The sequence below is a fragment of the Erigeron canadensis genome, chromosome 3 (assembly GCF_010389155.1).
Source record: "Erigeron canadensis isolate Cc75 chromosome 3, C_canadensis_v1, whole genome shotgun sequence".
Classification (NCBI taxonomy): domain Eukaryota; kingdom Viridiplantae; phylum Streptophyta; class Magnoliopsida; order Asterales; family Asteraceae; genus Erigeron; species Erigeron canadensis.
In genome coordinates, this window is record NC_057763.1 from 45,732,766 (window position 1) to 45,837,979 (window position 105,214).

The following is a 105,214-nucleotide window of genomic DNA, read 5'->3' on the forward strand; positions in this document are numbered from 1 at the left end:
CATCTTGGATGCATATTCATCAAAATGATGCTTCCAACAAAAAACGTGATTTTCTCGTTTTTGATGAATCAATGTGTTGTTAAACACTTGAATAATGATAATTAGTTATGCACTATGTCAATTTTATGGACTTTTAATGCATCAAAATGATGATTTAAAGATGTTCTCACCGTTCTTATTTTAAAACTGTTCTTATTTGATTGCCATATATATATATATATATTATATACATATATAGGGGAAAGGTTAGGTAAACATGCAATACCTATCTTAGGTAAAGCCGGAGGGGATTATGTAAAATTCAGGGAGAGGTTATGTAAAATTCAGGGGGGGTATGTATGTTTATAAAATTTAAAGGTTTAATTTGTAACTTTTTTAAAAGTGACATCATTCGCTGTTGATTATTTAGTTACTACAGTTTAGTCGTAAAAAGTACCAACGTATATAAAATAAGAAAATCAGTCTCTATTTTTCAGTTTCTGAAGACCTGTTTTTTTTTTGTACATACTTAGATTGTTAGGTAGTAAAAAACCCTTGATCATATTAGTAAATTTAAATGTAAGTGTCTAAAATAGGATACACTGATACACACCCCCAAATATGACTATTTAGATAAAAAAAATTTTCGGTCTAAATACCATGAATAATAGAACATGTCCATGTTCTAAAAACAGAAAGGGGCATGCTCATTTTTTTTGCTCTTTATCTAAGTAAAGTTCTTTTTCCCAATAGATATCACTTAGTATTGGATCCAAGAATGTATCATCATATACAATTAGTCAATTACCTAGGGGAGTAACAAGAGAAGGAAAAAGGAGAGACTCAATCATCATATTATACATGGAAAAGAAGAATAAAAAGATGAAATATAATGTTAGCATGTTGCCCTTTGGGGGAAATTTGTAGTTGTAAAATAACACACGTTACACATTTAGGTCACTAAGTGAACCACTTTAAGTCTTTAAATGCGTACACACGCATATAATGTGTGTTTATGTGAGTGCTTGTTTGACTTTGACCGGTAAAAGAATCTACATGTACAAGAGTATTACGGAGTATAAAATGCAGAAATATGGTAATAAACCTGATTTAATAAATATTTAATTGTTTTTTCTTTCTTTTTGTTCATGTGTCTAATTATCTATATCTATATTATATTATATATATACTATATTATAAAAAGAATAGCCCTTTTTATTTTTGGTAATGTTAAAAATATGTAATATTTTCACTTAACACCCCTTAAAATACTTTCATATACCCTATCCTCTTAACATTAATGATTAAATTACACTGTCAGTCCTTTATCATTTAAAATATCTCCATTAACCTTTTACATCAATTATATACGCAACTCACCGCCGCTCCACTACCAACAGTCGTCCAACCATCACACCGTCGCCGCCACAACCACCGCCGTATAACACGGGTATCGTGCTAGTTGTATCAAAGTAAATACTTAGGTATTGAAACCATAGTATAGTTACGTTATTTGTTAAGACCGAAAATTTCTATTGTAGTTATTCTGTTTGGATCATTTTGCACTTGATTTCCACCCAAATAAATAAATAAATGTGAGTATGTGACTATATAATCTGGTTCCAACATATCGGTTTTGTATATGGTAGATAAAGTAAACCGTGACACGAAATTAGTGGCTAAAGTATAAGATGAAAATTTTCAAACTTTCATTTACGAATCTTAATTTTTTTTAACGGCAGTGGTGATTGGACTAAGCGGCATGCCTCTTCATCGTCCAGTAGAGATTGACCACGTCACCAGCACAGTCAATCCGAGGGCATGACTTGCGGTGGAAGTCCCACTACCTGTTCTGGAGGAAACTAGCTAATGCTAGAGAAAACCCCTATGCTCCATCTCATTGGCAAAGACTTTCCAATATGTCTTTCCAAGGTTTTGAACCTGTAACCAACATTTGACTGAAAGACATAAGGGGCATTAAATGTCCAGTTAGGCTAAATCCCAAAGACTTACGAATCTTAATTAAAACATTGTCAGCGTTAATTATCCTTTCAAATGTTAGATCTAGACATAATTTATATTGTTAGTTACCTTTTTGTGATTAGCAAGTTTTATTCTTGAAGGCTTCATGCAAATAACAAGTAAATATAGTAAAACCTCTATAAATTAATTCTCGATAAATTAATAATCTCGATAAAGCTAATAATTTGTTCGATCCCAATAATTGAACACCAATCAATAAAATAATAAGATAATAGTTTTTTTTAAATCCCAAGTAAAATTATATAGGTCCCATCAAAACCACAAATTAATAATTCCTTAAATATTCTAAAATTTTCATATTGTTTAGTAAAAATAAAATTATAGTCACTTTTTTTTTTTTAACTTTAAAGCTATGCTAAATATATCTTTAAATTTATACATTGCACTTAAAAGTTGAGACATTGTCGCAACAAAAAATTGTGAAGAGTTGTTTGTTGCTTGCAATGTTTCTTTCCGAATGATCGATTTCAAAATTATTGTATCATTCTAAACTAGATTTTAAACAATATCCATTACAATTTCTTCAATGCTTTAAACCTCATAACATTCATTACTTTCATCGGGATTATCCCGTGACTCATTCACATCCGTTTTGTGTTAATAATACATACGTGTAATCAATCTCACAAGCTCACAAATGTTTTGTTTATAGTTTACATCATTTAAATTACTTGAGCCAAATGAATTCATTGAATGAATTTTATCTTGTCAAATACAATTTGTTTAGACTCTTATTTTATTTAATGTGTGAATGTACATTGGATATGAAAATTTTCAAAGTGATATATGAACCTCTTTAAATTAATAATTTAGTAATTTATCGATATAATAATATCTCAATAATTTAATAAAATATCTCGGTCCCAATATTATTAATTTATAAAGGTTTTACTGTAAATATTTCTATGTTACTTGATGAAAATTTCATATTATTTGCTGGAAGTTTTATTTTTTATGTTAGTCGGAAGGATCTAACTGGTCATGCATAATAATGTTATGACACTATGATATATGAATGTAGTTTTAAACATCTTAGTTTTGTTATACAAAAAGGAGTGACGACGCAATTTGTTGCCTGTTTGCTAACTATTTCTATGTAAATTACTAATTATTAAGTCTAATCAATTTATAAATTATGATTTAAACTTAAATGAAACAATCACTTGCTAGCAACTTATTATTTTTTTTTTTTAAAATCTTCATTAATTATATATAGTTTGTCATCTTAATCTAAATGTTAAATACACATTTTATTTTTAAAATTCGTATGTTATCATATATTTCTCATTATGTTCAATAGCACCTGTTGTTACCGTCACACTACAACATCGTCACTTTTATATCACAGTCTCATTGCAGGGCAGTTCTTAGTTGCTATTAAATTGCTTGGGACATATATATTAATGAGATGCAGGGGAAAAAAGGAAGAGAACGAGGTGGATCAAAGGGTGAGCCGCGATAAGGTGGACCGGGTATTTAGGTGGCACCCGATTTGTCCGGGTTGACGTAGCAGCCTAGCCTAGCCTAGCCTAGGGGGTAGGTAGGCCTACAAAGACTCTCATTGGTCCCGTTACTAATGATAATGACGTTTTCTTTTAACTTCTTTTACATTTTTAGTACCTATATTTAACATAAAAATCCTTTTATTACATTGAGGACTATGCGAGAGATCTACACATGGTTCTTGAATGTGAGCAACCGGGAATGAACGACTTTTTTTGATAAAGAAAGTTAAACAAAATTATATCTATGTAATGTCTATATCGAGAGAGGAAACAAATTGACATGTTCATCTATATAACACATTGGTTTAGAAAAAAAACATGATTCAAATATGAAGACTTAACTAAAAGTATTTTTGTGATTGTTAAACTTTTGGTAACTTCAAAATTAAGAACATTAATTATAATGTTTGACCATTAAATTGCACATATTTTGTAGTGGTGACATCAATTTTCTACTATTTTAACCTAATGACTTGCTTTATTTTTAGATGCCGTTAAATATATATATATTTTTTTTATATTATTTTTATGAATGTACAAGATAAACAAACTTTGTTTGGTTTGCAGAAAGATAAGATAATAATGAAAGATATAAAACAAACACAAAGTGCTTGAATTTTTTTTTTCTCTCTCTTTCTCTATACGTTAATTATTGAATTACATATTTACAATATTTTATTTGGTTATTTTTGACGTTGTTTTACATATACTTTGTCAATTACACTTTTATAATAAAGAGTAATTTAGTTACGAGCCACAATGTCACCTCTAGTTTTCCAAAGAATCTTGAACGGATTTTGAGCTATGAATTGGACTACGGATTAGCAAACATTTTTTAAATTACTATATTTGTATTTATCAAATGCATAGTGCTGTAATACCCCGTAGCCCATTTTATATCGATAAACCTTCCCCTACAATTAATCATGGAGGTATTTGCAATGTCATCATTGTATGCTTGCGTATGTGATAACTTATAACGTTTTTGTATTTTTTTTTAACACCTTAATTAACATTTTGTCAATATCTTTCTTAGGTGAATACAAATACGAATATACTCAAATTGGTACTCATAAATAATTAACCCGACATCGATAGTGAAAGGTCAATTTGATTTCGAGTGACTAGGAGCAATATGTAATTCATTGCAAACACGAAGACCTATGACAACTCAATGTATTTTGTTTTTCTACGTAAAGTATTATTTGTACCAACTAATGGCTGTATTTATGATTATCAACAAGTCGAATAGACACTATACTAACGCATCTAACTAAATGTGACAACTTAACATATTTATATTGTATGTCGTAAAGTCGATCTATTCAACGGTAACTAGTAAGTAATATTGACTTGATCACACGACTCATTAATTAGAAGAACGAATATGCAAAAGCAATGTTAAACGTGACTCGACACTTGTTAAGATCCATTCAGATTAAGTTATACAACCGCATATATCTGTATAGTCCTCAGCTACGTAGTACGTATTCACTTGAGTTATATATAAAGATAGGAATAGGAATAGATAGATTTTTGCAAACATGAAAATTTGATGAAAGTTTCCAAGTTTATATGCATGGCCAAAGTCTTGGACCAATCTTCGATATGTTGTGTTAATTAGTCAAAGTTGACTTTAGATTTAGAAAAAACATTAGCCTCCCAAGCATTGTTTAGTTTACGTAATTCTATGAACATCACAGAGAGGGTGACGTATCCGAATGAAAACTAAAACGCCACACTCGATTGTAAAACACATCCAGATTCAAATTCACCACCCTCTTAAAAAACGACTTGGTAGGTATGCCACCAGATTCAAATCTCTGCAAAAGCATATTCAATCTGACATGATTTTCAAGGTCTCACCATAAAAAAATTTTTTCTCTAAAAGATAAAAAGGATTTTACGGCTATTTAGTTAGGAGGATTAGTCATTTCCCTTATCGTATTAGGGACAAGGGTGTAGTCGGTAAATTTTATCGGCAAAAAAGAACGGCTAGCATCGGCTCTTTGGCAAACCTATAGCACATGTATTGACAAATTTTGACAAGTTACATCGGCTAATTTTGGCCGAAGCTTCTTTCATGACCCTTTTTTTTTTTTTGTCTTTTTTCCTTTGACAAGAATTGGCTAGTTTTGACATTATACCATGGTTTTTGGCAAAGAATTAACAAGTTTTGAGAAAAAATCGACAAGTACATATAGCATACTCTTATAGAACTTAAACTTGCCAAAAAGACAATTTATGACATTACACCTTTGCCCTCGTATGCATAAGTTTGTTACTTGTATAAACCATTTTTTATTCTATTTTATTAACATTGAATTTAAAACACAAAACCAAATATATGATCGTTTGCATAATTGCATCATACGTGTACAAATACAATTCACAAAACAAATACACATATGCTAATAATATAAAAAATGCAAACCATATCAACAAGATATTTTTCCCGACATATATATATTTTAATTATCGAAAAAATAATTCAAAAATAATATAGTAAGTGAGTAGAGAAATATGGTTTCAAAGAAAGCAAACTTACCTTAATAATCTATACATCTATGAATCTACAAGTCTATGGGGTTTGTGCTATTAAGGAACACGACACAAGAGAGACTTGTTTGAAAATGTGAAGGAAACAGAATTGACACCCTCCCGGAATTACTGGGCGTCGTCACCGGCAGCCACCACTTTCTTTCTCTCTCTCTCTCTCTCTCTCTCTCTCTCTCTTCACAGTGTCAGCACCTCTCTGCCTGCCAACTCACCTCTACCTTCCTGCAACTGTAACTTTTGCAGTAAAATTACCAGAGGATTAAAGACCAACAACTTAACATTTTCCTTCAATCAAAAGATGTGATTTTTTATATTCATGTCTCAATTACTTCCTAATCAATTAGTACTACTTTACTAGCTTTACTTTTTACACCCATAAAAAGTAACAACACTCATGTGTCTTTTCCCACTTTCTTAATTTGTGAATTCCCTTTCTGGGTTTGTCTTAAAACTGTATTTAGTTTCTGGGTTTTAAATAAAACTGGATTTTGTTTCCGGGTTCTAGAGATAGGAAGATTTTTTTTTTTATCTAGTTTTTAACATTGAATGGTTTGAAAGACTTGAACTTTATGTCTGATTTTTGAAGAAAACAAGATTTTGTATCTGGGTTTGAAAGAAAACAAGATTTTTTTTTTATCTGGGTTTGAAAGAAAACTGAATTTTGTATCTGGGTTTGGAAGAAAACAAGACTTTGTATCTGGGTTTGAAAGAAAACAAGATTTTATATCTGGGTTTATAAAATGATGTGTGGTTTAATTGATTTGAACACGGTCAACGAAGATACAGATGAAGTTTCAATGTCTTCTTCATCTTCAAACATTTCCGGTTCTGGGTCGCCGGAATTGTCGCCGGCTGTGGGTTCTGGGTCTACTCCGGTAGTGTGTTGTTTGGAGTTATGGCATGCTTGTGCAGGACCTTTAATATCTTTACCAAAGAAAGGAAACGCCGTCGTTTACTTCCCTCAGGGCCACCTTGAGCAACTACAATCCGCCAGTGACTGTGCCAACTCCGGCGACTTTGGTCTTCCACCTCATGTGTTTTGCAGAGTTCTTGATGTCAAGCTTCATGTATGTTTATTACTTATTTATTCAAACTTATTAAGGCTTGATTAGAAATTAGAATTTTAGATTATTAATATTTAATTGCCACCAAAGCGGTCTAGTTGTCATAAGTCTTGATATTCTCTTTCTCCGTATATTTGTTAGACTGTTGACATTTGAATTATTATTTTTGATGAAATTAGGCTGAGGGTGGGACTGATGATGTTTATGCTCAAGTTTCATTGATTCAAGATCCTCAGGTTTGTTGGCATTTTGTATGTTTCAAGATTTTGTACTTTCCAAGTTAATATGTTCTTTTTAATTTATCTTCTGGTTTTTAATTTTAACTGTGGTTGGTACTTATTTTTCCTATGTATATTGATATATAGAAATACAAATGAGAAATGATTTATTGGATTTTAAAAAAGTTCTTGTATTCCAAGATGGTTGCAAGTTAGATTTTAGTTTGCAATCTAAGGATCTAAATTGGATTTTAAGGACATGTTTGGATTTTGTATTTGTTACAATAAGTGGTAGTGCATAGTGTTCAAGTTTTGATATTTTATCTTTGATGCAGTAGGATGTATTTTGAATTTTGTTACACAGGTTATCTGTATCTAATGTTAAAAAAAAAGATAAACAAACGAATCATCATATAGCATATTAGCATTTGTTTTTCTTGCATAATGGGACCAGCAGATTAAGTTAAAATGTTATGTGGTATAAATTAAGTACTCCTTCTTTCAACAATTGACTTGTAATTATAGTGTTCAAACACAATCTAAGCTAAATTTTGATATTATTCATATAAAATAGTAAAGTCAGTAAACAATATAATCTGGTTGTTTCTTTTCCGGTCAAAAGAACTTACAAATACCAAATTTTCATTGCAATTTGTTTGGGGTGTATCAAACAGCTGGAGCAAAAATGGCGTGAAGGTGGGCGTGGAGCAGACGAAGAGGAAAATGAAGTGGCTGAAAAGTCAATGACGCCACATATGTTTTGCAAGACCCTCACTGCCTCTGATACAAGCACTCATGGAGGATTCTCAGTCCCACGTAGGGCTGCCGAGGACTGCTTTCCGCCCCTGGTACTTATCTTAGAACCACGTTCCTGAGTCCTAAAGTTTAAGTTTTGCTGTAAAGTAACTTACTTGAAGTTATTTTCTTAATCGATACCGCAGGATTATAAACAGCCGAGGCCTTCACAGGAACTTGTAGCTAAAGATCTTCATGGGACTGAATGGAAATTCCGTCATATCTACAGAGGTAAAATAAATCTCCTAGTTTGCCCCTTGTACTCCCAATCTTTTTTTGATGAATTCATTTAGAAGACTATCTCATATTTTTATTATTTTACTTTTTCTTGCATGCTGTAATTTTTTGTTTCCATATGGTGCCATAGTGGTTAATTTAAAATAAAAGCAAAGGAGTAAAGGTCTATGTTTAAAGAAGGCAGATATTTGTTCTTTATTAGTTTGGGACAAATGATTTCCAGTTTTGAAAATGATGAAGACATTTGTTAACTATTGTTGTGTTTGAGCAGGGCAGCCGAGAAGGCATTTGCTTACAACCGGTTGGAGCGCATTTGTCAACAAGAAAAAGCTTGTATGTGGAGATGCGGTTCTATTTTTAAGGTACCAGAATACTAGAGAGTTGAGGGTACTTCACTAGTTCACTTTATTAGTTTGTTCTTAATTTTTATGCTTTTATATGTTTCAGAGGTGATGATGGAGTACTGAGGTTGGGCATCCGAAGAGCCTCACAAGTGAAAGTTTCTTCCAGTTTACCAGCATTTTGTAGTCGACAATTAAATGACTTTGACTTTGGCACTGTGGTCAATTCTATATCTCAAAGAAGCTCGTTCACTGTTTGTTACAATCCGAGGTAACTACGTTATTTTTATAGTTTTTCGTGATCAAACTTCTTTATGACCCCTAACTTCAGTCATATATTCAAGGGGTGGCTTATCGGAGTTCATAGTGCCGTATACACAATTTCTGAATTGTCTTGCTAATCCGTTCCCTCCCGGAATGAGGTTTAAGATGCGGGCTGAAACAGATGATGCAGGAGACCGGAGGTTTGACAAATACAGTACTGTGATTTCTTTTGAGACCATTACAGTAAAAGGAAACTTTCTTACAAGATCAAAGTTTCATGGCCGTGTTGTAAGTTAATTATACAAAAAAGACCCAACCATTACCCTGTAATGGGAGCTTATTTGGCTATAAACTTACGACACGTGTCCTTCGAATTTAATTTTGATAATATATTTCCTAAGGTTGAGAATTACTTTGCTAAAAGTATGTTCTTTTACTGTTTTACATGCAATTTGTCCTTTCTAAAACCTTTAGATCTTGCGCAGTAAGCATTTCAGTTTATAACTTTATATCATGTCTTCATAACAGGTCTACAGGTATCATTATCGGGCTTAATGATATTGATCCTTCTAGGTGGCTTGGATCGAAATGGAGGTGCCTAACGGTATGAAATCTGTTTTTTTTTTTTTTTTGTTAAGGCTGTTTGAAATCCTCTTGATGGCAGATTATTATGGTCAAACTTCTGATGTAACTTTTTGACTAATTGTCACACGCCTAGTTCATACCTGTTCATACTTTTCAGGTAAGGTGGGACTGTATGGAAGTTACAAGGCCAAATAGAGTTTCTCCATGGGAGATCGAGCGATGTAGTTCGGTTTCAGATATTGGAAGCTTTGTGTCACCCATATCAAAGAGGACACGGACTGGTTTTCCCGTTCTTAATGGTCCTTTGACTTATATTTATGGAACCTAGTTGTAGATACTGACAAAAGATGCTAAAGTTTTCTGCATTGCTTACAGATCGGTCAACTGGAGCATCAGACTTCGGGGAATCAGTGGGATTCCACAAGGTCTTGCAAGGTCAAGAAATATACGGTTTTTACCGTTCTTCTGAAGCATCTCCATTAGGGCATGGCATCAGAAACCAAATGAGTGTAGGCTTTGGTGAATCTTTAGGATTCAATAGGGTCTTGCAAGGTCAAGAAATGATTTCAAATCTACAATATGGTGAAAGGGTACCCAGTTCTGGGAATATATGGACTAACATGTCATCATCATCTTCACCATCATCTGTTTTACGGTTCCAGCAAGCATACAGCCATCATGCTCCTAACGCTTATCCTATACATTATGCTGATAGTATGAAGCCGTTAAATGGTCAAAAGCATCAAGATTTCTTTAGTCCAATGAAAAGTCAGCAAGAAGAACCAGTTTTGACTTCTAAGAATAGTTGCAGACTCTTTGGCTTCTCATTGACTGAAGGAAGTAATGGTACAAAATCTTCTTGCGGACAAAATGGCGAGGATCGAGTCCATCCAATAGGTCCCGTTGTGAACACAAAAGTTGGAGGAAGTTGTATCAATGTAAGTAATCATTATAATTTTTTTGGAATGATCATGCATTTAGTTGTAGTCTTCTTTATGGGAATGCTATTTTGATTTGATAGGAGAGGGTTCATCAGTGGTATCGGCCAAGTGATGGTTTTTTACAAGGATTGTGAAGATGAGATGTCTCTATTTGAGATACACATGGAAACTTAGGTAAGAACATGTTTTTGTAAACAGTTACAACATACTTGCAATGACCTTAATTGAACATGATCTGTTTATAGGCATGTACCTCTGTATATTTTGATTCTTAAAGTATACGGCGGTTGGAATGAACTGTCTAATAATGAAACGTTTCGTCAGTGGGAAGCGAACAGCAGGAAACTTTTACACTTTTACATATATTGGTCTCTTTATATGGTAACTCAATATTATAAATTAACTTTCTGAAAGAAGTTAATCGTAATAGCAATTTTGATGTTCAATGGATCCGCAAAAAGTCAAACAAGGATCCATCATTATTTTTAAGTAGTGCTTTTGTAATCCTTATTGGTGGCTTTGCAGGGAATACTGGAGATGTGTTTATAGCAGAAGTTGTGAAGTTCGGCAATGGGGTGGTTGCATTATTGACCCTTATGTAGCTTTAACTCTGAGTAATATTAGTACCTGGTAGTATTGTATTTGTTTAAAGAAAGCCCACCCTAAACCACTGGGCCGAATCCTTTAGTGAATCTACTTATACATGTTTTTCTTTAGTGTGAACAATTTGAAGATAAAGATTTGCTTCTGCCTATTGGTATCCAAACTCTATACTCATCTATTTGATAGTTTGCGTGCTACTATACATCGTTGGGCAAACATATATTCGTAAGTCGTAAAATTTGAAATTTAACTAGAATTGGAACAGGATTTGAACCAGTTAAATCTGTCTGAAGTTACATTTAAACAGAAACTAAAAAAAAAAAATACAACTAGGATTAGATAATAAGCATTTGGTTTCAGTATACTTGACTTCTTGTTTCTAAACAATCTTACATGCAAAACATCATTAAAATTATAAGATCTATACCTCCAGATTATCAGTAGAACCAGCATTTTTTGGTCTGAGTTCTTGAATCCTCTTCTTTTCCATGCTCATTCCCTGTTTTTCAAGCTCAGTCTCCAGCACTTTAAACATTGTATCATACGGTACAAACCCTCTCATAACCGCGTCTTCCAAAACCAAGCAAGCATGTTTAAGCTTCCCGTTCTTACATAACCCACGAACCAAAAGGCTATACATCCCCAGTCCTACACTAACGTTATTCTCTAACATATGACTCAACAAGAAAGAAAGCACCTTCATTCTTTTCAACTTTAAACACATCTTTAATAACGGTGAGTAAGTGTCAAAATCAGGCCGGACACCACTCTTTTCCATTTCATGTAGCAGCTTAAGCGCATCCTCTTCTTGACTCAGGTTACACAAACAAGTTATCATAGCGTTATACGTTTCTGTGTCACGTTTAATTCCTTGTACGGGCATTTCATCAAAAACTTCACGTGCATCCTTTACTCTATCGGCTCTCGATAAGATGTAGATTAAAGAGCTGTAAAACGGTGCATCAAAGACAATATTACTTGACTTCATTTTCTCATAAACCTTTAAAGCCTCATCAAATTCCTTCGCTTTCCCGAGCGCAAGCATTACAATAGTATACGTGACAATATTGGGAGGACACCCTTTTTCTTCCATTTCTTCAAGAATTTGATCAACTTTTCTAAAATCTTTTTCACTACAATAAGCCTCTATTATAGAGGTATACGAGATAACATCAGGAAGAATCCCGTGCTCCTTCATCTCTTCCATGGTCGCTAAAGCCTTTCCAAGTTTCCGAGCTTTGGACCAACCATGGATCAACACATTAAAAGTATGCGAATTTGGAGGAATTTCTTTCTTAAACTCAACAAAAATATCATTTGCAAGCTCAACGTTCTTGTCTTTCGCTAGTGCATCAACCAAAAGATTCAACGCTGCAAGATCTTTCTTAACCCCAAATTGATTGATTCTTCTAAATGCATCTATCGCTTCTTCATGCAGTCCTGCCTTTGTGAGCCTTCTAATGACCTTTGCCATAGTGTTTATCGTTACATAATTTTCGCCAATACCAACCATTTTTTCCACTACTTTCCACACAAGATCAAAATTTTTTGATTTCCCCAAAGAATCAACCAACAAGTCATATGTATCAGGCGACAGCTTGACACCCATTTGCGATTCAGCCCAAGTAAACACCCCATAAGCCGATTTCCAGTTATTATCGAATCTTTTCAGCATTTGAACAACCAAGTGTTCAGATGCAGTAAAATCAGATTCATTTAAAGCTTTCACAACAGAATCAACTGATTCAAAATGCATAAATAACACTTTGGTTATCTTCTTTACATCAGTATCGGCGGTGTTGTTGCTTACGGTGGTTTTATCGTGTAATTTGGTGTCATTATGTTTATAACCCTCAATCCAGTCAGAAACTGAAGGGAGCAAGAAATCTTCTTCGGCGGTTTTTGTGACTAAAGTATCGGTTTCTGAAAGTTTAACCCATATTGGAAGTTCAGGTGATTCGGTTACTTGTAATGGATCATCATTTCTATCATTTTTTGGTGATTCGTTCAAGGTAGAGAATGAAGTGCTTAAAAAGTCACAAACTTTGTTTATACTTGACCCAACTTTTGACCTTGAACAACACCTATTTATCATGTAAAGCTTTGATCTTGAGTTCATCATTCTAGCATACATTCAATCGCTACCAATGCTTCTATCTGGAAAATTAAATTAAATAAATATAATAATAATTTTTGAAAATTAAAAAAAAAAAAACCTGTAACAATCACTTCAAAATGCTTTTTGGGTCCTTTATTTCTTTTCTTTTTAAGCTAAAAAAAATAAAAGCAGTCTTAAACACCCTCCAAAATTACTATAAACAATTATATTCATATAGGGCTTGCCATAAGTTTAGGTATTGTTATCACAAAAATTTCAAAATGTCTACAGCTTATAACATTTTAATAAATATAATTTGAGTTAAATATATATTTACCTGGGTATGGAGGTGATGACGGCGAGGTCAACTTCGCCGATGACTGGCGATGCGGCGGTTGTACGGAGTGGCAGAGACAAAGATAGTTATGAAATGGAACAAGTGGGTTTCAAGCTGGGTAAGTGTAAAGGTTTGAAATGGGCTGTTTCATAATTAGGCCCATTTATATATATTTATAAAAAAAACAATTATAAAAGAAAAATAGAAAGAAAAAAAAACGCTTTTACTGATTACATAAAATAATTTTAAGTAGATTAAAAAACATGTTTTGGAACTAGCCATTGGTAATTTTAAGTAGATCACATAAAATAATTTGTTTTATGGAATTAAAATCGGGATATAAAAAGACAGTTTTACTAAATTTTAATTTATGGTTAAAAAAAATGTTTGACATAAGCTTTTTAGGAGCTTTTCATAAGCTTTTTAGAAGTTTTAACTTTTTATTTTAAACTAAATTTTTTTTTAAATGCAACTAGCTTTAGCTTTTATTTGAAAGATAAAGCTCCAAAATAAAACACTATTACTATAATCTATATATTTAATTTATTAATTGCAAAAGTAAAATTTCGTTCTAAAGAAAAAAAATTCCGAAAGTAAAATAATCTTTCAAGTAGGCGATTGAAAAATCAAAGTTGTCCACCAATTATTACGTTGATAACTTATTCTAGAAACATAATTAGTCACACTTGTGTGACACATGGCTTTACTAATTAACGATATAACAAAATATTAAGCAATCAAGCCCTTATAAATTATATATATATATTATATATTACGAGTATTATTTAAATCATTACTACTATCTATCTATGAATATTTTATAAGAGACTGATTTATCCAACTGGATAAGTAACTACGTATACAGGTTTGTTTTATCCATCAAGCTCTCTGCAATAAAATATGATATCTTAAAGCAAAATAATTAATTTACCTAACTCATGTTTTTAAAAATTAATATAAAAACTTAAGAATTTAACATGTGGCTTCCACTAACTCTCTTTCTTAATATTATCCATTGATTCTTCTACATGTTATCATCATATGATTATGTTGATTTTTAAGCATGTAAATTAGATTGATTTATCATTATCATAACTTAAATCAAGCATTATGATTTTATGAATATTTAATGAAAATTGATAAATCTTTCTACCCAAATAGTCTAATAATCATCATATGATTATATTGATTTTTAAGCATGTAAATTAGATTAATTTATCAATATCTTATCTTAAATCCAGCACTATGATTCTATGAATATTTTATGAAAAATGATAAATTCTCCTAACCAAATAATATAATAATCCCTGGCCCCTAAAACATTAGAAAGGTGACATGTAATATCCATTAATTCTCTTTCCTAATCTTGCCATCTGATTTTTTTCATATGTCATCATCTCATAATTAAGAGGATTATTAGGCTATTTGGTTAGGAGGATTAATCATTTTTTAAAATTTATACTGTTTTATGCAATATTTAATCAAATTAGTGAATCACATTATAAAGTTTTGAGTCCTTCGACAGCCAATTAATGATACAAATAATGATGTATAAATGTATAATCTTCTTATTTCAAACTTTGGAGTAGCAATGACAATATAATAGTCTGTATGTATCTTCAAACTTTGGGCTTGTATAAGTTTGATGATGTATTATTTTTTGAGAGTTAATAAAAGATAAGGCTATGGCCATTTGTTATAAAAAAAAAAAATAATAAATAAATAAATAAAAAATAAATCTTCTTATTTCCTACAATATTCGGCATTCTTCATTAATTTGGTCCAAAGCTAGTAACATTATTTGGTTTATACATTGCATTTCTATACTATATTATAAAGTACATTTTTTTTCTATAACATTTTAAGTTTCAACATTTATTTTTTTAAAATGTCACTTCTATCAATTTTATATTACTTAAAATAACTATAATAGCTTTTCTCTCTCCTTAAATCTCAACCAATCATTTTTTTCCCTCTCCTCCATAAATAATTTATTACTCCAATTCATTCAAAATATTTTATCTCAAAAAACCGTACATCGATAAATTATAAAAATTATGTGGGCGTTTTTAAAATTTCATGCTTTTTCATTAGATATGTCATTCAATATACTTTTAACGAATTTATAAATCCGAAGGCGGAACCTGTACGGTTAAGGTATTTGGCTATCACAATCTATGACCTATCACCGTTTATGACCTATCACCCCACCATCTCACCGCTGTAACGCGCGACTACTTGCTCTCGTAATATACTGTCCGTTTCATGACACGTTTTTGAAAAAGAAATTTGCCTTTCAGAACAAACACGTTTCTTAGTAAAGTAATACGAGTATAGTTAACTATAGTTGAAATATGTGAAAATATATTTACCCAAGAAACTGGTCAATTTTGTTTTACTTCAGATTAACATATCATTAATTAATTATGAACTCTAAACGTTATCAAATTAGCTAATCAAGTCGATCAAGAGGTTTTTTGTTCTTCATTTAGGGTAGCAAATTAATTGGAACTAGAAAAAAAAAAAACTCATTTATTAAGTACTATACTCGTAATAAAATCATGCATATCTTAGAAAAATATATATGAAATACATAACATAGAAAAATAAAATTAACAAAAAAAAAGAGAGGAAGATCATGTTAATGAACAAGTAACAAGTGGTCAAAAGTCAAAGCCATAGAGCTTTAGCTTCCTTCAAAATAGGAACCAATTCACCGGTAATATGTGTCTCCATTAATCTATTTAATCCACCAAACAACTTGCCACCAACATACACCACCGGCAACTCCTCTACTACCACCTTTCCGTCACCGGATGATAATTTCGATAGCTGACCGATAACCTTAGACACATCATCTTCATCAACGGCAAAGATTGTTGGGTTGACACCTAATCCTAATAACAAAAGCTTTACAACATGACACATGCAACACCCACGTTGACCAAACACAATAACGGCGTTTTCTGTCACTAATTTGCTAACATCATTACGAGTATTATTTAAACTTGTAGTATTTGTTTGCATGGTGAGAATTGAATTGAAATTAATTTGGAGAAGAAAGGGAGGGGGAGAGGTTGTGGTGGTTGTATTGGTGGTATATATATATATATATACGAGTATATAATAAAATGTGGGAATTAAAAAAAGATTTGATGAAGAGACGACTTCAACGTCAACGGAATGACGTGGTGATGAACGTCACATGTGGGAGCGTTTGGGACCGTGTGATGGCGATGTGAAAGGAATTTCCATGTATTAATGTCTAATCCGTGACGGTTTCTTATGATCTAATTGCCTCTTTTTTCTTTACACGTATGTCTCTCTGTGATTATAAATACTGGTGTTTGTTAGTTCAACGTAATATAAATAATTAGTATATTCCAATGCTTACATAAGCATGACATATGATAGTCTTGTTCTTACTTCACATATCTTAACCACCCCGATCGAACTAGTAAAATATTACTAATTAACTCCTTTCAAATACGTTATCAAAACTTTTGGGCTTTTTTTTTTTTAATCAAATACTTTATCAAATACGTTAATTAACTCCTTTTTTTATTGTTCAAAAAAAAAAAAAAAACTTTTGGGCTTTTTCATATGGACCTTTTTGGATTTGTATTTTCGCCAATATATATATAGTTTTTGTGAGACCCATTCAATTCCATATATACGTTCTAGAAAGAAACCCGGCCAGTGATGTGAATTACATAAGTCCAGTTTTTCTATTTAATATGTCCGAGTTTGACTAGTACTTGAGCTGGATGATCAGGATATTTTTCAGAAGTTTTGAACTTGAGTATTACGAGTATATTATTGTTTTTGGAGCTCTGAGTTTGATATATGTTTCGCTAGTATTAATACTTGTTCGATTTACTGATTAATCTTACGTAATAGATGGATGTTGCTAAGACTCGATTAGTCATCATATATATGAACCTTATAACTAGAGGCGGTATCAGGAAAAAATTTCAAAGGGGGCAAACTTAGAAAACTTATGAAAAATAAATCTAAAAGGGGGCAAAATGTTAAAAACCTATAGAAAATTTTTAAAATTTTATGAAAATTTAAAAGTACATGACAAAATTTAAATTTGGAAGGGGGCATTGGACCCCTTCCCTTCCCCCTCTTTAGTACCGCCCCTGCTTATAACTACTGATCAGTAGCTAGCACACATGATTCTTGCTCGCTTTTTTTTTTTAATTAATATAGTTAAAAAAATCCGGCCATTCTAAAGAAACCATGCACAATGTGCAAAAACTCAAATGAAGATGCATATATGGCTATAGGTTTAACCACCAAGAGGGCGTATTGGTATCATTTTTAAAGAAACCATTTGAAAGAAAGCCCACACTTTCCACAGCCTTGTAGAACAAATTAAGTGTGGGCAAATTGTGTGTTTTTTCCATAAGAAATTGAGAAAATTAAGATTAATTATGGTTAATTTGTTTCTCTCGGCAAGCAATTCAAGGCCCGATCGTGGTAAGTTATTTGCAACGCGTACTCTCTCTAGCTAGCTAGTCTCTACTTCTTCAAAGTCATACCTTTTTTTCAATTTGGAACGACACACATGCCAAGAAGCAGGAGTCTAGCTTCTTGTTGTGGTCTTCCTAACCACCCAAATACAAACTACTCGTATATATTATCCCCTAGCTTCAATTGTAATTAGAACCAGATTGATGTTAATTATGGTTATTTCTCTTGTTTGAAACCAAGCGAGTGATTTGGGCAACACAATCGTGCCAAAAACTTAACACTTACGAGTACTTAAATCGAATGTCATTAAATAAGAACAAGCAATAACTACATCATGACCATTTACTACGATCCAATGCAATACTCCATTATTGACCAAACATCCAAGTCAACTGACAGTAGAAAACAGAGCAGAAAATTAAGGGGTGTTTAATTGGGGGTCAATCTGAGACCAAGTACCAGTTCTAGTGTACGTAAACAAATGAATAAACAATAATACAAGCATTTCGTGTCTTTTTACTTAGGGGGTTGTCAACGGATGGATGGTGAATGGATTATGGGCGTGACACCACGTACCACTCAACACCGCCGCCAACACACGACCACGCATCGTGGTATGAAACTGCGTGGTGTGACCACGCACTTGACCACTCAAATGATGCATGAATTTGTGTGTTCCAACGGTTGGATTTTGAATGTTTTAGTCGTTTTTTTTTTCTTTATCTTTTACCTTTTCACCTTTCCTATATATACTACATACTACATATTTACACACACAACTCTCAAATTTTAAATACTTTCTCCTAAATACAAATCTCATTTTACCACAATCTACCTCTTTCATGGCTAACAGTCCAATGAATCTTCGTGATGTTAAAATGGCGATTCAAATCCACCTGAATTATGGCTCCAGCCACCGCACTGGAGTAAACAACGTCATTCAGAGCGTGTCTAAAACAAGGCGGCTTACCAAGCCCAGATCGACCGATTGGCGGCTCCCAATAGGGTTCTTAACCGCAACGAAAGTCAGTATCTCGTGTATCTTTGTGAGAAGATGGATTTGCTTAATCAAGTTATTTTTCAGCTTACCACCGTCTCTACGACTTTGACCACCACGCTTGACCACGGGGTGTTCTGGCAAGGCAGTGTCGGTGATGGTGAGGATGTACCTTACTACTCTAACCCGGGGGTGGAGTACGTATCTCCTCTACCTAGCGACGTTGTCGGGTCACCTGAAACATACCGCTACATTCACCGTAACGACGGCGATAGTACTGTGGACTCGAACTATTCGGAGTGTTAGTATTTATGTATATAAAAATTATTATGTTAGTTATGTTTTTATTTATTATGTAATGTTTTCGTAATGTTTTTTAAGTATTATGTATGTTTTAATTTTATTTATTATGTAATGTTTTTAATTTAATGAAAATTTAATGTTTAAATAAAATGAAAATTGTAAAATGAGTGGTGAAGTGAGTGGTCGGATGCCAACAAAATTTGAATGAGTGGTGAGTGAGTAGTGAAGTTGAGGTGGCATGTTGTAATTAGTTAAAAGTGAGTGGTGAAAAAAAAAATGAGAGGTAGGTTGAAAACCCTCTTAGACTACTAGCTTGTTATTCAGTTTCATGTCTTCAGATCACAAATAATAAATAAATACAAACATAACGAAAGAGTAAATAAAATACATATTTATATCCATATACATATATCAATCATCAATAAACAATATATATCAATAAACAATAGAAGCATTACATATTTGTTTACATTTCATTAGTATAATGTGCGCATTAAATCAAATATTCAACTAACTATATTCACCTTATAAGTACGTATGTTTTGCTACCAACAAGTTAATCTAAATTTACAAATTTCAAAATCCAAATCATATAAGCGTTAAGCGTACCCTATAATTAACAACAAGTGTCATGGCTCTTGAAATAGAACCATATATCATTTTATCTTTGATCGCGTAATTAACTCAAAACGATTATGATATAACGACGACTCATCATGGTGCGTACGTACATACAGCTTAATTATACATTATTAATTCCCAACTTGAAATTACTTGAACCCCGGATAATAAGCGGGCCCTTATGAGACTCTGAAATCTTCGCTTGAAATACCTACTACAATATATAGATCGAATATGTCAACATGCATGCATCTTATTATTGCTTAAATTTCGTTCATCATTCTTTGCTTGATTCGGTTGGTAGATGAATAAATGATTGCGGATGATCATCTTGTAGAACAAAACTCGGTATAACATGATGAGAGGGGACTTCCCTATTGATCTGCCTACGATCAATGTCATATGATATAAAAGGACAATCAACACTATTGTATTGCACAAAGCTCTTGTTCCTATTTTTAGAATTCCTCTCCGATTTCTCATCAAGTGACAACGGATCTTTAAGGCTTGACGCACAATTTCTAGGTTGCGTTTGGTAGAATACTTTCGAGAGAACTATCTCTCCATCTTTCTCTTCTTCATTGTTGCCAAGGTGATATTGGTGCATTACCCAGTTAGTTTTCTCGGGTTTCTTTTGCCTGCCGTAGTTAGTGTAAAGCACGAGTATCTTCTTGTACCCTTCCACTGATCCTGACAACAAGACTGGCCTAGTCTTGCCAGTTTTATGCCATCTTGTTTCACCCCTTTCGGCATCCATGTGCACCTTTCTTCGTTTTCGTGTGCCTGTGGTGTAAGCCTTTGAAGGACGGTGAAAAAAATGGCGAATTTGGCCATCATTGCTAACTCCTGCATACATCATCGTTAACATATTAATTTGTTCATTGATGTGGTCTTGAAATGATCATTAGAGAATCAGTAAATTAATAAATCAACTTAAGATGAAGCAACTCCTAAATGTACGCTGAAGTCCAAAATTAAATCAGATAATAATATATAGATGAAAGTTCATAAAGCTAGCTACCATAAATTTTGATACATGTACCTTAGTGCTGTAATACTCTCTTTGTTCTATTTTAAATATACTAGTTTCGCCTTTTAAGTATTTTTTTTTTAACTTTGACCGTAAATATCTTTTTTTGTTATAAAAAAACTGATATAAAATATATGAATGTATAGGGTTTTAAATATATTTTCAAGTGATATAATTTTCATAAAGTATTATACAACACACGCGGTCAGATTGTTGAAAGTCTTATATTGTCGTAATTGAATAAACAATAGTTATTACGTTCATCAACTCTCATGATATATGGTTATACATGGTGGTTTTCTAATGAGAACCCCCTTAAAATGAGAATACGGTGAGAACACTTAAAAATATCATTTTGATGCATTAAAATTCTGTAAAATTAACATAGTGTATAACTAATTATCTTTTTTTAAGTGTTTAACAACACATTAATCCATCAAAATCGGAAAAAGTATGTTTTGTGCATCCATTTTGCTGAATATACATCCAAGATGGATACACAAAACAAAAAACATGATTTTTTCGATTTTAACAGATCAATGTGTTGTTAAACACTTAAATAAAGATAATTAGTTATATATGCATTATGTTAGTTCTATGGACTTTTAATGCATCAAAATGATGTTTATAGTGTTTTCACCGTATTCACATTATAAGAGTGTTCTCATTTGATTGGCCTCTGGTTTATACATATATTGTAACTACTACTACTACTACATGTATTATCAAATACTTATTGTTATGTAAGTGTTTAGATGTATTGATTAGTTATAAGATAAGTGAATGGTAAGTATCACCATAACATATATAGCACCCTGTTATACTTATTTGGCTCTTATACACCTTTGAATCAAAAGTATATATATTCCATCGATTCTCATATCTATAGATATTTTTGACCAATTTGTACCATTACGTATCTGAATTCTTTTATTTTTATTTATCTTTAGTTTTCATGTATTTGATTTGTTATATATTTCTTGAGAAGGAGAGATCATTAATTTTTTAAACTAGTTAAAAGATTCGGTGTTTTATGACGAAGGATATGTAGAAAACTACTATATATACCTGGTAATTTTTCAGGATGAGTATAACAAATTCCAGTTTCACCTTCAATAGTAGGAATGAATTCATCAATAAGGGGATGAAGTTCATTTGTATCACATCCAACCTTTGCCTTCAAATGCTCAATTATTTCTTGATCGGTTGGGTCAAACTTCACTCCGGCTGGTAAACCCGGCAAATCATGAATCAATTCCTACATCCAAAAACCATGCCATCATATATATATATATAAAAAGAACCAACCTAGCTAGATACATATACAAATAGTATGCGGTATACTATACCTTGGCTTGAAGTTGTATGGCATGTCCACAAGAAGGACATGAGCTTGTGATAATATTCTTGAGGTTTCTTGAAGAAGTTGAGAGGTTTTGGAGGGTATTATTTTCATCATCATTACACCATGTCATTTTTGCTGTTTTTTGGCTGATTTCATGCTCATTCCAAATTGGGTATAGTTAGTTTGTGTATCCTCAAAGCAATGAAAATAGAGTAATAAAAGATTATAATATATTCCTACTAAAGAAAGATAACCAAATAGTTGGAGTACATAAGAATTAAAGATCCAGATAAAGTAAATTCTATGTCTTTTAAAGAACAAGATTTGTGAACCAACTCTAGCTAGCTATAGCTAGCTTCTTGTGGGTGTACGTTTATTGTTGTGGTTCTTCTTCGATCTTCTTCTTCTTCTACAATTAACTTCTTCTATAAAATTGTTGAATTGGCCAAAAAGGCGACAATAGAACCTGATATCTGTTCCTTGATGTAGGTAAGGAATAGAATCACACTCTTTAATATATAGCTTTTTCTATGACAAAACCCTCATTAATTATTTGCATCAAGGGAAACACCTCAATGACTCTTAAAATAGATACTGTATATAGTGAGAAAAAGATGTATATAGAGAGAGAGACTTTATGGGTCTTCTTTTGTTGATTATTTATTTGGTAAGGAAGAATGAGATGTGGTATTTTTTAGACATAAAGAATTAGGATAGCTTGGACGCCAAGTTGAGTTATATGTGTTTAGGTGGATACACATACACACACAAGTACCAATCTAGATGTTGTGGAGGGTTTCTTTCCTTTTATCCTTTTCTTTTTTTTTGTTCTTAGAAGGGGTCTTTGCAACTACTAATGTGTTAGATTACCAAAGCGCCCCTCGACCATTGCTTAACCCGATGGTAACTTTCTAACTTAACACTGGTTATTGCTGAACGAAAGATCGTTTTCTGGATTAGCTAGGTATCCAAATCCATTAACATCAATCACTACTATACGACCGTAGTTGAGTTGAAGTTGTAAAAGAAAACTACACATCAAGAACAACTTATAAAACTAAAAGAAATCCTAATGAATCGTTTTCCATGTTAGGTAATCCCATTCGTTTGAATCAAAGTGAGACCGTTAAAGTAGGGAAAAAACGTATTAATCAAAATACCAGGGAAATGAAAATTTGTACTACACTCATGAAATTCAAGAAATTAACTAAAAAACCCTAATGTGGAAAATGGAAGATTGATATATAGAGTGGATATGAAGCAACATTGGAGAGCAAGCTGCAGTGTCAACCTAGAGTATGGTCAAAGCTATCACATATATATATATATATATATATCCATCCATGTCTTCTTTAATTGATTTAACTATGTGTAATAATTATTTGTATATATATGTATATATAGTAGTTGTATACAGTAATATTTATAATTTGTGAATAGCAAAAAATGTACACCAACTTTGTAACTTCCTTATGTCTATCTATAACTTCAAGTATACTTTTTATATATGTCAAGCAAACTATATATGTAGAGATGAGAACGTGTAAATAAGGATATAATCGACAAATGGGTCGTAAGAAATTGACAAGGCATGACTATTAGATTAATTGTAAAAATCATATGTACGTATTTACGTAGGAAATTACATATGATTACTTGATTCCTTCCTGTATATATATGTCCAAAACATTTTCACATGATGAATGTTATTTTAAACCAATGAATGTAGACAGCATTGAATACATAAATGTTGCATTGAATGATATATACGATCAACTTGTTCGAAAAACGATATTAGTTGTATAAATTAAAGAATACAGATCGAGTATATATATAAATTAAAATCCTGAGAGCTGTATATGAGAACTGAGAGGAGACTCCCATCTGAATTCTTAAGTAAATTTGATGGGTTAGTTGTGTATATTTTTAATTTTTTTATGTAAATTTAATTATGTAAAAAGATAATTAGGTGGGAACCCTCTGATCCCATGTATTGTACCATTTGGTACTTATTAATTCTCAGTCAGGATAATGTCTAGGTAAATTTTAACCACTTATTAATCTCCTGATTATCAACTTTAATCATTTAAATCAACAAAACTACAGACATAATTCTTCTACTACCAGAGATATACTTTATGAAGACATATACTACATCATTGTCATGAATTTTAAGAAGTGGAGTAATAACATTTTTGTTATATATAGTCTAAAAAGATCTAAGGCCTACTAAATAAAGTTGAATTCAATTTGAAATTTGATCATGTAACTCGAATTTGAATTAATTAAACACAAACTCTTTTGAGTTGAGTTTTGTCGAGATTGACGTCAAATAGGAGCTTAAAAGTTCAGCTCAAAATAAATTAACATCATGTCCAATGCAACCTTATAATTATGGGCTCGTTTCAAGCTCAAATCAAACTTTTCAAACTGTTGAAACAAAGTCTAACTCAGCCCCATATATTTGAGCCAAGTTTACACTTTAATTTGCCGAGTTGATCAAGCTCTCGGCCTAATTAATTAACTAATTGTCTAATTTGCATTTATTTTACTTTTTGAAAGAGTTATATTTCATACGAGTATATCTTTAGACACACAATAATTTACCCTTGGAAAAGTAGCTACATGTTTAGTTACTTTTGTGAAAAGATAATAATGGTTAATTTAACTAATGTTAAAGACTTACTGATTATGGAATGGTCAAAATGCGAGTCAAGTCCTTGATCCTATTCTGGTAGAAAGTAAGAAATTAAAGTTTCTATTCACCAACCAAAATTATTGCTATTCCATTTTTCATTGGTTATAGACATGATAAAGTATAGTCACCTAAAACATTTTGTTTAAGTTCACTTATTGCGAGTACTAAAAGTAAACAGGTAACTAAATATTTTATAGTCGATATCATATTTCTCCATTAAAAAAGCAAAGAGATATTTTTGATATAGTAAAAATGGACCTTCAAGCGGACGACTTGCATTAAAGTAATTTACTCTGTTTGAATAGGAGATGTTTGAAAAGGTTGGATTTGCAAAGAAAAACATGTTTCAAAATGTCTTGTACTTTTGAATTCTATTAAAGGAAAGCTTGAACTATCTTTATCTTGATGATCGAAAGTTATATTTCGGACGATTTTTAATCAAAGGTATGATTTCGGAGGGATATTTATCACTGACTAAATTGTTTTGGAAAATTCTAACACAAGACTTGAACTAAATCGACAGAAATACTTTGACCGTATGTTCCTTTGAACTTAACTTTTTCTTAAAGAACCAGCCTCATGCAAAATCTGGGTCATAAGGCTTCCAGAATTTGGGCCCAATCCTGCTCTTGTTGCTGGGTTCATACTTCATAGACAATGACACCCAAAAGGCCGAAACTAATGTGCGCGGAAAATATTCACAGTATGATTTTAGCATTTGTAACTTGTTAGTTTTTTTTGTTTTTTTTTAATGGTGAATTTTGCTGAACACTTTGTGTCACGATTCGACAGTGGAAGGTTTAACATACGTTGTCTTAACCGGGACTAGTTAGAGAGCTCTCTCGAAGTAGAAATGTCTATTGTAAATACCCAATAGGGTGAAAACCCCCTACTAATCCCACGACGATTAATAGGGGTAAACCGTGTCCCCTTAAACTTGAACCTGAGTATACTCAAGCTAAGCCCTCATAAAAGAATTTAATTCAATATCCTCCTTAAGACTTGAACTGAAGACCCCATGTAAAGGGAGATGGTTATACAACCATTGAGCTAAAACTCAAATCTTTATGATTTCATAAAACCCAAAGGGATTTCACAATGTAATAATATATATAACGGTTGATGAAAGCCCATCTAGTAACAACCCATTAATCCATTTTAATCAGCCCAATAGTAGCAATCCATCAAGGTACTGCAAGTTGCAAATATTTTATCCCGAGTCAACCGAATATAGTAACCAAAAAATTTCATCTCACGAACATCCCTTGTTAATCTTATGGTACAGTAGAGAAACATCACAATTAGGAAAAGACATTATACTCAGATCACAATTAATAGACTTTTGTTTTACAAAAGAGATCTTTTTGATCCAGTAGCATGCCAAAGAATATGTATAAATTAAAGTAAAATAATTGATTTCACAAATTCATGTTTTAAAGATAATTTTTTACTCCTGAGATTAAAAAACTAGCCTCCTGTTATTTCCCAAGTTTGAATATTAACTTCAATATATTTAAACCAAACATTAACAGATTGATTGATATACGGTGAAGCGTGAAACTTAGAGATTTTGGGTTTAAATCCTAGTTTAAGCAAAATGTTTCCAGTAATAGAGACAAAGGTTTTTCCAGCATGGATTTGCAGTGTAATTGAAATTGGGTATATATGGAGAGGCATGCTGCTAAGCCCAAATTTTCCGTTCAAAAAAATTTGAGTTTATAAGACCGTTGCCAACGACTTATCAGTTTGGCTCGTCATTTTTGTCAGTTTAACGGCACAGGTTAATCGGATTGCTTTTCAGCTTGGATTCTGCGATTAAGCGACAAAGGGAAAGCAAGATGGTGGCACCTCGTCTGTAATAATTTTGTGTATATATGTGGAAATTAATGAATTAAAATAACAAAAGTAAAATTGATGAGGGAAGTGAATGGATGTCGTTGTGAGAATATGTCATTTGTATGTTAGTTAAAGTATTTATGTGATAATAATGAGATGACAAAGCTAAAATAATGGAAAAAATAAACGGGTATTGTTAAAATTATTCTAATCCACTAGGGATGACCGAGGAATAAACAACGTCAGAGCCCAAGACCTGAATCAGGAGATTCTTTAGATTAAACCACATGCTCCACCGCTTGTGCAGGCCCCCGTCAATTGCTTTGAGTTTTGGTCGTGCGACCGTACTCCCAAGCGGAGTGTTTCACGCGTTAGCTGGCCCTTGATCCGCGTAGACCAAAGGCGAACACTCATCGTTTACGACATGGACTATCCGGGTACTAATCTTGTTTGCTCCCGAAACCGAAGAATGGAAAACAAATACCTATTTGAATTGCGTGAGTTTTAAAATCAAACGATTAAGCAAACCATTACCTAATTTTAAAAAAATTACCACGTATATATGAATACAAGCAAATTACATTACATTACAATTTACAATGATTAACAAAGAGTAACTATTACGAAGTATTAGTTAAATAGTTAAAGAGATTCTCAATCCACTAGCTACGACAAACCACCGTCAAATGCAACTTCAACTTCCAACATTTTTCCATTCAATTAGTGAACACTTGTTGTCGCTTCTTTGCAATGTATTGAATTATATATATCATACATATAAAGAAAGTTATATTATTCACAATGCCGCGAATGATAATGCATGTATGTCTAATGCGAAAATGATAAAGTATTTTAAAGACAAATTTTTACATACTTGCCTAATTATATATATATATATATATATATACTAAGTTTTTTACCCGCACGATGTGCGGCTATTTAAATATTTGCGTGATCATTTAAAAGATCGTTAATGAAATATAGAAAACTAATCTAGATGTAAAGATATGTTGATAATTGGTAGAAGTATTTTTTGCTAAATTATACATCCATGTTATTCATTGGCCCTTGCATTCATTGGAGTTTAGTAATAGTTGTAGTTTATGGTTGATAAATGTACTCGAATTACTTGAAATCTACATAATTTTAAAGTTATCTCTTACCATGATGTGTGCTATTTTGCATCCTTATAAACAATGAACATCCTTAAATGTTAAGAAACAAAATCGTTAGTGATTTACATATATAACAAAAAAAATTAGGGAGATTGATATAAAACTCAAAAAAATATTAAATTAAACCTATGTTACACAATACAAAGTACATACCTTCTAATTTAATAAACATAAGGAAGTGGATATTTCCTTAACCGATGATTCAAAGTTATTTGATCTGAAAATTGTTGGAGAACCATAGTTCAAGATATATATATATATATGTGTTCTCCCAAGACTAAATTAAACATTGTGTAGAAAAAAATTGAGAGGAAAATAAAACATATATCAATCTAAAATAACATAATAGATGAATTTTAATACCTATATAGTATTCAAAATAAGTATATTAGATTATTCTTTTTTTAATATTATATAGCATCTTTGAGGTAGTCTTATTTTCTAGAATATATACATGTTCATGCATTTTTTAGTTAATTATTAGTGGCATATATTTACTTTTGAAAATCACGTATTTATTATATTGAGAAACTTTTGCCAAACAAATTTAGAAATGGATTTAAATGTGTTATTTATTTGTTTATTTTCTTTATATATATGTATATGTATATGTATATATATAAATAAAAATATAAGAGAAATATTGTAAAAAAGTGTGGAGATGGCACATAGGATTTATCCTATGTGGCAATATTTAAAGATAGTTTTAGAATTGAGGAAGCTTTAAATCGCTAGGATTCTTACTGTTTTAATAATTATATGTATGTATATATATATATATATATTTCTAAATATAAATATTTGCACATGTTTATCTTCCATAATACTTGAATACATGACTTCCCACACTTAGGGGTGCTTGGTTAGATGTATTTGGAGGTAAGGAATGATAATGATAATAAAAGACTATGCTTGTTTGAAAAAAAAGAGGTTAATCAATACAAAAAGTAGGTAATAAGTCATTATAGAGTAATTTAAAGATAATCAAAATCCATTACCCAGTTTTTAATTTCTCTCCACTAACCACCTCCTAATTTTTTCTCTTCACTCACCTCTTACGTATCAACAACAACTTCCTTTATTCACATAACATAATTGTTATTGTTAATCTTATTAATCAATTTTTGACATTATTATTTATATTAAATTAATATATCTATTAAGTTAAAAAAAAAAAAAAGAATGTCTAGATCGTAGCACTCATCACGTAACTATTATTTTTTTTATTATTTTGTTTTGCAAAAAGTATATATCAAATTATTATTATTTTTATGTATATAAATATTAATTTTCTTACTTATTCTTATATATAAAATATGTATATGTATATATATACATAAATATTTACTAATATTATATTATTATATTATTTTTTATATTGTATTATATAAAAAAAATACACATTGTATATAACTTATAAATACATACAACTTAATATATAATATTACTAACTAAGCAACATCAATATAATGTAATACTTGGATTGCATTACTTAGTATTCCCATTATGTTTTCTATTTTCATTACCCTATTTAAACCAAGCACCCCTAGTAACTAAATCAACTATTGGGAATGGATTAACATATGAAGTCAGCGTAAAATTCAAATGTAATTATACACTTTTCATAAAATTCAAATGTAAGCTTTTTATATGAACCCTAAATATGCATTTAACATTTTTCTTAAAAAAAATGCTTACTATAGATGATATCATTAAATCATTAATAGCCCTTAACATACATCAAAATTTGTTTGTATATATATTAAAAACCACTCTTTAAATTTTTACATGATAATATATAAAAAAAAATAGACTAAAATAACTTATACTAGCCTATAAGGCTATCATTAACATAACAGCTAATCATATCTTTCACGTACATAGAGATAACAATGTATAGGAAAATGAGTTTCATTTAACGTGCATAAAAAATTTATACATTTATATATCAAAACTAACTGCGTGAATTTTATGAAAACTATTAACTATTTAATGCACTCTAACAAAATCTCTTAGGCTTCTTTTAACAAAACTCCAATTAATATATAAACTCTGTGACCTAAAACCATGTAAAACAAGTTTTTTTTTAATCATTAATAAAGTATGCGTGATTTAAACTTTTCAATATATTGGTTCCATGAGATTGTTTTCTTGACTGCAAATTCAATTCCTAAATACTAAAATATTAATATTCAATTAAATGAAGTGTAAATCTAAAATTAGTTGACCAAACCAAACATAAAACGGGTAAACCAACCAACCAACATCTTTATGTTTCATCTATACATTTAATTTAGGCAAAACGCAAAGACCATAAAGCTAGTCTGTTTTATAAATAGCATCAAAATCCATATTTATGCAAAAAGATTATTGAAAGATTCCACGATGTCAAAGAAAAAAGAAAAAGATATAAACAAAAAAATAAAATTAATAATGACTACTTTTTTATAATTAAAACGACCCATTACTCCACTGCATAATTTCATCTTGTAAATCATTCAAAATAGCAACAACTTGACCAATCAAAGGCCTATTCTTCCTAGAGTTGCCAACACAAGCACTAGCCACTTTAGCCAATCTAACAAGAGGCTTAATATCACTTGGCACAACTAATCTTGGATCCAAAACTTCATCCATTCTCATCTCTTTAATTAATGGCAAACTCCACTTTACAATCAACCCTCCTTCACTTCTCCTACCACTCAACAACTCTAACAAAACAACCCCTAAACCATACACATCACTTTCCTTAGAAGCACCTTTTGGTTCAATATTCCAATATTCTTGATCAACATACCCCACAAGCCCATCTAATTTCTCATTAGGTGCTAAAAATGATAGACCATAGTCACAAACCTTGGCACTAAACTTGACATCTATTAATATATTTGATGGTTTGACACAACCATGCAGTATAGATGGCGCCATCATTTCATGCAAGTATTCCAACCCACGAGCCACACCCGCCGCGACCCTTAACCGTCGGCTCCAATCCAAAAGCGACGCACCGTCGTGGTTTTGATGTAGGTAAAATTCAAGACTCATCATTCCCATAAACTCCATTACCACAATTCGCTCTCCGGGGCCTTCAGAGAACCCTAATATGGATAACACATTAGGATGATTAGCTAGAGACAACCATTTTAATATGGAAGAAAAACTTATTAAACCTGACCCTAAACCAGAGTTTCTTAGAACCAAACGAGAATGGATTCTTTTGACTGCCACCAATTCACCTCCAGCTAACACGGCCGCGTAAACAGTCCCTAACCGGCCTTTTCCAATGATTCGTCTTTCGTTAAATCCATCGGTGGCAACATCGATATCTACCAACGAGTAGGGTGATGCACAAAGCTTTGTAGAAGCAGGGCTTTCTTGATCGGATTTTTGATCGTAAAACATCTCATTAGAATTTGACTTCTTCTTGCTGTTGTTCTTCCATACAATGATTACAACTAATAAGATAACAAACAGAATGACAGTTAATGAAAGAAAGGCTAGAACAAGGTGGTACGCAATTCGTTCACCATGGCTCATGTTAAAGCCCAAATTGGCCCAAAAGTTTTTTCTGATCGAATTCTTTTCGCTTGATAAAGAGTGAGTTTGTACGTTTAATTTGTTGGCCTATTCTTTCTTGTGGTTTAATGAAGAGAAATTAATACAAGAGATTTTGATGAAGAAAAGTCAAGCCGACTAATTGAGAAAGAAGATGTTAGATAGGAAGTTCAAATGAGTTGTGTGTGTGCATATATATATTGAGACAAAGACAGAGCCTTGACTTGGAATGTGAACACTTGGAATTTTTATATGATTAAGTTACAAGTAATCAATATATAGGAATTATAACATAATCTAGGCAGTCAATCAATATACATCTTAAATCTACTACTATTGGTCAAACTCATTTTGTACCAAGATTTCTTATATGTGAATTGTATATATATATATATTCATCATAGTACGTTATAATATATAGTTGTATAGATAAAAATTGTTATCAATATCGAATGTGATATCTGTCTTTTCTTGTTCATTAACACTTTCAATTTAAATCGTATAGGTAATTTAACATGCTTTTCTAGTTTAGACTTTTAGCCAAAGATTAAGTCTGTAGAATTTAATCCCTTATATATATATATATATATATATCCTTGGTATTAACTCAACTGATAGTTTCAGATAACTCATTTGGATATAACATTAATTAATGTACGTGTGGTTAGTTTTTCGACTATAAAATAAAACCGATTAAATAAACAATTTTAATGTACGTGGTTTGTTTTTTAACTATAGTTTCAACTTTAAACTAAAGCTCTTTCAAGCCTCTAGATGATAATGATATTGATCAATAATAATAAGTGAAAGAAATCTTTATTGGAATAGTCAGGACTTAAAAATTAAGCTAGGTACATTACAAAGAAGAATAATGAAAGTAATCTTTTCATATTTCTGTTATGATTTGAATAAGACTAGTTCGTCAAATTCCCGAATGATATAAACATAATCGAATTTGTATAAGATGTTCGATCAAAAGTCCAAGCAAACATAAAAGACCATTATTAATTTCTCGGTCGCATGTAGAAGTAGCAAGTGACAACTAATAACAATTGGTGCTTTTAAATACTACATTGGTGTAGCCGTGTCGGCACAGCTGACTTCATAAAACCCATAACTTTGATTACATATAGGCTATAGCCCAATACTCTGAAGTCATTAGAATTTAGGGAGTCCTGAGTAGAGGTAAGTTGGCCCATTATATGTGAGTCCAACTCACCTTATTCATTTATCTTATCTTTGATCCAATAACATGTTGGAGTATATCTAAATATCTAATTATCTTTCGACTATTTTTATGTATGGAACTAGGGGCGTACAGTTACACTATATTGTTTGTGTAAATGAAAGAAAATGGGAGAGGATTCTTAATCACCTTAAAAATGATTAAAAAAAAAAAAAGTTTTGATGTAAAAAGAACTACACTTTTTCACTTTATCCTCTTCATATTTTTCTTTTTCACACTTAAAAAAATATTAAGAATTAATTTTATCCTTTTCACTATTTTCCTTTCCACATTTAAAAAAATCAAAAAAATGAATTTTATGTTTCGCTCTTCTTTTTTTTCCACCATTAAGTAAAAACAACAATACAACGATAGTGAAATTGTTGGCGGACACTTTGTTTATGTAGCAAAACTTTGATTATTATTAGTTAAATAAATATGGTAACCACTGGGTTAAACCCCAGTGGCCAGAGATGTTTCACTAAACCTGTTATGCGGGGTCCCGGGAGAGTTTACTCTAAGGTCTCGAGTTCGAACTTTGGTAGGTCCTCCTCGACGGGACCCTTTCGTTGTGGTATTGTGAGAAAGGCTATTTAAGATCCGCTTAGTGCGAGACCCTTTCGTTGTGCGATTAGCACACATCATACACGTCTGAGGTAAAATTCACTTATAAAAAAAAAAAGTTAAATATAATTAGATTTAGGGCACTAATTTTTTTTCATTAGACATACCAAAAATAAAAGTAATCATGTAACAATCATTATGTTCTATTATCTTTCTTTTATTTTTCATACTACTAATACAGTAATCATGATTAATTTTTTTCTTTTCCCTATTTAGTTTTATATTTATATTTATACTTATATATCTTTATATTACTATATATAAAGCAAACTACTCCTTTACCTTTAAGTAATTAAGACTTTGAAATGACCATCATTTTTCCTTATTCACTAATTTAAGCATCTTCACTTATATATCTATAATACTCTTAATAAAATAACTTACAACATAGATCATTCAATCCTTAAATAACCATATTGACATCTCTTACATCAATTAATTTACAGCCACTGCCACGCCACCACCATTGTCACTGCCGCCACCACTACCGTCATCGTCACTCCGTCGTCGCTACCACCATCTCCATTGCATCGCGCGGGTATCCATCTATATAATTAAAATAAGAGCAATACTCTTCCATCATATGACCCATTATATGTTTTCTTCTTACGTTTTTTATAAGGTTTTTGTTATTCTATTTCATAAATTATTTTATATGTAGTTTTTAAAATTAAAAATAAATAAATATTGTAATCAGTGATCGCCTTCTTTTCATAAAATTGATATTGATATTGATAGTTATAGCAATTTACCAGATAGCCAGACGGGATGGATTGGGTCACTGGGCTGACAATCGAGCATTACTTTACCCTACTTGACTTGGGCACCACTCAGAATTCCTGACGACAAATTTAACGTTACTGGCAACTACATTTTGCAATTAAAGCAATTCCATTCCATCCCATTACTACGGTGATTTTGTATTTTGAATATATTTATTCTATCTGACAAGGAAAATGATTAATCCTTATAAACTATTAGCTTAAAAATCTTTAAACGATTGAATGCGGATATGTGAAAAATTAAGAGGCAATATCTAGAAAAAAAAATAGTGTATAACACAAGTCATTGTTAATTTTAAGAGTTTTTTTAGGCTAATTTTTTAAAGGATTTACCATTTTCCGTCTAACAATTACCACCCGAGTTAATTGGGTATTCATATATTTTGAATATACAAACATGAATGACTGGATTTCGGTATCATCTAGGGTTTCTAATCATTGTGTTTTTATTAAAGGTGAATTTTGCTTTAAACTTCGTATCGTGATTCGACAGCGTGAGGTCTAGTATACGTTGAAAGGTGAATTTCTAGTCATTGTTAACAATATTTTATTTATTTAAAAAAATTTCATTAAACATGTGAATTGTTCTTAATCACATGATTGTGTTACTTTGATGTTCTCATTTTAAGAGTTATATCTAATAGAATGAAAAATGATTTAATTTGTCTTAAAGATATACTTAAAAAATTGCCTAACAATAATGATCATACTTTTATGCACATCTATTTAACATCTTTATCATTACTTAACTTAAAGATTTTTTTCAGAATGATTATCACTAATTAGAGACGTTGAAATACAATCAATATGGTAACAAGAATCATGTTTGTACCCATAATGTGAATAAAATAATTAAATTTACATTATAAAAATTAAGGAATGAGTTTTTATACGAAAAAGTATAAGTTTCTAATTCAAGTTATTAATAAATTAGAAAATTCTTTACATTTCATTTTAGGTGTGTGCTAGAGTGTATAAAATGTTTGTTTTTTATCATGAAATTTTGGAGTATAATCTTTTTAGATAAGGTTTTCTTTTATCAAAATATTTAAAAAGATTTAACTTTTAATTTAACTCAAATGTGATAGCTTTAGATGTTTTTTAACGTTTTTATAACAACTTTCAAAATGGTACATAACAAGATTACATGGACTAAACTAACATTTTTTAATTAACTTGGAAAAGATAGCATGAGTTCATGATATAAAGATGGTTGATTATAAAGGTGACAAAACAGGTCACACGAAACATGTTAAGACACGAACCTAATAAACGTATACACAAACACGACCTGTTTAGAATTCGTGTCATTTTTATTGGACACAGACACGACACGAAACTTAACATGTGCACATGTTAAGGACCTGTTAAGAACCTGTTAACACTATTTTGATAGTTCAATAAAAAAGGGGTAAAAATTAAGAATATGCTAAGAACATGTTTATACAGTAACACAAATTTGATAACATAAAAAGATTGTGTGTCGTAATATTATTGTGTTAATACAAATTAATTGCAATAAAAGAATGAGAAATGCTAAATACAGTCCTAAAGGTTGTTTTTAACGTGCATAAAACAACTTGTATCTTGCATATTAAAAGCCTACCCCTGATTTTTATGGTAAATGTACAAATAATTTATGCATCTTAAAGGCCTGTATTTAAAAAAACCCCTAAAAGAATATACTGAAATCTCTTTTTTGACTGAGCAAATTGATATAAACAAAATAAGAATTCATTAATTGTCTTAGAATTGAAATTAGAACTGAAAGAAAGGTTACATGTCAATTTCTTGTGTATAGTCGTTGTTCTTGAAGAAAGGGGTGTCGATTGGAGATGAGATTCCGAGATGGGGTCATGGGGGCTGGAGATGAAGATGCTCTTTCAGAGGAAGAAAAGAGTCAGAGGGATAATAATGGAAGGTAGGCGCGTTAGATTAGAGGGAGTGGATAAAATAGATTAGGGTTTTTACTAAAATAGTAATATATATATATAATATATATATATATATATATTGAAAAGTTATTTTAAGAATTTTTTTTTTTGAGACCCTTTGAGAACTTTTCAAATAAAGCACAACCGATGATTATTCTTTACATGAAAATTGTTTTTTGATTGATTTTTGAATAACTTATGTGTGATTTTAAAGTTTATAATTCTGTAGAGACATGGATTATCATTCGTTATACAATTATGTGGAGATTTAGATTCTTGATTACATGTGCATGAATATTGCTATGATTACATGTGATCAACTTGTATACATGTGATCATACCAATATTCGTGCACATGTGATCAAAAATCAAAATCTCCACATAATTGTATACGGATGATAATTTATGTTTCACACAGTTATAAACTTTAAAATTACACATAAGTTATTCAGAAAACAATTAAAAACCATTTTTATGTAAAGAACATTTATCGGTTGGGTTTGATTTGAAAAGTTCTCAAAGGTTCTCGCAAAAAAAAGGGTTCTCAAAATAACTTTACCATATATATATATATATATACACATGTATCACTTAACAGGTATTTAACAAGTCCTAACAGGTTCGGACCTGTTAGGACACGAAACATGTTAAACCCAAACACAAAACTTGTTAAGACCAGGTCGTGTCGTGTCGTGTTAACAGGTTTCGTGTCAAAATTGCCAGCTTTAGTTGATTAGTTGCAAATTGCCAGAAAGTTATTGCGGATTCACGACATATCATAGAGCTTGTTTCATGCTCTTTTTTGGGCACTTCCAATTCGTTGTGGGATATAATACAGGTTTCGATGATTTTTTCTTGGTCCCGCTTAGGCTTTTTTCCATCAATTTTAGTTCTTTCGTAGTTAAGATTCGAACAAAAGAATGTTCTTAATGTGTAATTTTTTTCTTATATATTTCTTTGTGCTTGTACATACGTAACGACATAGCAATTTGCTAATAGTTTGTTGTTAATATGCAAGTCATTTGTGTGTCTTTCAAAGAAAAAAAATGACTAAACAACATGCATGTGCCTAACAATTCAATATGATAGAGTTGAATTTTTCTTCTCTCCTTGTTTCTATCATCAATCTTTTCAGTCATCATTTCTTTAAGCATCTCATTTAATTTTACCAACAAGATTGGCATTTATGTCTAGAACTCTAGATATCTCTTTGAATTTACACATTTATTTCAGGATTATATAATATATAGAATATTTGACATTCAATTCTAAAGATAAGATGGTTAGAAACTGCATGCTATTCTCAAAATTAAATAGTTGTCAGTGCCTTGTATAGACGAGAACTGGGAAGCTATGTACATATATACTGGGTTCATGTATGTGAATTCGAAGTATGAAGTGATTTCAAAAACTTCAATTTGAGTACAAAGAACATTTTCTTATTTTCACCATTTATTATTACTAAATCTTAATTAATACTCGTAACTGGCAATCCATACCGATTGTCCGATTATAAATTTAAGAAAATAAAATCCAAAATCTAACCCATTTTTACATTGTGTGAAAAACTACCAAACGTGTTCTAAATATCAAAAATAATAGTGACTTCTAAGTTTCAAACAATATAATACAGATAGGCCTAACACTTGTATATATTTCCTAATTTGAAAGATCATTACATAATCCAACCTTCTTTTATAAACCAAAACTCATATCCCAACCTTCACACCCCACACCAATAAGTAAGAAGGTTCATTCCGCTTTCAGCCTTTTCATCGATCACATTTTACAACTCGGGTCAATACATTCACAAACCGATGATCTAGCAAAAGGAGACTTTACCCTCTCCATTTGTTTCGACATTTTGCAACGAAAAACATGTCTACTAAGCTAATGACACGATGCACCGGGCCATACAACTCATCAAGAAACCGTCACTTTAGCCATGATATTTCACGCGACACTACCCTGATCCGATACATCATCATAGTAGTAAGGCGTTAGTTTCCCGTCTTTTGATGCAAACCTCATGGGATTTACTGATCCAATCTCTTGCAACATCTTCACGATTCTTCTCATTGATGGTCGGTTGATAGGAAGGGGGCTTGTGCATAAGAGCCCAACATTGAGAACCTTACATATTTCTTCCTTGAAACACATATCTAGCTTTGGGTCGAGCACCGCATCTAGACCTTTTTGGTCCAGTGTGGTGCACACCCATTTGACCAGATCCTTTTCTCCGAACTCAGGGTCAACTGGAAGTTTCCCCGTCACAAGTTCAAGTATTACAACACCAAAACTGTAGATATCGCTCTTCTCATTCACCCTTAATGTATATGCATATTCTGGAAAAAAAACATAAACATCATTTGGTTAGTTATCAGAAAGACTGAAAGACAATTTTCACCAACAAAAGTAAACGATGCAAGCACTAAATTAGCTAATTTTCAGGGCAAAAATACTGGAAATGGGTCAAACCTGGAGCGATGTAACCACACGAACCAGCAATGACAGACATCGATCTACCACCTTTCTCATTACCGTCCACAACCTTAGCAACACCAAAATCTGCCACTCGAGCACCATAATCACCATCCAATAAAATGTTATTTGATTTAACATCTCTATGAACAATTGCCGGAACACAATCATGGTGCAAATAGGCCAACCCCTCAGCTGCATCCACCGCGATCTTATACCTGATGGGCCAATCAAGTAACCCACTTTTACTACTATGTAGTAAATCTCCCAAACTACCATTAGGCATATACTCGTAAACCAAAAGTTTACACACTTTTGTAGAGCAACAACACCAAAGCCGGACAATGTTCTTGTGACGGATCTTGCCTAACGTCTCCACCTCAGCCTCGAACCCATTATCAAGAACAGAGCCCGAGCCTGACCTGTTCTCAATATCTTCATCATCACCCTTTTTTGAACTTGTCCATAGCTTTTTAACAGCCACAGCGTCACCATTGCTCAATACAACTTTATAAACTTTTCCCGACGCACCACTTCCAATCACATTATCCTCATCGAGAGCACCCAAGATTTCGTATTCGCTAAAACTCAACTTGTGGAAGGACATCAATGTCCATTTTGATTTGTCAATGCTTTCATTTGATTTCTTGACATTCTTGTACCGAAAGTAGAACCATCCAACACCAATAATCAGAATGACGCCGGAAAGAACAAAGATTGCTCGGAGCAACCAAATGTAACCTATATTCTTCGTGACGTTTTTGCCATCGCATAAACCCTCAATGTCTCCACAAAGGCCCGGATTACCCAAAAAACTTGAAATGTAAACCTTCTTAGCATAAACCGGTGGGATATCTCCGGTAAGGGTATTACTCGACATATTGAGCTGATTGAGTCTCAAATTCTGTAACCCTAACGGGATTTTGCCCGAAAACTTATTTCCTGACAGATCAAGATAGTTTAAAACCGATAACTCCCCAATCTTGTCAGGAATGTTGCCCGAAAACTGGTTATTAGCTAAATTAAGTTCATTTAGCTTCTTCAATGAATCGATTCCACTCGGGATCCCACCAGATAATCCATTATTATGAAGATCAAGTTTAGTTAATTGCTCAAGTTTAACAATGCTAGAAGGCAAAGACCCCCAAAACCAATTATTACTACCCGAAAACTCCATCAAACTATCCAAAAACCCAATCTCCTCTGGCAACTGACCCGAAAACTTATTATTAGCAATATTCAAGGTAGATAATTTATCAGCTCCAGCAATCGTTTTTGCAATAACTCCGGATAAAGAATTCTCAACTAATTCGAGTAACGACACTTGAGGTAAACCCCAAAACCCTACCGGAACTTCGCCGGAAAGCTTATTATACCCTAAACGTACACGTTTTACGCTCAAACATTTACTAAAACTAGCCGGAATATTACCGGAAAACGAGTTATGTATCATTAAAATCTCTTCTAACTTACCCTTTTCACATAAAGTCGCCGGAATTTCACCGGAGAAAAGATTGTTAGATACATCAAGCCATACTAAAGGTGAATTCTTCCCTAAATCTTTAGGCAAACTACCCGAAAACCGGTTTCCAAACAATCTTAGCTCATAAAGATTACTAGACGTCGAAATGGTATCAGGAAACTTACCTCCAAATTCATTTTCATAAAGATTCAAAGATTCAAGCTGCAAAGAACACAATTCTTGAGGGACTATTCCTGAAAACAAATTCATAGATATATCTAACAGCCTTAAAGCGGTCATCTTTGACCATCCCACCACAGGTAACTCACCGGTCAACGAGTTGTTATAGAGCTCAATCTGGACTACATTTGTCAACTCGGTAACCCAACTCGGAAGAGACCCGGAAAGTTTGTTTATGGCTAAATCAAGATCAACGAGTTTAACGAGTTGACTCAGTGAGTCGGGAATCGGTCCTATTAAGTTGCACCCAGTAAGCCATAAAACTTCAAGATTTGTCAAGTTCCCAATCTCCGGCGGAATTTCGCCGGAGTCAAACGGGTTGTATGATAAATTAAGTTGCTTTAAGGTTGAAATGTTACCCAGCTCCGCCGGAATCTTTCCGGAGAGAAGATTGTCAACCAAAGAAATCACTTCAAGCTTCTGAAACTTCCCAAAAGTTGTCGGAATGTCGCCGGAAAAATTGTTTCCGGTTAAATCAAGATATTTTAGCTCTGGAAGCTCAGACAAACTTTCTGGTAGTGTTCCGGTGAGTAAGTTTTGAGCAAGATTCAAATGAACAAGATTCCAGCAAGCTGACAGCTCGTCGGAAAGTGTGCCGTTAATGGAGTTGTTATACAAAGAAATGAACTTTATTCCGGTTAACCGGCAAAGAACCGCTGGAAAAGGACCTGCGACATTGGCATTTGATAAATCAACAGAAACAACAAACCCGGTTTTATTTCGAGAGCAAGTAACACCGGTCCAGTTACAATGAGAATCATCTCCGGCGCCGACACCGGAAACCCAATCGGATAAAAACCCATCTGGGTCATCAAACCCAAGTTTCATTTTTTGTAAATGTTGTCTTTCTTGATACAAACAACGACCAAAAGGCATCAAAAACAAGAAAACCAAGAAACAACACAGAGAGTGTGACATTTTTATTATTTTCTGAAGGTGGTTGGATTATTTGAAATGAATGATTTTAATTTCAAGAAAAATGGATTCAAAACAAATGGACACAATAAAAATGTGAAATAAGCAAAACCCACATCATGAAATTACTTCAACAATAAAGGGTGGGAATCAAAATTGAATCTTTATTAATTTTTCTTTCTTGCTTTGGTGATAATAAAAACAAGAAAGGTAGAGAAGTATATATATATATACAGATATATATATGAAAAATGGAGACAGGAGTGAGTGTGGGACTGTGTGGGTGTGAAAGACAGTGGTCCATTGGAGGTACAAATCACGAGGAGTGAGGAGTTAATTATGATTAGTTGGTGGCTAATTAGTTTTATACATTAAAGAAACGTTTAAAATATCAAATGGTGACTAATGATAACTTGATTGATCGTTTACAAGACACGTTTATTCTAAATACGAGCATGGTACCCACGCAATGCAGCGACGGTGGTGGGGAATCCAGTTTAGTGATGTAGGTGATGGTACTATTGGTGGTGGTAGTGGTGTCAAGTGGGTTAGGTTGATGTAATTGTGATAGTGAAAATTTATAAAGATAAAGGCTTAAAATGTTAATTATTAAAATAATTATTTAGAGCGTAAATTATAATTCATTAAGGGCAAAACATAAAAAAATGAAGGGTAATTCTAGTAATTTAAAGGTAGAATTACCTAAAATAAATCGAGGCTATTTCTTTTATAAAGGAGTAAAGATTAACTTAAAAATCATCACAAAATTATATAAAGTCTCACAAGTGAATATTAGTTAATCTCTTTCTTAATCTTATATTATATCATCTACATGTTCTATTTTATAAAAAAGAACTTTTAAGCTTATAGATTATATGAGTATCATCATTACACACTTCCAATATATATATATATATATGAAAAAGTGAATATAAGATTGTCTGACACCTAAGTTTAGGTGTATAACCCGTCACATACAAAGTTTTTAATATTTATTGATTAATGAATAAATGTTTAGGCCCCCATGAATTTTATGGATTAAGAAAACAATATGTGAGTGTTCCACACCTAAGCTTAAGTACCTAACAGCCTTATATTCCCATCCCCCATGTGTGTGTATATATGAGAAGTGAATATAAGGTTGTCCGACACCTAAATTTAGGTGTGAAACCCTCACATATTAATTTTTAATATTTGTTGAAATTTTAATTAAATCATATAACCCCCATGGATTTTATGGATTAAAAAAATAATATGGGAGTGTTTCACACCCAAACTTAGATACCTAACAACCCTATATATATATATATATGTGAGAAAAGTAAATATGTGATTGTTAGATATTTAAGTTTGGGTATAAAAATTTGCACACATTAATTTCTTAATATTAATTATACAATGGATAAATGACCGAGTCTTATATTTTTAATGCATTAAAATATTAAGATATGGGGATTTTATACTCAAATTTATATATTTAGCAGTTACATATTTCCTAACCTTTATATTGTTGAATTGAAATCATTTTTTACTTTTGGTTTAAACTAAAATCATCTTTTTATTTTTGAAAAGGGTAAGACTATCTACATTTTAACCTCTTTTATACACTGTCAAAGATGATATTAGAACTCAAAATTGAGAAAAAACGATATTGATAAGTTACTTTTTTACGTTGTATGAAGGATAATGAATTGAATGGGGGAAGAGAAAGTGTGAAAAGGGCAGCCGACATTGGTTCAGTTACACAAAGATAGTAAAAAGAGAAGTGTGTGTGACTTCATGCTTTTGTTAGTGTTATTTTTGGAAGGGAAACTGTGGTGCTTGTGTGTGAGAGTTGGTTATGATTATGATGATGATAACGGGATAGAAAATAAGAAAATTAGTTAAATGAGTTGATAAATATTGTTTTATAGTTTAATGCTTAAAACATATTTATAGATTTACATAAAGTTCATTTGATACGTAAACTTTTAAATGTTAAAAATACAAGTTATTTTATACATGCTAACGACATTTCATACGGGTGTAGTTATAACCTGCATTGTAAATAATATAAGTATTAATTTACTTTAATAGAAAAAATTGTCTTGTAAATTTGTTATAAAAACCAGAACGTCTTTAAGTTTAAGCATAACAAGAAAACGTCAAATTCTTACAATACTCACTCAATTAGAGATAAGAATTATTATAGTTTTACCTTAGATAGAAAGTCACTAATATAATAAGATGGGGAATAGAATTTCCATTTGCTTTATTAGTTTATATAAATTCAGGATTTATAAAAGACCTTTTTTATTTTGATATTGTTATATTGGGGCTTAATCTTTACATAACGCACACTAACATGTACACATGCCACTCATGGCAAATATTATTACATTTGTTGTTGTTGTTGGGATTAGTCAATGATCATCAATGGTAAAAAAAAAAAAAAAAAAAAAAAAAAAACACTTAATAGACAATTAGTCATATAATATTTTACAATTCTAAAAAATTAATTCAAACACTTTATGAGAAAACGAACACAATGACAATAGAAGTGGTTGTACTTTCGCATTGTGAAATGTTCAAAAGTAATATATTTTACAGGAGTGTCAAAATCAATCAAAGGCTTAGCATCATTTGGATGGATCAGACAAACGCAAACAGTGTCAATAATCCCACTTCCAAAGATTATATTCACCGACTAAAAATACGCACACCCGGGTTAAATAGTACAGCTTAAATAACTAGCTTTTTTCAATATATATAATAATTAAATAATTAATATTAACACGGTACCTACGCAATGTGAAAGTGGCAACTAGGACGATCTGATGGTAGCGTTGACCGATGGTAATAACGACAACGATCGGAGACAATGACAGGGTTGAATGATATAAGTTAATTTAAATGTAATAATTTATGTAAATGTGATAGTAGAAACATTATAAAGATAAATGTTTATGATGTAAATTGATAAAATAAAAGTTTAATGTGAAAATTGATTCTTTGAGAACAAAATAGTCGTTTCCAATTGGGATATTTCAACATGATTATAATTTACATAGTAATATAGATGAAATTAGTATATCCACTTAAAAGTATTTATAATATCATGACTACTTCATAAATGTACATTATTAATCCTCTCGTTTAATCTTATCATTTGATTTTATAAAATGCAAAAATTATGATGTTTAGCAGGATTATTAGAAGATTTTGTTAGAAAGATCCATAATTTTTCTTAATATATATAATAATTATACAAATCTTGCTTTCATTTTTTTCATATTTTTAATATATAATAATTATCAATGAAGTTGTAATGGATACACATAGAAATTTTGTTAACATAATTGCATAAAATGTTTTTATATTGTTCAAGAATAAAACTTTCATGTTGTGTTTGACAATATATTGGATCATGTCATTTTTACATTAAATAAATTATTCGTTTATTCATCTATAAATAATAAATTTAAATAGATATACGTCAAAGGTCACAACTATTGCTTGATAGATGATTACTGTTTCACCAGCATTTAATTAACCACGTATAGTATAGTAGACGTAGCAATATATATAAAAAGAAAGTTCACATGAAATGTGTCACTCTGCATGCTAAGTTGCTTACGTCAATTTCAAAACCTACATATTTAACTCCGAATCCGATAAGGCAATAACTTCTACTAATAGCGAAAGCTAGCTAGACATACAAGCAATTGACTTGTTGATTCAACTTTCAAGGTACAGAAACGATGCTTGTATGAAATCTTGAAACCAATCGAGGTGTTGCGACGTAACATTAAAAACCAAGGCAATCATCGAAAAACATGTATATGAGTTTAATTTATGAGAAATATTGTTACACATGTAAATATAAAAGTTTATAATTTTTATATGACATATGACGGGCGTAGACTAATCAGCAAATAAATAAAAAGTCGTTAAAAGAAAAAGAAAAATAAATAAATTCTGACTGTATATCAATATTATGTATTGTACGGTATACTATGAATTTTCGAAGTGGAGAAATTAATAGAATCAAGAATGGGTTCAAAAAAACAAGAAAAAAATGACACTCTCCCACGAGTCAATGGCCCTGGTTTTCTTGTTGGTCTTGTCTAGTGTCTACTCCTAGAAACTGATTAAATAAACTATTACATTTTGTACTTATTTTTATATTTTATTTAAGAGAAATGGTTAATTTTTCTAAATTTTTATTTTGAACATTCAAATAGCCGGAGTTTGTTCATCTTACTTATCGGTCTCTATATTCTTCGCAGGATGCTATTCGAATTTTCAGGGAACCACAGAGGGAAAAACCGTCAAATAACATGACAATAAATATGAGTAAACCTTGCTCCTCAGGATTCGACCACTAAGGTTTTACCTCAATGATGATTAATTTTTCTAACTAATTAGTCCAAAAATCCTTTTAAGAATGAGATGATGACATGAGAAAAATCAGAACGCAAAATTATAAAGAAAATTAGTGGATACCACATGATACTTTTTTATAGTTTTAGGAGAATTCTTAGGCTAATTTTTAAAAAATTTAACATTTTCTTATATTTAAATCCAGTATATAAACGCAAATGTGTCGTATATGAATATCACACTAGACTGTGAAGCCAAAGATTTTTTACAGGATATTGGATGAGACCCCTGGCTAGCTATGATATAACTTAAAGTCGTAACAGTTTGTTTCCACATAAAGACAATGTGACACAAAGTTGATGTGAATGAGATTTGTATCATAGCGAAAATATAAAATACATATTTCATTTGGCTTGTCTTATAGTCACTACTCTATCTTTTAAAAAAATAGATATGTATGTAATTAATTAATTAACAAAGCTTTTGTTTTGTTAGTTTATTGTGATCTACTGATCGATCGCTAGTATAATACGTACGTGTTGGACCTAATTTCTAAATGGATTAACTTTCAAAAAAAAAATTATTAATGTTAGTTGAAGAGTATCTAAGTATGCGAGTTAAACGTAAATTACCTGCTAATTGAAGTTTATATTTCGTTCCATGAGCATCTTCAAACGTTTCTCCAACCCATCCAATGATTGTTTGACGTTATTTATCTACTTCAAAAATAAAAATAGACAACTTGAACAAGCATGCAATTTATACCAAATACTTCCATATTAGGTGATTAATTAGCAAGTAGCAACCTAGGCATATTGTTAAGGTCATACACACATAATTCTCTCGCTTTCTTATTCCTCTTTTATGATTCCACTATTTGAAAAAAGCTAGAAAAAGTGAGAATAAACTTCATTCAAAAATGTAGTTTTTAAGTATTCTCATTTTAAGTTTGTTCTCGTTTAATTGTCACCCTATATATATATATATATATATATACCCATTAGTTCTTGGTCAGTACGAACGGTGTACTAACGCAACACTTTGATCTAAGTGTAGCTAGGCAACACAATGTGATGTAGCCGGCCAGGCAAAATAAAAGCTGAAACTAGAAAGGACTAATGAGTCGTGGTCCTGTAGTTACAATTTATTGAGACGGGTCATGGCATAGTCCTAAATGCCAAGGGGCCACCAGGCACCAGAGTGTATTCAAAATTCATTCCCCAGATAAATCAGGAGCTAGGTTAATTTGTCATATGCACAATAAGACTATCTTTAACTTGCATTTCCCACTTTTGATATATATGTCATATATCATATGCAGTTTTCAATAGTTTTAATTAAATAATACTCATATTTGATTATTCGTCAAATAATATTAATAATGTTGCAATTATAAGATCAGCAATAGGTAGAAAAAATGGTCATCTCCTATAGATCTTATATATCGTCTTGCAAAAACATATATTACATAAAAACAACGGAAAAACAACAACAGCAACACTACATATTTTTTTGCACATGCTTGTTTTTTGTCTTCATTTCGTTTAGGATCCTATAAAGGATTAAAAGGCTATAAGTTATTGTCATTGTAACATCAAAAATTTTGTTTAGTTTTTACAGTTAAAAGATTTGTAATTTCTTTTTTAAAAGAATATAATATACAATTTAAGAATTACTTCGTAGGATTATATATATAATAGGAATATAATATAACTTATACATATTTCTATTATTCGAATAATTTTTTTTTTAAAAAAAAGAAAAGAATAAATCCTCCTAAATAATTAGTTAAAAAATTTATTAACGATAAGATAATGACAAGGGGTAAAATCAAAGGATAGACTTAGGAAAGAGAATAAGTCACATATCATTATTTTAAGATGAGTTAATTGCAGGATTTGTCCCTGTGGTTTATCCATTTTCATTGTTTATATCCCTGTTAAGTTTTTTAAACAAATTCGTCCAAACTTGTCACATTCTTTGCAAGTTACATCCCTGTGGCTAATGGCGTTAGTATTTGGCCGTTAAGTCGACGCACGTGAACTGCACGTGAGGGCAGTTTCGTAATTTGCCACCCCCAAACAACTTTGTAATTGCACGATTCATCCCTGTGGTTTGTCCGTTTTAGTGGTTTACATCCCTACTCATAAATTTTCGTGGAATAGATCCAAAGTATGCAAATTTGTTGCATGTTTCATCCCTGTGGTTGATGTCGTCAATTTTTTCCCGTTAAATGGGATCATGTGCCACACATGTGAAGATATTTTCGTACATTCTTCCGACTCCTACACCTATCATTTTTCTCTTTCTTACTTCTTAGGACTCCACCAAAATCAATTCAGTTTTTCTTTCCTTGACATTTTCACCTATCTTTCATAGGTAATCAAATTCCCCTTTATTCAATTCCTTTCTCATTCAACTATTTTTGAAATTAATTTTTGTGATATTTAGGCTGTTAAGGCTCGAACAAAAAGAAACTGCATATTAACACACATCCACATATGAAACAAGAGGCCGAGACGCACCAATCAGTGGCAGTCCGCGATTGGGTTTCAGAACAGCTTGGTTTGTGATTTGTGGCGGTGGTAATAATGAAAGCTTGGTGGTGGTTGGTTCCAATGGGGAAGCTCATCAATGGCGGATTTTGCATTTTTAACCAACCGATCAACAGGTTTGCTTACCTGTATACCCCAAATGTTATTTAATTCCACCGTCAAAAAATCAATGACGGTTTATAAAATTTCGAAAAATCTATCAAACTTATTATGGCACATGATCCCATTTAATGGAAAAAAAATTAACGACATCAATCATAGGGATGGAACATGCAACAAATTTGCGTACTTTGGATCTATTCCACGAAAATTCTTGAGTAGGGATGTAAACCACTAAAATAGACAAACCACAGGGACGAATTGTGCAATTACAAAATTGTTTGAGTGGCAAATTACAAAACTGCCCTCACATGCGTCGACTTAACAGCTAAATATTAACACCATTAGCCACAGGGACTTAACTTGCAAACAATGTGATAAGTTTGGACGGATTTGTTTAAAAAAACTTAATAGGGATGTAAACCACGAAAATGGGTAAACCACATGGACGAATCCTGCAATTAACTCTTTTAAGATTTTAAGAAAACTTTTAATAAGATATATCATTTTTTTAAGAAAAAATTAGAATTCAGTGGCACAAGTTTAAGTGACATATTAACTTGCCTCTAATTTGATTTTTAGAGACATTTTTCTTTAATAAAAAAGGTCACATAATTTTTTATAAGTTCTTTGTTACCTATACATAGAAAAATGTTGGGGAAGTCAAAAGCAGTAAAAACTTTTAACGTTTTAGTTTATTATACATTTCTTGTAGTAGATAAAATGTTTGAATGTTAAATATTAATTACTACAGTACTACATTATGGGGATTGTATTCGGTACCGTAATAAACCGAAAACGAATTTTTACCAAAAATGAATACCGGATATGTATATGTGAACTGGTACTCATTCGATATCAATATGTTTTTTGCTTCTCAATATTAATATCAGTAGTAGTACCGAATTATTTTTGATTATATACAATATAAAAATAACATTTTTATAAAATTTGAACGTATTTTAAAAAATTTCAGTTGCTTTGTCAAAACGAAAAAACCACTTCAAATTTATAAATTAGAAATGGATACTAGAAAACATTTTTTACAATTAAAGGTAGCTTTAGCCTCTCGATTAAAAAAAAAAAAAGAAGACCAGCAATGAGTTAATGTCACCAACCATATATATGTATCACACAATTTTCAAAATGTATATATGTATGCTTTATAAGCCCTACACCTCATGACAATATCCTTTTCCGTGCTTCAACTAGCTAGGGCCATGAAAGAAACATGTTACATGGGTCGATTAAAGAGGGGTAATCAATATTTGGACAATTGAGTAGTTCCTTTTTGTACATGACAATTTAAACCTCAATAATACGTTTGTTTTTACCCCCATTTGAAAAACAAAAATAATATTAATAATAATAGAGGTGCCCACCATGCACTATGTAAGATCAATATTGTTTCATGGTGATACAACTTACGTATTACTTCATTCATCTCATATTAAGTGTTCTATTTTGACTTTTTGAGTCTTTATCCTTCAACTTTGACTGTAAATATTTTTGTTTGTGTTATATAACACTTGATATAACATATATGAATTGATTGGGTTTTAAGTGTACTTTTCATTGATATAACTTTCATCAACTAATATATAACACAAATAAAAATATTTACAGTCAAAGTTGAAAGAAAAAGACTTGACCAGTCAAAATAGGACAATTAAAATGGGACGAAGTATTATTACTTCAAGGCCGAACTTATTTAGTTTGTAATCGTGTGTGAACGCGATTGGTAAATTGTAAAAAATAGATCTGAAGAAACACCTAATCGCTATTACGATATAGTTACGACCTTGCAATGTTTTAATGTAACGGGATTAGTGCATATGGGTGGATACCACCACATTAAGTCGATTTATTCCATCATGAGAGACAATGATAAAAGTCGTGTCAAGTTTTTGTTAGGCAAGGTTCTATATATATAAGTTTTGAATGATTGAATCTAATAAATGCTAAAAAGATACAAAACGTCTAATTAGTTATTATATCACATGTATTTCCCATTATAGTTTAGTGATTGAACATCAATTTTACATGTTGGAGGTCTCGAGTTTAAAACATGGGAAAGACATTTAAAGAAATTTCACAAATAAAGTCTTCCAGTGAAACATGTTTGAGTTCTGTACAGGGGTAGGGTTTACCCCAATTAAATGTTGTGTCTTATAACGGTTTTAGTTGGGGATTTTTCTTCCTATTAGGTATTAGGAGTGAGAGAACTCTTTAACAATTTACAGTCTCTTATTTCAAGTTTGTAAAAGCAAGAAAATTATTAAATTATTATCTTATTTTTTACTATTATATCATCTAAATACTCAATCCAACTCATACATGATGTGATAAAATAAAAAGAAAAACATGTGTTTGTCACTTAAACTGTGTCATATATACAATATACTAATCGACAAAGGTTCAAGTGAGTACCATTTGAATTGGAGGAACCATGAGAACCTTTTAATTATAATTTGGTGTTCATATGTGAATAGTCTATGTGAACAAATATGCACATTTGAACATGTCAAGTTATAACTAATATTACCTATGTTCATATATGAATGGTTTTCAAATGAACCTATGTGAACGAATATATTCACATATACATATCACATATGAACATCAAGTTATAATATAATGGTTCTCATGGTTTTTCCAATTTAAATGATTCTTAATTGAACCTTACCCATACTAATCACCTCTACACAGTCCCTAAATAATTCTTAAACTGTGTCATATGTACATATCTATATTTTGTCAACGTATAATTAATATATAAAATGTCTAACAAAATAAGAATTGAACAACTATATTCAACAACGTTATATATTACACCACATTAAAATATTGAGTCGTTTCGTTAAAATTTGAATTTAAATATTTTTAAATCATCCATCATTGCATAATACGTATTAACTAATTATCACATTGGTATCAACCTATTAAAGATTTTTTTTTAATATCATTATTATAAATTTATGATATTAATTATAAGTGTTAGTTAAAGTTATAAAAAAGTATTTTAAATAAAATGAAATTCAAAAGTTAGTGTGAGTATATAAAAAAAGTCTTTGATCAAATAGCTTGAGGATTATCAACCTTTTGAAGAAAAAAACTATTCACTTCAATGGTAATAAGCTATTCAAAGACTTTTTTGTTCAAAATTTTTTTTCCATTAAACTCTTATCGAAGATGCTCTAAACTAAGTAAGTTAATTTGAACCGCAATAATTGAGTATCAAAGTAATGTAAGTATGTAACTATTAGAATTATACATACAATTGTTCAGACATAGAATTAAACCAACAATTTTTTCTCTGTTGATTTTTATCATTACAAACCATGCATTTTATAAAAGAACATTCAAATTAAGTACTTAAGTGAATACCCAGTACAGGGTTCACGAGAATGAGCATGTGAACATAATGCTCGATCAATGTCTGCAATCATTTATATGCTTCAGGTATACGTATGCTTATTTGTCTCCCAATTCTTGAGTTCAATTATGCCGGGTAATCATTGGAGGTTGACATTGACGAACAGATTATGTTAAACAAAAAGGTTTAATTTTGATTGTTAGGTAGGTAAAAAATGAGAACCAACCGACGCCCATGAGCAATTTTTTTTACATTGCTAACTAGCTTATTACCGTGTAACATGGATTCATTTATTTTTTTACAAAAACATTTATTATAGAGTTAATTTCACAAATCGTCCTTGTGGTTTTAAAAAAAAAATCACGTTTCATCCTTTAAACTTCAAAATGACACTGGTAGTCCTTTATACGCAGATAATGGTCACGTTTCGTCCTTTAATCTAACGGATGATGGTCACATTCGTCCTTTAATCTATCGGATGATGGTCACGTTTCGTCCTTTATACGGTCGACTAAAGGACGAAACGTGACCATTATCCACGTATAAAGGATTATCAGTGTCATTTTGAAGTTTAAAGGATGAAACGTGATTTTTTGGTAAAACCACAAGGACAATTTTTGAAATTAACTCTTTATTATATGAAAACTATTAAGATCTAAATAAACATTTAGAACTTTTTGAATCACAAATTATAATATCATGTTATTGTCAAGAAAACATGTTAATAAATAATGTCTATAGCCATAAAACTAAAATATATGCATTGAACACATATATTTTAATAAGTGTAATTCACCATAAAGTAAATCTTTTAACACTAAGTTCAACATAGTTTTATAGTTATATATGGTATCTCAAATATAAGATTGTTTTTCTAATAAAATATACATGTCGTTTTAGTATTACTCCAAATATCAATCAACTAATGCTCAAGCCAAATGTTTAATGCTTTAATTACGTTTTAGTGTATTGGTGATAGATAAACGATTAATAATTTAGAAAAAGAAATGAGGATATAATGGTTTTAATACATTATTAAAAGATATCGACACTATTACAATATTTTGTTAAGTTTTGCTTTTATAAAGTTGATTCTTAATTTACATGAAATTAGCACTGGTCCAACCTAGCTAATAGAATATATCAAAGTAAAGGATCTTCATGGTCTCATCACAATCCACCCTTCTTTTTCACTTTTTGAGATGCATATAAATCTTTGTAGTATAAACTACTGTTAATAGTCATGTAATTATATTGGCATTGGTCGTCTCATACACTTTAAAGTTTAGGAGCTATCTGCTAGGTGGAAGTCACTTAAAGAGATTTATGGTAGATTGGTATCGCATTGCGAGGCTTTTCAGATTAGTAAAAGTAAAATAAAATGATTGATCTTATAAAAAGTTTAGTTTAATATTTTTCTAATATCATGAAAATTTAACGTGTATAATCTATTTATTCATATGGCTTTACTATTATGTTTAGAAAAATTATTACGTTATCTTCTATAATTTATGCATATAGCATACTATCATTGTCTTAAACAAGTGTCGTCCGACACCTCCTGCGTGATGTATTGTCGTCATTGCAATTTGCAAAGATATATATCCATCTAGTTTTTTGATTTTGTTTTTTTAAAAAAATAAAAAATAAGGATTTGTAAATCCTTCTTAAAGATTGGTTTAAAAACCCTCATAAAATTATAAAAAGATGACATGTGGTATTTCACTACCTTTTACACATATCATCATCTAAGTAATTATGAGGATTTGTAAATTATTTTGTTTAAAAAAAAATCATTTCTTTAAAAAAAAATATATATTGAAAAACCGTTTGAAAAGGGAGCACCAACACATTCATGATTGTCATCTCATGGTTCAACCCCACACTCATATTTGTACTTTCTACTTTGCTGTGAGGAATTCTATCTTTCATTCCCAAGTGAGTGAATCATTATCAGTGATTCAGTGGTAGAGATTGGGATTCCCTTTTTCCTTTACTAACTCCACGAGCACTCTGTAAATAAAAAGGCTAATTGTTTGAAAAATGCTCTAATTTTAATACTTTTGTTTTTGTAGGGCTCTAATAAAAAAAAGTTCTATTAAAAGGATTGAAACCGGTTAAAACATCTATCGTGTGGCTGTGACCTGTTTCTGCCGATGTGGACTATATTTAACCGGTTGTAGCTTTTTTTTAACACCTAATATGCCACGTCATGTGAATTTCTTTATCATGTGTTTTTAGTTAGCACTCCCATTCTTTTTCTTGGACAAATCCCAAAATACAATCAAAGAACACGTATCTAACATCTATCAATTACATACTTCAAATACAAAACAAAGGAATGGGTAACTCTAATCAATCTTTCACAAATCATCGTTGGAGGCTTGGAGTTGCGTTTCTCCGCCATCCGACTTTTTTTTTTTTATCATTTTGCATCTCCGACCGTCACCATCGGTGCCGCCACCAATGGCTTCACCACCCCTTGATTTCGGATCTGATTCGAGTGGATAGAAGCATTGGTTTTGAACTGAGTAAAGATTCCATTGGCTAACCGATGGGAACATTGTACCGATGACAAATGAATCCGATGATTTGAAGAACACCGGTGGCAAAAGATTCTGGCGAATAAGAAATTTGATGGGTCACTTCTCAAATACTCGATAGTCAGGTGGGTAGGTGGTTGAATGGTGGTTATGGCCCATGGTGATGGTGGTTTACGGTGGTGGGAGAAATGGGGTTTCTTTTTGTAATTTGTGTGACTTTCATTCAGACTTTTATTCGAAGCAAGGCTGAATAACAAGAGTGTATACTATAATACTAGTCAATATGCATCCTACTTTTCTTTCTTTTAGCTCATAAATCCAGTAATGGGTTTGGATCTTGACAGTGAGAATATATATATATATATATATGATGTAAATGATGGGATGGCATGGCATAAATTGGTAGAACAAAATGGATTTGATGTGGCATATATATTCAGACATGGCAATACTTCTTTTATTTTATTCAATTTAAAATTACATAAAAGTTAGAAAGTGACTGGCTATTTGTACGGAGCTCCATGATAGATGTTTTAACCGGTTTTAATCCCTTTAATAAAACTTTTTTTTGTTAGAGCCCCACAAAAATAAAAGTGTTAAAGTTAAAGTACTTCTTAAACAATTAGCCCTAAATAAAATGACCAAAAATCTTTTTAGATATGGCAAAATAATAATAATAAGGAAAGAATTGTACGGATACAACTATTTTCGAGCACAGTGGTGTTTATACGAATCTTTTTTGGAAATTTTGTAAATTTATGAAAACCGGTGTGGTGAATAACGGCTTTGTCCAACTCATCCTTCACTTTTTTAATATCACCGGTGTCAAAGATACCGGTCTTCAAACCTTCTCCATCAAAGCCGGTGTCAAAGATATCGGTCCTCTTCACCTTTTTTAAACCGGATTCAAACTTTTTATTCCACAAAAGGTTTACACGTATATGAACGAAGGTCTGAGACTTCAAACTTTTATTCTATAAAATTGTAAAATGTTTCTTTAGTGGACTACAGGTGTACGCTTATATATATACACCGACTAACCAGACTTTCAAACTCGATCTATTAAATACCAATATGCAAATGTTCTACTTTAGTGTGAAGATTAAGACCGGTGTGTAAGACACCGATTTTGGTTTTTACTTTTTTCATCCAGTAAATAATATTTAAGTATTTGAAAAATCTGTTTTAAATTGTCAAGTTGCAAATAGTTAGTTACCAACATTTTGTTATGGGTTATTAAATCGGAAAATAAATCAAAATTATAAATTGGAAAGCCTGTTCATAAGGGGCCCAACGGATTCCTAATTGGAATTGGGGGGTCCTCTTTGATTGATTCTTTTATCACATTGGGAGATTTTACATTGTTGGGTGGGCCTGTTCGAGAACAATTGGAAGATGACAAAATTATCAAAGATTGAGATTCCTTATTTCGATTCAATAACGTATGAATGGTTCCTTGATTTGGATTAAGGGATTCTTGAATCCTTGCCTTGAAATAGGAATAAATGGAAGAAAACGGATTGAAAATAGCGCGATCTAGTCGATTCTCAGAGATTAATCCTGAACCCGACAGATCATTTCTTTTTCCGGTACACAAATAGGCGACTTCGCTAAGTCGATTCGTAGAAAATCTCTAATTAAACCATTTGTCCTTATTTCAACAAAGGAAGCACAGGGCTTTTCGATCTTTTTGTCTTGGTCCCAATTCAACACTAAACAAGTCCAAAATAATTGAATACTTGTGTCCCAAATTTCAAGAATAGGGTCGTAATAAAGGATATAGTTGACAACTCGAAGTTATAGATTATCACTTTCTTGCAAGAGATCTGGTGGGAAAAGTCTTCCTAAATTTATTCCATCCGTTTTTTTATATGGGACTACAGGTTGAACCAAAACAAATTTTTTTTTTTCATACCTGGAAAGTTTCATTCGTTGGATATAGAGCCAATTTTTCAATTTTTTGTATTTTTTGGAATTTTGTTTTCCCCTCCTGGTGGTATCAATCAGAATGCCTTGTTTGTCATTCCAGGAAAATGGATATCTCCATCAAAGATTATTAGTTTAATTTTTTCTGCTTTTTTCTTCACTCGGACCAATCCACCTACCCGACTTCTTCTATTTAAAGTGATTTGTGTATTTATCCCAATAATACTATTATGTCGTACCATTATGGAACAAGATTCGGCCAAAATATGGACTTCCACGGGAATAAAAAAAAAACAGATTTACTTCTGTTTGGTATATTGGCCAAAATACCTTGACTCCTCGATACTCAATCAACTTCTCTTCATTAACGATTGAATCCAGTTCTCTAGTCTCATATTTAGTAAGTCCCGAGCTCTTTCTTATATATCGAGGATCGTCGAAATAAGCAATACTATTTCTACGGAGAATGCCATTTCGCGGGATTTCAATTGAGATACCTGAAGAAGGTATTAATTGGTTCTCGTCCTCTTGAATCGATTCGAGTGGGATGATGACTCTATTTCTTCGTCTCTTTGCCAATAAATCCGAATTCCCCTCGAGAACGGCCGGATTTATGAGATTACAACGACTGGTACCTGTCATCTGATTAAATTCTGAATAATTAGGAATCTTATCTCCTTTTTTATGTTTACCAGAAAAATATGAACTAAAAAATTTGTATCTCACTTGATTATTAGTTATTGAGGGGTTAGAAATATATCTTCGCTTAACAGAAAGAGAATAAGCGTTCATTTGATCTTGATCCTTGTGGATCGAACAGGGGCCTGGACTGGATCTCTAGGGGAGCCTAATAATATCCATAAATGACTTGTTTTTGGTAAGAGATGAATATTACCATATGTGAATTCAGGTGCATGGTACACATCGGTATTCCAGTGCATTTCGCCTTCTGAGTCAGAATAAATATGTTTTCGAACCTTTTCTTTCAAATTCAATGTTGATGTTCTTGCGCAAATCTCAACAATGACTTGTTCTGATTCTACATATTGATCGTTTTGAAGTAAAAGAAAAATTTTAGGCGGAATACACACATTGTGTATAATATCATCACTTTCAATAGTTACATACAAGTCTCTAGAACATAGAAAAGCAGGATGTCCATGACGCGTACGTGTCAGATGAACCAAATCCTCATTGAATTTTATTTTTCCATTAGCAGGGCTAAGACCGGCGTTTAAGACACCAGGTTTCATTGAGTTGGACAAAGCCGGTGTTCACAACATCGGTTTTAGTAGTTTTACATTTTTTCCAAACAAAATTCGTATAAACACCACTGTGCTCGAAAATATTTGAATCCGTACAATTTCTTCAATAATAAGTCCATTAAGCAATTTGATAACAAGCAGTTCAGAACTTCGGATCGAATTAAGTAGTAGCCTTTCATGCATATTGAACTGCCTCGATGAGATGAGTTAAGTCAATTAAGTTAACCATAGTTACCATATTCGTTGAGCACCCCACGAATTTCGTTCTTGGTTCAACGATCCAATTCGCGATACGATTCGCGAGCCAAAAACAAAAAAAAAAATAACTGGTAGAGGGTGGTTCGACAAATGGATGAGGTTCAGTAAATTAGACAGGAAAAATTCATGTTTTAGAAGAACTGGATTCGGTGAATTGTGTTTGGGTATTATGTTTTTGATTTAACTACTAATTAAATGTTGCGATTTTCAAAATAAATATATTAATGGATTGAAAAAAACAAAAGATAGAGTATTTTTTTATATTCAATTTATTTTATTATGTTTTGCTTGTAAAATTTCAAGTTTAAAGACTTGTAAATTTTTTTTTTAAGTATCGAAATGTTTTGACTTTGGAGTATTCAATATTCAAATCTATTATTGTATTTTTAAATCCGGGTTCACCAAACCGAAACGTACCAAAACGATCTGAAATGAGTCTACCCCACCCGAACCGGATTCGCAAAACCCTGTGAATTGTTATCCCGAATCGCGAACCCAAACCGGGACGAACCACAAACTATGTGACTATGAAGTTGACTAATCTATCGAGAAACGAGTATATGACATGGATGTTGAGTTTTCTTTTTACTTGACATCTATACTATAAAAATTATGACATTTCTTATTTTTAAAAATAGTTACACAATAGTTACATATATAATTACTAAATTAACCTTAAAAAGTATCCAAATAGTTTTTATAAAACACCAAATTTGCGCTTAATAAATTAGTTTACACTTTAAACCTTTATTTTAATAATTAACACTTTCAGCTCTTATCTTCTAAAAATTTCCACTATCGCATTTACACCGCCACCGCCACCAATAGTATCATCACCGACACCAATAAACCGCCTTCCCCATCATCACCGCCACATTGTGCGAGTATCATGCTCGTTTTAATTAAGTTTTTTATACTAGTCATCTTCTTTAAATCAGTTTTAAACCTATCTTTAATCTCTAAACTGGTAGCCCTTTTTCACTTTTGACTTTTAAACCTTTGAAAAGTCAAAAATACCCTCAAAAACTTTTAAAATGTTGAAAATTAATTTGTGCTATTGTGGACAAGACTTAAACATGGGATATATGGCTTTTAAAACACCAATGTTACTACTCTACTAACTATTGTTGGTTTGGTAAATTTTCCTACATTAAATATATGACCTTACTTTCCTTTGGATATATATTAAATACATATTCACATAATATACTTATAAAAACCTCAATGAAATTAATTTTAACATATATTTTCAGCCCTTAAAATAATTATACTATTGTTTTACATCAATAACTTGTATACTAATGTCGCTACCGTCATCTGTTTTTGTCATCACCGTTGCATTGTGCGGATATCCTTCTAGCTAATTGCAAAAGCTTTTCAATTACTTTATTAATATTAATATCCTAGATAATGTGGAATTGGTCAATAAGGTTACACTTCTTCAATTATCATTCTTGGTCATAATAGTATTGAATTTTTCTAATCATAAAAATGCTTGTTTTAGAAATTCTCTTTCTTTTGGATTCAAAGGTTGAAAATTCAAAGTTCTATTTATAATTTTTTGTTGGGATAAGATCGTGAAAATAAATCATTTGGTTTTAAATGTTGGCTTGGAAATCAAGGATTGAATCTTAATTTCTTATGGTTTTAGACATTTACCTCTTTGAATGCGTGTGAGCCATGTTATCGCACCCTTGGTCTCCAGGGGTGCTTTCGGGTTTCAACTTCTAGCATACTGTCCGCTTCGATGTCACTGTTAGGATTCATAACACTAAGACCTGTCCTTATACGCGCGTATCCCGACGTCCGACGCGCGGCCCGGGAGAGCCGCTATTAGCACCATTGCATCTTAGGTTGCGTCTAGTGTGTTTCTCCCATTTGTAGACGAGCGGCATTGGAGGTGTGGGTCCCGATTATTGGTTAGCCGTTGCAAAATTTAAAAAAAAACATTTTTGTTACCAAATTCTGAAACCAACGGCTAGTTGGTTCAAATATATTTTTTTTATTTTCTTACTCCTATTTAAACCTCATTACATTTAACAGTAAATTAAATTAATACTTTTAACAGTAAATTAAATATAACCACCCGCTTTGCAGCGAGATGCTAATCTGAAAGTAGTTTGGAAAAACAAATAACAGTAATTATATTAAAATACTTGTTTGGCATCTCCGATCTCATGGTGCGACCAAATATTATCCTACTGGTTTGTTAGCCTGTTGGAAACTTAATCACGGTTCTTATTCTCGTTAGATTCACTTTGCCTAGTTAGTAGTGTTGTCGCTAGACTCACACTACCCTTTGAAACAAATTCTCGCTAGATTCATTGTTTTAAGCATTAATGACCTAAAGTTTGTGTTACTACTTCATCTTTTAAATATCTGGCTTTTAAGTCATGACCAGATATAATTCCTTCCGGTGACCACAGTGCTCGGTTATAAGTCAAAGGATCGCTTCTAGCATTGTTAAGCTTCATGTTCAATTCATCCTAGTTACTATGGTTCTGGATCCCTCGGCTACAAGTGAATCACTTTTTACTTCTAGTTATAGACCGACTAGTCGTTTTCTGTCCTAGCATATTAGTCTTAGTGTATGATCATAGACAACCATCATAATTAAACTAATATATTCAGATATAAAACCAATAGCAACATGAATTACTAATAAACGGGGATCTACGATAAACAGTAAAGCACACTCCAACAGAATCTAAACAAACACAGTAAAACATGAAGAGTCTACATGATCACATCGATCCAAACAAGTATTCAGCCTACTAGCCTAGCATTATTAAAGGAATAACAAAGTCTGAAAAGATGAAAGACATTATTCAATAATATAAAGTAAATAAAGATGTAAGATCTAGACCAAGAGTGAAGATCGGAAGGTGTTAGAAGCTCCAAAACCTTCTTGGAATCTGCAATTTCGATCTAGGGTTGTTGTTGGGCGGCTGGGGCTGCTGAATTGACTCTCTCTTAGGGTTTTTAAGGTTAGTTTGACTTAAATAGGTGAAGAAGTCGGTTTCTGATCTGGGCTGACCAGCGGCGCTGGTCCTGGGCTTTTCTGGGCTAGCGGCACTGGTTGATAAGGGAGCAACACTGGTGATGGCCAGCGGCGCTGGCAAGGTAGCCAGCGGCGCTGGTGGCTGTTGTTCTTGTTCTTGCGTCTTCGTTTGGCTCCTGAATCACTTCCTTGTGTCTTGTAACTTCATAGGCTTCGTTCTTGAGTCACTTGATGTCATTTACCCTCTCTCTTATCTTCCGGGAACCTGCATAAACACATCATTCATTAAGTACCAATAGTTCCGGAATAATAACTCATTTAAGCATAGAAATGAAGCCTTTCCTTAGGGGTTTTTATCACAAAATGGACGCTCATCACTCACCATCAACTCCGCAATGCTCTGATCGAACATGTTTGGAACCTTCGGGAACACGGCTGTCAACGTTGATGTCTAGTTTTTAATTTGCTAATAATGTCGTTTTTCATAATTTATTTACTTTCTATTTTTTAGTGTAATGTTTAATTTTATAATAAATGTAATGTGTTTGTTTTAATAATAAAATGTGTTTTATTAATTTTGTGAAAAAGAAAAATGGAATAATTAAATAATAGATGAATAGTGAAAGAAGTGAGGAAGAAGTGGATTGCATAAGGAGGGGAGTGTTCTTGGAGAGAGAAAACTGATGAATAGTGAAAGAAGTTGGGAAGAAGTAGGTAAGAAGTGAGTAGTATAAGGAGAGGCCTAATGAACTAATTAACACGTCGTTTTAAAAAATCGTAAAAATTCATATTTATATAAATATTATTTTTCCCATTTTGTTTATTATCTTAAAAAATATACTAACCTCGCTTACTTTTGGAATCAACAAGACAACAACCCTTTAGTCATCATAACTTCAACTAATTAATCATATATAATATCAACTTGAGTGATTGTGATGTGATGAGTATCCCAATCAAATAATCGACCTGACTGATAAATAATAATCATCATAGATTGCTTATCATCATTTACTTCATCTAAGTTTTGGAGACTTTGTATATCTCCATCGTATCACTTAAAAAATAATTGTTCAGTTAGATATCACATTTATATATATAGGGATAACTTTTTTTATTTTGGGAATTAGTTTTTTGTAAACTCTTAGATTATGTATCATAGATGATGTAGCAGTGAGAAGAGGTGAGGAAGAGATTCAAAAAGAGATCTTAGTAAAAGGGACCTAACAACACATCTTTACCTCATCATTCTTTTTACTTTTCGATTTTCTAAGATTTATTAAACACAATATTTTAAACAACGCACATTCATATATAATAAAAACATTACACTAACTAAAAAACAGTACTTTAATATTGGTAATAAAAAGAAAATAACATTTATTTATAAAAATACTACATTCATTAAAATTAATAAAAAATGTAATGTTTGAGATTAACTTAATTATAGAATGATAACATGTGAAAAAATCAAAAATTAAGTTTGAAAATTTTTTAATGGAATACACATATCACTTACTTAAATTTTTTGTAGATTTAAGAGTTAATTTATTATTATTTTAAATATAATTAATAATTAACTATTACAATTGGTATATGAATATAAGGCTATCTCCAATGGGGGTGCCCTTAGGTGCCATTGGATATCCTTTGTCGTTAAAGCTTGTTCAAAACTAAGGTTTTTTAAGGATGTCTTTACGTAAGAGCATGCCCTTATTTGTCCTTATGTTATATATTTTTGTTTTTACTTAGAGGTAAATGATATGTAAGAATGTTTGTATGGTTGTAGATGAAATTATAAGATTTGAAGGATGTATAAGGATTTGTAAGGATATGATGTAGCGTCTCAAGGACGCCTAAAGACATCCTTAACATTGGAGATAACCTAACTTTCATAAATTATTTTTGTCACTTCTTGAAATTATAATTGTTCAATAATTCATGTTAAGAAGAGAAGTTTCATGAATTTGATATCATCCGTGATTTTCCAGTTCGGTTAGTCAGAACATGATTATGGCATTTGACCATTTAATGGTTCCCTTATTTTATACACTACTACATCCATGTTCGTGCCCATTGGCCTGCCTTTTTGAGCACTGGTTTATCACTTTACACCAATTTGGAAAACGTTATTTCTTTTCACCCTCATTTCACTTGAGACAAATATATGTATGTATATATTATCATAATTTTCATGGCCCCCAATGTCCACTAAATGTGAAATAATGATCCATCACAAAATATCATATTTCATCGCTGGTGCTTTTCATTACGGGCGAACCGTTGTTCCATCGCTAGTTCGCTACCCTGCTTTCAAAGTTTCAAATGATGAGGTTGGTTACAATGAATGTACATTGTGCCAAAACAAATCTTTATGTTCAGTATTTTGATGGATATGTTTGAATGTAATGTACCAATAACAAAACTTGATGTTTTTAAATCTTTGAAAATGATGTTTTTAAATAATTTTTAAGTTATTAATTTTTATGTCGTGTTTCACAATTAGATGTTCTAAATAATTTACATGTATTATTGACTATGTTTTGAAAATGAAACATAATTCTATTGATTCAACTATGTCCATAAGCTACAAAGACAGTGAAATGGAAAAAGAATTTCAAAAAATATTATTTTTCTAAATTAACTCGCAAGCTTGAAGTCTTGATCAAAATATATTGGAGATGGTCTAGAAAATAACTCAAAAAAGGCCACAGACAAGGAAAAGAAAACGCTACATTTACATTTAAAAAGAAAGAAAAAAAAACACAGGTCGTCATCTTCAAAATGAACTAAACAAAAATGCATTTCTTATCTACCCGTTTTAATTAATCACTAGAACGCTCGAAGTTTAAAGCAAACAACTGAAATTTCTCGCCAACATTATAGCTCTCATTATCAACTTCTAAATCAATGTTGTTGTTTTTATTTATTTTTCTCGTAAAATTGAAAGAAAAAAAATATTCAAGACAACCTGGATGTGCGTGTTTCCAAGAAAAAGATGGATATGACATGTTGGACAGTGGCAAACTTGCCATCATAATTTTATATTTGTATTTATGAATCTATAAACCCTTATAAAATATTTTACCTTTTTCTATTTTAAAAAATTTAATATTTTTTTATACCCAAAATAACCTTATTTCTTAATCCTAATTTCGCTATACATATACATCTAATATATATTTCTATACTATTTAATAAAAAAAACTCTCGCTTTAAAAGTTATAGAAAAATTATCTAAAATATCATTAATGATTCAATTATAATATCAGTCATTTATCCAAAATATCTTCATTAATCTTTTACATCAATTACCTTTACATCAATTATCTACACTACTCGACGCCGCCTACACCACCAACAGTCGCCCCCACCACCACATCGTTGCTCCTACAACCACCGCCGCATTGCGCAAGTACCCCGTGCTAGTTTATTTAGAAGAATACAAAGATTAGTTTAAAAATTCTCTTAAAATGGTAAGAATGTGACATACTGACATGTGATATTTACTAATTCTATTTTCTGATTATGCCCCTAATTTTTACACATGTCATTATATAATAGTTCGGAACAATTTTAAGTTATTACTTTTTAAAAAATAATCATTTCCTCTTGTTTTGACGTATCAATAATTAGAACTAGAATAATACCCGGTCGGTGACCGGGTTACAGATAACCTTATACTTGCATCACATATTGCGAAAAACATAAGTGTTATAGTATACAAAGATGAAGTTTAGTATGAAATCGGGCATTACATCAAGATAAACTTGTAACACTTATATATTTTATGGTATAACATATCGAGTCTATCAAAAACTCGATCCAACCCAAAAACAACGTGAAAATAACCAAGTTATGCTTCCATGTTTTTGACCTTCTAACCTATCAAACAGATTCTTTGGGGCTGGTTGACCTTTCCGATTAATAGGACGACCTGTCCATACAGAAATATTTAAAACTTCTATAATTATTTAATAGGTCAGCTCACCATTTTATATGACCCATAAACCATAACTCGTTTGACCTAAATTCAATCTGTGAACTTAGGCCTCTCCTTATAAGGAACCACTTCTAACACTATTCATCACTTCCAGACACATCAAGAACACCTCTCCTTATAACCATACTTTTAACCCACTTCTAACACAATTCATCAATTATTATATTATTTCATTTTTATTTTTCACAAAACTAAACTCCCACATTTTATTATAATTAAAACACATTACATTGCTTAAAAATAAAAGATACTACAATAATAAAAAAGACAGTACTGAAAAAAACAAGAACTACATAATAATGATAGGATTACTGTTTTTCGTCTTTGATTGACATTTTTTCTAATTCACGGTGAGCCGTTTCATTGGCCCACCACAGGTCGTGTTCTGGGCATTTCACTTCCTACATTGATTTGCCTTCTCCACAGTTATCGTGGTACGATTCGGCCCAAGTGCATTGGTCGGTCAACGTGTGACCGGCCTTAAAAACATGATCGATCGCCCTCTTCACCCTTTTGCTTGAGTGTCAATACTTTACTTATTTGCAGGGGAAGAAATAAGTAGCCTCTTTTAATGTTGTTGTATGTTTTCCAATATTTCCGTTTGTAATGTTATCAAAATTATGAATAAACTTATTTTTATTAAAGTAGACTTATTTTATTAAAATACTTAAAAACATTACAATAGGAACAAACAATACACAATTCAAACAAACAAAACACACTTAAAAAAAACTAACGCACACTTATTGATCAAGTGAACAACTAAAAAGGAATAAAGATAAGTTGCCTGAAGCAGTGCTCGTATCTGAATCCCCTCCCATGCTTCTCCCGATATATCTGATGCGCCGTTGCATAATTTTGCTCATCCTCTCCGTTGCCTCCTTGTGCAATCACCCGTGTCCAAATTGCCTCAAACTGTTTACATTCCTTCCCCATCTTTGTCCAGTGACCTTGCAGTTGAGCCTTGCTTTGTGGTCCTCCATTGATCTCTGTGTTGAACATTTCAGTAACGTCATCCTAAAAGGAGACGCCGGGATTGCTCATTTCACACCTTCCCGTAACAAGGTCCGGTCTCCTCATCACCCAACACCTTGACAAACAAAGATCTTCTGATTGAGTCCACACACTTCTAGACATTGTGAATGGAATGGGTTATGTAAAATGGTATATGAAATGGTTTATGGATGATGAAAAGGAGTAGAAAGGAATAAGTTGATTTGAAATGGTAGTGTGAGAGGTGAGAATAAATAGGGGTTTTTTTTTTAAAAAAAAATCATTTTGAAGTAGCCGTTACTTTAAAAAAAAAAGGAGTAAAAAAATTGTTTTTTTTAAGCTCGGACCCCACCTTTCCCATTTTCGTGCGTCTGAAAGTAGAAGTAGTGGCACCCGACGCGACTAGACGCCGCCGGTGCTACTAACGTCCGTTGCTTCTTCTACGTCCGACGCGTCTGGGACGCCTTATAAGGTGCGGCCTAAGGAACTACTTCTACCAACTTATAAGTCTATTCATCACTTCTAGACACACCAAGACACACCCCTCCTTATAACCTCCACTTCTAACACTATTCATCCATTATTATATTATTTCATTTTTAATTTTCACAAAACTAAACAAACACATTTTATTATAATTAAAACACATTTTATTATTAAAAAACACATTACAATACTTAAAAAAAACCATAAAACACATTACATTTGTTTTAAAATTAAAAATTAAACTAAAAAGCATAAATAAAAAAAGTTGGAGGGCTAAACTATAATTATGAAATAACAAATCATAATTATTATTTCGTAAATTGATAAAAGTTGGAGGGCTAAACTGAAATTTAAATTTACTTTTGTCTCTTTCTTATATACAAGATTATTAGAAAAAGCAAAAAAATTAATATTAAGCGAATGAAAAAAGGCCAAATATTATTCAACAAGTATTAATAAAGATAGAACATGATTAAACAATCAGAATGAATTGTTATATCAAGGTAGTTTAAATTACAGTACTACTGCATATAAACAAACACAATCTCTAACAAAATAAATACTTTGTATATACTACTCAAGGGTAACACTCTGGTGAGAATACTCTTAAAATAAGAACACCTTAAAAACATCATTTTGATGCATTAAAAGTCCATAAAACTAACATAGTGCATAACTAATTATCATTATTTAAGTGATTAACAACACATTCATCCGTCAAAATCGAAATAATCATGTTTTTTGTTTTGTGCATCCATCTTGGATGCATATTCATCAAAATGATGCATCCAACAAAAAACGTGATTTTTTCGATTTTGATGAATCAATGTGTTGTTAAACACTTAAATAATGATAATTAGTTATACACTATATCACTTTTATGAACTTTTAATGCATCAAAATGATGATTTTAAGGTGTTCTCACCGTTCTTATTTTAAAATTGTTCTTATTTGATTGTCCCCCTACTACTCAATATATATATATATGGAGGATGAGAATATAAGGTTGTCGGGTATCTAAGCTTAGGTGTGGAACACTCACATATTGTTTTTTTAATCCATAAAAATCATGGGGGCCCATGCATTTATTCATTAAACAAGAAATAATAAAATATTAGTATGTGAGGGGTTCCACACCTAAGCTTAGGTGTCGGACAACCTTATATTCCCTTTTCACTATATATATATAGAGTGGTGCAATGTTGTTGGAATATGAATCATTCATTCGCTTCTCTTTCCCCCAAACCCCGTTTCTTTTTTCCTTTAATTAGATCCAACCCCCAAAAAATGAAAACCACACATACATTACAAAACATCTAACGAAATAAGAACAAAGTTGAAGAAAAAACATAAACATAGCATATCTGGTTTCAAAACAATATTACCTTTTCGGTCTACCAGTGATGGTGGTATCAGATCTAGTGGTGTTTCGTATCAGGTGGTCGCCGGTTTGGTGTTGGTTGTTGGCGGCTTTGCTAGGTTTTTATTTTTATTTTGAGAGAGAATGTCTATCCGTCGCATGGTACCTGCGCAATACGACGACGATGACATTAATTGCGATGTGGTGGCATCGACGGATGGTGGTGGTGTCGGTGTCAAGTCGTGTATGTAATTGATACAAATATATTTGATTTTTAAGGATAGTGAACATCTTTTAAAAAATTATGGAATGATTATGTAAGTTAATTAATTAAGGGTAAAATGGTAATTTCGCATGTCCCAAAATTGTAAACTTTTCAACATATGACTATAATTTTTATATAGTAGTATAGAAGTATAGATAGAGACAATTTCACAAATGGTCACGTCTCACGTGGTTATCCATACTAGTGGGTTTACAAGCCCACGCTGCTGGCTTCTATCGTGTTTACGTCAACAATTACGTTTAAGTGTTTGCGATATAAAATGAAAACAACAAACAGACCGACAGACAACTAAAAACATTAAAAAATATATAGATAAATTTATATGTTTTTTGAATTATAGAGACAATTTCACAAATGGTCACGTCTCACGTGGTTATCCATACTAGTGGGTTTACAAGCCCACGCTGCTGGCTTCTATCGTGTTTACGTCAACAATTACGTTTAAGTGTTTGCGATATAAAATGAAAACAACAAACAGACCGACATACAACTAAAAACATTAAAAAATATATACATAAATATGATAAAGCCGGTGTGTTTTATTTACTAAAAAAAGCACACTGTCAAGCGGATACGTAAGAAAAACCAAAAGGGTTGCGTCATTGTAAAATCCAAAAGGTAATACAGGGTAAGACGTAAAAATTGAAATGTAAAGAAAGAAACATAATAAAATAATAAAATAATCTTGCTTAAAATGTTGTCATATTAAATTTAAAAAAAAGTTTATTTTTAAAATAATCTAAAAAACAAAGCAAAACCATTATAAAAAATATGAATGAGTCAAATCAAAAATAAGAATAGACAAAGTCTAAAAAACTTTAAATAAAAACAGTATGATAAACCCGTTAAAAAGTTATCCTTCACTTGCTAACGCAGTGGGTGGACACCCCGGATGTCACATGTTCGAATCTCATCTCGAACATTGTTACTAGCCAATATTCTTGGCTTGCGAGTTTAATTTACTAGGTGGGGCGGGTAGGGGGAGGGATCGGGTAGGCCCTCGGTATCCAGTCCGGATACCCGTGGTCTGGCCCTTCGCTGTTATTAAAAAAAAGTTAAAAAGTTTGACATATTAAATATCTATGTTTAAAAAAATAAACAAGCAAGTTAGCAGGCAGCTGCGCAACTACCTACCAGCTTGCTTCACTATTCATCAGTTGATTCCTCTTAATAAAGGTATATAATTACGAGTATCATTTTGTTTCTTAAGTTTTTTTCCGTCCATAATCGTCGTTTCGTTTCTCACTTATTACAGTAACATTGGTTCATTTAGTAAGAGTATAATCGTCTATTCACATTTTACAACCACCATATACACACTTTGTTCGCTTTATTCTCATGAATTCCTAATCTAACATACTTTTTCTCAAAAAACCCTTTACATCTTCTTTTTCTCTTCACAATCGCCATTTGGTTTTTCATTTTTCGTTGTCAGTCATTCTTGTAATTAACATCCGTTGGTTTTAGCCATTTACAACAACAACAAAAACAACAACATGACCCAATCCATGTGCGGGGTATGGGGGATGTAAGTTGTAGACAGTCTTACCTCTACACAAAGGTAGAGAGACTGCTTCCATAGGGACCTCCGGCCACAAAGGAGTGCAAGACGGAAAATGAGAAATGTTTAGAAAATCATACCTGTCTGCCGAGAATCTGAAAAGAAGAAATACCTGTCTGCTGGGTCCGGCTACTATGCGGGTCGAACGTTTATCACTCATGCGTCCTACCGATATCTTAGAAACATGTTTGACAATACAAATACAAATATAAATACGAAAGCAACCATATTGAGCATATTAAACAACATAAAAGTAGCAAACTAATACGTAACTCGAACAAGTAGTGGGAAACAACAAGACAAACATACAAATAAATAAGAAATGACAAAACCTGAAAAGATCCCGATTGAGCCAAGACAGTAACTACTTCTAAACAACTTATGGAAAAAAGGACCTTAGGCCACCTATCTATCCTAATCCTAATCCTCTCACCTGCTCTTCTAAACCAATAAACAAGTCCTAAACCCCTAGTCCTCTAGCTAAACTCTCATTGGTCATGTCCTCCGACAGCCATCTTGGGGGAAACAAACACAAGAGTAACCTCCCCTGTAACAACCGCTTTAGAAATAATTTAAATAAAGTCATGATATGTTCTAGTTTCAAATATGTATTCACATGAAGGGCAATTCAATCCTAAATTGTAAAATTATAAGACGAGCTTAAGAGTTAATACGATAAAATACCGAATTCCGTGTCGTAAACGACCGTATTTAAGAAGTTCTAGTCCGGAAATGTTTCACAAAAGGTCCCTACATTTATAAGGTTTAGTTAATATGGGAAGACTATAAATACTTGCAACCACCATTTTCTTTCTTTCATCTTCTCCATCTTCTTCACTCTCTCTAAAACACACACTCACAACCACCATTTTCACACACAACATCCATCTTATGATTTTGGGTTGTTAAACCAAAATTTCTCATACTTTTAGTTTCCTTGTGATAATCAAAATATATTTCTAGCATCAATTTTCAGGTAACAACAACAACTTTTGAGATTTTTATCAAAATAAAAGTATGTTTTTTTTCAAGTTTATGTTCTTGATGATTTGGTCCATTTTTGATGTAAAAATCATGTTAAAAGTAATGAGTTTGTGCCTAAAAGTGTTTAGTAACCTTTTCGTGATCAAATTTGGGTCGTAAACATGTTTTAATCTTCAAAACCCCCTTTTCGCTAAGTCAGTCCCAAATTCGTTCGAAGAACCCCTAAAACGAACTTAGACCTTCAAAAACGAATTTAGACCTCCAACGAATTTAGGTCTTCAAAAACGAAGTTAAGCTTCAAAACAAACTTTATCTTCGTTCAGTTATACCTTAAGAACTTTATCTTCGTTCAGCTATACCTTAAGAACTTTATCTTCGTTCAGCTATACCTTAAGAACTTTATCTTCGTTCTGCTATACCTTAAGAACTTTATCTTCGTTCAGCTATACCTTAAGAACTTTATCTTCGTTCAGTTATACCCTAAGAACTTTATCTTCGTTCAACTATACCCTAAGAACTTTATCTTCGTTCAACTATACCTTAAGAACTTTATCTTCGTTCAGTTATACCTTAAGAACTTTATCTTCATTCAGTTATACCTTAAGAACTTTATCTTCGTTCAGTTATACCTTAAGAACTTTATCTTCGTTCAGTTATACCTTAAGAACTTTATCTTCGTTCAGTTATACCTTAAGAACTTTATCTTCGTTCAGCTATACCTTAAGAACTTTATCTTCGTTCAGCTATACCTTAAGAACTTTATCTTCGTTCAGTTATACCTTAAGAACTTTATCTTCGTTCAGTTATACCTTAAGAACTTTATCTTCGTTCAGTTATACCTTAAGAACTTTATCTTCGTTCAGTTATACCTTAAGAACTTTATCTTCGTTCAGTTATACCTTAAGAACTTTATCTTCGTTCAGTTATACCTTAAGAACTTTATCTTTGTTCAGTTATACCTTAAGAACTTTATCTTCGTTCAGTTATAATCAGATTCTATACTTAGTCATATTCCAAGTCTTTTATGTACAAGGAAACCCTAATTAAGGTATAATTAAGACATATTCCATCTTGACCATCAAAATACGAGTACTACAACTAATCAAATTGAAATTCTAAAAGTTAAGATTCATTACTAAAGGCACAAACAAACTTATATGCGAGTTCAAAGACGCTCATTTTCGAGTCTAGTTTATGTAAAACACTTTTGAGTCAAAATGTTCAAGAATCTTTAAGGGACCAAATCATCAGTGCATCAAGGACACTCAGTGAATAAATAATCACAAGAACTAATACATGTATCCATCTATGCTCAATGGTTTGTGATTAGGTTGACATCAAGACATACTTGGATTCGAATAGATATACCTTACTATATCTGTGCTCATACTCTGTGCTTGTAGAACTACGCTTGTAGCAGATCACGGTGAGTCTTCGTAGCCCCTTTTTACGTATGCTTTGGGGTGAAAGGAATACAAAATGTGTTTTCATGTATGCCGTACTGCTTTTCTTTGGTTATTCGATGGCTTTTTGACTACTTTATGATATTGATACATACTGGCCAAGTCATGTTGATGACTGTAAGTGCACGATTGATAAACTAGCTAGGTCATGACGATGACTGTAAGTGCACGATATACATACTAGCCAGGTCGACTATAAGTGCACGCTTATACACGTACTCATACTTATGTATCATAAGTAGGTCTATAGCCACATCATACTATGTTATTCACGAATCCTATTGACGACATAAATCTTATTCATTCAAACTATAAATGTTTTCAAGTGGTTATTCAAGTAAACTATATGTGATTCAAATGAGGATTTCAACCACTCAATCATGTTTTCAAACCTACGAACTCACCAACCTTTGTGTTGACTCTTTTAAGTATTCCTTTCAGGTAATCAAGCAAATCGTGGCTAGGATTGGTAGCATGGGACTTGTAGCAGACTTCAAGCTTAGGATTTGGAGTTTTGCTTGCTTTCTTATGTGATAGTTGGCAATATGCCTAACCGTTTCCCCTGCGTGGGAACCTATCTTACTATTTATTTGATCGATGTAGAACTTATGATTGTTACTTATGTTTAAGAACTATGTTTTGCTTATTTGAATTATGTATTCGACTATTATGTTTATTCTATGCACTCATTTAGCTATTCCTATGTAACATCCATGTGCGCGTGTGCTTTATCTTGCATCCCGATTTTTGCGCCCTAGTCGGGGTGTTACATCCCCCCTCGGTTTACGCCTCTCGAGACTCAAGGCCAAAAACACCTACGAAAGGTCACAGAGAACCAAAGTCTAAATAAAAAGTATACTTAATCTAAAACCCATATGCCTTACCCTCGCATTCCACTACCTCTACCTGGAAGCTCCTCTAACGCATTCGGAATTCCGTACTTCCACCTCCATCTACCTACCACTCTTCCTGTCACGTCAAAGTCCTCTGTAGCGTAGCTAAGCCACTTCTCTAGGCCAAACCCTCCCACACCTCCTTTGGCAAGGCAATATGGGAAAAGAAGACTATCCAGGTCGCCCAAAAGTCCTACCCTAACCTACTATTCTACTCTAATCCTAGTTCTCCATGTCGTCCTATCCGAGGTCATGTCCTCCGACAGGCCAAGTTCAATTAGATCCTTCGCTAATCGATCCTCCCACCTCATCTTTGGTCGTCCCCTTCTTCGTATGTCGTCCACATGAATAGATTCCGCTCTCCTTAGTAGTGCAGTTTCATCCCTTCTCCTAACATGGCCAAACCATCTCAAGCGCTCTTCCCTTAGCTTGTTAATGATGGTCCCTACTTCAAGTTCTGCTCTAAAAACTCCCGTCGGGATCCTGTCTGCTAAGGTCTTCCCGCAAGTCCACCTTAACATCCTCATCTCCGCCACCTCTACTCGATCCGCTTGGGCTTTCATCATCGCCCAAAATTCTGACCCGTATAGCATAGTCGGTCTAATAGCCACTCTATAGAACTCCCGTAGCTGCTCTCCACTTCATCCATCCGGCTTGGATTCGATGTGTCACATCTTCGTCTATCCCACCCGATTTATGTATCACTAATCCCAGGTATCTAAAAGACTCCTTTGGACGCAAAATGCGGCCCCCAATGCTAATAACCTCATCCCCATTTTGTCTTATCTCCTGGTTATCGAAGTCACATCTAAGGTATTCTATCTTCTCTCGGCTCACACACAAACCATGGTCTTCAAGGGCTTTTCTCCATTTCTCTAGCCTCTGGTTTAGTTCTTCCGTCGATCTCGCTATCAGCGCAATGTCATCGGCAAAAATCATACACCACGGTAGTTCCTCCTGTAGGCCCCTGGACAGTTCGTCTAGGATCAACGTGAAAAGGTATGGGCTAAGCGCCGAACCCTGGTGTAGGCCCATATCTACCGAGAAATGTTCTGTGTTCCCCACAGGGGTTCGAACACCGGTCCTCGCCCTATCGTACATATCCCTAATAACCCTAATGTATCTCCCGGTAACCCCTTTCGCTTATAGCGTCCTCCAAATCAGTTGTCGTGGTACACTATCGTATGCCTTTTCCAAATCTAGGAAGGCACAATGTAGCGCTTTTTGTCTTTCCCTATACTTCTCCATAAGGCTTCTGGTGATATGAATAGCCTCCATTGTCGACCTAATGGCATAAACCGAATTGGTTCTCTGCCACCTTTGTAACCCTTCTAAGCCTCATCTCTATCACTCTCTCCCATAGCTTCATGGTATGACTTAGGAGTTTAATGCCCCTATAGTTGCTACAACTCTATACGTCCCCCTTGTTCTTATAGATAGGTATGACCTCGCTAAGTCTCCATTCTTCTGGCATTTTTGCACTTGTCCAAATCTTGTTGAAAAGGCTTGTCAGCAAGCTTATCCCCACATCTCCCAAGCATCTTCATGCCTCGATAGGAATTTGGTCTGGATATGTTGCTTTGTTTCTCCCCATCTTCTTTAGGGCAAGCCTTACTTCCTCTTGGCTGATCCTCGGAGTATCGTCGTTGTCGCAGCATATGTTTGAGTGAGTACTGTGATCGATTCCTCCTTCACTTCGCCCCAACTCTCTTCTATTAAACAGGTTGGCGAAGTACTCTTCCCATCTTTTCCTAATGTCTTCCACCTTCACAATGCTCCGTCCGCTTTCATCCTTAATATAGATGACGTCTCCTAAATCCCTACGTTTTCTCTCCCTTGCTTTAGCAATTCTGAATATATCGTTTTTGCCTTCCTTTGAGTCTAGTTTCTTATATAGTTCTTCATACGCTCTTTCTTTTGTTATAGCTACAATCTTCTTTGCCTCTTTCATGGCTTCATAGTATCTCTGCCTAGCCAAGGACCAGTCCTCATTTGTCCCGTTTTGCTTGCTCTTGATAAGTTCTTTAATGCAACTAAGTTTTGTCGCAACCTTGTGTGGACCTTTTCACTGATCCACCAAGATTCCCTACCCCCTTTCCGCTTACTACCTGTCCCTCTTGTTTCCCCTAGTACCGCCTTTGCCGTCTCCCTCATACCCTTTGCCAAGTGTGTCCACAACTGATCAGCATCCATATGCTCACCGTTTTGAATCTCTAATGAGAACCTCGCGCTGGTCGTCGATCTAAACGTCTCTGCTGCTTCACCCATAAGGTTTTTCCAAAGGATTCTTGGCCTTACGGCCTTCTCTGTCTTTGTTGCTCGTCTACTCAAGAATAAATCCAAAATTAGCAGTTCCTAATCTAATGAGGGTATAATTGTCTATTCAAGTTTTGCAACTACCATATACACACTTTGTTCTTTCTTAATCCCTTATAAATTCCTAATCTAACACACTTTCATTCAAAAAACCTTTTACATCTTTTTCATAAAATCTAACAAATAAAAAATTTGTAAAATCAATCATCATGCTTTATTGTTCGTGTTGAAATCCATCTATACAAATAATATCAGGAAACTATTTTAACCCAGATCCAAGTTTTGCGTTATATTAGAGATAGAAGTACAGCTTAATTATATAAGTACAAAAAGTACACGAGGCTTCCTCCTTTCTTCTTATCCGGTGAGACTACCGCCGCCAGCCACTACCTTCTTTTTCTCCGGCAAGACAACCACCGCCACCACCAGCATCTCCGACCACCCCAACCACGACACCGATAGCAAGGGTGTCGCCTGAACCGTATCAAAGCGCTACCATCTCTTGGATCGCCGCACATCAAATCCATACGATTTCCATATGTGTCCTGTGACAACCAGTTTAGAACGGATGAGGGCAACGCCCGTACCGTATCCACCCGAAAGGAACCTGATTTTCGCCGGAAAAGTCACAGGAGGTGGTGGCGGTGGTTGTCCCGCCGGAGAATAAGGAGAATGAAGATCCAACGGTGCCTACTTTTTGGATTGCTTATACACTAAATCACCAATTAAATCAGGACAACCAATTAAATTAGGACCACTGGGACTTGATCTGGACCAATTAAACATGTCTTTGGACGCTCGAGAAGGGTCTTTTAAATTTAAAAGAATGCGTAGCGAACTTTAGCTCAGGAATGCCAACCTTCAATCTTGATGAGCCAATTCCCAGTAGTTTCTATTCTATTTAACCTGTAAGTCATGCCAACCCTCATTTTAGCAAAAAAAATTTTTTATCACGTTTAGTGCCTAAAGTTACTATGCATATATTATGTAGGAAATAAGTCTATTTGACTTGATTCCGTCACTTGAAGAGCTCCATGCCTTAGAGGGATATAAACTTAATGTTTATCGTTGGTGGCATGCATAAAGATAAGAACGTGTCAATGTTACAGCTACTGTAATTAAATTTGACAAAGACCATTGATCGAGGTTGTATTACATCTATATATATATATATATATAATTATTAAAACATTAGGAATCCAAACGATTTTAGAGCATTTTTACCTTGAAACTAACTTATAGCATTGCCACATAGGATTAAATCTTACATGGCATCTTCTTATTTTCTTTGCCAATATTCTAGTATATATTTATATATAATTATTAAAACAGTAGGAATCCTAAGAATTCTAAAGGGTCCAAAAAATAAAACCTATTTTATAAAAATGCCACATAGGATTAACACTTATGTGTCATTCTCATACATTTTTTCTCATTATTTGATGATAAAAAAAAATGATAAATTCTATTATATATTAGAATTAGGTAAAAAAAAAACAAAAGCCAAACAAACCGTCCAATGTATCATTTTCTTTGGCAATTATTTTCTTTTATATTCATAGATATTCATAGATCTATATCTATATCTATATCCCGTACATATTCATAGATCCCATTTACTCATAAGATCTAATCTTTCAAATTATATAAACCCTTATATTATAGGAATTCAGATCTTCATAATTAGGAATATGATATCATTTACGCAAAAAATACATCAATGTTCATCTTATATATATATATCGATCAAGACTTTTTGAAATTATCTTCTCCTTCTGTATCTCTTCTTTGCTCGAAATCTGTAAGTTTTTAATTCATTTGTTTATTTTTTTTAGCTGTTATCGACTTATCTTCTCCTTCTGTATCTCTTCTTTGCTCGAAATCTGTAAGTTTTTAATTCATTTGTTTATTTTTTTAGTGTTAAAGGGTACATAAAAGTGCCTTTCTTTTGTAGTCTTTTTGTCTATTGATGGATTGGTTTGATTATTGTTATTTCCCTTTCAGTTTAAACAACTTCTATAAAATGAAATTGGCTGTTTGGAACAGCCAGATTGGTGATGTCTGCCTGCCTGCAATCAGATTCCCCTGTACCCTGTACAACATATGTATTTGATAGAACAGGCTGAAGTGTTAGTTTAATAGTTTTACATATTTTAAGATTAATTGAGTTATTTATTATTAATTGTTTGTTACAAGTATACCATGGTTGGAATTAGTTGTTGTGTATGTTCTTATTTTTATTTAACATAAATCTAAAATCTTTTGTGCCATTTTCAACAAAGAAGATGACAGGATAAATAAGACCTGATTATTAGTAATAATAATAATAATAATAATAATAATAAAAGAACAGTATGTACTTGCTTTTAGGGAAAAACCTTGATGTTCTGTACACTTTGTTACCTTGCTTCATATTATGAAAAGACATCTTTTGTTATTCAAACAACAATGATGTACTAATTGTTATATAAATACGTTGTGACGCAGCAATGGCTACACATATGGTTTTTTTTTATGATGTAAAGCTCAATCGATATCACCAATATCGAAATAGCTGTTCAGTGAAAGCACGTATACTTAAAACATGGCTGCAACCTGGATATGGAGAAAAACAACACCTCCATAGTTTGGAAGTACTTATACTTGACGAACGTGTATGTTTTCATTATTTTAATCTATGAATTCACTTACAGCATTTTAAATTTTTATTATTTTTTATTTGTTGACATGATAAAAAAAATATGGTTTCCTCTCTTCGTAACAGGGAAAGAAGATGCAAGCATCATTAAGTCATTCTAATAAAGCCAAATTTCAGTCCATCTTGGTTGATGATACTGTTGTCGTTATCTCGAATTTCAATATTGGTTTAAACAACTCGAAATATAAGCTTACCGAATATCCATATAAGCTCACTCTTACTACAAAGACAACCATCAAAGTTGCCGACAACTTTAATGGTCCTTTATATGGATTTAAGTTTGAATCTTTTACCAACATTACCAACCAAAAAGTTCTCATTGGTGACCCTATCGGTAATTTTATTAATTATATCCTGTTACTTATAACATCTTTTCCCTATCATTCGGTCCGTACACATGATTTATAGTATGACTTTAATATGTGCTATTACAGATGTCATTGGCTGCGTGGTTACTTATGGTGATCCTCAACCGTTTGGAGATCAAAAAGAACATAAATTTCTGATCAACACCACTCTAATGAATACGGAGTAACTTTTTTGTGTTTTAAAAGTTGTATGTTTAACTAGACATTATATAATATATTTTCCAATTTACGCAGGAGGGACCAGTTTGATTGCACTTTGTTTGGTGTTTATGCCGAACAGTTTTTGACATTTGTTACTTCTCATGATATGGAAAAGCCAATTATAATAACACTACAGTTTGCAAGAACGAAGATTTGGAATGGTAGCAACTAAAATGTCACCAATGTGTTTGTCTTTTTGGTATTTACGTTCCCCAGTAATGAACTTCCTTAATTTTATTGATGCAGAGCACCCCATAGTTCAAAATGATTATTATGGAACTAGACTCTTGATCAACGCTTCTATTGATGAGGTTGAAGAATTCAAGCAAAGGTACTCAACACCTAGAATATACTTTATTTTTTAATAGATGTTATTACACCACTTTGTAGCTATGTGAAGACACTATTATTTTGATATGTATTTATGCCAATTATAGGATGAGTGATAACGGCATTCAACTTTCTGGGTTAAATAAGATCCCCCCAAACAGTCACAATCAAGTGTAACTACAGAAGATGATTTTTTGGTGGACATAGACCATCAACCTTTAGCCACAATTGATAATCAAAAAAAGGTATATATTTAAAACTTGCATCTCATTATTGCACCATATGTGTTGTTTTTCACATATTTTACAAACTTTATTCAGACTACTTGGTACACGAACTTATCAACTATAGAAGGATTTCTTGATGAGGATGAATGGTCTTATATTGCCTGCAAAAAAAGGTATATATTTGTAACCATAGATCCAGAACAAGAAATTGTTGGCTCAATTGACGAACAGTTGGTAATCCCTCTCAGATATAACAAGTGTGGCGATCACCCCCTGTCTATCTAAGGTTTGTTTACATTTACATTAACGCTTAATTCCTAATCATAATAAACATACTGTTGATTTTGTGATTTTATATACCATTAGCATACTAATGTTAATCCCTATGGTTTATTTACCTTAGGTACAAAGTCAATATCATAGTAGAAGATGAAATAGGCTCATCCGCTTTCACCCTCTTTGAAAGAGATGTCATTCAATTGGTGAGTAGTACTGCATACGATCTGAAGAAAAAACAGGCAGACAACAATGACTCATCGCCCGATGAGCTTAACGCCCTCATCGGTCAAAGGTACCTTTGGAGAGTATCTGTAACTCCCTACAATCTAAGATATACTAGGAAGATTTATACTGTTGGCAAGTTTACCAACGACGAAAATATTATTAGAAAGTGGTGTAACCTACATGAAGTAGAACATGTATAATTCATTTATTGTATATACGAAATCCATAATTTCCATTTTATCTTCCCACCAATACTCATTATTAACAAAATTTTTGATTATTATTGTCTCCTCCAAATATTCATTAATAAAAACTATTAAACCCTTATAATTAAAAATTAAGAATATATTTTACACCAAATTTACTTCTCTAATTTATGTATCTAACATCTCAGGAGTCTATTATGAAAGACAATGAAGAAACTATGAACTCAATAACCGCTATTCATCATGATGATACGGATTTGGAACCATCAAGTGCCAAGACCACCACAAAGAGAAGACGCATTCTCATTGAAAATGATGTTTCAAATCCTTGAACCTCAGTGACAACTCTATGTCTTTCCATTAGTTATGGCTAGATCTAAATCGCTTATCTTGCTTTTTGCTTAATAAATTGGTATGCAACGTTGTGCCATCCATTTTAACCCATTGGGTGTTTTCCATTAATTATTATTATTAGTTTTTATGAATGTTACATTGTTTCGGTTGTTCTTAATAAAATTGCATCATTCCATTTAAATATTCGTTTTTGGAAATTACATAATTAGGTGCATGAAACAGGAGATGGATTTCGCCCGACGATTTTCGGTATGGTCATATTCCATTTTCATCAAAAACGTATCACAACAACAAATCTAATGACCCAAGTTCAAAATGAAAAAAGTCCAGTAGCATTCATATATGAAAATCGATTAACATAGTATTTAAATCTTCTATTTGTTTCCTTTGACACCACTGGGACACGGTCCTACAAATTTTTTTGGCATCCCACTTATCAATTGTTAGAAATAAGCTAATATCTTACAATGGGATTCCACCGTTGCAAAAACACTAACATATTATTTGGCCATTTTCCACTTTCATTTACCCCACCTCCAAAATGTAAAAGAATCTTAAATGATAATTTTTTCCCATTATCCTGGCAAAGGCGAGATTGTGTTGAAAATACAAACAACAAGCATTAATAAAATTCAAAAAGGCACAAGTCGCCCAATCATGCCCCGAAATTATTGTTATATTCCAGGACCCCAACTTTTCCAACCGAATGCAAATTAAAAAGGCACATCATGTAGTCCAACTTATATAAATTGGATAGTCAAAGACTTAGGTGAGTTGCAGTCGGTGATTGAAAGAAAAATCCATATTTACACACACATCAAATATTATATTTTATTCTTCTTTCTTTGTAACTTATTTTCCATTAAATATTTACCAAATATATGTAGCAAACATATCACTATAAACAAGATATTATATTCAAAATCTAGATATTTTTTAAAATCCATATTTACACACACATCAAATATTATATTTTATTCTTCTTTCTTTCTAACTTATTTCCCATTAAATATTTATCAAATATATGTAGCAAACATATCACTATAAACAAGATATTATATTCAAAATCTAGATATTTCTTCACATATATGTAAAAGAATATATGTAAATATCTGTAAATATATATTATATACGTTCTATATATCTAAATATCTAGATCTATAATTAAATAATCGAACCTCTTCCTCTCTAAACAATAAACATAAACAAATAAACTATAAATAAACAAAAACCAATAAGCACAAATACACAAATGCAAGATCAGACAAATATGTCATCTTCTCATCGATTACTACCTTCCAAAAGATCTAGGAATGCTACCGATTTACTCCAGTATGGACATATACACAGCTCTGCACAATCTCATGGTAATACATTATATTACGCCAATTATATTGTATTTACTTTGTAAACTTATTGAAGCACTAACTTTCATTAACTACTGTATCTAGAGGAAAGTATCAACGATGCAAAAGAAGCACGCAAAAAGCGCAGAATGTATATAGATTCAAAAAAACACACAAATACTCACTCTACTGTCCATGTTTCACAGCCGCCATTAATATCACATCATATATCAACTTCTCATCGATTACTACCTTCCAAAAGATCTAGGAATGTACCTCAACAATTTTCAACCGTTTCCAATGCTCCCAATTTACTCCAGTATGGACACACCTCTGCACCTTCCCATGCAGCTTCCCACGGTAATACATCATACTTCGACTATTAAATTTTTTTACTTTGTAAACTTACTGAAACACTAGCTTTCATTATTCTATTTAGATGACATTACCAACGATGCCAAAGAAGCGCGCAAAAAACGCAGAATGTATATAGCTTAAAAAAAAACACAAATGATGCCTCACCTGTCCATGTTTCACATGACAAACGTAAAGTTAAGTCCATTATATATGAGGCTAACAATGAATCGCAGCATTCATTTGTGCAGAATATGAACACACCCATCATCACTCCTTCCACAATGGTAAGGCCATTGTACCATTAAAACTCTTTTCCCTTTTTATACATTTATATGGTACCAACTCTTTATCAAATATTTGGGAAATAACGTTTGTAGACTAATAACTTTAACTTCAAAGGCCACACCTTAGTGACTCCTAAATTCATTCTGCTGATATGTATATATGGTTCAAACAATGTATCGCAGCATTCATATGTGCAGAATCTTAACTTTCCAATCATCACTCCTTTAACAAATGTCTCTCCGGGTATTTTCAACCAATAATGGCTTCTCTCCATATGTAAACTACCTACCGTTATAACTGTATTAACTAACATAACTTTTTCCAGAAGCAATATCAAGAGCAAATACAGCTAGACGCATGCGGCTCAAACAAAGAATTTATATGAAAAATAAAAAAGTTGCTCATAATCATAGTCATGTACCTAAAGAATACTTAACCACTGCTGGAATGTCCACAGGTATCATGCTCTTATGAATAGAAAATTTAATCTAGGGGAAAAAAAACCTTTTGTGATACAGTTTGAATTAATCTTAACTCAGATTATGCTGATGAAGGGGACCCGATCTACAAGTGTATAAGTTGTGGGGCAATGGTGTGGCATGCAGAAACTTTAAGAGGTAAAGAAGGGGGTAAAAATGGAAGATACTCAATGTGTTGTAATACCGGCAAAATTGTTCTTCCAACAAATTCCAAACCACCACCCTCGTTGCTATCTGATCTTTATTTCAATAGACATCCATTGAGTAAAAACTTTATGGAATTCATCAGACAGTATAATGTGATGTTTGCTTTTACGTCAATGGGTGGAAAAATTGATAAAAAAAAAGTGAATAACGGTCCTAGACCTTATATCTATCGGATACAAGGACAAAATTGTCATCAGATGGGAGGATTGGTTCCAATAGAAGGTGAAGCTCCAAAGTTTTCACAGATGTACATATACGACACAATTAATGAGGTTTCACACAGGCTAAATGCAGTTAGGTACAATATAATATTATCTTATTATACGATATAACTATATAAATATAGATATACATATACATATAATAAACTTATTAAATTATATTATATTCTTTATGTAGTAAAACTGCTTCAGATTCTATTGTAACCAAGCAGAAACTAAATCCAGATCTGATTGCTCATTTGGTTGAATTACTAAACGATTGCAACCCGTTAGTCAAAACGTTCAGAATGGCAAGAGATCGCGTTACCCTTAAGCCTACAGAAAAATTCAAACTAAAGCTTATCGGTCGAAGACAAAAGGATGGTCGCACATACAATCTCCCAAGTGTTGATGAAATTGCAGCTCTGATTGTTGGTGACATAGATATGTCTTTTGATGAACGTGATATTCTGATTGAAAGTCATTCGGGACATTTAAAAAGAATTAGTGAATTGCATCCATAGTATCTTGCACTTCAATATCCACTGTTATTTCCACATGCTGAAGATGGATATCGAACTGACATATATCATAAGAATGCAGATGAAAATAGTCCTCACAAAAAAAAGTGTCACCATGATGGAATATTTTGCATACCAAATCCAATTTAGGGACGATGTACCATCTTTATTGCATAATGGCAGAAAGTTATACCAACAATACTTGGTTGATGTGTACACGATGGTTGAGGCAGAAGGAATTTCCTACGCAAGGAACAATCAGTCCAATTTAAGAACGGATTCACTGAAGAACTTACAACAAGCTTCAAATAGTGGAATAACCGACAGTGCAAACATAGGTACAAAAGTTATACTGCCTTCTTTATTTACCGATAGTCATAGATACATGATGCAGAACTACTTGGACGCAATGGCAATATGCAGATCCTATGGATATCCTGATCTCTTCTTAACGTTCACATGCAATCCACAATGGTATGAAGTTGTTAGGTATATGAAGCAGGTCAAACTAAATCCGGAAGATAGGGCCGATACTTTATCCAGAATGTTTAAGATTAAGGTTGATCGGTTGATGCAAGATATCAAAGAAAACAACATTTTTGGTAAACTTGAGGCAAGTATGTTTTTATAAAATAATTTAACCTTGCCACTCTATAGATTTTTTTTTAAAAAAAAGAAACTTTATTAATTCATTTCAATCTATTTGTAGTTGTTTACACAATTGAGTTCCAAAAACGTGGACTTCCTCATGCTCATATATGTCTATTCTTGAATGAGAAAGATAAACTCAAGGACATCGACTCAATAGATCGTTTTATTTCTGCCGAGATTCCAGATGAAAATGTTGATCCAGATCTTTATAAAATCGTAAGCAACTTAATGGTTCACGGTCCATGTGGTGAAGCCAATATGGATGCTGCATGTATGGTTGACAAGAAATGTTCTAAAAATTTCCCCAAAGACTTTTCAGATATTACAACCATCGACAAAGATGGTTATCCTCACTACCGCAGACCGGATAACGGTAGAAAAATAATTAAAAACAAAATTCCCCTAGATAATAGGTATGTTGTTGGTTATAATCCTACTCTTTCAAAAAGTTATCAAGCCCATTTAAATATCGAGTGGTGCAACCAGTTAGGAACTATAAAGTATCTATTCAAGTACATAAACAAAGGAAATGATCGAGTTACAGCTGCAGTTGTTGATGAAGACATTGACGAAGTACAAGACTACTATGATTGTAGATATTTATCAGCATGTGAATCAGTTTGGAGGATTTTAGGATTCGATATTTATTGCAGATTTCCTTCTGTTATAAGGTTGCCTTTCCATCTTGAAGGCGAACAGTATATAACATTCACCGAAGAGGGTACTATTGAAAATGTTCTTAACAAGACTTCTGTCAATTGTTCAATGTTTTTAGAATGGATGAAGTGCAACAAGGAAAATTCTTTGGCACGTACGTTAACATATGGTCAATTCCCTGAACATTTTACATGGAAGGCGGATAAAAAAAATGGGCTCGGCGATCCAGAAAAGTGGTTTCTATAGGAAGGATTCATAATGTTTCTCCAAACACTGGTCAACTTTTTTACCTAAGAATTTTGTTGAACCATGTAAAAGGACCTGCATCTTATAAAGAAATCAGGACTTACGGAGGTAGAACCTATGAATCTTTTAAGGAGACTTGCTACGCTATGGGTTTGTTGGATGATGACAAAGAATACATTGAGGCTATTAAAGAAGCAGCTCGCTCTGCATCTGGTCCTTTTATAAGATCATTATTTGTGATGATGCTTCTAAGTGACTGCTTGGTCGACCCAGTTGTTGTATGGCAACAAACATCAAATCTATTAACTGAAGACATTCTTCATAGGGAACGCAAAGTACAAAAAAGACCAGGTTTGCATACTCCTGAAACTTTTTTTGACAAATCGTTTCTAATTACTAAGCCACCAACTCACCAACTAGAATATTCATCACAGGGTCCTCAGATTCATTTTTGTTATTACTTTTCTTATATCTATATATATATACACCCAATGATAACCCTTTAATATAAAATTTAACACTTTTTCCCTTTTTTTAAAATTTCAGATATGAACCTCACACATGAACAAATACTTGACGTTGCGTTGGTTGACATCGAGAAATTGTTACAACGTCACAACAATACACTAAAGAAATATCATGGTATGCCTTACCCAGTTGGTACATCTCTATCTGACGTTGGAAATAGACTTATTGACGATGAAATGAACTATCCATTTGACCAACTACAGATCAAACATGGTAATTTGTATCGAAGTTTGACAAATGAACAAAAGCATGTTTATGAAACAATCATTACAGCTGTTAGTGCACAACAAGGTGGTGTTTTTTTCTTATACGGTTATGGAGGTACCGGGAAAACTTTTGTCTGGAAAACATTATCAGCAGCAATACGTTCAAAACGACAGATTGTTTTGAATGTTGCATCAAGTGGAATAGCAGCTCTTCTCTTAGACGGTGGCAGAACAGCACATTCGAGATTCCGTGTTCCTATAAATATAAACGAAAACTCATTATGCTCTATCCGTCCAGATAGTCCACTAGCAGTATTGTTACAGCAAACAAAGTTGATCATATGGGACGAAGCCCCAATGATAAACAAACATTGCTTTGAAGCTTTAGATAGAACTCTCCGAGACATTTTAAAATCAACTAACCCTCAAAGCACACACATACCATTTGGAGGTAAAGTTGTTGTTTTCGGTGGTGATTTTAGACAGATTCTTCCTGTTGTTCAGCAAGGTACACGTCAAGATATAGTTAATGCTTCACTTAAATCATCTTATCTTTGGAACTATTGTACTGTACTTAAAGTTACAGTTAACATGCGTCTTCATGGAGGAACAAGTCCATTAGAAATCGCTGAGACAAAAGCATTTGGGGATTGGCTATTGAGCATTGGAGAAGGTACAATAAATAACCCAAATGATGGAGAAACTGATGTTGAAATTCCTGAAGATATACTCATAACAGATACAACCGATCCTATCAAATCTATCATTCATGCCATCTATCCAGAGTTGAATAAAAATTTAGCAACCCCTTCTTACTTTCAACAAAGAGCAATTTTGGCTCCAATACATGATGTTGTAGATGTTATCAACGACAAAATGATGGACCTAATCAACGAAGAAGAAAAGGTATATCTAAGCTGTGACAAAATCCCTGAATCTGATCTTGCTCAAGATGTCAACAAAGATTTTTATTCTCCAGATTTCCTCAATGCCATCAATGTCGGCGGTCTCCCCAAACATAAGTTGACTTTGAAGAAAGATGTTCCAGTAATGTTATTTAGAAATATTGATCAAACTGCCGGACTTTGTAATGGAACAAGGTTGCAAGTTGTTACACTTGGTGACCGTGTTATTGAAGCAAGAATCATTTCAGGAAACCATATTGGGAAAAAAGTTTTTATTCCAAGAATGACATTGTCTCCATCAGATAAACGGATTCCTTTTAGATTACAAAGGAGACAGTTCCCATTGGCCGTTTGTTTTGCAATGACCATCAATAAAAGCCAAGGACAATCGCTCTCAAAGGTTGGATTGTATCTAGAACGTCTAGTCTTCACACATGGTCAATTATATGTTGCACTTTCAAGGGTAACAAGCAAAAAAGGATTGAAAGTTTTGATATGTGATAAAAACAAGGAAATTTCAAAGACTACAACAAATGTTGTGTATAAAGAAGTCTTGCACTCTCTGTAACTTTTACTTCTTTGGCTACTTATAATTATACTTCTATTATGAAAGCTTTTCTACATATTTTTTAACTGTATTGTTTAGTCGTAAACAGGACTGTCATTACTTCTCTTTATATACCAATTTCTATCTAAGGTACTTTTAGCAGATATATGATACCTACAACCTATAGGTTACTTTGCTGCTAAGAAGAACATCAATTTCTTAATTGATGCCTAAATGCTTTAAATTGTCATATATATCAACTACCAGTCATCAAAGATGGTTCCAAGTGGTGACTTACCTATCGTTCTGGTGAGCATGATCTTAAAATCGACCAGTGTTACTTTCAGCCTTTTCAAATATCAATCAAAAATTTCATCTAATATACACAAAGAATTGCTATGTTGATCAATCTGAGCATTTTCGCTATCATCATTCACTACTTTTAATACATGTTTTTGTTACTTAATTTAATGGTTAGTCGTAACCAACACTTTGATTACTTCTCTTAACATACCCATTTTTATATAACGTACTTTTCGCATAACTTATATGATACCCACAAACCTTCACGTTAGACTGCTTATAAAAAAATATTTACTTTGTTGATTGGTGCTTAACTGCTTAAAAGAGTGGAATGAGTCATCAACGATAATTCCAATTGGTGATTCACAGGCAACCATCGACAAGTGTATAACATAACATTTAAATCAACTATATATGAAATACCTATGAATCTTTTTAAGACAATATTATCTTATTTTAATAGATACAGTAATCTACAACCAAATTAAAATATAACATCAACTTCAATTAAATGTATTTAATTTCTATAAACATGGAAACAAAACTATCTAATATACTTGGTGATCACCTACAACATCATTTACTTTTTTAAAATATTCATTATTATAAACTATACTTTTGTTGATAACAACCATTACTTTCAATGGATTTCATACAATCTAATGGTTAACTCTTTTTTTAGTCTGACTCTTTCTCTTTTGGTTTTTTCAACTACACCATTCGTTACATTTAACATTATATAAAAACTCTTAAATATAGATCCTATTTTTACTTACAAAATTATAACGTAAAATTTATTTTAATGTGTACTACAGGATTATATTTTACGGATGGTTGCAAACTCTCAAGCTTGGAGCTTACTATTGTTGAATCACGAGAGAAACATCGAAAGAAAATGCAAAAAATTGAAGAACGACGACAAGTTAATTTGGAAAAGTTTAACAAGATAGATGAAGAAGCCGACAAAGTTGCGATTAAGGTGGAAAAAGTGTTTGCCGAACTAGATGAAAAAATGAAAAGAATGAGAACCATAATAAATGTAAACAACAAAATATAAAAAAAAAATTGTTATTTTATATTTCATAGACTTACGTTTACCGAGATCATCTAATAAATTTTTGATTCAATATTCATCCTCTGTGTTACATTATCTATACGTGCATCGTTTTATGTTGTTATGTTAAAAAAAAAATCTTTTCACAGCCTCTCTTTTTCAATGATGAACCGAAAGATTGTGACCGTAAAACGCCTCGGACTACTTAAATGCCTCTTGCGCTTCTATACCGCCTCATACGTGATACAAGTACGCCTCGCCTCAAAACGCACCTCGGGGCTATCTTAAATCTTTGCCACGTTGGATTTTATTCTATGTGTCATGTCCATTTATTCTTTTACAATAAACCTCATTTATTTGATTTTTAATTAAATATAAATCTTTAAATAATATTAGAATCTCAAAGTTTAAACATTCTTCGGCAATAATGTCAAATAACTAAAACTACATTTTGATATATATAATTTAAAAAGTTACTTGAGTAACAAATAACTAAATGGGATATATGATCCGTTTCAAATATTTTATAATTATAAAATATATGATCATAATTTACTAAACTAAATAAAAATACTTAATAAACTAATAAAAAAATTTTATTTACTCTCATATTTAATTAACCTGCCTGCGATATAAAGATATTTGTCTTGAACACAAAGATAATTAACTTGCAAAAATCCAAAACATCTATATAAAATCACATATCCTGTATCTATTTTCTCATATATTCATCATTCTTCAATTACTTTCAAAATTATCTTCAATTTCATATGGCTCAAATACTAAAATACCTATATCAACTTACACCCATCGAAACATCTTGGAAAATAAAAGTCAGAATTATTCGTTTGGTTATTACGCCTTACGATTATAATCTACCATTCACGGGAACGATACGTTTGTTCTTAATGGACTATACGGTAATATTGAAACAAAATAATTTTAAATTTTATTTCAATATCATACATTTGACAACATTATAATAACGTTTTTTTGCAGGGAAACAAGATACTTGCTGTGTTAGAAAAAGCATTGATCAACAAATTTGAACTTGAATTTCCAGAAGGAACTATTGTTACACTACAAAATTTTGACGTTCTACCAAACAATTTAACAAGCTTTCCAATTCAAAATTCTTACAAACTACTACTCAATCGATCAACTAAGTGGTCTAAATCAAATCAATTTCGAGGACCTCTTTATGGATTCAACTTTACTAATTTTAAAGACATCTACAATTTAAACAAACCTATTTCATTCAGTATTGGTATGTTATTTTATACTTCCATGATCACTATATTATATAAATAATATTATTTTACCTATTTTTATTCTTATACAATTTTTATTATTGTAATATACTATTAATAATTTATTTACTTCAATGCGCAGATATTATCGGACGTATTCTTCAATATGATATACTAGATGAGGTACAAAATGACAAAGAGACAAAGGTTTTATTACTGCATTTACAAAACACAACGTACGGATTTTCTTCTAAACATCATCTTTAATAACTAATTATTTTTTCCGTATTTTATTCAACTTAATTAAAATTACATTTCTTTGCTCATCAATTATAGCATATATTGCATGCTCGCTGGGACATTTGCAACTCAATTCTCATCTTACATTGCTTCACAACCTTCTAAAGACAATATTGTTATCATTTTGCAATTTGCTCGAGTTAAAACAATAGGAGGTATCACAATGTCTAAACTACCAAAATCATCTTTATATTTTAATATATTCTTTACCAATACTAACGTTTATTCACTATTTAACAGGTATTATGTGGATAACTGAATGGGATTCATATTCATCTACCAAAATGTTCATAAATACTCATATCGCTGGAGTTGAACATCTAGCAAATATGTAGTTGATTCATTTACACACATATTATTTACTAATTTCATGTTAGTCATTTATTGTCTTTAGATTTTAAAGAATATTATTCAAGCATTTAAACATCCATATTCTAAATGATTCATTTACACACATACATATGTACCATATAATTTCATCTCACTTAAAATAATTCATTCCTTAATCTTCCATACAATCGAAAAAAAATACAAACTGAGTTTAAAACTTCCGCGCAATGCGCGGGTAAAAGACCTAGTATATATATCTATATAAAAGTCTATCTCAAAGTGCTCACGTGGCGTTCTCTAAGCCCGCCACGTCAGCATTTTCCTACGTATCGTCACCATATCGATCCAAGAGACACGTCAACAACCATGTATGCGCCTACTTTGCTTAGTCAACCCTCACACAGGTATCTAAAAGTGTCATGTATTTTTTAAAAATAAATGTTTGTGCTAGGAATTGAACCTAGGCCTTATAGCAAGGAGGCACATGTCTTTTCCAACTCATCTAATGGGAACTTGGTGTTTTGTTTCCTATTCAATGCTATATGTACTTTACAAATTTTTATATGTAAAATTGTGAGTTTTAATATAAAAACAAACATCAAATTCAATGTTGTTTATCTATCTTTCCCTATAAATCGAATAGTGATTACATTTTAAAAATATTTTCTCAAATGATAATAGTTTTTGTGTTATATTTTTATCATAATACAAATAAGCGAATATACATACTCGTATATATAATATCAAAGAAAAAAATTATTACAAAGTAACAAATTCTTATATTTTAGATTAAACATTAGAATTTAGGTTTGTGGTTACACGAGAGTTACGTCATTTTCAGTATTAGATTTTAATTTATTATGGTTTCAAATTTAGTATACTATGTTTTGTTAGTAACATTTTAATCTATATTAAAACTTTGACTTTTATATTTAAATATTTTTTTAAATATGCCCATCGATATTTTTTTACCCTGACACGCTTAGAGATATTTTAATATAACAATCATAATATGTTCATTGAAGTTGTAGACTCTGACATAGTTAGCAACATTTGAATATTAAAAAATCATAATAGATCATTATCATTTTATTTGTTTTATTATTACACATAGTGTATCATATTCTTTTTTGAACTATTAGAAATATATTTTTATTAATAGATGAAACATATCCTAAATATTTCAATTAGAATATAACAATGTTATATATGTTTTCTATAAATACGACATTTTTACATACCATATTTATTTATATGTGTCTAAAAAAAACAATAATAGTACAATCATTTTAATATATTATTCACATTGATTTTTATTTATTTTTAATTTATCAATCTCTCTCTATATATATGAGCCTATCAGAAAACGTTCGCATGACACTCTCTGGGTCCCCACGTTAGCATTTTCTTTTGTGTCATTACCAGATTGATATTAAAGAGAGGTCAACACCTACTTTACTTAGTCAGCCTTCATAGTGGCCATTCAAGTGGTGTTAAATGTTACAAATGGGTTTCGAACCTATGAATGCAGAACAACATATGGACGCATTGCCAGTGGACTAGATTTTCATTTCTGATATTATTTCCCAACTACACTTAATATGATATTTCATTTTAATAATTGACATTTTTAATAACAAATTGCATTTTACTAAATATTTCTCATTTACATTTAGCCGTATATATTTCAATGTCGTCTATCATATTTGGCATTTCGTCACTAAAAGTATCCGATTATTAGTTTATCCATGCTATCTACCCTATCCTTTTTGTTCTCATAATCGTATATTATAACTTTGTATAATATATATTCTATCTATTAGAAATCTTTTTAACAAAATAATAAAGTTCACATGAATGCTTGCGAATGGTAAAACTATTTATAAACATAGTTCAAATGGTTTCGATCACATGAATGATCGAATTAATAATTACAAAGTTTGTTATTTTTTTATATAGAAATCTTATTTGTAATTTGAACTTACAATTTATAATAATAAATTTAATGCTTTTTTAATATATAAAGTAGTATAGATCAATATATCGATTTCAACATCAACTATTTATAAATAATCAGTTCACACAACACATGTGTATATACAATCATGTTGGGTATATATAAATAATTATATTTTCATTTACTCAAGTTCTATTAGTGGCAAAGACATAATTTAGGCTCAATTAGGCTATGTTTGTCACAAGCCTTTCAAGATATTTTCAGGAGCTTTAACTTTAGTTTTAAACGAAAAGCTCATATAGTATTAAAACGTTTTTAGAGTAACTTGCTTTAACTTTTATTTGAAAAAAAAACTCTAAAGTGAAACGCTATTTCAAGTAGCCACTTTGCTACATCAACCATATAAAACATATCTAGAAGATAAAAGCTTTAGGTAACCACTTTGCTTAAATGCTACAGCTTACAACTTCATCTAAAATCTAAAACTACCTTTGCCAAACATACTTTTTAGTGTATAAAATATACCAGTAATCTTAAATTGAGTCAAGATGAAGATAGGAGATTCTAAATGTATGCTTTGGTGGGAGGTCAGTTAGCTTTGAATTTCACTAATATTAAAAAACAGTGCTGAAAATATAGAATTTTATACACCACTATATGGTTGCTACAACCACTTTTGTCCTCCGTGTAGCTCTGTCACTGAATTCTATGATCGTTTTTGTTGTATATTATTTATGAGAAATCAATGAGAACTAAAATAGCTTGGGGCAACGCCCGGGTATAACCTAGTTATTAATAAGTTCAACTACGAGTATTATCTTTTTTCGCTTACTTATTTCGGTTATGTATATCGCATGCTAAAACACGCATGATTGATGAGTACCACATAGGGATGGGCATGGGACTGGTACCGTACCGTACCGGTCCCAGTCCTGACGGTCCCAGTCCCGAAAATAGTCAAAACTTAGTCCGATCCCGGTTCCATCGGTACCGATACCAGTACCATATCAGAACGGGACCGGGATATCGATACCAAATCCCAACTAGTCCCAAGTGCTACTTTCATTTTTTCCTTTTTCTTATTTCTTCACCTGTAACCTGTTAGTGAGAAACGACCATGTCTATTTTGACATGAAGTTTATACCTCATATGATATAATTGACAATAACTATATAATATAAAAACACATACAAACAAAAGCAAATATGTTCTCATATAATGACATTCCACCAGAACTAGAAGTTTAGAACATTCATACAATTATACTTGCAAATGCAGCTGCTGCTTCTAGCTATTCATTTGGAACCAAATAAATAGTTTATTTGGGACCAAATAAAGAGTTTCAAATTCTCCAAAAGGTTGCATATATTGTATTCGTTCCAAAAATAGCAACAAACATTCTCAAAATAACATTAAACGCTGCAAGCTTTTGTAGATATCATTCTTCGACAGCCATTTCTTCATTTCTTTTACCGTTTCGGTTGTTGATCGCTTCCTCAATCAAAGGGGAGTCTAAGCATGCATGAGTCTATGCTAGTCTTCTACCCATATCACCAAACTAATCTTCTCCTAGCTCAAGTGGTTATCCTAAAGGTACAATATTTTCAAAAGAACAAGTGTTAGCTAATAGTAAGATAACATGAATTTGAAAACATTTACCATTTCATAAGATACTAACAAAATCATCTTTTAATGTTAATATCACATACAATCATAACCTTTCATAAACATAACACATTAGGATAATCATATTCCTAATTGTGTATAATTTTACTTTCTTTATCTTTCTTTCTTTTCTTTATTCTTTGCCTAGACGTAGGCTAAGTGACTTATGCCACTTACATAGAGATGTGGGGTTATGTGTAGGCGGTCGTAGACCATACATGGAGTCATCACACCCGACATGATGGGCGAACCATAAGGTGGTCCATCGGCGTCGTTAAAGAAAGACAATGTCAATCCAACTGAATAAACCATTTATGCCTTTACGCATTGGTGGTTAGTTACGGTTAGGACCAATTTTGCTGAAAACTATACCGTCTCCAGTTGCATCTGGAGACCAGAAGACTTGTCAAGAAATATTAAAAGTCCAGTTGCAAGGTACAGTTAATGCGACTAAACACTTCCTCCAGTTAAGATCTGATCATACACCTGAAGACATTTCAATTGAAGTCAAAGACATCAAGTGGAAAAAAGAGAATAACAATGGCAGCGAAACCCAGTTGACATTCTAACCAGATCGTAAACTAGAGACCATCAGTGTAAATGCACTTACAAAGCTTTACACTGATTACCAGGAAGACCTTTTTGCATTATGTACTATTATCCAGACAATAGCATTTGTCTATGATTAAAGTACAAAGTACATAAAGCAGGTTGGATAAAGTGACTTTATGTCTTACTTTATCAAACATTTCTAAGGAATTAGATGTGATTCCTTAAATGCTCTCAACCATATTTGTACGGCAAAGTTGGGATCCCAATACCAACCTTTGCCTATAAATAGAGGTCTTTGCACAACCAACAAACGACCTTTGCATATTCGGACTTTGCATTCTTGGTGACTTGTGCAATATTCTCTCAATCATTAAAAGGAACATTTCACAACTTTAAGTCTTTCGATTGTTTAAGAGAATTTTCAAGTTTTAGATCAATTGTATTTCATAGGTTGTTAGGATATTTACATTCGTGTATTATCTTAGTTTCGCAACAACCTTTTATTTAAATAAAATACACTTGAAAAATACATATTGTCTCACTAATTTACTTTACAAGTTCTTTACTTTATTGCATTGTCTTTACTAATTTACATATGTCACCTTAATAAGTGTGCGTATTGCAAAGAATCTCACCATTGACATTGAGGTGTCTTCAGTAACCATCTTTAAAGAAGTTGAGACTTACAAGTGGTATCAGAGTAGGCAGGTTGAATTGATTCAATTCCATAACCTAGGTCTACTAAGATGTCTACTGAAACTGAGAATGGTTCTGGTCCACAAAATGAAACTGAAGTTAATACACCACCGGTTCAAAATGTGAACACTAATCCTCCTCCTCTTCCAACCCCTAACCATGTGCATGTTCACTACTCCAATACTCCTGTTCCCAAATTCGATGAAACAGTGAAACCTTTGGAACATGGAAGGCAAGAATGCTCTTACACTTTGGTGGGATAGAAAGGTATATGTTGAAAATCCTTATTGATGGACCACATATACCCATGTCCATTGGGGTGAGTCCTCTTCCAGACCTAACTAGGAGAAGAGGTACTAGAGAAAAGCCTAAAGACCATTGGTCTGATGAGGATCGCAGACTGGTTGAATTCGACCTCCCTTTTAAGGGAAGTTGAGTTTTACTATGATTAATTAAATTAATTTTTAATTATTTACACTATAAACCTAAGTTTTGAATAAACTAATTTGAAGTCCTTTCAAATATTGAACATCCATTTCCGATACAAAGATTTGTATGGTTATAAAATCCCAACAGATGTTACATAGGAATAACTAAATGAGCTCATATATTAACCATAAATAGTCAAATACATAGTTCAAATAGCAAACATAAGTGATAACACATAAGTTCAATAACAACTAAAGCATAAGATAAGTTCCCACACAGGGGAAATGATAAAGCATATTGCCAACTAACATAAAGAAGTAAACATGTAACACTCAAAGTCCTAAGCCTAAAGTTTGGTACAAGTTCCATGCTACCATCCTAGCCACAATTTGCATAATTATAATGAACAACGAAAGTAGAAAATCTAAACAAAAAACAAAAAAAAAAGGAGGGGGGGGGGGGAGGAAGAAGGGGTTTGAACTTGCGACCTCCCACTCTAAAGTCTTAGACAAAAACCACTGCACCAAGCATCACCTTTCTTTAATATTGATAAATATTATATTTATTTTAAAACCACAATAAAATGACAAAAAACTCACTGTTCATGCAAATTGTCTTTAAATAGGTTATAATATAATTGAATAACTTTCAACTTGACCCCTCAAAATATTAACATATTTATAGTTAGTTTTAAAGTTTTGAATTTACAAATTTAAATATATTAAAATAAGTAAATTTATTATTTTCAAATATTATAAAGTTTTAGTTTTAAGTAAATAATAGTTTTATTAATATTTTGGGTTAAAATGAATTAGAATAGAAAAAAATGTGAGAAAGAAGTAAGGAAGAGGTTTTAATGCTGACAGTAGTTTTTGAATTGAAAAAAGCTGACATGACAGTGAGAAGAAGTGAGGAAGAGATTTAAAACAAGATCTTAGTAAGAGGGGCCTAATAACACATCTTTATCTCATCATTCTTTTTACTTTTTGATTTTCTAAGATTTACTAAACAGAATATTTTAAAGCGCACATTAACATATAATAAAAACATTACACTAACTAAAAAACAGTACTTTAATATTGGTAATAAAAAGAAAATCACATTTATTTATAAAAATACTACATTAATTAAAATTAATTAAAAATCTAATATTTGAGATTAACTTAATCATAGAATGATAACATGCAAAAGAATTAAAAAATATGAATGAAAAAAGTTTAATGGAATACACATATCAACTATTTTTTTATTTTTTATATTTATTTTAGATTTAATTTATTATTATTTTAAATATAATAAATAATTAACTGTTACAATTGGCTATGAATATAACTTGCATAAATTACTAGCTAGATACCCGCGTAATGTGGCAGTGATGGCAGTAACGACGTTCTTATGGTGGCGGCGAGTCGGGGTGAGGGTGGAGGCGTCAAATGATGTTGATTGATATAAATATAATTAATTAATGTAAAGGCGGTGGTGGAGATATTTTAGAAGATAAAAGTTTACGATAAAAAATTAGTTCATTAAGGCCAACTAGGGAATTTTTCTTATATGTATTAAATAAGGAGGGTTTATTAAGGGTAAATTAATAATTTCCAAACTCTTCTTTTTATAACTTTTCAACAATATGATATAATTTTTATAATGTAGTAAAGATAAATATATTTGTGACTTCTTTAAATTATAATTGTTCAATAATTCATGTTAAGAAGAGAAGTTTTCATGAATTTGGTACCATCCGTAGAATTCCAGTTTGGTTAGTCAGAACATGATTATGGCACTTGACCTTAATGGTTCCCTTATTTTATACACTACTACATCCATGTTTGTGCCCATTGGCCTGCCTTCTTTGAGCACTGGTTTAACACTTCACACCAATTTGGAAAACGTTAATTCTTTTTCACCCTCATTTCACTTGAGACAAATATATTTATCTATATATACATAAGGGAAAATTACACTTTTGGTCTCTGAACTTGACACGTTTTTTACTTTTAGTCATTAAACTTTAAAAATTGCAAATTATACACTGAACTTGTCACTTTTTTTCACTTTTGGTCACTGCGTCAACTTTGTTAGTTTTTCCCCGTTAACTTGCCCAGATTCGTTAATTTTCATTCACTGTTCATCCTTTCCATTATTCCATAACTAAAATCGATAATCGGTCCAACTTCAGGTTTTATATATTGTTTTGGCCGATTAGTGAAAATACATACTCATTTATTATGTTTTGAAACAAATTTTTTATGTTTACAGTTACTATCTATTTGTTATACAGTAGTTTGATTAGATGAAATAATTGTTTTTTTTTAACGACGATGAAAAATTTGTTATTAAAATTTTTATATATAAAGATAGATTTATTTAGTTACTATGTTTGAATTTTGAGTCTTCTTATATCTACTTTAACCGTAGATTTTTTTTGTGTTATATAAACTTATATATTTTTCTTAATTCATTTTATTAACTATTAATAAACGAAAATAAAAATAAGATATTGTAATGTTTATCTGAAGTAACGTGTTGTAGGTTTTTCTGATAATCTATAACGCCTTATGATTTAACCATAAATATTTTTGTCTATGTTATATAAATTTGTTATAAAACATATAATAATGAACTAATTTTTAAATATATTTTTCATTGATAAAATTTACACCAACTACTATATGTTATAAATAAAAATGTTTAAAGTCAAAGTTAAAAGTAAAAATATTAAGAAAAATTCAAAATAATAACATTTAAAATTGGACGAATGAGGTATATATAAAAAAAATTAGGTAAATTACACTTTTCATCACTGAAGTTTGTCGATTATCGATTTTAGTTATAGAATAATTGGAAGGACGAAAAGTGGAAAAAAAAAACTAACGAATCTGTGCAACTTAACGGAGCAAAACTAACGAAACTGGGCGCAGTGACCAAAAGTAAAAAAAAGTGAAAAGTTCAGTGTATAATTTGCAATTTTTAAAGTTTAGTGACTAAAAGTGAAAAACGTGTCGTGTTCAGGAACCAAAAGTGTAATTTTCCCAATACATAATCATCATTTTCATGTCCCCCAATGTCCCCTAAATGTGAAATAATTATCCATCACAAAAATTCAGATTTCATCGCTGGTGCTTTTCATTACGGACGAACCGTTCCATCGCTACCCACCCTGCTTTCAGAGTTCCAAATGATGAGGTTGGTTACAATGAATGTACATTGTGCCAAAACAAATCTTTATGTTCAGTATTTTGATGGATATGTTTGAATGTAATGTACCAAACAAAACTTGATGTTCAATTTTTGAAAATGATTATGCTGGACATGTATTTTCTCGCTGTAATTATTTGGTTTAACCTTTAATTAAACGTAGTTTAGTACTTTGATGATCTTGTGTGTAATGATCGCCCCTTTAAATCGTGTTTTACATTTAGATGTTCTAAATAATTTACATTTGTATTATCGATTAGGTTTTAAAAATGAAACATAATAATTCTATTGATTCACATATCATGTAGCGTTAATAATATTCCAAAGCTAAAAAGACAGTGAAATATGGTGAAATAATTTCAGAAAATCTTGTTTTTCTAAATAACTCGCTAGCATGAATAATGTCTTAATCAAATATATTGGAGATGGTCTAGAAAATAGTTCAAAAAAGGCCAGACAAAGGGAAAAGAAAAAAAACGCTACATTTACATTAAAAAATAAATAAATAGGTCGTCATCTTCAAAATAAACTAAACAAAAATGCATTTGTTATCTACCCGTTTTGATAATCACTAGAACGCTCGAAGTTTAAAGCAACAATTGAAGTTTCTCGCCAACATTATATAGCTCTCATTTTCAGCTTTTAAATTAACGTTGTTTTTTTTTTTTTTTGCATAGTATTAAAAATAAAAGAAAAATGACAACATGGATGTGCGTGTTTCCAAGAAAAAGATGGATATGACTTGTTGGACAGTGGCAAAATTGCTATCATAATTTTATATTTATTTAAACGGATCAATAATGAGAGTAATGCTATATTTTGAGATCGATAGAGGAGTTAAACCTGAGGCTAGAGAAATGGAGAAGAGCCCTTGAAGATAATGGCTTGTGCGTTAGCAGAGAGAAGACAGAATACCTGTGATGTGACTTCGATAGGCAGGAGATAGGACGAATTAGGGATGAGGATATTCGCATTGGAGAACGAATATTGTGCCCAAAGAAGTCATTTAGATACCTAGGATCGGTGATACACAATTCGGGGGAGATAGACGAAGACGTGACACATTGGATCCAAACTGGGTGGATGAAGTGGAAAGCAACTACGGGATTTATGTGCGACAAAAGGATCCCACTAAAACTGAAAGGCAAGTTCTATAGAGTGGCTATTAGACCGGCTATGTTATACGGTTCGGAATGCTGGCCGATGAAGAAAACCCATGCATCACGGGTGGAAGTGTCAGAGATGAGGATGCTAAGGTGGACTTGCGGGAAGACCCTATTAGACAGGATCCCCACAGGAGTTTTTAGAGCCGAACTTGAAGTAGGGACCATCATTAACAAGCTAAGGGAAGGACGTTTGAGATGGTTTGGCCATGTTAGGAGAAGAGAACAAACAACACCACTAAGGAGGGCGGAATCTATTCACGTTGACGGCATATGTAGATGGGAAGGCCTAAAATGAAATAGGAGGAGCTAATAGCGAAGGATCTAGAAGAGCTTGGCTTGCGGGAGGACTTGGCATTGGATAGGACGGCATGGAGAACTAGGATTAGAGTAGAGGATTAGGTTAGGGTAGGTTTTTGTGTGACTAAGATAGACACCTTTTCCCATATGGTCTTGCCCAAGGACGTTAGTAATGGTTGGTCATGTGTAGTGGACTTAACGAAGGTAACTCGAAGCTACAGAGGGCTTGGATCCGACAAGATAAGAGGGAGGTCGACGGGGGTGGAAGGACTGATTTTCGAACGAGCCAAAGGAGCTTTCTATCGGAAGACATGGGCCAATGAGGGAAAGGCATATGGGAATAGGTTTTGTAGACTTTTTATACAGACTTTTTATTTTAGACTTTGGTTCTATGTGACCTCTGTAGTGGTTTTGGCCTTGAGTCTCGATTGGCCTTAACCGAGGGGGGAGGTTACTCTAGCGTCTGACACCCCCAAAATGCTTTGTCTGTCAGAGAGGACATGACCAATGTTAGTTTAGTTAGAGGGATAGGTGTCTAAGTTTAGTTTAGTGGTTTGGATAGTTATGTGAGAGGACTAGGAGTAGGTTAGGTAGGAGACTTTGGGACTAAGAGTTATGTTTTAGGTATTTATTTTGTCTTAGGTTATGATGTTTCTACTTTTTTTATGTTGTTCAATATGTTCGACATGGTTTGTATTATATATGTATTGGCGAACTTGTGCTAAGGTATTGGCAGGTCGCATATTGGATACTCTTCCCTACTCCTAAGGTAGCCGGACTTGGCAGACATGTATATTCTCTTATGATTATCTCGACTGACAGGTATGGTATCTAAACACTTCACTCTTGCCGACTTTTACATCTTGATGGCCGGAGGTCCTTATGGAAGCAGTCTCTCTACCTCTAGGTAGAGATAAGACTGTCTACAACCCACCTCCCCCATACCCCGTGCAGGGATTGAGTCCTGTTGTTGTTGTTGTTGTTTTTGTTGTTGTTGTTGTTGTTGTTGTTGTTGTTGTTGTTGATGTTGTTGTTGTTGTTGTTGCTATATTTATATTTGATCATGACATATATAACATTCATTTTTCTCATTTCATCTCATTGTTTTATTTATGCTAAATATCTATTTATTAAAAAAAATGAAATAAAAAAATGTTTGCAAGTTTTTTGTTTTTGTTTTTTAGACTATTTACAACTTTAATGCGAATGAAAACTAGCTTTTTTCGGGTGAATAATGAGAGGCTTACAAGAAAAAGAGAACGGCCAATAAATATGTACAAATATAAGCAAATAAAATCAAGGATTGGATTTTATAGGTATATCGCTTGTTAGAGGGTTTAAGCATCAAAATGAACTTTTATGGGGGAAAATAATGTCCTTTCCTACAGGCAACTTAGCAAAGACTCACATGTACTTTTATGTTTGGGCAAACTAGGCTAATCTGTATTAACAAAAAAATTATAGTATATATATAGGGAAAAAAAAGTAACATAATTATTACTCAAATATCTGAATCAAAGCAATATATGCGTCTTTATATAAGTTTTAGGCAGAGTGAACACTTTTATTATATATATAGGCGAATTGATACTTTTTTTTATGTGGCTATCTTTATAGCAATAAGGGGGTGTTTGTTAAGAGGGGATCATAAAAAATGGAAATAGTGAGAAAGAGAATGAGTATTTGGAAAGAGAATGGATTCCGTTGTTTGATACCCACAGAGAATGAATATATATATAAAAAATAAAATTTTAAATATTAATACATTTATTACATATAACATCTTAAAAATAAAAAAAAATAAAAAATTTTCCATTCTCACGTATTCTCTACAATTTGTAGAGAATGTAATTGATTCTCCTTTCTCCTTTCTCATTCCCTTTCTTCGTCGCAAATATACAAGAAAATTTTTTCCCATTCTCTTTCTCCCCTTTCCATTCTATCGTACCAAATACCCCCTAAGTGAAATATGATATCGAAAGATAAATAATTGTAATTCTAACTTTGGGCACAAAAATGAATCATACTACTATAAAAGTTTTACGAAATGATTATAAACGCTGACCCAAATCGAGTTTGGACCGGATTAACTAAAATGGGCTGTGGAGAGATTACAAATGTTATTTCTGAGCCAAGGCCCAAATGATTAATAAAAATCTTTCGAGGAGCCCACACCTTATGAAATGTAAAAATCCGAGGGATATTCGATCAGTGTTTTTTGTAAATTTTCCCCACTTTCCTAGTTATAAGCAGTTTTAAAGGTTTTCAACTTTTGTATCAAAATTATCAAATAAACTGTCATATTCATTTAGGCGGGAAAAACCTTTGGCCACACCAGGTTTTGATAAATATATTGTGAACATCCTATTATAGTTGCTAAAAGTTATGGGTAAGATGGCTAAGAAGAAATGAAGTTGATGACCAACATTTGGTAGACAAGTAACTTTACCAAAAATCCAAAATTTAACCATTAGTATGGGGTGTTTGGTACGATGAAATGGAAAAAAGAGATAAGGAATGAGAAAACTCACCTTGTTTGGTTCTACCGGATGATAGAATAGTTAATGGAGAAGTGAAAATAGTTTACATTATCTCAATTCTTTACAAATTATAGAGAATGAGTGAATATGAAAAAAAAAAGTTTTTCTTTTGATTATGTCATATGTGTTAATTTAAAATATTAATTAAAATTGTGTATTTCTCTTATATTAATTATCTGTTTGTATCAAACGACAGATTTTATTATCTTTTCAAAAATACTCAATATTTTCCCACTATTTTCATTAAGTATTAAATTAGCATTCCTTATGATTCTCTTTTACTAAACACCCCTTAAATGTAATACCAATAAAACATTACCAATAACTGTTGGATAAACCTGGATACTCATCTATATAAGGATATTATGAAGTCCTTAAATGATGTTAATAAACAATGATAACATATTCTTCGTCCGCCCTACTAGAATTGTCACATTTTGAATATTCAAAGTCTTTATTTTGTAACTTTTAACCTCAAATAAATTCTTTTGTATTATATAATAGTTGATAAAAATTATACCCAATGAAAATATATCTTAAACTTAATCAATCCATGTAACTTTCATCAAGTATTATATAATACAATGAAAAGATATTAAAGGTCGAAGTAAAAGAATAAAAACTTTAATACTTAAAACATGACTTTTTTAATGAGACGGATGGAATATTGACGAAGGGGGGAAAACGAAAGACCTTTTCTGGTCCCCTGAGAATTTAGAGTAACAAAACAACAACCTCATACAATTGATTATTAATGATTTCTGTATAACCAATGGATGTTCCTATTCATTCTTGCTTCTTACATATCTGAAATAGTTCACGAATAACTATTAAATTTTAAAAATCTTTTTTTTTTTCTTTTCTTTCTATTATCAAAAGACAAACGTAATAGATCTCACAAATTCACATATGTGTTTTCAAATAATCTACCATGAGATTTTCACTCATGAGTCATGACATATAAATTGACAGGCTTGTATAATAGCCTGTACAAATCTCAAAGATCATAATTTTTCTAACGTTTTTAGCCCATACAAAAATATATACTTTGAAATTATAGATATAATAGATATTTATATCTTTTTCAAAATGTGTACATGAGGATATATATTTGATAAAAGATATTAGTTGGTGGGCGAGTGGTACCGTCCATCCTTCATAAACCCAGTCCATGAACACTAATTGCGTGTTTAGAAGGAATGAAATATATCAAAGATAGAATTTAAAGGGATAAAATTTGACGGAATATTTTTAATTTTTGAAAATTCAAATGGCATAAGGATTGAAATTTCTTATCCCATCCCAAGGAATAAAGATTCATTCAAATGATGAAATGTTTACATTCCAATGAAATCTCATTCATCAATCTTTTAACAACTAAACACATTAAAGAATGAGATTAAATTACAATTCTATCGGATTTCATCAAAATATGTGTGAACCAAACGCGACCCAAAAATATATCAATCCCACCTATAGATAACCAATATATGTGTGAAGTATACATTGATACTTAGTATCTATATTATATATAGTTTAAGTTATAAAAACAAAATGCTTAAATTCATGAGGTCATAACCAGCAACTTCAAATGTTACTATAATATTAACTAGAAAATTTTGGACCCGTGTTGCGAGCCTCAGTTGTCTTATTGAAATGGGTGTGTTATTTTTGGTGGATTTGCATTGAACCTTCAATCACTTATTAATTAAAAATTATTCTGTCATATATATGTTTGTTTAAAAGTGTGCAATATATCAAAAAAGTAATTCGTAGTGGAAATCAGAATGGAAGATGATATAGCAAAACATTAATATATTAGTTGAGAATTTTAGCGGGTCCAATGTAGCAAAATGCAAATAGTAGTTTGGGGTGTGCCACAAAAAGTTTGGATGACTCAAAAGGAAAATAGTGTCAAAAAAAAATCAAAAAGTAACCCGTAGTAGAAAATCCTAAAGGGATGCGATTTAGAAAAGTTTGAATAGTGGTACGAGGTGTGACATCAACGAAAAGCAACTCGCCACGTAGGCGAGTTATTATTTACAAAAAAGAGAAAAAACTTAAACGGGATCCGATATGACAAAATCCGAATAATGATACGGGATGTAAAATCAACCATTGATCCGGTGACACATCGATGAGGATTGATTGGGACACACGGCGGAAGATTAAAGGGCATGGCACTGTTCATAGTCATGCCCTTTAATATATACTAGAGAGTTTAGTGTCGGCCGTTGGGCGGCAACAATGGTATATTTTGTTTGTTAGTTGGATGTCTTTGGTGCGCAAAAAACTTTGTTGATGGTCAGAATGTGTGTTTAATAGCATATAAAATATTTAAAGTACTATCTTCCTTTCGTATATTCTATTTTAGAAATCTATATGTTCAGGTCCAGAGAAAAAAATACAAAAGTCAAATGTAGAAAATGTATGGTGAACATATGTTAAAAAAG

The 105,214-nt window shown here is 32.1% G+C and overlaps 8 protein-coding genes, 1 long non-coding RNA gene and 1 pseudogene across 10 annotated transcripts; 4 read left to right on the forward strand and 6 right to left on the reverse strand.

Annotated features, from left to right (window-relative positions):
• Positions 1–6,022: 6,022 nt before the first annotated feature.
• Positions 6,023–11,297, forward strand: LOC122591144 (auxin response factor 3). 2 transcript variants are annotated; one of them, XM_043763359.1, is made up of 12 exons: positions 6,023–7,153; positions 7,330–7,386; positions 8,043–8,216; positions 8,310–8,394; positions 8,672–8,762; positions 8,848–9,012; positions 9,086–9,205; positions 9,534–9,609; positions 9,748–9,889; positions 9,966–10,528; positions 10,612–10,705; positions 11,057–11,297. In XM_043763359.1, exons 1-11 carry the CDS (start codon positions 6,827–6,829, stop codon positions 10,663–10,665), a joined length of 1,854 nt encoding a protein of 617 aa, XP_043619294.1. In that variant the 5' UTR covers positions 6,023–6,826; the 3' UTR covers positions 10,666–10,705; positions 11,057–11,297. The 2 variants fall into 2 exon arrangements, with proteins under 2 accessions (XP_043619294.1, XP_043619295.1); XM_043763360.1 differs by having other exon boundaries at positions 9,748–9,871.
• A 75-nt stretch (positions 11,298–11,372) lies between these two features.
• LOC122593450 (pentatricopeptide repeat-containing protein At3g22670, mitochondrial) lies at positions 11,373–13,677 on the reverse strand. The gene is made up of 2 exons (XM_043765863.1): positions 13,570–13,677; positions 11,373–13,291 (listed from the first exon to the last, which is right to left on the reverse strand). The coding sequence occupies exon 2, from the start codon at positions 13,266–13,268 to the stop codon at positions 11,556–11,558; it is 1,713 nt and encodes a 570-aa protein (XP_043621798.1). The 5' UTR covers positions 13,269–13,291; positions 13,570–13,677; the 3' UTR covers positions 11,373–11,555.
• Positions 13,678–16,168: 2,491 nt separating this feature from the next.
• LOC122594336 (glutaredoxin-C9-like) lies at positions 16,169–16,649 on the reverse strand. Its single transcript, XM_043766810.1, has one exon. The coding sequence runs from the start codon at positions 16,594–16,596 to the stop codon at positions 16,240–16,242; it is 357 nt and encodes a 118-aa protein (XP_043622745.1). The 5' UTR covers positions 16,597–16,649; the 3' UTR covers positions 16,169–16,239.
• A 3,192-nt stretch (positions 16,650–19,841) lies between these two features.
• On the reverse strand, positions 19,842–22,968 carry LOC122593906 (NAC domain-containing protein 73-like). Its single transcript, XM_043766361.1, has 3 exons — positions 22,349–22,968; positions 22,068–22,257; positions 19,842–20,815 (listed from the first exon to the last, which is right to left on the reverse strand). The coding sequence occupies exons 1-3, from the start codon at positions 22,472–22,474 to the stop codon at positions 20,247–20,249; spliced, it is 885 nt and encodes a 294-aa protein (XP_043622296.1). The 5' UTR covers positions 22,475–22,968; the 3' UTR covers positions 19,842–20,246.
• A 7,495-nt stretch (positions 22,969–30,463) lies between these two features.
• Positions 30,464–31,669, reverse strand: LOC122594326 (serine/threonine-protein kinase-like protein ACR4). Its single transcript, XM_043766805.1, has one exon. It carries the CDS (start codon positions 31,588–31,590, stop codon positions 30,505–30,507), a length of 1,086 nt encoding a protein of 361 aa, XP_043622740.1. The 5' UTR covers positions 31,591–31,669; the 3' UTR covers positions 30,464–30,504.
• Positions 31,670–37,848: 6,179 nt separating this feature from the next.
• On the reverse strand, positions 37,849–41,462 carry LOC122591185 (receptor-like protein kinase HSL1). Its single transcript, XM_043763405.1, has 2 exons — positions 38,652–41,462; positions 37,849–38,518 (listed from the first exon to the last, which is right to left on the reverse strand). Exons 1-2 carry the CDS (start codon positions 41,272–41,274, stop codon positions 38,127–38,129), a joined length of 3,015 nt encoding a protein of 1,004 aa, XP_043619340.1. The 5' UTR covers positions 41,275–41,462; the 3' UTR covers positions 37,849–38,126.
• A 13,846-nt stretch (positions 41,463–55,308) lies between these two features.
• LOC122592238 lies at positions 55,309–57,385 on the reverse strand (annotated as a pseudogene).
• A 20,929-nt stretch (positions 57,386–78,314) lies between these two features.
• LOC122590588 lies at positions 78,315–78,997 on the forward strand. Its single transcript, XR_006322544.1, has 4 exons — positions 78,315–78,429; positions 78,515–78,599; positions 78,706–78,843; positions 78,919–78,997. It is a non-coding gene; the product is annotated as an uncharacterized LOC122590588 (long non-coding RNA).
• Positions 78,998–83,402: 4,405 nt separating this feature from the next.
• Positions 83,403–84,838, forward strand: LOC122592240. The gene is made up of 2 exons (XM_043764432.1): positions 83,403–83,901; positions 83,994–84,838. Exons 1-2 carry the CDS (start codon positions 83,403–83,405, stop codon positions 84,836–84,838), a joined length of 1,344 nt encoding a protein of 447 aa, XP_043620367.1.
• Positions 84,839–84,984: 146 nt separating this feature from the next.
• Positions 84,985–87,045, forward strand: LOC122592241 (ATP-dependent DNA helicase PIF1-like). Its single transcript, XM_043764433.1, has 2 exons — positions 84,985–85,189; positions 85,385–87,045. The coding sequence occupies exons 1-2, from the start codon at positions 84,985–84,987 to the stop codon at positions 87,043–87,045; spliced, it is 1,866 nt and encodes a 621-aa protein (XP_043620368.1).
• Positions 87,046–105,214: the final 18,169 nt, after the last annotated feature.

What these genes read in the sequence shown, in the direction of transcription:
- LOC122594336 (XM_043766810.1), bottom strand. Translation starts at nt 16,596, where the DNA reads ATGCAAACAAATACTACAAGTTTAAATAATACTCGTAATGATGTTAGC.
- LOC122592241 (XM_043764433.1), top strand. Translation starts at nt 84,985, where the DNA reads ATGGGTTTGTTGGATGATGACAAAGAATACATTGAGGCTATTAAAGAA. An exon ending in CAAAGTACAAAAAAGACCAG is followed by an intron (nt 85,190 to 85,384) that starts GTTTGCATACTC and finishes TTAAAATTTCAG; the next exon opens with ATATGAACCTCACACATGAA.
- LOC122592240 (XM_043764432.1), top strand. Translation starts at nt 83,403, where the DNA reads ATGGAATATTTTGCATACCAAATCCAATTTAGGGACGATGTACCATCT. An exon ending in TTTTGGTAAACTTGAGGCAA is followed by an intron (nt 83,902 to 83,993) that starts GTATGTTTTTAT and finishes ATCTATTTGTAG; the next exon opens with TTGTTTACACAATTGAGTTC.
- LOC122594326 (XM_043766805.1), bottom strand. Translation starts at nt 31,590, where the DNA reads ATGAGCCATGGTGAACGAATTGCGTACCACCTTGTTCTAGCCTTTCTT.
- LOC122591185 (XM_043763405.1), bottom strand. Translation starts at nt 41,274, where the DNA reads ATGTCACACTCTCTGTGTTGTTTCTTGGTTTTCTTGTTTTTGATGCCT. An exon ending in GTGTGGTTACATCGCTCCAG is followed by an intron (nt 38,519 to 38,651) that starts GTTTGACCCATT and finishes TTTTTTTTCCAG; the next exon opens with AATATGCATATACATTAAGG.
- LOC122593450 (XM_043765863.1), bottom strand. Translation starts at nt 13,268, where the DNA reads ATGTATGCTAGAATGATGAACTCAAGATCAAAGCTTTACATGATAAAT.
- LOC122593906 (XM_043766361.1), bottom strand. Translation starts at nt 22,474, where the DNA reads ATGACATGGTGTAATGATGATGAAAATAATACCCTCCAAAACCTCTCA. An exon ending in CCATACAACTTCAAGCCAAG is followed by an intron (nt 22,258 to 22,348) that starts GTATAGTATACC and finishes TTTTGGATGTAG; the next exon opens with GAATTGATTCATGATTTGCC. An exon ending in TCATCCTGAAAAATTACCAG is followed by an intron (nt 20,816 to 22,067) that starts GTATATATAGTA and finishes TGATGTATGCAG; the next exon opens with GAGTTAGCAATGATGGCCAA.
- LOC122591144 (XM_043763359.1), top strand. Translation starts at nt 6,827, where the DNA reads ATGATGTGTGGTTTAATTGATTTGAACACGGTCAACGAAGATACAGAT. An exon ending in AGGACTGCTTTCCGCCCCTG is followed by an intron (nt 8,217 to 8,309) that starts GTACTTATCTTA and finishes TCGATACCGCAG; the next exon opens with GATTATAAACAGCCGAGGCC. An exon ending in ATTCCGTCATATCTACAGAG is followed by an intron (nt 8,395 to 8,671) that starts GTAAAATAAATC and finishes GTGTTTGAGCAG; the next exon opens with GGCAGCCGAGAAGGCATTTG.